The sequence below is a fragment of the Theropithecus gelada genome, chromosome 17 (assembly GCF_003255815.1).
Source record: "Theropithecus gelada isolate Dixy chromosome 17, Tgel_1.0, whole genome shotgun sequence".
Classification (NCBI taxonomy): Eukaryota; Metazoa; Chordata; class Mammalia; order Primates; family Cercopithecidae; genus Theropithecus; species Theropithecus gelada.
The window spans coordinates 75,994,660-76,138,838 of record NC_037685.1 but is presented as its reverse complement, the minus strand read 5'-3'; the positions used below and the strand labels follow the sequence as shown (position 1 = coordinate 76,138,838).

General features: G+C 40.4%; 2 protein-coding genes across 3 annotated transcripts; one reads left to right on the top strand and one right to left on the bottom strand.

The window, feature by feature from the left end:
- Positions 1 to 26,734: 26,734 nt before the first annotated feature.
- On the bottom strand, positions 26,735 to 72,284 carry GPALPP1 (GPALPP motifs containing 1). 2 transcript variants are annotated; one of them, XM_025364570.1, is made up of 9 exons: positions 72,072 to 72,284; positions 55,706 to 55,838; positions 53,826 to 53,948; positions 51,108 to 51,313; positions 45,016 to 45,147; positions 44,529 to 44,693; positions 39,876 to 39,974; positions 32,348 to 32,566; positions 26,735 to 27,113 (listed from the first exon to the last, which is right to left on the bottom strand). In XM_025364570.1, exons 4-8 carry the CDS (start codon positions 51,144 to 51,146, stop codon positions 32,348 to 32,350), a joined length of 654 nt encoding a protein of 217 aa, XP_025220355.1. In that variant the 5' UTR covers positions 51,147 to 51,313; positions 53,826 to 53,948; positions 55,706 to 55,838; positions 72,072 to 72,284; the 3' UTR covers positions 26,735 to 27,113. The 2 variants fall into 2 exon arrangements, with proteins under 2 accessions (XP_025220355.1, XP_025220354.1); XM_025364569.1 differs by lacking the exon at positions 26,735 to 27,113 and adding an exon at positions 30,031 to 31,100 and having other exon boundaries at positions 51,229 to 51,313.
- On the top strand, positions 72,231 to 124,267 carry NUFIP1 (NUFIP1, FMR1 interacting protein 1). Its single transcript, XM_025364568.1, has 10 exons — positions 72,231 to 72,790; positions 79,115 to 79,197; positions 80,469 to 80,567; positions 81,348 to 81,410; positions 82,039 to 82,115; positions 96,230 to 96,322; positions 105,801 to 105,994; positions 115,220 to 115,336; positions 121,057 to 121,289; positions 123,961 to 124,267. Exons 1-10 carry the CDS (start codon positions 72,379 to 72,381, stop codon positions 124,075 to 124,077), a joined length of 1,488 nt encoding a protein of 495 aa, XP_025220353.1. The 5' UTR covers positions 72,231 to 72,378; the 3' UTR covers positions 124,078 to 124,267.
- The last annotated feature ends 19,912 nt before the right edge of the window (positions 124,268 to 144,179 follow it).

Below are 144,179 nucleotides of genomic sequence, written 5' to 3'. Positions count from 1 at the left end.
TGTTTACTGGTTCTATAAATCTAGTGTGGAAACTCAAACTTCTTTTTTAAAATTTTTTAAATACCTCTTTTTCTTTTGAGACAAGGTCTCACTGTTTCCCAGGCTGGGGCGCAGTGACACAATCATGGCTCTCTCGACCTCTCTGGGCTCAGGCTCCCACCTCAGCCTCCCAAGCAGCTAATTTTTTTTTCTATTTTTTGAGAGCTTGAATGGAGGTTCTAGCAGGGGAGTGCAGTTACTTGTATACCCTTGACCGAAGACCAGTCCTCCTCTGTCGGGGATGGTCGTCCTTTTTGACCAAGCACACAGCTTCGGGAGGGACGCACATGGGGCGGTGAGGGAGGAAGGGGACACCCTCCTAGCCAACCCTGGCGATCAGTGGGGTGACAGATGTTGCAGCCAGATAGCCCTTACATCCTTTTTTTTTTTTTGTATTTTTTGTAGAGACTGGGCCAGCTAATTTATTTTTGGTATTTTTTGTAGAGACGGGGTCTCCATATGTTGCCCAGCTCGTCTCAAACTCCTGTACTCAAGAGATCTGCCCACGTCGGCCTCTCAATGTGCTGGGATTATAGCTGTGAGCCACCGTGCCCTGCCAAAAATAGCTTTAAGATATTATCCAAAAAGTGGAGGTGACACAAGTGTCCATTGACAGTTGAATGGATAAACAAAATATAGTGTATACCTACAATGGGATTTTATTCAGCCTCCTAGAGGAAAGCTATTGTGACACACAGTACAACATGAACGAACCTTGAGGATGTTATGCTAGGTGACATAACACAAAAAGACAAATACTGTGACTCCACTTGTATGAGGTACCTAGAGTAGTCAGGTTCATAGGGATGGGAAAGACTGGTGATGACTAGCAGGTGGAGGGAGAGGGCAGTGAGTTATCATTTAATGGGTACAGAGTTTCAGTTCTGCTAGATGAAAAGAGCTCTGCAGATGGATGGTGGTGATGGCTGTACAACAGTGTGAATGTGCTTAATACCTCTCAACTGTACACCTACAAATGATTAAGATGGTATATTTTATGTGTATTTTACCCCAACTAAAATAATATTATCCAAAAGCATGCGTAATTCGTTGTTCACTATTTTTTCCTTCTACTAGGCATTCTATGAGAATGGGATCTTGTCCACCTTATTCCCTGGTATGTGCCCCACATCTAGTACAGTGCCTAGCACATAGCAATAGCTCTATAGATATTTGCCAAATGAATAAATCGTCCTAGGAATGGGATCTGGGGGCAGAGGATGCTCCAGAAAAGCAATATCTCACATAATTAATTACCTTGGAAACTTTGGCAGGGGAATAATTTGCTACTGATAATATTCAGTTACCATAGAGTTTGAGAATTTGTGAACATATATTTTGATTAACTACAGAAAGAGAGGAAAAAATAGGTATCATATTACAAACCTGTAGTCACATTGTTAATTACTTGGTCTCATGCGGAAAAGGGCTTCTTTCTTTAAGCCTTTTAAAACAATGGGGATTTCTTTATTATATAATATTTATTGTATTTTTATATAGTAACACAAATGTCTTACATTTTAGCCTGTAAGTTGACCTAAAATAAAACATTTCTGCCTTTTAATTTAATTATGGAAAATAGAAGCAAGAAAGGATGTAGCAAGGAAGAGGGGAAAGTGGAGAACTGTAGGAAGCTAGGGAGAATAAAAGGATGATGTGAGGGATTCAAGCCATTGCAATTGAAGACAATGTTGATTAAAATTAAACATTCATATTGCTTTTGACCCAGCAAGCTCATGCTTGGGAATCTATCCCACAGAGATAAAACCACGAGTTCATAAAGACATATGGACATGGATGCTATTGCAGCATTATTTGTTGTGACAAAAAGCACAGCCTATGGCTGAATAATTTACGCCATATCAATATAATGAATTATTATTCAGCCATTAAAAATAACGAAATAAATCTAAACCAATGGATTTAAACAGATGTTCATGAGGTATAGTTGAATGAGAAAAGGAAGATCCAGAAAAGTGTATATAATACGTTCTCACTTTTTTTTTTTTTAAATGGAGTTCACTCTGATGCCCAGGATGGAGTGCAGTGGCACAAACTTTGCTCACTGCAACATCTGCCTTCTGGGTTCATGCAATTCTTCTGCCTCAGCCTCCCAAGTAGCTGGGATTACAGGCATGCACCACCACGTCTGGCTAATTTTTTGTACGTTTAGTAGAGACAGGGTTTCACCATGTCGGCCAGGCTGGTCTTGAACTCCTAACCTCAAGTGATCCACCCATCTCGGCCTTCCAAAGTGCTGGGATTACAGGTGCGAGCCACCGTACCCAGCCACGTTCTCACTTTTATAAAGAAGAAAATGTCTAAACTCCCAATGTCTACACAAGATTTTGTAAGCATGGAGAAAAATATAGGAGTGTGCATACTTGGTTGGTGATCTTGCTTGTTGTGTGTGTTAGTGGAGCAATGGCTGGTGCTGGAGGTGAGAAAGGAGAAGTAGAAGAGAAGGGGTAAATCAAGCAGGAAAAAAAAAAAAGCATTGAGCCCAAATAGCCAATGATGTGTATCTATGTAAAATCATATGTGGCCAGGCGCAGTGGCTCACACCTGTAATCCCAGCACTTTGGGAGGCCAAAGCAGGTGGATCACTTAAGGTCAGGAGTTTGATACCAGCCTGGCCAACATGGCAAAACCCCATCTCCATTAAAAATACAAAAATTAGCTGGGTGTGGTGGTGCATGCTTGTAGTCCCAGCTACTCAGGAGGCTGAGGCAGGAGAACTGCTTGCACCCGGGAGGTGGAGGTTGCAGTGAACCGGGATCATGCCACTGCACTCCAGCCTGGGCGATAGAGGGAGATTCCGTCTCAAAAAAACAAAACAAAACAAAAAACAAATAAAATTATATGTGAAACAGAAAAAAATAAATAAATTATGCAGAAAAAGCTAACTACTTGCTTCCTGATATCAGGAGGCTTCTCTTTAGCTTTGGTTCCACCATTTGTGGAACTTATAACAGTGGGGTGGAACAGCCTTGAGTGATGCTGGCCTCCAAGAGAGATCAGGACTGTCCATCATGGTCAGCTTTCCTTTCTCCTGGGTGTGATGGGGTGGGGGTGAGGGCGTGCTGGGAACCAAGTTACTTATTAATAATAATAGAAACAAAGGTGATCCTGAGGACCTTATCACAGGCTCTCAGGGCTAAAAACATAGATGGAAATTGAGTGAGAAGGAAAAAGTACCGCAAACAACCCTTGGAGGGTGCCATATTCACTCTGGGATCTAGGACAGATCCAGGAAGTGAGCCCACCTTCATCGAAGGGGTCTGCGACATGATCTGTGAAATGTAAGATGTGTATGTAACATGTACAAGAGAGAAGAGGCCCATGGTGTGGAAAACATCCTGTGGTGGTCATTCAGAGCTTGGATTCTGAGATCAAGTGGCTCTGAGTTCCAATCTGCATTTGCTAGATATAGGCTACTTTCATGAGACTCAGTACGGTGGCTTAAACGGGAAAGTCATGGCCAGGCATGGTGGCTCACGCCTGTAATCCCAGCATTTTGGGATGCTGAGGCAGGTGGATCACTTGAGACCACGAGTTTGAGAGCAGCCTGGCCAACATGGCAAAACCCTGTCTCTACTAGAAATACAAAACTTAGTCCGGGTGCGGTGGCTCACGCCTGTAATCCCAGAACTCTGGGAGGCCGAGGTGGGTGGATTGCCTGAAGTCAGGAGTTCAAGACCAGCTTGGCCAACATGGTAAAACCCTGTCTCTACTAAAAATATGAAAAATTAGCCTGTGTGGTGGCAGGTGCCTGTAATCCCAACTACTCAGGAGGCTGAGGCAGGAGAATCATTTGAACCCAGGAGGTGGAGGTTGCAGTGAATCGAGATCATGCCATTGCACTCCAGCCTGGGTGATGAGAAACTCCATTTCAAAAAACAAAACTTAGTCCAGCATGGTGGCACGCGCCTGTAATCCCAGCTACTTGGGAGGCTGAGGCAGGAGAATCACTTGAATCCGGGAGGCAGAGGTTGCAGTGAGCCGAGATCACACCACTGCACTCCAGCCTGGGCGACAGAGACTCCATCTTCAAACAACCACCACCACCACCACCAAACCAGGAAAGTCGTGCAGTTCTCAGGTTCACAATCCAGACAGGGAGTGGAGCTGTTCTGGTGGCTTGATGGTGATGGACACCCAGGCTCCCTTTTTCCCTCTGCTCTCCTGTCCCTTATCAGTTCACCATTACATTTGCCTTCAGGCTGTTGAAGGGCGAAACAGAAAAGAGGAGGCTCCCCTCCTTTCCTCCTAACTGCTACACTCAGAAGTCGAATGCATGTCATTGGCCAGATACCGGTCACGAGACCACACCTCGCTGCAAAGAAGGCTGGGGGATGGGGTTTCGGACAAGCAGCCACCCAGCCAAAACTTCCATGACTGAGTAAGACAGGAGATAGGACTTAATCCCAAAATCACACAACAATAGCCGTATAAGCCTAAGAAGGAGTGGCAGTGTGAACTCTGGAAGTATATAACAGGGAACTCTGATTCAGCCATAGGGGTGGGGGTGAGGAGGTTTAGGGAACTGACATTTTCCAGAGGAAATGATTTTGAGCGGAGATCTGATGGAGGTCACTGAATGAAGCAAAGAAGAGGGTTCCAGAAGGAGGAACACTGCACAAAGACCCCAAAATGGGGAAGACAGGGCGTGTTTGAGGAATTGAAAAAAGGTTTAATTTAAGGAGAAGCATAGATGGGGTTTCTTCCCAAGGAATGGAGCCTGGCTAGTGAAAGATATTCCAGCGTGAGCACCAGCTCTCACAGATACCATTTGTTTTCTGTGGCTTGGAAACATCCCACGGTGGTTTGTCTGGCAGCCCAGAGAAAGCTGACATTGGTTTGAGAAGGTCTAATTATTCCTTGTGTAAGACTTGGGTAAATGAGTAAAGTCTTTGTGTGGGTTGCTTTAGAAGAATTTGGCAAAGTTGTGTGCCTCGTTTGTGTTATTTATAATTTTAAGAAAGCTTAGGAAACAGTCTTAGCATCTTGTCTATAATATACTGAAATGCAGCGGCTTTGAAAATCATTTGCCTTTTTGAATTAAAGGAACAGATCGGCAATTGAGTAATGGATCCACCCTGGGACGTGGGAGGTGAGAGCAAAAGTAGTTGTTGACTCATCTCCATGTATGTGTGGTAACACATGAAAATCAGTTTCATTACTTTATAGCTTCACCTCCTATTAAAGCCCTGTAAAGTGTGAGTCACAGGAAACTTGAGGTACTAGAATTTGAGAGAGCCCAGTATAAAAATTCATGAAATCTTTCTGCAACACTTACTCTACTTTTACTTATTGCAACTGGGTAATCGTTTTTTTTAATGTTAATGTGCTTCTCCTTTGCTTTCCCAAGGATACAACCTCTACTTTAGCTGGCTCCAGGCATCTGTCTGATTGGAGAAGATGAACATCTGTTATGGGAGGAAAGCCGAGAGAAAGACTGGGTAATTTCGAATTTTTGGCACTCAAAACCAGGATCAGGCAGCTGGCTTTCATCTTGAAGGTAGATTTTGCACTTCAGCATCTTTATCACACCCAGAAACCAGGGCCTGGCTCTGTTTAGGACAGGGCAGTGCAGCGTAGAGAAGATACTCCTAAGGCGAGCTGCCAGAGAAGATATAGAATGCCCAGTTAGATGTGAATTTTAGATAAACAATGAATAATTTGTTAGAATAAATATGTTCCAAATATTGCATGGAACATAATTACACTAAAAAAATTGCTGTTTATTTAAATATAACTGGGCATCTTGTACTTTTTTTTTTTTTTAATAGGGAATCTCACTCTGTCACTCAGGCTGGAGTGCGGTGGCGTGATATCAGCTCACTGCAACTTCCACCTCCTGGGTTCAAGCAATTCTCATGCCTTAGCCTCCCAAGTAGCTGGGACCACAGGTGTATGCCACCACGCCTGGCTAATTTTTTGTATTTTTAGTAGAGATGGGGTTTCACCACGTTGGCCAGGTTTGTCTCGAACTCCTGAGCTCAAGGAACCTGCCTGCCTTGGCCTCCCAAAGTGCTGGGATTACAGACGTGAGCCACTGTGCCCGACCTGTATTTGTATTTGTAAACCTGGCAATCCCACCCCTAAGGTGTAGGACAGCTAGATAGATGCCACTGTATCTATAGTGGGAAAATAAACCAGGAGTGTGCTAGTCACACTGGCAGGCCAGCCTTAAAAGCCCCTTTCTCTATTTGAGCAGAACCCATTCCCACTAGAGAATCAGAAAGTACCAGATCTTGCTTTTCCAGCTCCTTGAGCACAACTGAAGGCACATGCCAGTCAGGGACATCTTCCCTAACCTTGATTGATAAGAAATCAGGGGTTTGGAAGAAGCAGGTGCAGTGCAGAGCAGAATACGGCAGTGATTGTAGCCGCATTGTTCGTCATGCGTTGTCAGTGGTGGAACCTGTGGGGTCCAGCACCCATAGCAACGGAAGTGTTTCTAAATCCTTCTCGTGGGCAATTGTTCCTGGCTGCAGAGCCTCAGTGCCTGGCTCTGGGTGTCTCAGGTTCTCTGCAAGCCATCCAATATCCTTTTGATAAATTCCTTTGCTCCTTAAGTCCAGCAGTGTTGATTCTGTTCCTTTCACCTAAAAACTGAGTGATAAATGAAATAAAAGCCTTTTGAGGAGTGAGGAACTGTGGAGATAACAAGAGGAGTGAGATGGGAGAACAGAGCGGACAGAAAAGTGCCGGGAGAGCAGGTGGTATACAGTAAATCAGGGGAGGATAGGGGCCTTCTTACAGGACGCCCCTGTACCATTCTTCACTCACAGAGCCACTTGGGGAGGTTGCAGCCACTTTTGATTCATAAGGACCAGTTTCCATGCTGATTGTACGGTGCTTGTACTTTACGGGATTTTAAGTATTTCGAATGACTCCTGGGTGCACACATTTCATCTTGGAGAGTCTCTGAGAGTTAGTTGTCTAAAGCCTCCCTTGATACCAGTATGTTACAGATAAAATCTAGAGTTTAGCTGAGGAGTTTGACATGGTGGAGGAGAGGTAGTTCTGTGCAGTGAACAGCACTCAAGGCAGGGTTGAATGGGAAACACAGACAGACTTCACTGTGATAGGGGGCCCGTAAGGGTTCATAGTCCAGGCAGCGCTCCTGGCCCGGTCAAGCTAAGTTAGACTAGGATAGCCATGGACTTTCAGCCTCAAATGCCAGCACGGCCAGCATTACCCTGGAGGAAAGAGATGCTGCCTATGTTTTTGAAGTCCCCAACTCTTTTTGGCCATCATGAAGTTATAAAAACCATAATCTTCCATGATCCCTTAGGGAGAGAAGCAGAGGGCAAGGTGGGCATGACACATACATGGACATAGGTGACCTACATGGATGGCCAAATTATTGTATTAGATATTTAGTCACTTCTGTGGCCCATGCCTGTAATCTCAATACTTTGGGAGGGTGAAGTGGGAGGATCTCTTGAGGCTAGGAGTTCAAGACCAGCCTGGGTCACATAATGAGACCTCTGTCTCTACAAAAAATTCAAAACTAATTAGCTGGGTGTGGTGGCACATGCCTGTGGTGCAGCTGTTTGGGACGCTGAAGTGGGAGGATTCATTAAGCCCAGCAGTTTGAGGCTGCAGTGAGCTATGATCAAAACATTGCACTCCGGCCCAGGTGACAGAGCAAGACCCTGTCTCAAAAAAAGAAAAGAAAAAAAAAAAGTTTTCTTTCTGCACACCTGAATAATGACGTGTATTAACCTTGGTAACCCTGCTTTCTCCGCTTGCGAACCCATATCTTTTGCCCCAGCCATCATTCTCCAGACCCTGCATGCGTCACCTGTAGGGCTCACGAAGCCGATGTTCTCATGTGGAATTCGGGGTAGTGGCTCAGCTGCTGCTGCTTGTGACCTGGGAAAATCAATGGTTTCCAAGGTGCCTCAGCATCGGAGCCTATGTCCTCCTTTTTGTTCTGTTGCCTCGCTGAACTCTCTCTTCTACACTTGAAAAAACCCATTAGTCCCTCAAGAGCCAGACCGAATGTCACGACTGAGAAATTTCTTAAGACCTGCGTTTCCTTTCTAGACAGAATTAATTGCAGCCCTCTTTCCCTGCCCTTTGCATTTGAAGGCTGCGGGGCTGTCTGCCTCGCTGGGCCAGGAGCATACGGAGGGCAGAGACTACATGGATTTCGTTGTTCCACCCAGCTTCCGACATTGACCCAGCAAAGAGCTGGTCCCTGACAAATGTCAGCTGAGCTAATTGAATGAGTACTCTCCTTTGTCTTCTCCTATTTACCTACACAGTCTCATATTGAAATGGCCTTTAATTGTATTTGTCTTTGATCTAAATATTGGTAAGTGTTCGTTCCTATCCATTTATTACAGCATTTAGTGCAATAGCTTGTGCGTCATAAGTGTGCACATGGTGGTTGATTTAATTGGATGTCTTGGTTTAATGCCTTCATTCACAGGATGTGACTTTGAAGAGACCTTAGAAGTCATCTAGTACTAGCCAGGCACTGTGGCTCATGCCTATAATCCCAGCACTTTGGGAGGCCGAGGTGGGTGGTTCACCTGAGGTCAGGAGTTCAAGACCAGCCTGGCCCCCATGTGAAACCCCATCTCTCCTAAAAATACAAAAATCACCTGGGCATGGTGGTATGCACCTGTAATCCCAGCCACTCCGGAGGCTGTACCAATAAGTGTACATCACACACGTGGGGATACTATCCCTACTAACTTGGTCTAAGTTACGACATGGTCAGGTCTCTGTTCAGTTACACAGGCATTTGGTGTGTGCTTGCTGATGTTGATGGTGGTGATGATGATGGAAGGTGTTAGCTGCCAAGGCAGTTTCACTCTTGTCTCCTTGATAACAATATTAATATATAATATTTATTAAACGTCTACTGTTGTCAAGAAATTTTGTGGGGTACTAACGGGACAAAAAATACAAGGACAACAAATAAGTAGTACTTGTCCTTGAAGAACTAGTAAGTCTAAGAAGGAAAATAGATGAGTCCGACAATTATAGTACAAGCAGAGAATTGTTGGGTGAGAGTTTGTAAAAGGCAAACTCTCAAAGGAAAGCCAGGCCTGTGAGGGAACGGGCGGTGGCAAAGAGGAAGTAGAGAATACAGGGGAGGAGTCTGCTGGATGAACACCCTAGGGAAATAGTTCCGGAGAGAAGGAATGGATGTGCCAAGTGGGGAGGTGTGAGAGACATGCTTGCGGCCATTCCATCTGGCCCAGTACTGTAGCCACAGTGCTAGAAAGGCAGGGGTTAGGGAGGTGGCCAGACAACTGGTGAGGCTGGAGAGAGAGGTAGGAGTCAGGTCATATGCAAAGGAATTGGTTTTCATTATATTGGCATTAGGGATCTCTGGCAATTTTGTGGAATGGATTGAGATGTATATTAGAAAGACCTCACTGGTATCCTTTTTTTTTTTTTTTTTTTTTGAGACGGAGTCTCACTGTGTCTCCCAGGCTGGAGTGCAGTGGCGCGATCTCGGCTCACTGCAAGCTCCGCCCCCCGGGTTCACGCCATTCTCCCGCCTCAGCCTCCCGAGTAGCTGGGACTACAGGCGCCCGCTACCGCGCCCGGCTAGTTTTTTGTATTTTTAGTAGAGACGGGGTTTCACCATGTTAGCCAGGATAGTCTCGATCTCCTGACCTTGTGATCCACCCGCCTCGGCCTCCCAAAGTGCTGGGATTACAGGCTTGAGCCACCGCGCCCGGCCTCTCACTGGTATCCTTATGGTTGAGGCTTAAGGAGAAGGGAGACTGGTAAGGAGGTGTTTTTAATATTTTAGGAGAGAAAGGATGACTAAGGCAGTGTTGGAGGGGTCAGGACAAGGAACAGAAAGCTACACATAAGGGGTCATGGAGATGCCTATCAGAGGGATGAAGGGCTGGAGAGTGACTTCAGGTATTGTGACTTGGGCTTCTGGGTGGATGCAGTGTTGAGCTGAGAATGGGGAGCTCACAGATCATCCAGCTGAGATAGTCAATTGCCATTTTCATCTATTGATGTGAATTCAGAATGGAGGTTTAGCTGAAGATACAGACATGATACTGACAGTGCCCAGAGCGAGGAAGAGCAGGTTAAGGGTCCAGAAGATTACCCCAAAGTAATGATAGGCCATGAGGGAAGAGCTAGTAAAGGAGACAGAGAAGGAAAATCCAGAGTGGAAGCACAGAAGAAGGTCAGGCCAAGGGAGGTGAAAGTTTTAAAGGGGAGAAAGTGATTAATAGAGTTAAATGCTACAGAAAGGAGTGGGACTGAAACTTTTAAAAAGCCGTTTATTTTAGCAACTTTGGGGGCCACCGGGAGAGCAACTGCAGTAAAGTGAGGAAGCCAGACCTCAGAGGGTGCAGCACCCATGGGAGATGAATGGGTGGAGACAAGCATAGACAACTTGAGCCAGGGGCCTGGCTGGGGAGAGGAGAGAGGATAACAAGTAGCGAGATTCAAGTGGTGTTGAAAAAAGTAAGGTAGAGGCTGGGCGTGGTGGCTCACACCTGTAATCCCAGAACTTTGGGAGGCCGAGGTGGGCAGATCACTTGAGGTCAGGTGTTCGAGACCAGGTTTCACATGGTGAAACCCCGTCTCCACTAAAAATACAAAAATTAGCCGTCATGGTGGCGGGTGTCTGTAATCCTAGCTACTTGGGGGAGGCTGAGGCACGAGAATCGCTTGAACCCGGGAAGCGGAAGTTGCAGTGAGCTGCACTCTAGCCTGAGCGACAGAGTGAGACTCTGTCTCAAAATAAATAAATGAATAAATAAAATACATAAATAAAATAAAATTTTAAAAGTAAAATAGGACATTTCAACCAAGTTCAAGAATAGGGAAAAAATATACAAGGCAGGATGGGCTTGCACCTGCTGACACACTGAGAAGAAGGTGTCAAGTGAGAGGAAGGGTTGGGGATCAGAAACAAAGGGGTAACTGAGGGAGCAAGGAACTTGAAGTTGACGTGGGAGGATTAGAGGAAGGCTGTTTTTTTCTTCTGAAACGTGGACTAGGGGCTGATGAAGATGCTGGTTAGTGCAGGCAGATGTTGACGTTGAACAGGAGACATCTGAGGGAGTTCATTCATACCCATTGGACTCTTTATTCACAGTGAACATTATCACTGGAGAAAGCCTGACTATTGAACGGTGGCTGAAAGGGCAGACTTTGGAGGCATTACTAGGGTTTAAATTCTTTTTCTGCCATTCTGTAGCTTATGACCTTGGGAAATTTCCCTAAACACCATGTGCCTCAGCTTTCTCATCTGTAAAATGGAGATGACAATAATCCTCAATGGACTGTGGTAAGAATTAAGTGAGTTAAAATATGTGAAGTGCTTAGAACAGTGTCTAGTATAAAATAGGCCTCATATAACAACTGTGGTTGTCATCATTGTCTCCATCATTTTCTGCTGAGACAGATGGTTGTTTGTTTTGTTGTCTTTTTGAGATAGGATCTTGCTCTGTCACCCAGGCTGGAGTGCAGAGGTGCAATCTTGGCTCACTGCAACCTCCACCTCCCAGGCTCAAGTGCTCCTCCCACCTCAGCCTCCTGAGTAGCTGGGATTACAGGCACACTCAGCTAATTTTAAAATTTGTTTTGTAGAGATGGGTTCTCAGTAGGTCTCACCCAGGCCATTCTCAAATTCCTAGGTTTGAGTGATCCTCCCACCTTGGCCGCCCGAAGTGCTGGGATTACACCCATGAGCCGCCATGCTCGGCTGGTTTTGAATGCATTGTTGGAAGCTGTACACATTTAGACCACCTGCTGAGTAAGCTAGGAGAAAGGGCTAAGAAGATGAAAGACTGCTGAGTGATATTGGGAAGCAAAGATAAAACCAGAAGATAAAACTCTGTAGTAGTCTAAAGTTTCACAGTTGTGTGAAGTTGTCACTGAATAACCTAAAGAGATTGGTTTTATTTCCCCTTTACAGATGAGGAAACTTGAGGCTTAGGAAGGTTTAATAGCTTGTTTGGGGTAACACACGGGTAAGTGGCAGGCACAGGTGATTTGACACTGCACTCTACCTTTTCACCACACTGGTGTTCAAAACACACAACACAGCAGTTCCCCCGACAAACTGTCATCAAGGCCTTTGAACCTGTGGTTGCTGGAGGAGTGATGGAGTTGTAATGCACACAGGGAAAGAAGAAAATAAGTGGGACAGAGAGAATGGTCTGACTTTGTGAAGGACTTCTGTGACATTGGAATAACGAACATTTCCTTCAGAATGAAAGAAGTCTAGTTCTCATCTCACTTACTGAAACCACAAATCCAAATTCTGACAGATTCTGGTAAAGAAGACTTGTGATAAACGGACCCTTTTATTCAGGATTTACCTGGGCATTAAAGCTGCTAGGACAGACGATGTATATGAACTGGGCTATATACAGATAATGTATATATCTGTATACACCATATTATATAATGTATGTGATAGGATCCAGTAGTGCCCAGCACACCAAGGTGATTACAAGGTAATTAGCATGTGTCTGCTGAATGAGTGACTGATAAAGTCATGACTCTGGAGGTGTGGTAAGAGGGTTGGGGAGAAAGATGTGGAGGATCCTTCAGAAATTAGTCTGACATAGGAAGCCCTATGAAAAGGCTTTCTCTCGAACATTTTAAAGCATTGGCAGTACCCAGAAATTACTTAAATGTCTGTAAAACACTCACCTGAACAATTGACATCACTTGACCATATTAACTAGGGCTAACAGTCTTTCTAATTGCCACAGCCCCACCAGCTTCTAGATGGTAATAGCCCAGCCGGTTTCAATGGGTCTCCATGGTTACACTCATGCTCTGGTTTCCATGGTTACATTTCCCGGTCTCTCATAGGAGTTAGATATGTGTTTGAAATTTAAAAGGATTTTTTTTTTTCTTTCTTGTCAGCCTACACAGAAATCTAGGGTTCAGAGGTCCAGGATGAAAGTTTCAGTGACCTCTTGGGAGGTTACCAAGGAGGAAATAGTAATAATATTTGTGACAGCTGTGATCTATCACGGAATGAGCACTCAATTGGGAAATACTGTGGAGCTAGAATGATAACCCAGTATTTTATGAGCCTTAGTGTTTAGCTTAATTAGAGGAGGCGGAAAAACTGGGCTGAGAAAACAATATCCTATTGTTTGGATGGGTGGCTCCCAGCGCTAGGAGTAGGATGTTGTGCAGAGGTGGGGCTGGGGGGCTCTCTATTGAAGTCCCTTTAAAATGATCATTTATTTATCATAACAGTGTTGTGGCCTCCCTGCATTCATTCCTCCCTCCGTCCTCATTTCAAATCATCTTTCTTGGCTTACTCGGCTAAAGCAGGCATCTGTTAAAAGGTATCAGCCGAGGCAAGACTTAGTTGGCTCCGGCTGTTCTTGGCGGAGGGAGACAGGTGGAACTCTAGTGCCTCCTTGTGGAATCTCTAACATTTCCAGGTCTACCTCACCTAGAAAAGAACTCAAGTTTGTACTCTTAAGATTTTAAGAAGTCTTTCTCCATTTCTTTTAATGTATCCATCCCTCTCTCCCTCCTACAAACTTCACTGAGTATCAATTATATTTCAGCTAGGCCCTAGAAATAATACTAATAAAAAAGATAGAATATTGCCTTCACACAGTTCGTAATCCGTTGCAAAACAAGTAAACAGCTACTAGCAGTCCCAAGAGCTAATGGAAGAATGACAGTGGGGTGACCTCCTGGCTGGGAAAGCTGTGTAAGCTATCGAGCTAGAGGACTTTTTTTTTTTTTTTTTTTTTTTTTTTTCCTGAGACGGAGCTCGCTCTGTCGCCCAGGCTGGAGTGCAGTGGCGCCATCTCGGCTCACTGCAAGCTCCGCCTCCCGGGTTCACGTCATTCTCCTGCCTCAGCCTCCCGAGTGCCGGGACTACAGGTGCCCGCCACCACGCCCAGCTAATTTTTTTGTATTTTTAGTAGAGACGGGATTTCACCGTGTTAGCCGGGATCTCCTGACCTCATGATCCGCCCGCCTCGGCCTGCCAAGGTGCTAGGACTACAGGCGTGATCCACCGCACCCAGCGCTAGAGGACATTTTTGAGCTGGGTGTTCAAGGATTCTGTCCCTCAAGGTTGAAAGATGAAATAATGCAATGTTTTATCAGTAGGGGGACTTTGTCATCAAAATAAACCAGAGGATAACATGTAGTAAGTAATTCCCGTCTCTGTTTGGGTTCATATGCTTGCTACCTTCCAAACAGCTCTTCAGGCGGAAGCAGGTGCACAGACAGTGCTGGTGGAAAAACCTGAGAAGCAGCTATCAGTATTGGACCGCATACGAAAGCCTCTTCGGGCCGTTTGCTAGCATCCAGAGCAGAGATGGTAGGCACCTCCTTGCAGGAACAGGCTCTTCACTGGGCAGGGGGAGGGAGGGAAGGAGTGTGAGGAGGGGGGCAGAAATCAATGACTTTAAATAGGGGAGTAATGTCATCAAATTTGAATTTTACGGATTTGTTTCTCTGGCATTACATTCATAGCCAAGTTCCAGAATGACTCTCCGGCCCCGGATTGGGCGACTTCGTTGTCTGTGCTTCTGATTCATAGAAAGAGGGAGTATTAGGGGAAGAGGTTGTAACACGACAGCTACACTTACTGGTTTATTGTGCCTTCTCCCAGAGACATTCTTTGCTTTTATAGGCAGATTTTGATTTAGAGGAAATATTGAATTTTCCTTTGGTCCTGTTGTGTGTGTTTCAAGTGCTTGCGGATCATCCGAGTGGAGAGAGCAGCAGCAAGTAGGCCCTCCTTACCCTTATTTTTGGAAACACATGATTCTACACTTCACTATTCTTACTATATCTTGGAGATGGATATACAGAACTGACTCATTCTTTTAAATAGCAGTGTAGAATAGAGGTAGAATGGAGGTAACAATGTATTTAACCAGGCCCCTTTTAATGGGCTTTAAAAGGCCACACCGCAGGACGTGGTGGCTCACGCCTGTAATCCCAGCACTTTGGGAGGACAGGCAGATCACGAGGTCAGGAGTTCGAGACCAGCCTGGCCAGTGTGGTGAAACCCCGTGTCTACTAAAAATACAAAAATTAGCTGGGTGCGGCGGCGCGTGCCTGTACTCCCAGCTATGTATTTATATATGTATTTATATATTTTTTATATATAAAATACAAAAACTAATTCTCCTGTGTTTTCTATCAGACTTTTATGGTTTCACTTGCTGCATTTATAAATGTTTAATCTAGCCACTTGCGGTGGCTCCACAAAGCCACCACTTTGGAGGCCAGTGCAGGTGGATCACTTGAGGTCAGGAGTTTGAGACCAGCCTGGGCAACATGGTAAAACTCTGTCTCTACTAAAAATACAAACATTAGCCAGGTGTGGTGGTGTGCACCTGTAATTCCAACTACTGGGGAGGCTGAAGTAGAAGAATTGCTTGAACCCGGGAGGCGGAGGTTACAGTGAGTTGATATGGTGCCACTGGACTCTAGCCTAGGAGACAGCGAGACTCTGTCCCAGGGAAAAAAGGTTTAATCTATCTGGAGCTTATTTTGATTTACAGAGATCTAATGTATTTTCCCCCCACATGTCTACCTAGTAGTCTCAACACCATTTATTTGAAACGCTGTCTTTATATGTGTGTCTGTTTCAGAGTTTTTTTTATGGCAGATGAGCTTTATTTTTTGGACGAAGTTTTGCTCTTGTTGCCCAGACTGGAGTGCAATGGCGTGATCGCAGCTCACTGCAACCTCCACCTCCTGGATTCAAGTAATTCTCGTGCCTCAGCCTCCTGAATAGCTGGGATACAGGCGCCCGCCACCACGCCCAACTAATTTTATATTTTTAGTAGAGATGGGGTTTCACCATGTTGGTCAGGCTGGTCTTGAACTCCTGACCTTAGGTGATCTGCCCGCTTCTGCCTCCCAAAGTACTGGGATTACAGGCGTGAGCTACTGCGCCTGACCAGCAGATGAGCTTTAATTCCGTCTAACCTTGTCCTTGAAGCAAGGTTCATTGTTTCTGTTGTTTTGTTTTTGATGTGGGAAAGCCTTGAGCATGTTTGTATGTGGAGGGAGAAGAGCAGGTGGTCGGGGAGAGGTGCAGAGGAGATCCGGATGCGACCATGAAGGGAAGATGGGTTATGACAATTAGTGACACATCCAAAGAGCTGACGGGTGTGCCCACCTCAGCAAGGGAGGAAGTGCTCTGCATTTTTCCAGGAGTTTTTGGTATCGTGTGAGGTAGCACCCCTTCCAGCTAACAAAGCCCTCTCTCCTAGTTTGTCAGTCCCCTCCTGGGCTCTCTTCTTCCCTACCTGCTCTGGAATTCATGTTCATCACTTCAATCTTTCCTAATGGGCCTTCTGCTCTCTTAAGTTCCCAGCCTGGATCAATGCTGCCATTCACCTTGGCACAGTTGTGCTGACAGACATGTCCCACCACTGTTTCAAACCCAGGCCAGGAACTTTAGCTCTGCCGTCCGCTCCTCTTTGTTTTGGTCCCTCTCACTTGGGCTGCAGTGTTTATTCCAAACCTTTAAGCACCCTCTGTCCCCCCAGTTCCTTAGTCTCAGCAAATGACCTGTCTTACCTGGGTAGAATGCAGCCTCTCCACCTGGTGTCTGTGGCTGGGATTCAGCAGGTTGAGAAACTAAAATTATATGTTAAAATTTGGGTAATGTGCCTTTATTTTTTTGAGATGGGATCTTGCTCTGTTGTCCAGGCTGGAGTACAGTAGCGTGATCTTGGCTCACTGCAGCCTCTGCTTCTAGGTCTCAAGTGATCCTTTCACCTCAGCTTCCCAAGTACCTGGAACCACAGGCATGTGCCACTACTCTCAGCTAGTTTTATTTTATTTTATTTTATTTTTTTGTACAGATGAGGTCTCACTATATTGCCCAGGCTGGTCTTGAACTCCCAGGCTCAAGCAATCTTCCTGTCTTGGCCTCCCAAAGTGCTGGGATTATAGGCGTGAGCCATGGCTCCCAGCCTAATGTGCCTTTTTGAGAGAAAAACGTGTAGTTTTCATCAGATTCTCAACATCTGGAAAGGCTAAAAATCTCTACTCCAACAAATTGAATATGCCAGGTCTGATCTCCCTTAACTTTCTGGCCCTCTACCTCCAAGCTTATCACTGCCCATAACCATCTTTATCTGCTCTTCTCTGGGTTTGGAGGAGGTTGGGCCCCTCTCCCTGTTTATTCTGGGCCCACCCGTCATACATCATCCCGTAACTCTAGCCTTCCTGCTGGATCTGTTTTCTCTCTTAGTTACTCCAGCTCTCGCCTTCCATTGCTTCTTCTTTTCAAACTGGCTTCTCTCACTCCTAAATGTACACGTAACAATAGCAGAAACAACACCCACAGGTCCCTTTGTATTCCTCTCTCGTTCTGTCTGTTGTCAGCTCATCCCTAGCCATTCCTGGTGCCTCCCCTCTGTGACCTCAATCAGTGTCCTGTGCATATTTCTGTTCTCTGCTCACCACATTGCATAATTAGAGCTATTTCTGTGTCTCTGTCTCTCCCATTAGACTGTGAAGCTGAAGACCATGTCTTCTTTATCTTCAGACCAGTCTCACACATTGTGGAAGCTCGATAAATATTTGTAGATAAGAACTACTCATCAATTTAGTCGTTCTTCTCTAGATCTTCTTTTCTTACCATGTTTTTTCTTGAGGTATCAACACTAGAATAAGAAACAGGTTTTTGTTTTTGTTTTTTGAGATGGCGTCTCATTCTGTTGACCAGGCTGGAGTGCAATGATGCGATCTCAGCTCACTGCAACCTCTGCCTCCTGGGTTCAAGTGATTCTCATGCTTCAGCCTCCTGAGTAGCTGGGATTTCAGGTGTGAGCCACCACACCCAGCTAATTTTGTATTTTAGTAGAGATGAGGGTTTCACCATGTTGGCCAGGCTGGTCTCAAACTCCTGACCTCAGGTGATCCACCCGCCTTGGCCTCCCAAGGTGCTGGGATTATAGGCGTGAGCCACTGCACCCGGCCAAGAAACAGTTTTCTAGATAGACCCACCATAGGTTTGTTCAGGTGTAGCACAGTTTTCTTTTGTATTTCTTTTCTCTCTTCTATTATCCAATATTCTACTAGCTTTTTTTTGGCTATAGCTACATCCCCCCTGCCGGCTTTTTTTTTTTTTTTTTTTTTTCATTATGACTGAGAACTCAAAGCTCACACTCTAATAGGTATAATTTGTATTATTATTATTATTATTATTTTTGAGACGGAGACTTGCTCTGTCACCCAGGCTGGAGTACAGTGGTCGGATCTCAGCTTACTGCAAGCTCCGCCTCCCGGGTTCACACCATTCTCCTGCCTCAGCCTCCCGATTAGCTGGGACTACAGGCGCCCGCCACCACGCCTGGCTAATTTGTTTGTACTTTTAGTAGAGACGGGGTTTCACTGTGTTAGCCAGGATGGTCTTGATCTCCTGACCTCGTGATCCACCCGCCTCAGCCTCCCAAAGTGCTGGGATTACAGGCGTGAGCCACCGCGCCCGGCTATAATTTGTGTTATTAAATGCCTTAAATTAATGTCATTATTGCTTACACTGAAGTTCAACTGCTTACTAGGCAGTATAAACAAAGCTCGTTTAGGAATATTTACCTATGTAAGAAAAAAATACTTTTTTTTTTTTTTTTTTCGAGACAGAGTCTTGTTCTGTCACCCAGGCTGGAGTGCAGTGGCATGATCTTGGCTCACTGCAACCTCCGCCTCCCGGGTTCAAGTGATCCTCCTGCCTCAGTCTCCTGAGTAGCTGGGACTACAGGCACGTGTCACCATGTTTGGTTAATTTTTGTAATTTTGATAGAGATGGGGTTTTGCCATGTTGGCCAGGCTGGTCTTGAACTCCTGACCTCAAGTGATCCTCCCACCTCTGTCTCCCAAAATGCTGGGATTACAGGTGGGAGCCACCACACCTGCCCTTCTATGCTCTTTAGAATAATACATTTACAAGTTATCTAATGGCCATGTATGAGAGGCCAGCAGGATTATAGCATCATATTTGATTGCTAATTATATGATAAACAACCATTTATTAAATACCTACCTCTCTATAATGCTTTAAGAAATCCTTTTCAAACTACTCTATGTCAGGCTTTTTACTGATTGTAGTTTCCTTTTTCTTCTTTATGTTTTGCCCACCCAGAATACGTTATCTTCTTTTGGTAACAATACCTCCAGTTTCCTTTAGGGAAACATTATGGTGCACACAGGGTAGAGAACTGCTGAGCAAGCTGAGGAATCCAGTGGCCTACCAGTGGCCTCAACCAACGATAATGGTTAGCTGGGAGTTGCTAACTCTAGGCCCCTTGGGCTTGAAGTGACGGCGAATCTGGTTTCAACTTTGGCTAACCTCTCTCCAAGCCTCTTGTCATTGGACATCTCATATCCAAGAGACACGATTAATTGGCAGAGTCAAGCAGACTTACTTGCTATTGATTGGGATGGAGCCGGTCATCCTTCATATTTTTTTCATTTCCCTGTCTTCTTCTTCTTTTTTTTTTAGATTGAAAAGCTAAATACATAATTTTGAATTGTACCGTGGTTTATAAATTGCAGCAGAATGTGGTGAATAAACTGTGACAGCTCATTTCTCATCTACCTTGTTTGTGCTAAATGTACTTCTTGATGTCAGAGGATGTGATGGAAGCAAATCAGGAGGGAGGAGCAGGCATTTTAGAAACAGTGCCATCTTACTGCGCGGCACCTACCCTGGCTGAGTCATCTCTGAAGCATGTCGATGTGTGCATGGGACCCATCCCCTCTGCACATGAAAATTCATAACCATGAGCCAGGATTAGCAGATATCGAATGAAAAGGGGGTTCACAATGGCCAGATGCTAACCCTGGTAAACCTGAGATGAATGGACAGGTTAGGTGAGACAGGTTAGTGAGACCCCAATTTGGTAAACACAATGTCGGCATTCTCATTAGAAAACTGGTGGGAATCAAAGGTTGAGACGGAGCCATAGCATCAGATGTTTTTGTCATTATAGTATGTGTAATCTTTGTTTCCAATGATAACATTTCCACTTTCTTTTAGGGAACTACCTTACCAAGTTTTTGTTCTAGGTGGTTTAGATAGAGTTTAACCCAGCCTTTGGCTCAATGGGTGGAGATAGGAACTAGCCTGGGCTACTGGATGTTTTATCTCCTGTCCATGTGGTTGATTTAGGGTGAACAAGTGACCAAAGGTGAGCCGACCAGCATCAGTTCTTGAATTTGGCAGGAACCACTGGGAAAGAGCAGCTTTCTTTTCACTGGTTGGTTACACTGGCAGAACGTCACTTTAGGCATGCTGCTATCCAGCTTGTCACCGTCTAGGAACCCACCTGAGGATGAAATCCACACAGAGGAAGGCGGGCCGAGGAAGAGAGACAGAATCCTGTGACGCATTCTGGGCACCCAGATCCAGTTGTACCTAAAGCCAGGGCTACAGTCTGGACTTTTCATTACATGAGTGAATAAATCTTTATCTTATTTTTTCTTCCTTTTTTTGTTTCTTTTTTTTTCTTTTGTTTTTGTTTTTTACTATTTTTATTTTTAAAAAATCTTTTATTTTTAATTAGTTTTTTGAGAAGGGGTCTCACTCTGTTGCCCGGGCTGGAGTCCAGTAGCATGAACATGGCTCATTGCAGCCTCAACCTCCCATCTCAGTCTCCCAAGTAGCTGAGATTACAGGCACACAACACCGTGCCCAGCTAATTTTTGTTTTGTTTTTGGTTGTTTTTTTTGAGAGAGTCTTGCTCTGTCACCCAGGCTGGAGTGCAGTGGCACAATCTTGGCTCACTGCAACCTCCACCTCCCAGGTTCAAGTGGTTCTCCTGCCTCAGCTTCCCAAGTAGCTGGGATACAGGCACCCGCCACCACACCTGGCTAATTTTTTTGTATTTTTAGTAGAGACGGGGTTTCACCATGTTAGCCAGATGGTCTCCATCTCCTGACCTCGTGATCTGCCCGCCTCTGCCTCCCAAAGTGTTGGGATTACAGGCGTGAGCCACCACACCCAGTGCCCAGCTAATTTAAAAAATTTTTTGTACAGATGTGGTCTCCTATGTTGCTAAGGCTGGTCTTGAACTCCTGGCCTCAAGCAGTCCTCCTGACTTGGCCTCCCAAAGTGCCGGAATTATAGGTGTGAGCCACTGTGCCTGGCCACATGAGTGAATAAACTATCTTTTTTTTGATTAAGCCAATTTGAGTTCAGTTGCTATCACTCGCTGCCAAGAGTCCCAATACAGGAATCTTCTGAGGTCATAAGAAATAAGTGAGCCTGTTTACCAAAGTTGTCTGAGTGCATCTATTAGCCAGGGGGCTACAATAACAACCACCATCATTTATGCTGGATTTTGTGCTAACTATTTAAATATGTCATCTCATGTAATCCTGGTAACATCTTGTGAGTTATTATTGCCCCACTTAAGAGACAAAGAAATTACAGTTGAAATAGGTTAAGAAACTTTGTCAGGTTTACATAGCTAGTGTTTCCATAGGAATTGACTGCAGGCTGCTGTCTCCAAAGTTTATACCATGGTTAACTGGCATGGTATAACTTCAATATGTTAGTCAGGGCTTAGTTGCAAACAAAGGAGTATACTCTGATTAGTTTAAGCCGACCCAGAAATTATATAAGCAGGAATGTGTCCACCCACACTGCAATGCTCCTCTAGAGAAGCCCGTCTCACAGTCACAGCAGTTGACACCACGGATGCTTGGGACTGGGTGCCAGACATGCCACCTCTGTTGCTGTTGAATATCTGTCCATGTCCACTAACATGCCCATCAGAAGATGATTCTGGGAATGCCAGCTTCTTCCCTTTTCTCCCTTGGAATACCAATTGCACGTGGGTGCATCTGATTAGCAGAGGCCAGGCCACAAACTTGTGCTCTAGCAGCAAGGGAGCCTAGGAAAATGAGTTTTACCTTCTATCTTTTGAATCAAGAGGCTCAGTGGCCACAATCTGACAATTATCTAACATCTTTGATTCTAGAAATCTTAACTTCGATTCTATTAATCTTAATGTTAGACTCTAAACTATGGTTTGACTGCAAACATTTTAAACTTGAGGAACCTCTAGCAATGTCATGTTCAGACCAAAACAAGTTGGATTCTCATACTTCAGGGTACACAGAATCACCTGGGCAGCTTGCCCAAAATAGATGGCCCAACCATCTATTGGGTCCAACCCCAAACCTATAGATGGAATCAAAACTTCTGATTGGCTGGGCACGGTGGCTCACACCTGTAATCCCAGCACTTTGGGAGGCCGAGGTGGGCCGACCACTTAAGACCAGGAGTTTGAGACCAGCCTGGCCAACATGGTGAAACCCCTGTCTTTACTAAAAATACAAACAACAGCCTGGTGTGGTGGTGCATGCCTGTAATCCCAGCTACCCATGAGGCTGAGGCATGAGAATCGCTTGAGCCTGGGAGGCAGAGGTTGCAGTGGGCCAAGATGTGCACCACTGCACTCTGGTCTGGGCAACAGAGTGAGACTCTGTTTCCAAAAAAACAAAACAACAACAACAAAAAACAAACAAAAAATCCCTCTGGTAAGGTTAGGGCATCTATACTTGTAATAAGCTCCCAGGGGATTCTGACGAACATCAAAGTTGGAAAGACATCGGTTTTGCTGACTAAATTGGGCTTCATTTTTGTTCAACTATCACCTTCCATTCGCCTAAGCCTAGATATTGCTCATTTCTGGTAAACACTCAATAAAGATGCAGCTCCACTGTGTGTTCACATATGCTCGCTGGAAAGACTATAAATGTGATTTTAAAAAGCTCCTTATGATTTGCTGGTAGAAAGAAATACTCTGAAACCATCTTCTCATGTCATTTTCTTAGAGGCAACACAGTAGAATGGATTGATTAACATCTTACAAACTGACAGGTTAAAAGATAGTTTTAAATCTTTATTGATAAACTGTCATTTGACTGCAAACATTTTAAACTTTAAGAACCTCTGTTTTCAAATATGACAATTTTATTAGGCAATATACAAGGCTTTTAGGGAAAAACACTAATTTAAATTCAGTTAAAATGAAGACTAAAGAATATCCACAATTTCTAGATTTATTTGCTAGACAATATTAAATTAATTATATCTGTATCTGTTATAAAAATGAGCAATCTTAGGCTGATGATAAATTGCTTTTGTTAAGTGTGTAGTGTGAATTAGGTATTATAGTATTATTTATCCTTACGTGAGCAAAATGTGTTGCTTTCAGCCATCACCTAAAAAGACAAAAATCATCATGTTATATATGTAAGCAACTTCATTTGTTCTTTTGTACCTAGTGATAAAAAAGGAACAAGTTTATTTTCATCTCAGAGCTCTGATTATATGAAGACAAAACTAGGACTAAATACCTTATCATATAGCCTGTTTGGCCAACATTACCCCATCATAAAGAAAACAAATGGAAGTGCTTTAAAGGGCAGGACAGTGGTAAGTAATCAGAGATATGAAAATGAACTTTGAAATGCTTTTCAATATTCTTGAATAGGTTCTTGAAATTTGTCCAGATCTCAAAACAATGATGCACCCTTATAACTTCTATTATTTGTCTTTCATACCTAGTTCTGCAGAAGTTTGTTGCTTTTTTTTTTTTTTCTTTTTTAGAGACGGGGTCTCTGTCTCCCTGACTGGGGTGCAGTGGCACATTCATAGCTCACTGCAGCCTTCAACTCTTGGACTCAAGTGATCCTCCTGCCTCAGTTTCCTGAGTAGCTGGGACTACAGATGTATGCCATACCACCATGCCCAGATAATTTTTAATTTTTTTTTTTTTTGTAGAGACAAGGTCATGCCATGTTGCCCAGTTTGGTCTTGAACTTCTGGCCCTCAAGTGATCCTCCTGCCTTGGCCTCTTGAAGTGCTGGGATTACAAATGTGAGCCTCTGTGCCTAGCCTTTTGTTTCTTTTTAACATTCTTTCACCTACTGTTGTCTCTTCTTTGTCAGCAAGTATAGAAACTGGTATCTAAAAGTAAACTCAGTTGCTTCTGAAGTTAATACCTTAGCTGCCAAAGCACAGTTATCTAAGACCTCAAAGTAACATTAACTGGTTAATTCCCCCAAGGAAAATAGTCATAAGGTAGAGACCACTCTTTGCAGATTATCTATAGCCTACCAGTGCTCCCTTTTTGTGCTCCCTGCCTTTTCAATGTTCTGCATTTCTGAGGCATTCAGTCATCAGGCATCCCTGGCCTCAAGTCAGTCAGGGACAAGGACCTTATAATCTGACTATTCCTCTTAGGGACTTAATCTATTTTAAAAGGTGCTGAAGAGACGGTAAAGTGCAATGAAACTGAATTATCATTGGCAGTAGAATCTTGAGCACTGTAGCGGCTGGTTGGTAGATGTTTGAAGGGTGAATGCTTTTAGGCATTCACTCAACAGAAGTGACAATCCATTCTTCAAGAGGCAAGTATTGCTGGTACTGGTGTTTGTTGCTATGCAACGTAAAGTGAATATGTATTTAGGAATATATAATGGGAAAACAGAACATGTAACAAGGGAGAGGGGATTGCTTTTAGGAACACATGTAAGTGCAGTGGTTCTTTTTTTTAAATTTAATTTCTTTTTAGAGACAGGGTCTCACCACATTGGCCAGGGTAGCCTTAAACTCCTGGCCTCAAGCAATCCTCCCACCTTGGCTTTCCAAAGTGCTGAGATTACAGGCATGAGCTACCTTGTCTGCGCGTAAGCGCAGTGATTCTTAAACTTGAATTTACAAAGAATGGCCTGGAATAATTGTTAAAAATGAAGATTCTCTGATTCTAACCCCAAAGATTCCTATTCAATAGGTGTGGGCCTGGAGATCTGCATTTAAATGAACTCCTAGGTGATTCTGTTAGAAATAGTTTAAGGATTACAAATTAAGAGACAGACTGACCTACTGTATTTTTCAGTCCCTAAGTAAAAACATCCTGCTATGTCCAGAATTCTAAAGACTTGAGTAATAACTGTTGAATCCATCTGGTGCTATTCAGTTCTTAAAAAGAATATAAATAACCCTCAATAACCAGGCCCAGGAGGAAACAAGTAATTTACAACTTCTGAAAAAAAATCTATTCTTAAATATTTATAGTTTTGATGATAAAGTATAGGTTCACTGTTCAGTTCAATGTATTAATGTTCTGATAACTAATGACAGTTATTAGTGGAGTTACATACAGGGTGTTTGCAGAGCAAGGGCCTAAGAGTGAATTCAGACACATTTGGGGAATTCTGGAAGGCCAGCAAAGTAGACCTTTGGTGTAAGAACCATCTGATCAGTTCCAATGTAATGTTTATAACTTGGTTAAGAAGTATTCTCCATTGGAGGCCGGGGCAGCGGCTCACGCCTGTAATCCCAGCACTTTGGGAGGCCGAGGCGGGTGGATCACCTGAGGTCAGAAGCTCAAGACCAGCCTGGCCAACATGGTGAAACCCCGTCTCTACTAAAAATACAGAAATTAGCCAGGTATGGTGGCGGGCACCTGTAATCCCAGCTATCAGGAGGCTGAGGCAGGAGAATCAATTGAACCTGGAAGGTGGAGGGTGCAGTAAGCTGAGATTGCGCCATTACACTCCAGTCTGGGCGACAGAGCGAGACTCTGTCTCAAAAAAAAAAAAAAAAGTATTCTCCATTAGGAAGCTTCCTTTCACCTCCCAGGACTGGGTTACATGCTCCTATATAGGCTTCATAGTATCACTAGATACTATGAAGACCCAACCCTGAGCCATCATATTTCTCACAATATACCTACCACACTGGTGCAGTTCTTCAAACACCAAAGAACTAAAGCTTCAGGGCATTTGCATATGTGATCAGTCACTTTTCACACTGCTAGCTTTTCATTTTTTTAGGTTTCAGCTTAAATGACACATCTTCAGAGACTTCTTCTCACCCTGATTGGACAGAATGCCCATCCTCAACTACTTGTTCTAGTCTCTCACTACCCTGTTTTCTAACAACTATCAACAATGTGCAATTACTTGATCTTTTTTACTCAGATCTTTTTCTGCTCTCCCACTAGAATATAAAATCACAAATCAACGAATCTGCTTTACTTATCTGTGAATACCCTGTAAGTGACCAGCACAGAATCTTCTCCCAGGCAGGAAGATTATGCCTGCCTGGTTCACCATCGTGTCCTTAGCACCTAGCATGCACTGAGGCATTTAATAAATGTTTATTGAATAAATGAACAAACATATAAGCTCCTCAAGAAATACTTATTATCGGGAAATGATCTGAGAAAGCAAAGGTTCTCTTTTTGACCCTACATGTTCAGATTCCTATCATTCAATGCTTAGTTTTTATGTTGCAAAGCATCTCTTTTGGTCACTTTCAATTTGGGAGGTAGAGAGACCAAACCAAACCAAAGAAACTCATACTCAAACAATCCAGAAAAGCCTACTCACTGTTACAGGTCCTGTGATAGGAAGAACAATGGAATCTTGGTTATAACCCAGTGCCACAGTGCTCTCAAGAGCATTTCCAGTTTGTCTGTCTCGTGTTTCTAAATAAACAGACAATATCTGTATAGTTACCTTAGGATAATGAAAACCTGGCAAACGAATTGTCTAGAGTTAAAGTTGTTGTTGTTGTTGTTTACAATAGCTTACAATGATCTGGATGGCCGGAATAAACCTTTGCAGAATATTATCTTTACCAATACTGCCTGCTTCAGAAAAGCTAATAATGTTAAAACAAAACAAAAATAAAAACTACAACTTCTCAGATATAGATAAAACTTTATTTATACGTAAAAAATTACATTCAGGAATTCTGTTCCTAAAAACATTCTCTTAGTAAAGCTCAAAATGAAAAGGTTGAAAGGGGCAGTGAACAGCTTTTTAACTGTGTACATACTGCAGTCACATGCAATTTTTTAAGCTGCAAAAATCACCTCTCCTAAGTAGCATGAGCTTTTGAAACTGAAGACTTAAATCTCACAATGGCATCAAAAACTAAAGCAAAATAAATCAATATTCTGAAACAGAAGACTTGGCTGTCGATGTTAATTGGGTGCTATCTCCAACCACTTTCCATCATGTTACTTCTTCCTCTTAGTTGTAACTCAACAAATAACTTTTTCTAATAATACCTATCACTGCATGGAAAAAATGAAAAGAGAAGTGATAAGGGCCTCCTATTAGTAGTTTAATATTAACATTATCTACCCTCAATAAGAAACAAAAAATGCCATAATGTTTTAGGATAAAATTATTTATATAATAACCATTGATCTATTCTAAAGCATGTAAGCCTTGGTACCATGCAAATCACTTCTTTTTTTTTTTGGAGATGGAGTCTCGCTCTGTTGCCCAGGTTGGAGTGCAGTGGCACGATCTCGGCTCACTGCAACCTCTGCCTCCCGGGTTCAAGCAATTCCACTGCCTCAGCCTCCCGAGTAGCTGGGACTACAGGCACACGCCGCCACCACGCCCGGCTAATTTTTTATATTTTAGTAGAGACAGGGTTTCACCGTGTTGCCCAGGCTGGTCTCGAACTCCTGAGCTCAGGCAATCCGCCTGCCTTGGCCTCCCAAAGTGCTAGAATTACAGGCGTGAGCCACAGCACCTGGCCAACCTCAACTTCACTTCTAAATAAATTGTTAATTCAAAGAATCATTCAGGCCAGGCGTGGTGGCTCACACCTGTAATCCCAGCACTTTGGGAGGCCAAGGTGGGCAGATCACCTGAGGTCAGGAGTTTGAGACCAGTCTGACTAACATGGTGAAACCCCGTCTCTACTAAAAATACAAAAATTAGCCAGGCGCGGTGGTGGGCGCCTCTAGTCCCAGCTACTCGGGAGGCTGAGGCAGAAGAATCGCTTGAACCTGGGAGGTGGAGGTTGCAGTGAGCCGAGATCACGCCATTGCACTCCAGCCTAGGCAACAAGAGTGAGACTCCATCGCAAAAACAAAAAACAAAACAAAGAATCATTCGATGTTAAAATGATAAATTAAATGTCAAGTGGTTGCTACATCTAAACAAGATTAAAAACTCTTAGATCAGGGCTTTTCTTTTCTTTTTTTTTTTCTTTTCTTTTTTTTTTTTTTTAGAGCAAGACTTAATTTACTATGTTGTGCCCAATACAAAAAGGATTTCATTTATCTGGTAAGGCGGTCTTACTAGGGGTGTACCCACCATCTGTCGTGTTTTGTTATATCCCTCCTTACTTCCCCACCTGCTAAACCAAATAACCCCACTATTTACTTACCAGTAATGTGGTTACTATTTGAAGCATCTAAACCTATTGGAGATGACAATTTAGAGAGCTGGACAAAATCATATAATTTCAAGTATAATAAACTTAAATGGCACCTTCAATGGTACGAACATTAAAAGTATCTGCTCCATTATATGAACTTAGTGTTGCTCTTTTTTCTTCTTCATTTTTAAATTTCAAAAGAGGTCACATTCCTATGATACTTGGCCAAAAAATGTAGGAAATTAAAAAGTCCTTATTAAAATGTCTTCTGCCAGATGGAAAGGAGACTTGATTCAATTAGGTCTTTTGCAGCTTCGGAAGTGGGGAGGGGATGAAATAAAGAACACCTACCATCCTGTGCAATAACTACTTTGTCCTTCAATATTCTTGTATTGGGATTAGTCTCTCTGTGGGGCAAAACAACCTCTGAAACTGGCCTTACATTTTGTCAAAATTATCCTCAGGTTGGCACAAAAGAGCATTAACTCCAAAGCCAGTAAGGTAGTAACTTCTGGAAGCATTAGGCGGAAAGCAGAGGTTTCTCTCCTTTATGCCAAGGTCATGGTCACTCCAAAGTTGAGGGATGAAACAGTAAATATATAATACAGAAATATCCCTATTCTCTTTAAATGAGAAAAACAAAGAAAAGTAAGTATCCAAAGATAACAGTTTTACTTTAAAAAATACAAATTTCTCAAAAATATGTTAAGAATTTACATAACGAAGAGGAGCTAGAAAATAGTTTTTCCTTTCATTGGGAAAAAATTATAACAAATAATATTAATGCGATGGAGATACTCTTGTACAAAATTTTGTGTTCAGAAAATACTGCTCATTAAAAATGACATTTTTAGTCAAAAGGTAGCTCTGTTCAATTTTGAGTACGTAAGAAAGTTTTTCAATTTGCTTAGGAGAATAATTCATCTATTTATTTATTTATTTATTTATTTATTTATTTATTTAGAGATGGAGCTTCGCTCTTGTTGCCCAGGCTGGAGTGCAGTGGTGCGATCTTGGCTCACTACAACCTCTGCCTCCCAGGTTCAAGTGATTCTCCTGCTTTAGCCTCCCGAGTAGCTGGGATTACAGGCGACCGCCACCACACCCGACTAATTTTTATATTTTTAGTAGAGATGGGATTTCACCATGTTGGTCAGGCTGGTCTCGAACTCCTGACCTCAGGTGATCCACCCACCTCGGCCTCCCAAAGTGCTGAGATTATAGGTGTGAGCCACCGTGCCCAGCTAATTCATCTTTTTAATAGCAACGCTCCTTTAGTTTGCTATGGTTTACACTGATGCCATGGAAAAACTATATTGTACTGTTATTATTAGAGGAAGAATAATTTGTACCATCACATAAATAGTTTACTCAGTTTTCATAAAGCTTACAGGAACTAGGAATCAGAATCTTTTTCCATTAAAAATTTGTGTCTCGGCCGGGTGTAGTGGCTCATGCCTGTAATCCTAGCACTTTGGGAGGCCGAGGCAGGTGGATCACCTGAGGTCTGGAGTTCGAGACCAGCCTGGAACAATATACAGTGAAACTCCATCTCTACTAAAAAATACAAAAATTAGCTGAGTGTGGTGGCGCATGCCTGTAGTCCCAGCTACTTGGGACACTGAGGCAGGAGAATTGCTTGAACCCAGGAGGTGGAGGTTGTAGTGAGCCGAGATCACAGCACTCTACTCTAGCCTGGGTGACAGAGCAAGATTCTGTCTCTCAAAAAAACAAAAATAAACAACAATAAAAATTTGTGTCTCATCAAAACTAGAATACTAGTGGAACAATTGGGATTAATCTGCAAGAAAATATAACTTATAGAATTGCCATTTATTTAACAATAGTTTAATAGTTTAAATAAAATTTATCATCTTATAAATTTACCATCGTAAGAGGCAGTGCTTAAAGCATTACAAACTTATAATACTCCCAATTAGGAGGGTTATGATTATAAATTTTCCATTTCCATTTTTGTATTTAGGAATTATTAATTTTTTTAAAAGGCTATTCACGATTGATATGACCCCCGTAAATTAGCTTAAAAAAAAGGTTATGACCCCATATATTAGCTACAAACTGTTAAGTACAGTATATAAACGAGTAAAGTCAGATTGTCCCAAAGCAAAGTTCCAGGACTCAGAAAGCTTTGGTTGAGATCATAGAGGTTGAGTCTTACAGATTTCACACTGCCAACAGTTAATGGCATATCTTGTCCTGATTGCCTCCCCTAGAAATACTAACTATTAAAGTTGGAAAAACCAAAATAGTTTTCCCTTAGCACATGAGATAACCCAGAGATCTTTCTGACTTAAAAACAATTAAAAAAATTAAACAACAAATAAAAAGCCCTGAGTACTAAAACAAGAAAACTGATTACAAAACAGGCAAAACCCATACCCTCTATTTTCAAGTAAATTTGTATTCACTGGCTGCAGTTTAAAGGGAAATAACAACACATTTCAAAGTCACGGATTTACAGGAAGGACTTGACACACTGACTCCAGGGCAGGTTAGGTGTATTTCACGAGGAGGTCCAGGCTGTGGTAGAGATTTGGCAGTCAGTCCTGACCACACCTTAGAGGGTACTTGTGAGACACCACAAAAATCAGGGGGAATGGAAGCCTCTTAAAATAATTATTTGAAGAAAAGCCCATAATTCCCCATACTTCCACAGAAGCTAAAGGCACATAGAATATCCTGTTCTATATAAGAAACATTCGTTTTAAGTTTCCACATGACCTTAAAAGGACACAAAGAACAAGGTAAATCTGTATGTTTTTTAAGATTAAAATAATCTCTAATCTTAAGAAGACAAAAACAAAGAAATAAAGATGGACAAAGAGTATTCTTCAACTTTTCTTCATTGCACAGGGAAATCCCCCTGAGGTAAGAATAAGAAAACTCAGTAAGTTGGAAAATATTTATAAATTTAACTATATTTCCCTCAAAAATCACATTTGAATATTGATATAGGTTTCATACAATTAAAAATCGTAAAGATTTGAAAAAGCAACCTCAGCTTTTATGTAATTTCTTTTCTTTTTCTCTTTTTCTTTCATTTTTGAGACGGAGTCTCTTGCTCCTGTCACCCAGGCTAGAGTGCAGTGGCACGATCTCGGCTCACTGTAACCTCCGCCTCCCAGGTTCAAGCAATTCTTCTGCCTCAGACTCCCAAGTAGCTGGGATTGCAGGTGCGTGCCACCACACCTGGGTAATTTTTTTCTTTTTAATATATTTTTATTAGAGATGGGATTTCACCATGTTGTTCAGGCTGGTCTCGAACTCCCGACCTCAGGTGATCCACCCACCTCAGCCTCCCAAAGTGCTAGGATTACAGGTGTGAGCCACTGGCCTCTTTTTTTTTTCTAAAGAGACGAGGTCTCACTTTGTTGCCCAGGCTGGAGTGCAATGGCACAATCACAACTCACTGCTGCCTCGAATTCCTGAGCTCAAGGGATCCTCCTGCCTTAGGCTGCTGAGTAGCTGGGACTGTAGGTGTGCTCCACTGCACCTGGCTAGTTTTTTGTAGATATGGGGTCTCACCATCTTAAGCAGGCTGGTCTCAAACTACTGGGCTCAAGTGATCCTCCCACACTGGCCTCCCAAAGTGTTGGGATTACAGGCGTCAGCCACTGCAGCCAGCTTTATGTAATTTCTTAATCACCATTCTGAACCCTTGTCAGATTGGGCTACGGATGAATATTGGAATAGTTTTGAACCTTAACTTATAGGGGACCTTTCTAAGCAACAAACATTTCCTAGTTGGGATTTTGTTTAACATACAGACTACCAGCAAGCCTTTCTTCATCTTTAATAAAGTGTGCATATTTACTCAAGTATCAGACCACACCTTCCTTTGCTATTTCTCATACGCTGAATTTTTATTTTGACATTTTTAATAGCAATGCCCTATTAGGTTATTATGAAGGAAAGGCTATTTTTCCAGTAAGCCATATTTTTCATCCCACAAGGCTGACTTTTCAAAAATCACTGTTTACTTACAAAAATATATAATTTTTAATCTATTATAAAAGGAAATAGATTTGAGCACAATATTAAAGACAATAGAGTATTTGTAAAAGTTCACATTGATCAGTATTAAAATATACCTCACTGAAATATACTTACTTATAAAAACATATTGCCTTTGCCATGTGAAAATCTGGTGTTTAGTTCTCTAGATTTTTTTATCAGGGCCTTTTTCTGAGCTTCATCAAACCGATTAACCTTGAGATCCTTATCACGGTCAAATGGTATTCTCTCTTGAGGCTTATTTTTGTCTTCAGCCGCCTTACTCTTTAACTTTTTATGATGTATGTCCATAAGAGATTCTGATCTTTTTGATTCCTGGAGAGAGCAGGAGAGCAGAAATAAAAACTATAGTTTGTATAGATTATTGACAGAATATGATCATGAAATGGCATAATTAGATAGTAATGGTGCACATTAAGGAGGGTTATTTACAAACCCCAATAGTTGTTTTTTTTTTTTCCCCAAATCCAAGACAGCATTTATAAAGAAAATATGCAATGAAAAGCATCATGGTTATTTAAATACTAAACATCAGAGTACAAACCAAGAACAGGGGTGTGAAAGAAAGAGCAATCATATTGTCACTTCATAGATGTGCTGGTCTTTGAAGGCTAAATGGATGAACAGGAAGGGAAGGCACTGTCAGGCTGAAGCAAAAACAAAGGTAAAAGAAAAGTAAGAGCACGGATGTGGCAAAATTCAAGGCCTGTGCAGCATATGTTGGCATGTTCCATAACCTAAGATAATTTTTGTTCCTTTCAGTTTTCTTTCTCTTTTTCCCTTAATTCCCTCATTTTTTTTTTTTTTCTTCTTAGCTAGGGTAGGTGTTCACATTTTCAGATGTATCTAGTAAGACAAGGTCTCAGCAAAAACAATTGATTTAATAAACTAGGGATTGATTACAGACCTTTGAGTATTGACTAAGGTAAAGGACAGAACAGTCCTGGATGGAAGGAGCAGGGAGGGAGATGGAAAAGGAGATGCTGGTAGTACAGACCAGCAGCCTTCAAACTGGGGTATATGTATCCCTGGGGGCTACACAGAGTAGAGTCCATGTAGTATGAAGGCTTGGGTAATTTTAAGGTTATTTTTCCATGGTTCTCTACTTCTTCGTATAGTCTTTCTTACAACTGATTTGGTCTAGACTACCTCTTGTGAAGATGCCATCCCTTTCATTATAGCCCTTTCTCATTTAACAAAGGAGACTATAGAATATTATTTAGGAAAGCAAAAGTCTTCAGGTTATGAGACAAAAATCTAAAATACCGGTATGATTGAAACTTCCTTTAATCAAGAAACTGTAAACACAGGAGGGCTCTGTGTCCTTCTGTGTCTGAAACACATTTCTCCTAAGAGCGTAGGGTCCTTTAGAAATGGTTTTTTTACCTTTTATTGAAATGTTCTGAATTCAGATATATTGAAGAGTGGATAATGGAAGAAAAGACAATTTTTGCTTAACAACCATCCCTTTTCCAGGCCCTTCCTACTGCCAAAGAATGTACTTGAGGGGAAAGGAGTGAAGAAAGCTCAGTAAAAGCAAAATAACAAGGCACTAGTAAAAAATGCTGAAAGTGACAGTATCTTATTTTATCCAGAAGGTAAAATGGCACCTAGATCAGAATTCAAAGTATCACATGAATGGTCCTAACACATTTATTTGAATGGAAAAAGTGAATCAGAAAGTCTGGTCTGGCTGATCTGACAACCAGAAATGACTTTGTCAATTAGATTATGTGACAGACATGTTTCGTAAATTAACTGAACTCAATCTGGAGCCATAAGGTTTTAGTAGAATGTACAAAAGATAAATTAGTAAATATGTATTTAAATTGACACCATTTGCATTTTCCCGTTTCTGCTCAATATACTGGGCTAAGCAAAGTACTCTTAATTATTTTATAAATATTGATAAAGTCTTTAGAAACAAACTGATTAGCAAATCAAGTGCTTTCCAGTTCTTTATGTTCAACAAAATTGAAGGAGGTTAAAAAAAAAATCATCAAATATTGCTAAGAAAAAATAGGTAATCAAGGTTGGGCGTGGTGGCTCACGCCTGTAATCCCAGCACTTTGGGAGGCCAAGGTGGGTGGATCACCTGAGGTCGGGAGTTCAAGACCAGTCTGACCAACATGGAGAAACCTTGTCTCTACTAAAAATACAAAATTAGCCGGGTATGGTGGTGCATGCCTGTAAACCCAGCTACTCGGAGGCTGAGGCAGGAGAATTGCTTGAACCCGGGAGGTGTAGGTTGCGGTAAGCCAAGAGCATGCCATTGCACTCCAGCCTGGGCAACAAGAGCAAAACTCTGTCTTTAAAAAAAAAAAAAAAAAGGTAATCAATACATGGAGCATGGAGAAATAAACTTAAGTTCCAAATTCAGAAAAATCTGCATTGTAATGATGGTCCTGCTGCTTTCAACACTGGTAACAATGGGCAAGTAATTTAAGTCTCATTTCCCCAGCTGTAAAATGGTAGTAGTCATAATGATAATTTCTAAATATTTGAAGGAAGAAGGGAGGAATTAAATGATCTAATGAATACAAAGGATTTAGTACAGTGTTGGCTATATAAGAAACAATAAATCAATGCTAAATGTTAGATTTATTGAGCATTTACTATATCCTCACAATGTATTTGTAAATTAAATGTTGTTATTCTCATTATACAGACTTGGAAAGAATGAGAAAACTTATTAATAGGATTAATGTGGAAAAAAAATCAAAGGAGATCCTAATGACTTGACAGTTAAGAGACTATTAATAATAGTTTTTGTAAGTAGATCAATATGAGGTTTAAGAGAATAACTCAAATTGTTCAAAGAACTGAATGACATCGCTATAACAAAATAGGTTCATTCTCATTCACTTCTTTATAAAAACCTGGTTTCTTAACTCTTAGAAGTATAAAAAAATACAATTGATGGTAAAATCTGTCTTAATTTTTTTTGTTTCTATTTTTATTTCAATAGCTTTAGGGGTACAAGTGGTTTTTGATTACATGGATGAATTGTACAATGGTGAAGTCTGAAGTTTCAGTGTACCAGTCAACCAAGTAGTATACATTGTATGAAATCTGTCTTATTCTGGCAATAAGTAACATTCATCCAAAGACCAGGAACTAACCAGAAAAAAAGTCTTTCATTAAAAGAATAAATTAAATTTACATTTTACTTTTTACAGAGTCTTGCTGTGTCTCCAGGCTGGAGGGCAATGGTGGGATCTCGGCTCACTGCAACCTCTGCCTCCTGAGTTCAAGTGATTCTCCTGCCTTAGCCTCCTGAGTAGCTGGGATTACAGGTGCCCGCCACCATACCCAGCTAATTTTTGTATGTTTAGTAGAGAGGGGAGGTTCCACCATGTTGGTCAGGCTGGTCTTGAACTCTTGAACTCATGATCTGCCTGCCTCGGCCTCCCAAAGTGCTGGGATTACAGGCATAATCCACCATGCCTGGCCCTTATCATGAAAAATGTTAGATGTCAAATTAAAAAATACACAGTTTTAGGGCCAGGTGTGGTGGTTCACACCTGTAATCCCAGCACTTTGGAAGGCCAAGGCAGGCAGATGACCTGAGGTCAGGAGTTCAAGATCAGCCTAGCCAACATAGTGAAACCCTGTCTCTACTAAAAATACAAAAATTAGCCAGTATGGTGGTATGTGCCTGTAGTCCCAACTATTTGGGAGTCTGAGGCAAGAGAATCACTTAAACCCAGGAGGTGGAGATTGCAGTAAGCCGAGATCGCGCCACTGCACTCCAGCCAGGGCAATGGAGCAGAGCGAGACTCAGTCTCAAAACACACACACACAAACACACACACACACACACACACACATATGCCAGGGCAATGGAGCAGAGCGAGACTCAGTCTCAAAACACACACACACACACACACACACACACACACACACACACACTCACAGAGTTTTAGGGGATACCAAGCAAAAACACTTGAAGATTGCTGGTCTCCAGCACTGACGGGTTGAAAAGAAATATAGATTGCCTGTCCTATCATAGATTTAGTGAATCAAAACTGCCAACTGTGGGTCTCAGAAACCTCGCTTTTACTGCCCAAGTTCTGATAGAGGTGATCCATGGGATGTGGAACTCACTTTTGGATCATTCTTTCTAGTAGTTTGGTATTAATAGGAGATAGGATGCCAATACAAAGGAGTGTAGTAAGGTGAATTTTAGGATGGAAAACCATATATGTAGCATTATATGTATGTATAAATGTAAAAAAGCTACACTATCAAAACTTGATCTTTCAGCTCCATTTCTCCACATTTCTCCTTCCTTCCTTGCTTTCACATCTTTCCTTGCTAATGAGATAATAATTCCTTAGTGAGGTGGTAATGATGAAGGTTGACAGGCTAACAAGAGTTGGAAGGGGAAGGCCTAAATATATAACAAAGACCTGGAGAAAATTGAGAACAAAGTTTGAGCAGATGTGTGGAGATGTGAGAAAGAATGGAGTTGTAGGGATCTAACTACTTTACCTAAAGCCGCTACTGAGGAAAATGATTTATAACAATGAGCAAAACTGTATGTAAGGTAACAAAAAGCAAACAAAAATGGAGAAATAAAGATGTCAGGTTTCAAGGTACTGATTATTCCTTATATTAGCAAATGAACCATCAATAGAGACAGAGGAATACATTAAATCACTGGACTATTATTATACAATCAATCCAAACAATTCAAGTGCTCAAACTCATGATGATAAAAGAAATAAACTTTTATATCAGTTGTTTCAGGTGTACTACTGTTGGTCTGATTTAGGATAATTTGCACATTGTGACACACAGGACCAAACTAGAGCCAAAATATAATAAAATAATAAATAACACCTAGAAGCAGTCAATTCACTGAAAATCAAAAGCTGAAAGCCGATTGATGTAAGAGATTAATCTGCTAAATGACTAACTTGCTGACTTACCACATTTAATCATTTAACATAAATGTTTGCATTTTCTAACAATATACAATATTTACAGCATTTTTTATTTATTAAAAAAATTTTTTTTTAGAGACAGGGTCTTGCTCTGTGTAGACCCTGCAGTGGAGTGCAGTGGTGTGGTCATAGCTCACTGTAACCTCAAACTCCTAGGCTCAAGTGATCCTCCAACTCCAGCCTCCCAAGTAGCTGGGACTTCGAGTGTGTGCCATCACACCTGGCTAATTTTTTACCTTTTTATTTTGGTAGAGATGGGGTCTTGCTATACTGCCCATCTCTTGGCCTCAGAAGATCCTCCTGTCTCAGTCTCCCCCAAAGTGCTGGGATTACATGTGTGAGCCACCATGGTTGGCCAACAGCAATTCATTTTTGAATAAGATGTGTTTGTAACGGCTTTTGAAAACTAATGCCAAACTTCTACTTGATTGGTTTTTGTCTTCATTAAAGTATTTTAAAGACTGCTCGATTTATCAAAAGCTACAGTTTCTAGAGTGGCTTAGTCTTAAGACTATATTAATACTTTGAATAGAAAGTATCTGGAATTTCAGCTTTCAGGGTTCAGATTAGAACCCTATTTTTTTGGATGCATTTTAAAGTAAACTGTAAACATCACTACATGTCCCCCTAAATACCTAGGCATGCATTTGAGTTCAATATTTGTTTATATATATGTATATTTTTAAGATGAATATACATATAAAATACATAAATATTAAGTGTATATTCAATGGGTTTTATAGCTCAAAATCCAATCAAGATCTGGAACCTTTCTATCACTTCAGGCATACGCTGTTTCCTAGTCAAATTCCATACCCCAATTCCAACTACTAGCATTCTGATTTTTTTTCCCACCATAGATGCGTTTTGCTTATTGTACAGCTCCATATAAACATAACAAGAAGTATGTACTTGCTTGTGTAAGACTTCTTTCACTCAGTATGACTTTGAGATTCATGCATGTTGTATTTATTTGTAATGTGTTCCTTTTTATTGGTGAGTGGTTTCATTTATACCACAGTTTGGTTTTCTTTCTCTTACTGATCAACATTTGAGCTGCTTACAGTATTTAACTATTATGAACAAAGCGTCTATGAACATTCTTGGATAAATTTTTTTGAGGCTATTAAGAATAACACATTCAACTCTTTGTGTGGATGTGTTTTCATTTGTCTTAGGTAAATACCCAGGAGGAAAATAGCAGGGTACGTGTCTGTTTAGTTTGATAAGAAATGCCAGTTTGGAAAAAGGCTTAGCTTATTTATCTTCAGTCATTGGTCTTTTCTTACATAACTCATTATGGCTGTAAATTTTCCCTCTAAATACCACTTCATATGGCATCCCACACATTGTGATATGTTGTATTTTTGTCATTCAGGTCTACATTTTTCTAATTTCCATTATCATTTTTTCTCTGATACAAAGTTTAAATGTTGAGTTTTTCTGATTTCCAGTTTTTTTTTAAATTTTTATTTTTTTGAGACAAGGTCTCGCTCTGCCATCCAGATTGGAGTGCAGTGGCACAACCATGGCTTGACTCAACCAATCGGTCTGCCTCAGCATCCCAAAGTGCTGGGATTATAGACATGAGCCACTACAACTGGCCATAGTGGGTTTTTAAGTTATTCTGAATCCAAACTTCAATTCTTTGTGGTCAGATAATTTGGGTTGAATGATAGTAATTCCTTCGATTTTATTGATACTTGACTTCTGAGCACCTGGTCAGTTTTCATAAATACTTCAAGTGAGCTAAGTTTTTGGTCAATTTCCAAAAATGTTTTAAGCGTGCTTCACTGTGGTACTGGTCAACATATATATAATAAATCAAGCTAACTATATTTTAGAGCTTATGGAATTTTCTTTAATACACTGGGAACAGAAAATAATTTTCCTAAACACCTTTCAGGGACCAATGGGTTCAGTAATTTACATTTATTCTTTGAGCTGGGACATTTATCATTTTCCTTTTCTTTTTGTACAGGCACCATCCAACATTTGCCTTTTTTTTTTTAAGACAGAAGATAACAAAATAATATGCCAAATGAATACTGACTGTTTAGTTTATAAATTTAGATTGAACTACATTCAAAAAACATTTTTTCTCCCATATTTAAATATTTACATCCAACATTCCAAATCTGTTTATAATGTAAACATTTATAAATGGAAGATCTCCATGAGTGAGCAGGGGTCTTGCTTTCTCTCATCAAGTGCTACCTATCTCTAATAATTAGATTTCTGCTAATTTAATATGTAAAATGTGAATTGGAAATATCTGTGAAAAACACAGAAGAATTTTATAAAAACATATATATATGCAACAGAGTTTATTTCAGGATAGATGTATAAAAAGTACATGGTAAAGAGGTAGACATATAAAAGAGAAATAAGCAAAAGAGAAAAAAATAAACAGAGAACTAAAAGATAGGGGGAAAAGGGCTATATATTTTGTTTCTGGTTTTTTTTTTTTGAGGCAAGGAGGCTTTCAAGTGATCCTCGCAACTCAGTTGGCTCATTAAAAAAAAATGTTTTTAGAAACAAGGTCTTGCTATGTTGCCCAAGCTGGTCTTGAACTCTTGGCCTCAAGTGATCCTCCTGCCTCAGCCTCCCAAGTAGCTGGGATTATAGGCAAGAGTCATCACACCTGGCTCTATATATCTTATTTTCTTACTTACATTGTATGAAGATACCTGCTCAGCCAGTCTCTTATCTCTTCCTGATAATGTATGTTCTTCATCTTTCTTACCGGATGACTTCCTTGCTTCTTGTGTTTCCTGAGGAATGAACACAGATAACACACTACTGAATCATAAAATTAGGATAAAACAAAAAATAAATATTATTTTTACTTAGATTAAGTAACAAGAGACACAACTAAGCCAGGTTTGTGAAATCCCTTCTGATTAGAAATATTAACATACTTGGCCAGGCGTAGTGACTCACGCCTGTAATCCCAGCACTTTGGGAGGCCGAGGCAGGCGAATCACCTGAGGTGAGGAGTTCGAGACCAGCCTGGGCAACATGGTGAAACCTCATCTCTACTAAAAATATAAAAGTTAGCTGGGTGCGGTGGTGGGCACCTGTAATCCCACCTAATCCAGAGGCTGAGGCAGGAGAATCGCTTGAATCTGGGAAGCAGAGGTTACAGTGAGCTGAAATCGTTCCACTGCACTCCAGCCTGGGAGACAGAGTGAGACTCGGTCTCATAAAAAAAAAAAAAATCAAAATATTAACATACTTGATAAGGGATCAGTTACTGCTCTAGTCTATGATTTTCTTGAAAACAAGGAAAAAAAAAACCACCCCACTCAATCTATTTATTGAACTCAGGATGAGTTTGACTAACAGTGGTGAGAGGTGGAAGTGAAAATAAGGCTTAAAAAGATATCTTACATTACTGTTTTCTAAAATAATAAAATCACCCTGTAGGAAAACAAACAAACAAACAAAAAACAAAGAAAAGGAAATAAAAGGTGTACATTTTGAAAAAAAAAAAAAAAAAGAAAAATTGTGTTTATTCACAGATCCTAGCACTGTGTAGCAAACTGTGGACTGTGTAGCAAACTCCAAAGAATTTACCAAAAAACTCCTGGAACTACTAAGCAAGTATAGCAAAGTTGCAGGATACAAGATCAATATACAAAATATAGCAGCAAGAGGCTGGGCGTGGTAGCTCACGCCTGCATTCCTAGTACTTTGGGAGGCAGAGGCAGGCAGACTGCCTGAGCTCAGGAGTTCGAGACCACGCTGGGCAACATGGTGAAACCCCTGTCTCTACTAAAATACAAAAAATTAGCTGGGCGTGGTGGCGAGTGTTTGTGGTCTCAGCTATTCGAGAGGCTGAGACACAAGAATTGCTTGAACCTGGAAGGCAGAGGTTGCAGTGAGCTGAGATGGTGCCACTGCACTCCAGCCTGGGCAACAGAGTAAGATTCTGTCTCAAAAAAAAAAAAAAAAGAAGAAGAAAAAAAATATATATATATATATCAGCAAGAAACAACTAGAATTTGAAACAAAACTATCATTTATATTAGCACGCACACACACACATGAAGTGTCTAGTCTAACACATTTTATTTAGAAAAAATGTTACAGTAATATTCTAGAGCATATGCTCCCAAGCAGAAATGGGGAAGGCCCATATAAAAACTACTGAAAACCACTCGTCTCTAAGCATATTCTTATTTTTATTTGCTTAGGAGGCCTCATGGACTAAAACAACACTGTATTTAATAAAGTAAGTTAAAAACATATAAATAGTTCATTTCTACATTTTCCCAGAAAATAGATGTTTTACTTATAAAAAAAGAAAAGTGATGTTATGATACAATGGAGATAAAAACCTAACCATTTAATATTAAGAGGTAGTAGATATTGTCAAGACTGGAAAGTGAGGACATAACTGATCTCATTCAATTAATGTATGTAAAACACTTTCAATACTTTCTAAAGAGCAATCTTTTTTTGTTTTTTTTTAGACGGAGTCTCACTCTGTCGCCCAGGCTGGAGTGCAGTGGCACAATCTTGGCTCACTGCAAGATCTGCCTCCTGGGTTCATGCCATTCTCCTGCCTCAGCCTCCCGAGTAGCTGGGACTACAGGCGCCTGCCACCACGCCTGGTTAATTTTTTGTATTTTTAGTAGAGACAGGGTTTCACCGGGTTAACCAGGATGGTCTTGATCTCCGGACCTTGTGATCCACCCACCTCAGCCTCCCAAAGTGTTGGGATTACAGGTATGAGCCACCGTGCCCGGCCAAGAGCAATCTTCTTTTAGGCCATATTGGCTAAATTAATGTGAGAACAGTAGAGGTATGAGAGGTATGCTAGAAAATCAAACATAAGAAGTAGGATGGAGTGGAGGGAACCTATCAAGAAGGAAATATGGCTAAGATCTGTTATAAAAATTAGTCATGAACTTTACACAGGATCAAAGACAACAGAAAATGAATAGCTCTGTGATACTATATAGTTTGTGACATAAATATATGTGTGTGGTACTATATTCTGTAATGTAGTGTTATATAAAATTTAAGACTTATTAATAATCCCTTTATGAGTCCACTGTAAATACTAAACAAAACATTTCAGCACAGAAAAGAATGACCAGGTCTAAAGAACTCAGTCATAGGGATTAAAATCTCTTAAGTTCAAACAATATAGCCTGGTTTCCATGTGTTCCATTATTCCATGATATTTTCCTCCAAGGAAGACTCCCTACATATCTGGTTGTAAGCTAGACATCTATTCATCTACAATGAGAAACAGGATATAAAAAAGAACAAATAAATAAGGACACAAATAAAAAGGCATGTAAACAAGGGAATTAATTGTCTTTTTGGAGACAATCTTAAAGGCTAAATTATAAAAACTGCAATAAATAATTATTATTTCAAAACCAGCTAAGAAATAATAGGCATTCCAACACCAGCCTTTCAAGGTTTTTGTGGCTCTCTTGGATCCACATCCTTTGCTGCCTCTCCTGCCCCTATGTGTGTTGGTTCGCCTCACCTTCCTATTATAACTGTCAGATTCTCTTTAATCTTAGGACAAAAAAGAAATGATGCATAATGTTGCCTACTATGCAGGCAGGGTGCTCAAGTGTGGAGACTGCAACACGCCCTCCACACTTTAACGGTACCACTGTTTATTTCACAGGCAATTCTCCAGTAAAATGGAAAGTCCTTAAGGAGCTCTTGCCTCTTTCTATCACCTGCAACCAAATACAATTCCTGATAGAGCAGGAAAATTGATCATTCCAGATTGAAAACAGAAATCCTGATAATTCTAGGTACTGATGAGTAATTTAAACAGAGCTAGTTCATTCCAGATTGAAAACAGAAATCCTGGTAATTCTAGGTACTGATGAGTAATATAAACAGAGCTAGTGGAATGAACTAAGTGTGGAACTGCTTTAGTCAGAACTGATGAATTTATAATCATAAGGTGACAATTAGTCAAGCATTTGAGAATTGAATGGGATGTCTTACAGAAATTAAAACCTTCAGAGAGAGGCTGCGCATAGTGGCTCACGCCTGTAATCCCAGCACTTTGGGAGGATTGCTTGAGCCCAGGAGTTTGAGACTAGCCTGGACAACACAGCAAGGCCTTGTCTCTACAAAAATAAAAAATAAAAAAATTAGTTGTGTGCCTGCAGTCCCAGCTCCTCAGGAGGCTGAGGCAGGAGGATCACCTGAGCCCAGAAGTTTCAGGGCTGCAGTGAGCTATGACTGCGCCACTGCAGTCCAACCTGGGTGACAGAGACACCCTGTCTCTTAAAAAAGAAACAAACAAAAAAACAAAAAGAAAAAACCAAAAGCCACAGATGGACTAAATTGAAGGAGTAGTACTGGGGATACTGGTTTAATTCCTAATATACAATGAAATATTTTGTAACAGAAAAAGATTCAAGAAGAGAAAATTAAAAATAATGTATTTTATGCATACAGATTTTTGGTTTTTTTTTTTTTTGAGATGGAGTTTTGCTCTGTTGCCCAGGCTGGAGTGCAGTAGCACAATCTTGGCTCACTGCAGCCTCCGCCTACTGGGTTCAACTGATTCTCCTGCCTCGGCTTCCCAAGTAGCTGGGATTATAGGTGCATGCCACCATGCCCGGCTAATTTTTTTATTTTTAGTAGAGACAGGGTTTCACCATGTTGACGAGGCTGGTCTCGAACTCCTGACTTCAGGTGATCCGCCCTCCTTGGCCTCGGAAAGTGCTGGGATTACAGGCATGAGCCACTGCGGCCAGCTGGTATTTTTTGGATAACTTAATGTATTAATGATAGTGGTTCTTGTCTATCTTGACAGTAACATGAAGTGTAGTGCACCTGAGATACGGTCATTTTGAGAGAGGTCCTCTAGGCACCATTTAATTTGCTTGGTTAATCTGCAGCATTTTTTTTTTTTTCTAAAATATTTTAAAAGATATATGATCATAAAGATAGTATGGTGTAAAAAGACCAGGGAATCTGGTCTTTTTGACCAGGTCTAAAATGAGATTGTTTTTCATCACTTACTAGCTTTGTGACCCTAGAAACGTTGACCTCATAGAGGATAGTTTCTCCATCTATAAAATAAAGTCATTATACCTGTGTCTCCGAGTTTTCCTGAGGTTTAAATGAGACCGTTTATTGGGAAATAGTAAGTAAACAGCAAGCAACTGGTGTCACTTTCCTTCCTCATAATCTTGCTCCAGAGGAAAATCTGTATTATCCTTTTGGAATCATAATTTTAAAAAATAGTACCCTTAAATAATTTTGCATTGTATCTTTTCAAAATCCAGCCAACATGAACAGAAATACATTAACAAACAAACAAAGCCTCTCACCTTAGCTTTCCTTTCCCTATCAGCTGGAGTATCTGTCCAGATTGATCGATCTCCAGATGTGTCATCAGCTCTTCTCTTAAAAGTCCTTGGCCCAAGACCAAAGTCTTTCATTTCTGGAGGAAGTTCAGTCATCCATGACTCTCTTACGATGGGTTTAGATGAATCCTTTAACAGAAAAAAAAAAATGTAGCATGGAAAGTACGTATCGTGTATAAGATGAGTACATATGTATGTACAAGCAACTATGTCATGCAATTGAAGTTTTAAAGTTATGTTTTTGTCACATATGTTTGTCACATACGTTACAAAGACTTTCATCCAATTTGTTACTTTTCTTTTAGAGTTTCTGGGTTCTAACTCCTAAATTAAACAAAAATGTTATACCTAAAAACAAAATATATTAAAAGTTAAATGGTTTAGTGTTTATTTCTAAAATTTAGATTTTTAATCTATTTAGTGTATTTCTTAAAGTGTTTTTAAAACTTACATCATCTCCTTTGGTCAGTTTTTCTTTCATTCTCTCAGCCCTTTTTTCAAACTCTGTCGTTACGTTATAGTTAACTGGTCCTTTTGCAGGCATTGGTCCAATAATATCCTCATCTTCACTGCTGTCTGTTTCCTTTTAAAACAAGACATTATCTTTAAACCAAGAGCAGAGCTACAGGTATAAAAAATAATTCTAAATTACCTGCATTTAACTGAAACTTATTATCCATAAAAAATTAAAAAGTAAACAATGTATTGCTGGCTCATCACTGAACCATGGGGACTTTTTCCTCACCTTCCTCAAGTGCCTAGCACAGAGATGACAAATCCATGGCATGCAGACTCTCTCCCACCTCCCACCTCTCTTCCTGTGTCCATGACAGACCTCACTCTCTTCCTGAAGGACATAGATGTAGACTTAGAGCTCTTCTCAACATAGTACAATAAGTAGACAATTATATACTGTGTTGTGGCTTACTCTAACACACACACACACACAAACACATTCTTAATAACTATGGATTTTGGCATATACCTCATTAGATCCTTGTAACAAAACTGTAAAATGGCACTATTTCTGGTTTCTTTTTTTTTTTTTTTGTAGGAGACTTAGGCTTAGAGTGTAATTAGAATAAACAACTTGTCTGATTTTATAAAACTATTATCTAAGAATCAAATATTCCAAGATCAAGGCCAGTATTTTTTCTATGTATATAACAGTGATCCCTCTATCATTTTATCTCAACTGTTAGTGATTTAGCTTTAAGTGTTTCTAGCTTATATCTACAATAGTAAGCTTTCTGATGTTACAGACATTATGTTAAACATATTTATAACCCACTACAGATATAAATATTTGGTGACGCAAAATGTTCAGATATAAAAGCTATAATGAAATTTTAAAACTATGAGACATGAAAACAGAACAAAACACTAACTCTAAGAGTCATGGCACCAATACAGTATTAGTGGAATAAGCTAATGATAGTCTCACTTCCATCTTAATATGAGTTGGTTTCATAAAGGTGGAATTTCAGCATGTCCTGGTAGGATGATGCCTGCAATTTTTAGAAATAAGTATCACTTATGTTCAGGGGTAAATAAAAGCGGAGATGGAGAAGCAAACAGAAAATTAGGCCAAACACACTAAACTGAAAATCAGAAACAGAATAATATGCCCAATTCCTATCTATGGGTATTAAATTATTTTGGTGTCCTGGATGAGTTATTTCTTTAAATAAAAAAATGTTGCACATTTTATCCAGAATTACGATAGAAATTAGGTACCCTATTGATTTATACTTTGGGCTGATTTTGTTGAAGGCCTCATTTGCCATTGTACTAGCCCTGTGACTTCAGGCATGTTATCTAACCTTTCTAAGCCCTGGTTTTCTCGTCTTTGACAAGAGAATTATAACAGCTTCTACCAATAACTATTGCCAAGAGAACCCTGCATTTTGTTTATCCTCTTTAAAGCCACACCCTTCTCAGGGAACTGGGACCTTCTCTAACACCTGGGGAAAAATATTGATAATTCTAGGCCAGTCACAAAAAAAAGTATAACTATTGTATGGATGTGTTTACAAAATATTACAAAGCAGTCACTTTGGTCTTCTTCTTCTTGCTCAGCTGACTGGTTTAGGCATGGACACATGACACAATTCTTGGGAAATAAACACAAAAGGTCTATAGGAAACTGGTAGAGGTTTTCCTTCCTCTACAAAAGAGGCACAGGGAAAGGACCATTCCTCTTCTGTGTCTGGACACTGCTAGCTGCTTTTAAGTCTTAGAACTTTGGCAGGCTTCTTAGTATGATGAAGGCAGTCAGCCTAAGTCTTAGAACTTTGGCAGGCTTCTTGGTACGATGAGGGCGGAATTAACATACTGTTAATTCTCTTATAGAGCAGGAAGGTAGAAAAACTGGAGCCTTGGATGATATCATGAGGCAAATGAATTAATCAAGCTTGGAATCATCTTGCCTCTTGACCTCTTATTATATATGAAACATATTTTCCTTATTTTGAGAATACAGAACATATATCACCAAGTAAATTAACCCATTTGCTAACTAAGTAGGTTAAGATAAAGTTCCATTTTGAGTTGGATTTTCTGTTATTTGTAGCTGAAGGCATTCAGTTGATATACTACCTCCCTGGATTGTTGTTTGGATTAAGTTAGGTTTATACTGCTGTTGCAGTGTCTGGCTTGTGGTAAGTGCTCAAGAAATGTCAAACATTAGTATTATTATGTCTTAATTTGGGGGTATATGCCGGGAATGAGGCTAAGAGAAGCCTATCTTTGAGAAACGAAAATGTCAAAACTGAAAAAGAAAGGTCTTTTGAAAAAGGTTCAATTAAAGGGAAATTAAAAGTCAAACAATCAGAGCGAGAGTATTTCACACATGGACCTACAGTGTAATCTCTCTCAGCCTGACCCTCGCCTTCCACCAAAAGAAGCTAGGGAATGTAGAATGTGTACCACCTAGGAAATGATGTAAACTATGCATTTGCTAACTAGGTAGGTTAGGACAAAATTCCAAGGGCGAATAATGCTGAATTATGCTACTCCTTTGAAAATTTTTTCCCCAATTTTTTATTTCGAAAAATTTTGAACCTATAAAAAAGTGCTAAGATGAGTAAAATAAAGACCAATATGTCCTCACTCAGATTTACCAACTGAATGGCACATGTCATTTTAACACATTCATTCTTTTTGGTTTGTTTTCTGTCCCTCTCCCCATGAAATAGACATACACGCGCTTTTATTCAGAACCATCTGGAAGTAGGTTACAGATAGTATGACAAGGCTCTAGGCAGAAGCAAATTTCCTTGCCACCTTCCTAGGAACAGTGGGTTACATTTCTCTAGTCCTCTAGTCCCCTTGTCCTCCTTTTACAGACACAGCAGAACTTTGAGGCTGCAGGCTTTATGTAGGGAGCTCAATTCAATCTCCTCTGGCTGAGTGAGCCAGAAGCCAAGGCTCCTGTTCCCAGATTCTCTGGGGTTTATGACTGGGTTCTCTAAAATGACTGTGGTTCCCTGCTGTGTAAACCTGTGTCTGGCTTTGAATTCCCTCAATGTTGTTAGTATGTGTGGATTTTCCTTTCTTCCTTTTGAGCTTTGCTGTGTTTTAAACTGGTTGTTATTTTCTTTCTTCCCCTAGCACTCCTTTGTGTTCATGGCGGGGAAAGCCTAGCCTGACGATGTCATCTCAGTCTTCCATATGGCTGGAAGTCCTTCCTCTGGTAATTTTTTCTTCAACACCCTTGTTAGAAAGGATTCCTCATACTTAGCCTAAATTCTTCAGTTATGCTCATGGCATCCATAGTGGAGGCAATAAGAACAATGGTAATAATGAGAGCTACTTTAAGTTGAATACCTACTGATGGTTTGGCTGTGTCCCCACCCAAATCTCATCTTGAATTGCAGTTCCCATAATCCCCAGGTGCCATGGGAGGGACCAGGTGGAGATCATTGAATCATGGGGTGGTTCCCCCCCATCCTGTTCTTGTGAGAGTGAGTTTGTTCTCACAAGATCTGATGGTTTCATCAGGGGCTTCCCCCTTTGCTGGCACTCATTCTTCTCCTTGGTGCTGCCACATGAAGACGGACATGTTTGCTTCCCCTTCCGCCATGACTGTAGGTTTCCTGAGGCCTCTCCAGCCATGCTAAACTGTGAGTCAATTAAACCTCTTTCCTTATAAATTACCCAGTCTTGGGCATGTCTTTATTAGCAGTGTGAAAATGGACTAATACAACTACTACTCTGATTTAATCCTTGTAACAACCCTATGAGGTAAGTGTAATGACCTGCATGTTACTGATCATGAAGCTAAGCGTACCCAAGCTAGGCTCAATGCAAAGCTTCGAACAGCTCTTACCTACTTTCCTCACCTTCTCTCTCACCATTCTCCCTGCACTCTCCGTTCTAACCATATTGAACTTCTTTAACCCTAACTTTCATCCTCTTCACACTCTCTTTTGCCTTAAGCCATCTGCTCTCTCTGGAACAATGTTCCCTGCCTTCTTTGCTGAGCTAGCTCCAATTAGTCAAACTTCAGGTTAGTAGACATTCACTCAGATAAAGACCTTTTTTTTTTTCTTTTTGAGACAGGGTCTCGCTCTGTCACCCAGGCTGGAGTGCAGTGGCATGATCTCAGCTCACTGCAACCTCTACCTCCTGGATTCAAGCCATCCTCCACCTCAGCTCCCAGGTAGCTGGCACCACAGGCATGTGCCACCGTGCCTTGCTAATTTTTTTTATTTTTGGTAGAGATGCGGTTTTGCTATGTCGCCCCAGGTGGTCTTGAACTCCTGAGCTCAAGCGATCCACCCGCCTTGGCTTCCCAAAGTGCTGGGATTACAGGCATGAACCACTGCGCCTGGCTGAAAAAGACTCTTTCTCATTTTCAGATTAGATTCCCCCATCATGGTTCCATTTATATTTTGTCTCATCTTTTGAATAATTCACAATGTTAGAAACTGATGTATGTATTCCCTACTACCTTGTAGGTGTGATAAGGGCAGGCACTGTGTTTCATTTATTCATTCATTCATTCAACAAATACTTCTGAATATCTACTATATATAAGGCACTGGTGATAAGATAAAAAAAAAATCTCTGTTCTTATGGAGCCACATTCTAGTGGAAAGAGGCCAACAATAAACAAAAAGAAGCAGTAAAATTAATGGTTTCTTTGGTGGCAATAAATACTATGGGGAAAATTAAAGAAGGGAAGAGGAGGTTAGCATATTTTAATTTGGAGGCCAGAGATGATTTATTGGAAAGATAATATTCCAGCAAAAAACCGAAGGTCTAGGAGGTCAGCCACATAAATATGTAGGGGAAGACCATTTTGCATAGGCTTGGACAGCAGGCATAAAGGCTCAGGAGTAGGAGCTGGCCTGCTGTATTTGAGGAGGAACAGCAAGGAGCCCAGTGTGGTCACATCAAAGCAAAAGATAAAATCAGAGTACTAATGGAGGCCAGACTGTATAGGACCCTAAAAGGACTTTGGCTTTGACTTAGGGAGAGGAGGAGTAATTTGGCGGTTTTGAGTGTTAGTGACATGATCTGATTTCGATCTGCCGTTGTTTCATCTGGACCCCTTCAACTTTTGTGTTGAGAAGGGGTAGTAGAGGAGAAATGGCTACATAAAGCATGAAGACCAATAAAAGGGGTGAAATTTGATGGTCACTTGGACCAGGGTGGGAGCAGAAGTGGCTGAGTCCTGGATGTCTTATGAAGATAGGAACAAACTAATTTGTTGACAGATTCACTTCTGTGACTACGTGCCTGCCACACTGCAGGTGTTCTACAAGCATTTGTTGAAAGAATAAGTAAATGACTCTGAAATTAAAAATTTTAACCACTGCATTATACATCCTTTGGGTAACAACCTCAGTGTAACTGTTGAATTCTTAGTGGAGATAAACAGGAGTCTCTGGAATATATGAATTCATATATAGGAAGGCACTGCAGTATAACAGACTGAACAAGTGATTTAAAGTCATAAGAACTGAGTTTGTGCCATGGATTTGATCAGTAAAAATTGTGTAATCTTGGGTAAGGTACCCAATTTTTTTGGTCTTTAGCATTTGTAAGGTGCAGATAATGTCTATTTCATGAAACTGTGGAGAAGATAAAATAAGGTCCACATATAGGGAAAACGCATTACAAATTATAAAGTACTCTACAAATCTCAACTCTTGTTAAGGAGAGAAACAGCCTTTATACTTTACTCCAAAGTCATTTGTTCTATCTTTTCCTAAAATTACTTATCCACCAGTGCATTTTTTTATACACAGGTACTAGAGCTTGGTTAGGAGAAAGTAAATTTCAAGGTAAAGACCATTGTTAAAAAGCTCTTCAACCTTCTCTCCTCCAGCCCACATCACAATCATTTCTTAAACTTTTCTTCATGTTCCATCCTTCTAACACTTTAAAGCCCCCCTTCAAAGATAAGCAGCATGAATAGGTAACACCCCATCAACCCTGTTATTTTCCTAACAGAATCTCAGGTTTGTGAACAGCTTTTTATTTCATCTACTTATGTTACAATCTTAAATTAATCTGAATATAACTGAGTCTTACATTACAGTTGAGTCCAGTGATTGTAGTAACTGCATGCATAAAGTTTGGAGTTTGTTACAATACATCTTATTCTTTCAATGAAAACTTTCCAAACCTTAGAGTTGAAATGGGATGAGGATACCTGTTGTCCTGGATCATCTCTGCCCTTGTCACTTTTCTGTGTAGATTTAATGAAACCAGGTGGCAGTGCAGGACCTATTATGGGCCTGAAAAATAAAATGTACTTTTATCATTCTCCCTGACTTTAAAAAGCAGTTTTCAGAATAAAAGTTCACAAAAATAATAAAGCCAGATAGCAACAAATGTTGAAAATAAGAATTTTATTTAACACTTTATTTTTACTAGTATTACCTAGTATCTTTCTGCTAGATGTCTTTTAAAAACCTAATTTTCACATTTGAATTTTCTACTTGTTAGTCAATAATTAGAGACTAAGCCAGTAATTCTCAATCTTTGTGACACTGGCATATGCACACTTCCTAAAAAGAACTATATTAAATAAAAATGGCAATGTTTTAAAAAAATTGTACTAAAATCTGTGATGGTCTTTTTTTATTTTGTGCCTTGGCTTTCCTTCAGTTTTGAGATTCACTATCCAGTGAAAGATACCTTAGGGGCATAATTATGGTCAGAACTACCAAAGTAGAAATCGAGTTCTTCTAAGGACATATATAGCATGTGCAGACAATGCCAGCAATCTGTGGTCTATATAACATGGCAGTATTAAAAATCTATACGTTGTTCTCACTTGATAATACAGTAATGATGTGGAACTGTAGAAGAATGCAGCTAGTTCATTAAGACGCATAGAAAGGGCAAAAGGTACTGTGCTAACCACATTTCAAGCAGTGCATTGGTTTCCTTAAAACAATCCTGGTCAGTGTAAGTCACTCCACTTTTAAGATGAGCAAAATCATATCTAAGATTAACACAATTAGTAAGTGGCTGAACTAGAGTTCAAACCCTGGTCTACTTGATGTCAAAGTGCATTTTCTTTCCAGCTGCCCTGTTGCCACATAATGAGGCAACTGTCATCACTTCAAAAGAGAGACTTGCCTGAATACTGGGTCTTAAAAAGAGACAGCCTTACTTTATGAAGGAAAAAATTAAAAAGATAAAAATAAAAAATAAAAAAATACCCTCTTTCATACTTTTCAGATACTTCATCCTTGCTTTTGTACCAATGTTTTTTCCATAGTTGTCACTGTGCCAGTGTTACCAATCCAGATGGTAATGAAGTCCTAAGCTAAAATTTCCAGGTTGCACCATGTTCTATTAGAACCCCACAGACAGGCATCCTGGCAGGGGAAAAAACAGTACTGACAGTCAGAAACTCTGGGCTCCCATCCTGACCATTTAATAATCTCTTGTCTTGATTCACGAAACTTCTTTGAGCAGAACAATTTGCTTATGAAAGACAGGGAAGTTTGGCACTGTTAAAAAGATAAAATTAGGTATCATTTATAAGCTATGAGTACAGCATAGATTTTTTCTGAGTACAATTTTTAGCAATCTATAAATGCAATTAAAACTTAACTTTCTGGCCTCAGGGGATTGGTGGTAATAAAATTACCAGTATATAAAATCTTAAAACACAGTAAAGGAATATAACCACGGCATGTTATGATACTATAAAAGGTTTATAACTCCAATATATAATGCCAGCTGTTTATTTTACACATGTATTTTATTATTGCCAAAATAATACTCTCAAGAAAAAAAATTGCTATACATTTAAGTAATGTGTTTTCTTAAAAGGAATGTTACATCCTAGGGGTCAGCAAACTTTCTATAAAGGGCTAGATAGTAACTCTTAGGCTTTGAAAGCCACATGTGGCTCTCTGTGGCATATCTGCTGTCGTTTTTTTAGCTACTCTCAAAAATGTAAAAATCATTTTTAGTTTGGGGTCTGTAGACTGCCTATCTCTGTATATCTAAAACAACCAAAGTTAATGGAAGTTAGGAGCTGCCAAATGTGATTATAAACTTTGAATATAAAATAAACAGCCTTTTCTGCTTGTTCTTGCATATTGGTATACAGTATTATGAAGTATAAACAATTTAACGTGCAATCTTATATTTAGCATTTAAAAATTTTACAATTCTGGGAAGAAGACAGGAATAAATATTTACTCTATACTTACTCTGTGCCAGGCTCCATATAAATTAAACACACACACACATACACACAAAGTCTAGGTATACAACTATGAAACCTCAATCATCAAAACAATTCTGTAAAGTACATGCTGTTATCCTAGCTTACAGATAACAAATTTGAGATTCAGAGAAGTTAGTCCAATTGTCTAATATGGCACATGGGGATTTGTTTCTTCTACTGATAAACAATTAAGAAAACAATTAAATTAAAAGTCAGAACATCAAGATTCTAGCCCCAGGTCTGCTACTATGTGTGTGTGACCTTATCTGTTTATAAAGTGGGGAGAGGGAATGATCCACCCTGTTTACCACAAAACACTTTTGTGAATATCAAATAACAGATGTGGAAGTTTTCTGTAAACTATGAAAGTGTCATAAACATGTAAATAATTATTTTTATTATAGGAAACAACTTCTTTTCCCTATGAATGACCCATTTCAAAATGTTATATAAATATTTCAGTTAAAACATAGTTTCAGACAATTCTTTAATTCATTAAAGATTCCTTAGTTAAAATATTTAAAGAAAGACTAGCCTAAAATATTACACATTATCACCTTGGAGGAGAATCATCCTGCTTTTTAAATCCAGGAGGAAGGGCTGGTCCAAAAAACCCATCATCATCATCATCATCATCATCATCATCATCATCATCCTTATCCTGATTTTTCCTCTGTTTTCTGAAAACACAGTAGTATAACTTTATGCATATATATCAAAATTTTTTTCACAAAAACACACTTTAATTTTTTAATAAAAGCATTAAATCTAGTTGTATAAACACTGCAACAATAAATTAATCTTGCCAAATAAAAACTGGATACTATGATAGTTCTTTTTTTCTTTTTTTATTTTTTGAGAGGAACTCTTGCCCTGTTGGCCAGGCTGGAGTGCAGTGGCATGATATTGGCTCACTGGAACCTCCCACTCCTAGGTCCAAGCAATTCTCCTGCCTCAGCCTCCCAGGTAGCTGGGATTACAGGCAAGTGCCACCACACCCAGTTAATTTTTGTATCTTTTTAGTAGAGACGGGGTTTCACCATGTTGGCCAGGCTGGTCTCAAACTCCTGACCTCAAGTGAGCTGCGCACGTTGGCCTTCCAAAGTGCTGGGATTACAGGTGTGAGCCACTGCACCCGGCCTATGACAACAGTTCGTAACTAGTCTTTTCCTGGAATTTATTTTTGGCCTAAAATACAGATTGGTTATTTCTTTACAGCAGTAATATATCACTATTCTATATTTTCTGTGGTATTAAAGATTTCCCTCAATGAAGTTTCAAAGTCCATTGGTCAGATGTTTCTAAGTAAAAAGTTTATGACTGTGACTTTTATTCTCATTTAAGGAAGGGGTTTAAGTTGCTATTTCCACCTGATAATATTTAAAATGAATTTAAAAAAAGCTTGTTACTCAATAATAAACAAAGATTTGACATCTCATTTACATAGACCCATAGTGGTAAGGCTAGATTAGAAGAAAATCATTCAGCTGGGTGCGATGGCTCACGCCTGTAATCCCAGCACCTTGGGAGGCCGAGGCGGGCAGATCACTTGGGGTCAGGAGTTCAAGACCAGCCTGGCCAACATGGTGAAACTCTGTCTCTACTAAAAAATACAAAAATTAGCCAGGTATGGTGGCACACGCCTGTAGGTTCAGCTACTTGGAAGGCTGAGACAGGAGAATCACTTGAACTTAGGACAGAGGCTACAGTGAGCCGAGATCATGCCACCGGATTCCAGTCTGGGCTACAGAGCGAGACTTCGTCTCAAAAAAAAAAAAAAGAAAAAGAAGAAATCATTAGTTTATTTAAAGAAAACATATACTGCATATATAATTTTAAGAAGAAATTCTATGGTTTATGTGCCTACTTCATCACTTCAATGACATCTTAAGAAAAATCCTTTATGTAAGAATTTTATTGGCTGGTGTGGTGGCTCATGCTTATTATCCCAGCACTGTGAGGCTGAGGCAGGCAGATCACTTGAGTCCAGGAGTTTGAGACCAGCCTGAGCAACATGATGAAACCCCATCTCTACGAAAAATACCCAAAAAATCTACAAAAAATACAAAAATTTGCTGGGCGCCTGTGGTGTGGTCCCAGCTTCTCAGGAGACTGAGGTGGGAGAATCGCTTGAGCTTGGAAGGCAGAGGCTGCAGTGAGCCAAGATCATGCCACTTCACCCCAGTGTGTGCCAGAGTGAGCCCCTGTCTCAGGGAAAAAAATATATATATTGAAATTCTAGATATCTCTATAGCTGCACCCTACTAGAATAAATTTCTTTGTAAAAGGTATAGTTCAGGATGAAATGCCATACAAAATGATTTCTCCCTGTGCTGTATAAATGGAAATTTGATATCCCCTTATTAGTTATCTGTTCCAGCCAACTTATACTAGCTCTGAAGTTTGGTCTATCATTTAATTTAATTAAATGACTGACCTTGCAGTGGGACCAGTGTCATCTTCTTCAGATTCTTGATTTCCTTCTTCGTACAAAGAACTACTGTCTTCATCGCTGTCCGATGAATCTGAACTACTGCTTTTATAATTAGGGGGCAGAGCTGGTCCTGCAACTAAAGAAGATTTGTTGTTTGTCATCACTAGCCACTACTGTTTCAGTGAACCCTTCTAGCTGATATTTCCACTTTCTTTTCTGAAATAAACAGCACTGGCTGTCTATCATTTATTATTCGCTTTAATTTCACTTGCTGTTTTGTGTATGGTAGTTTTGTCTTTCCAGCTCTAGGAAGGCAGAAATTATGTCTTACACAATCTCTTTCATGAGATTCACAAAAGCTTTGTTAATATCTGAACTTATAAACCCAAACTTATAGCAATAGCATGTAATTTCCTTGATAACGTGCAGTTTTTGCATTGGTTGGTGCACCTGCCAAAAACAAAAAACAAAAAAACGGCTTCATGATTTTTTTTTTCTTACAGACAGCTTAAGGTAGAATCACTACTTTAAAAAAAAAAAAAAATCTTTCCTGGTATCCCCATATTTCTTGGTTAGTTTTCTTTTTGAGATGATTTTCCAAGCAGAAATAAAATTAGAGTCACTCTAAGTTTTACTGCTTGCCAACAGAGATACAGGGAAGAGAATGAGGCTGCACTGTAATGGGGATGTTAGGGAGAGTGGTAAAGGTCTTCTAGGTCCATTTATCAGGATGACTTGCTCTCACTTTACATCTCAGCAAAATGACAAATTACTGCATGGTGTCACTGCAGTGTCATGATGTCACTGATGATGTCACACAGACACCACTGTCCAGGTTGATCCTAAATAGTGATGTTAAAAGGCTACTGTCATAGTTCCCAAGGTTGGATATTTATCAGACTCCCTAAAATATATATATATATATTTTTTTAAAGATTCACAGGCCCTTTTCTCAGATATTCTGACCCAGTTGGCCTGGAGGAGGGCCTGGAAACATGACTTTCCAAAGAGTATTCTGGGTATGCCATTCATTCAATATTATAATAATAGTAATATTTGTTGCTACAAAAACTTAAGTGTAATAAATAAAAAAACAAATAACATGGTTTGAGTTCTTAGGTGTTATGAATTGTTTTAAGAGACATACACATTATTCTATTTAATTCCGATAACAATCCTATGAGGGAGGTATTATTTCTATTTTACAGATGAAGAAACTGAGGCAGAGAATTGTTAAGTGACTTGCCTAACTTCATACAACTAAAGAGTGGGGCTGGGATATGAACCCAGGAGTCTGATTTCAAAGCCTGTATCCTTAACCACTATATAGCCAATATTCAATAGTCAGCAACCATCCATCCAGCAACAGTTATTAAGTAAATACTTATAGAGAAACAAACATTAAAAGAATTAAGATCAATTCAGATATTGTAAGTGCTGCTATGAAAATAGGAAAAAGGTGACACTGTATATGTGGGAGAGTAATTTTAAAGACAGTGGTAAGGCAAAAATCTCTCTGAGAAAAAGACATTTGAGTGGAGACTTAAATGATGAGATGACAGGCACCATGGACAGAGGAACAGCCAGTGCAAAACTCCTATGCAGGGAGCAAGCCTGATGTCCTTGAGGGAGAAAAAGGCCAGTGTGGCTTAAGAAAAGCAAAATGACAAGCTCGAGTTGGATGGTATAGAGGGGCCAGACCCTATGCTTTGGAGTCAGACTCTGTGCTTTGAATTCCAGGTTGGCCACTTACTAGCTGTGTGATTTGGATAAGTTACTTAACCTTCCTATTACACTCTTGCTTTGTAAAATAAGGTTAATAATAGTTTCAACCTCACAGGACTGTTGTGAAGATTACATCAGTTAATATATGCAAAGCACCTAACAAAGTCTTTGGCATATAGCAAGTGCTCAATAAATGCTAGTATAGGCTACAATAAGGAGTTTGGACTTCCCTTTCCCTTTCCATTTTCTGTTCCCTTTCCCTAAGAGGCAAGATCTCACTGTGTTGTCCAGGTTGGAGGGCAGCGGCTATTCATGGGTGCGATCCCACTGCTGACCAACATGAGAGTTTTCACATGCTTTGTTTCTGACCCGGGCTGGTTCACCCCTCCTTAGGGCAATCTGGTGGTCCTTCACTCCCGGAGGTCACCATACTGATGTTGAACTTAGCGTGGACACCAGATTGCATAGCGTACTATAGCCCAGAACTCCTGGACTCAAGTGATCCTCCTGCCTCAGCTTCCTGAGTACCTGGGACTACAGGCATGCACCACCACATCCAGCAGGAGTTTGGACTTTTAATTACAACAGGCAGTCATTGGGAGGTTGTGGGTCAGGAGAGACATGATATGAATTACCAAACAAACAAAAAAACTGTCTACTTATGGACAATACACAAGAGAGATCAGCAACAGGGGATATGCATTAGAAAGCTGATAAAAAATGGTTTGGCCAGGTGTGGTGGCTCACACCTGTAATCCCAGCACTTTGGGAGGCCGAGGTGGGTGGATCACCCGAGGTCAGGAGTTCAGGACCAGCCTGGGCAACATGGTGAAACCCTGTCTCTACTAAAAATACAAAATTAGCTGGGCGTGGTGGCGTGCGTCTGTAATCCCAGCTACTTGGGAGGCTGAGGCAGGTGAATTGCTTGAACCCCGGCAGTGGAGGTTGCAGTGAGCCGGGATCACGCCATTGCACTCCAGCCTGGGCGACAGAGCGAGGCTCCATCTAAAAAAAAAAAAGAAGAAAAAAAAGGTTTGATTTGCAACATACTCTGATGGAAGGGCAAAGAGGACTGCTAATGGTTTGGATGTTAGAGTGAGAAGAAAAAAAAAGGAACCAAGGACCAAGGATAGGTCTTAGGTTTTGTGCCTGACTAGCTAGGCAGCTGGATGGCAATGCTATTCTCTAATATGGAGAAGGCTGGGAAGAAAATAGGCTGGGAGGGGAGAATTGAGAGTTTGTTTTTCACGTTTTAAGTTTCATACAGCCTTAAAAATTTAGGTGGTGCTATCAGTGGCACTTGGGCATACTAGGGTGTATAGGGTGTGTAAGTCCGTTCTCACGCTGCTATGAAGAAATACCTGAGACTGAGTAATTTATAAAGGAAAGAGGTTTAATTGACCCACAGCTCAGCACGGTTGCGGAGGCCTCAGGAAACTTACAATTATGGTGGAAGGGGAAGCAAACACATCCTTCTTCACATGGCAGGAGGAAGGAGAAGTGTGGAGAGAAAGGGGGAAAACTTGTAAAACTATCAGATCTCATGAGAACTCACTCACTATCCCAAGAACAGCATGAGTGTAACCACCACCATGATTCAATTACCTCCCACCAGGTCCCTCCCACAACATGTAGGGATTATGGAAACTACAATTCAGGATGAGATTTGGGTGGGGACACAGCCAAACATTATCACAGTATAAAGCTCAGGGGAGAAACTAAGGCTAGTTTTGGAATCACCAGCCTATTAAAAAATTTTTTTTCCTATCTCTCTTGGTGCATTACTATAGAACAGGTACATAACATGCCTTAGAAAAGAATAACTAAGGCATGCTGCGTTACAGCAAAAAGAGGAAAACATCAAGCATCATGGATGGGATTCCTGTCTCCAACTGCTGTTTAGGGTTTCCTGAAGAAGACTTAATGTCTTAGTATATAAGTGTTCCCCAGTTATAAATAGAGACTATATGTGACCTCTAACCTCACTGAATAATGTGGCCCCATAGGAGTGATTGTCTCTTTTTATCTTCTTGATTCTAATACATTAAAGAGGGAAGATATATTTTTCCCTCTTCTGCTTCTTTCTCTTCTTATATATGACTGCTATCAATGTATTTTATCTATCAATTGTATACTATTGGCCAATTTTGGATAGGTGTATATCAAGAAAAAATTTTATTATTGTTTTATATATTTTAAGCAATTAGATGTGTAATATTGTCTAAATATGTGCTGTTCTTGGTATTATAACATACATACATACATTTTATTTATTTATGTATTCATTCACTCATTTATTTATTTATTTAGTGATGGGGTCTTGCTCTGTTTCCTGGGTTAGAAAGCAGTGATCTGATTATGGCTCACTGTAACCTCAAACTCCTGGACTCAAGCGATCCTCCCATCTCAGCCTCCTGCATGGCTAGGACTATAGGTGTCTGCCACCATGCACAGATAATTTTGAAATTTTAGTTTATTTATTTTTTTAAGACCAGGGTCTCGCTATGTTGTCCAGCTTAGTCTTGAACTCTTGGCCTCAAGTGATCTTTCTGCCTTGGCCTCCCAAAGCACTGGGATTACAGGCATGAGCCACCACACCTGGTGCTATTACAACTAAAAAATTGCCTTGGATTTTTAAAGAAACAAATGGGTATACATTTTTTAAAAAGATAATAAGCAGATGAAGATAAAACTCATCTAAGAAAACCTGGCCTTTTAAAAATAATCACAGGAAAAATAGTATAAAAAAGTAACATTTAGCACATAGTACCATTAATTTCTATTTGAGTTATGTCAAAATAAACAACTGTTTCATCACGAAATGACAGAATACTGAGATGGCGATATAAAAAAGAAAAAAGAGGCCAGGCACGGTGGCTCATGCCTGTAATCCCAGCACTTTGGGAGGCCGTGGCAGGCAGATCATAAGGTCAAGAGATCGAGACCATCCTGGCCAACATGGTGAAACCCCGTCGGTACTAAAAATAAAAAAATTAGCTGGGCGTGGTGGCGCGTGCTTGTAGTCCCAGCTACTCAGGAGGCTGAGGAAGGAGAATCACTTGAACCCAGGAGGCGGACGTTGCTGTCAGCCAAGATCATGCCACTGCACTCCAGCCTGGTGACAGAGCAAGACTCTGTCTCAAAAAAAAAAAAAAAGAAAAAAGAGAAGAATATTAAAAGTATCAGTCAGTATACATCACAATACAGACCTCCTAATAAAAGTAAGGACATGTCTGGCTTCACTTTTTTATAGATAGATATCCTTCTGAACTATGAATAATCTGAAAAAACTATTTTGGGAACATGTAATGAACTATTCCATATCTCTCCTAAAGCAGTGATGCTTGTCATCATTAAGGAGGCTTTCCTATTGCAATGATAATTTTCCAAACAGATTATAAATTCCATGAGAACAGGAGTTATGCCTTCCTTATATTTCACTTTATTTCCCTTTTCATATCACACAGAATTACGCATACAAAAAAATGAAGTCAGTATAATACATAAAATCTCATTACAGATCAGCATTAACAGATGAACATCTGCAATTGATTTTGATGACTAGGAATGCTAACTTGAACCCTGATGAAATGATATGTCACTTCCCCAAAACCAATTCTATTCTTCTCATATTTATCTCATGTAGACCTGTATTACAAAAAAAATTATATGGTATTATGTTTTGGATTGCAACGATAAAATTTTGTGAAGTTTGCTTCCTTCTTGTTATACACATACTTTCACAACCATCTTGATTTTGCCTACTGACCTGCAAAGTCAAAAGTACAGTTGTCCCTTGGTATTCTCGGGAGATTGGTTCCAAGACCAGCTCCCCGGTTTGTAGCTACCAAAATCTGTGGCTATGGCCTTTGTTCCACATCCCTTGAATATTGTACTTTCAATCTAGAGTTGGTTGAACCTGAAGACTGAGAACCCACAGATCTACAGAGTCAACTATATTTACTATCTGGTCCTTTACAAGAAAAGTTTGCTGACCCCATGACATGGTTAAGTCATGCAAATATAAAGAAGGGGCACCCAACCCATCTTTTACAGGCAGTAGGCAGTTAACATCAAAGAATGTTTCCTAGAAGCAGTGATGTAGGGATGGGACCTGAGTTAGCTGGGCAAAGAAGGTGGAGACTGGAGGAAGAGTAGTCCAGGCAGAAAGAAAAGCATCTACAAAAGCCTGAAAGCAAAAGTCACCACATTTAGAAAACTGAAAGGTGTTCAGGATGGTTGGAACCAAGAGAGGATAGAAAGAGCGGCCAAATGTTGCTGTGAGGTCAAGGAAGACTAGGACTGAAAAGGGAGCCTTGAATTGGTGAGAGTCTCAGTGGACTGGTGAGAGAAGAAATGCAATGGGTTAAGGAGAAAACAGAAGACCCAGAGACAGTAAGAAAGAAAAAGGAGCAGCTAGAGGAGGATATGAAGTAGAGTTTTCTTCAAAGATGGGAAAGATTTGAATGTTTTGGTTAAATGCTAAGGGCAGATGGCCCTAAGGACAGGGAAGGGAGTCAGAGTAAAAATGGAAGGATTAGCTTTAGAAGGAAGCAGTATACCTCTTCCATTGTTACCAAAGGGCAGACAAAAAGCTTGGCATGGATTCAGGAAAGTTTTTAGCTATAGTAACAGAAAATTGAGGAAGTTCTCTTATGATGGCATTTACTTGTTCAATGAAGTAGACAGAAAAATACAATTTTAGAAGACAGGGAAAGTTTTAAAAAGCCATGGTTGCAGATTGGGGAAGAGAAGGGAGGTGAAGCCTGTGAAGATTACTGGACAGACCTATGGACCCAGTTAGGGAACAGGCTAACTTTTAGCAGCATGAGTTCGTGGAGGCATGAGGTTTCTTCTAGCAGCACTAGGCAGCCTGGCTGGAGGCTCACAAAGGGTAAACACTTGCACTGATCCAGGGCTGGGCTTTCGTTAGACGGGTTTGGCAGAATACCCAATGGGATAAAGCAGTTGAGAGCACCAGCAAGCGAGTGGATGAATGGATGGACCATGGCGTCTAACAGGAGTAGGGATGTAAGCACTCCTCTCAGATAGAAGTGCTTAAGGATAGAAGTACTTAGGGATGCAAGGCTCAATGAGGTTAAAAAACAAAAATAAAAAGCAAATGAAATGGGAGTAACTTGAGTGGGAACAATGAATGAATAAGGGGTTCTTGCCGAGAATGAGATTTGAATTTAAGTTTTTGGAGCTGGAGTAGGGTAGACTCCCTACTCCAGCTTCAAATGTAGGTGAAATTAGTGGAGGTGAAGGTCACTGCAGATAAGGAGACTGGAGTTAAGAGTCAGAATGGCCAAGGCTCCACTCAGCTTCCACAGAACAGAATATGGAGTGTGTGGACCACTCTTGAGAAAATATTTGCACCGCAGGGTTTCTAATGACATGACTTCAGGGTCATTTTCCAGCAGTCAATTTTCAGAGTATTCAAATGAAGTTAACTTGTTCCATCTCAGACCTGTGTGCTCCCTCTCTCCTCTTTACTCTGGTCATGCTTGTCAGATCTTTCTGGGACAGCAGAATGTGAGGAACACAGGGCAGATATCAGACTGGATTCAGGAATCCTCACTTGAAGGTAATCCTGACACCTGCTACAACATGGATGAACCTTAAGGACATTATGCTAAGCCAGTCCAAATAAAAGGACATTATGCTAAGCCAGTCCAAATAAAAGTCCAAATAAGCCAGTCCAAAAAAAAAGAAAAAGACAAATACTGTACGATTCCACTCAAATGATGTACTTAGAGTAGTCAAATTCGTAGAGACGGAAAATAGAACAGTGCTTATCAGGAGCTGGAGGGGGAAATGAGGAGTTATTGCTTAATGAGTACAGAGTTTCTTTCTGTTTTATAAGATGAAAAGAGATGTGGATATGGTGGTAATAGTTGCTCAACCATCTGAATATATTTAATGCCACTGAACTGTACATTTAAAGATGGTTAAGACGGTAAATTTCATGTTATGTATATTTTATCACAATTTGTAAAAACTGAAAAAAAAAAAAAAAAAGAGGCTGGGCACAGTGGCTCATGCCTATAATCCCAGCACTTTGGGAGGCTGAGGCGGGTGGATCACTTGAGCCCAGGAGTTTGAGACCAGCCTGGCCAACATGGTGAAACCCTGTCTCTACTAAAAATAAAAAAATCAGCCAGGTGTGGTGGCACACGCCTGTAATCTCAGCTAGTTGGGAGGCTGATGCAGGAGAATCACTTGAACCAGGAAGCAGAGGTTGCAGTGAGCTGAGATCATGCCGCTGCACTCCAGCCTGGTTGACAGTGAGACTGTTTACAAAAAAAAAAAAAAAGGCCAGGCAAGGTGGCTCAAGCCTGTAATCTCAGCACTTTGGGAGGCCGCTGAGGTGGGCGGATCACCCAAGGTCAGGTGTTCGAGACTAGCCTGGCTAACATGGTGAAACTCCATCTCTACTAAAAATGCAAAAATTAGCTGGGCGTTGTGGCGGGCACCTGTAGTCCCAGCTACCTGGGAGGCTGGGGCAGGAGAATGGCATGAACCTGGGAGGCGGGCTTGCAATGAGCTGAGATAGCGTCACTGAACTCCAGCCTGGGTGACAAAGCAAAACTCTGTCTCAAAAACAAAAACAAAAACAAACAAACAAACAAAATCCCCTTCCCCGCCAGCCATTAGGTTTCTTCCAGACTCCATACAAAGGATTATGGTTAGCTGCATTCGTGCAGGTCCTGGCTTCCCCAACCCCCATAAATCCTGGGCCCCTCTTAAGGAATTTTTTTTTTTTTTGAGACAACGTCTTGTTCTAACTCTCAGGCTGGAGTGCAGTGGTGTGATCACAGCTCACTGCAACCTCAAACTCCTGGGCTCAAGCAATCCTCTTGCCTCAGCCCCCGGAGTAGTTGAGACTGCATGTGCATGCTACCACACCTGGCTAATTTCTACATTTTTAGTAGAGATGAGGTCTTACTATGTTGTCTAGCTGTTCTTGACGTCCCGGGCTCAAGTGATCCTCCCACCTTAGCCTCCCAAAGTGCTGGGATTATAGGCATGAGCCACTGTGCCTGGCCAGAATTTTTACTCTGTCCTCTAGTCAGCCAAAAGGAATCTACTGAGTACCTGCTTTGTGCTGGGTACCCTGCTAGTATTGGGGATTACAGAGGCTTAGCATGTGGTTCCTTTCCTCATGGTTTAGTGGGCAAACCAGCAAACAATCCAGCATAATAACTGCAGATAGAGAAAGCCACGTGTGCTCCCATCCCTCACCACAAACACTGTGGTCTTGGCAACAGCAGGACCACAACCAGCAGCAGCAGCTGGGAGCTTGTCAGAAATGCAGAATCTCAGGCCTCACCCACATCACCTGAATCAGAGTTGGCATCTTAACAAGATCTGTGGGTAATCCACGTACATGTTCAAGTTTAAGGTGCACTGCTACAGAAGACAGAAATAGGGTGACCAACGGTGCTGGTTTGCTTGGGATTGAAGGGCTTCTTGGGATGTGGCATTTTTACTGCTAAAACTGGGACAGTCCCAGGGACGGAGGGGGTAATTTAGTCTTTGCTCCTGAACTTGGAATACATTAAAATCCTGACGGGGAGGAAAGAAGAGACCGGCTAGGACATTGAAAGATTTGTTTTAGAAGTTCATGTCCTTTTTTAAAGATTCTGATAGGAACTCTCATCAGGAATCATTGAACAAAGATGTCAGATAAGCATCTAAGTTCTTATATAAAAATCTTCACCCCATGGGTGGGAATATCATCACTTAAAAGAGAGAATAGAGTATATATATTAAAAAAGAGAGCTTAGGAGTCAGCTTTCAGAATCTTTAACACCTGAAGGTTTAATCGAAGATAAACTATTCGAGATGAAGAGGAGCTGCGCAAAGAGAAGACAAAAATGAGGGGAGTATGGTATCACAGAAACCGACAGAAGAGAAGGGGTGTGTGTGTGTGTTTGTGTGTGTTTAAAGATAGGGGCTTGCATCTGGGCGCCGTGGCTCATGCCTGTAATCCCAGCACTTTGGGAGGCCAAGGCGGCCGGATCACCTGAGGTCAGGAGTTTGAGACCAGCCTGACCAACATGGAGAAACCCTATTCTACTAAAATACAAAATTAGTCGGGCATGGTGGCGCATGCCTGTAATCCCAGCTACTTGGGAAGGTGAGGCAGGAGAATAGCCTGAACCCGAAAGGTGGAGGTTGCGGTGAGCCGAGATCGCACCATTGCACTCCAGCCTGGGCAACAAGAGCAAAACTCCGTCCCCAAAAAAAAGGGGGGTCTTGCTCTGTGGTCCAGGTTGGAGTGCAGTGGCATGATCCTATCTTCCTGCAGCCTTGGCCTCCTGGGCTTAAGTGATCCTCCCACCTCAACCTCCCAAGTAGCTGGGACTACAGGTGTGCACCACCACACCTAGCTAATTTTTAAATTTTTTTAGTAGAGACGTGGTCTTGCTATGTTGCCCAGGCTGATCTCCAACTTCTGGGCTCAAGAGATGCTCCCACTTCAGTCTCCCAAAGTGCTAGGATTATAGGTGTGAGCTACTGTGCCCAGCTGCAAGAGAGTTTTAAGAAGAGTAGGTAATCTTAAAATACTGTTAAGTAATAAGAGAAAGACGGAAAAAGTTCCATTTGATTTAGCAGCATGGAAGGATCTATATACATATTACACTTGAGTAAAAATGTAAAAAAATAAAATAAAACTTCAGTGACATCTGTTGCTCTTGGAATAGAGACCAAGGTCCTTCATGTGGTCTCTCCAGTCCTCATTTGCCTTCCTGCCAGAATGTGGCCATCCAGGCAGCAGCAGCAGCAGCAGTGATTTCATCTACCCCTCGCTTTCTCTGCTTCTGTTACACGGTCTTCTCTGTTCCTGCTGCCCACTATGTCCCATCCTGCCTTAAAGTCTTCATACATGTTGTTCCCTCAGTTTGAGTGTTCCCTCCCATCCCTTAGTTTCATTCATTTTGCTAGTTTTCAGAGCTCAGTGCAAAACTTAATCTTGGGATTCAGGTGTTATGGGCCTTCTCATGTGATAAACATAAAGTCACACAGTTTTCTAAAATACATGGTTTTCTTCTTAATAAAAGTATTCTTGAAATTATTTATTCGTGTTTTTGTTGTTGTTAACATAGGGTCATTGTGCAGAATATCACATCATATATATCGTTAGATAATTAGAAATGTGAGGCATTGGAGACAGAGCATTTTTGTTTTTAGAAATTAGACTCTAAATTCAAGTTTCTTTTTTTCTTTTTCTTTTTTTGTTGAGACAGGGTCTTACTCTATCATCCAGGCTGGAGTGCCGTGGCATGATCGTAGCTTACTACAACCTCCAACTCCTGGGCTCATGCGATCCTCCCACCTCAGCCTCCCAAGTAGCTGGGACTACAGGCATGCACTACCTGTATTTTTTGTAGGGATGGGGTTTTGCCATGTTGCCCAGGCTGGTCTTGAACTCATTCGATCAAGAATCTGTCTGCCTCAGCTTCCCAAAGTGCTGGGATTACAAGCGTAAACAACCATACCTGGCCCAAGTTTCTTAAAACTAGATGCACAAGCCAATAAGCACATGAAAAGGTGCTCAACATCACTAATTGTTAAGGAAATGCCAATCAAAGCAATGAGATATCACTTCACACCCATTAGGATGACTATTATTTAAAAAAAAAAAAAAAGACAAACAGAAATTAACAAGCAATGGGAGGGTGTGGAGAAGCTGAGACCATTGTACACTACTAGTGGGAACGTAAAATGGTGCAGCTGCTATAGACAACAGTATGCTAGTTCCTCAAATTGTTTTTTGTTTGTTTGTTTGTTTTTGTTTTGTTTTGTTTTGAGACAGAGTCTCGCTCTGTCACCCAGGCTGGAGTGCAGTGGTGCGATCTTGGCTCACTGCAACCTCTACCTCCCAGGTACAAGTGATTCTCATGCCTCAGCCTCCCCAGTAGCTGGGACTACAGGTGCAAGCCACCACACCTGGCTAATTTTTGTATTTTTAGTACAGACGAGGTTTCACCATGTTGGCCAGGCTGGTCTTGACCTCCTGACCTCAGGCGATCCACCTGCCTCGGCCTCCCAAAGTGCTAGGATTACAGGTGTGAGTCACCGTGCCCAGCCTCTCAAAATGTTGGAGAATTACCACATGATCCAGCAATCCCATTTCTGGGTATACGACCAAAAGAAATGAAAGCAGGGACTTGAACAGATTATTTGTACACCCATGTTCATAACAGCATTATTCACAATAGCATACATAGCTACCCAAGGGTCCAGCAACAGATGAATAAACAAAATGTAGTCTGTACAGTATATACTTATATGGAATATTGTTGAGTCTTCAAAAGAAAAGAAATTCTAATGTGCTACAATAAGTGAAGCTTGAAGAAATCATGCTAAGTGAAATAAGCCAGTAACCAAAGGACAAGTACTGTATGATTCCATTAAATGAAGTACCTAGAAGAGTCCAATTAACAGAAAAAGAAAGTAGATGGTGGTTACCAGGGACTGGGGGAGAGGGGAGAATGGAGAATTATTATTTAATGGGTATAGGTTTCAATTTTGAAGGTGAAAATAGTTCTAAGAGATGGATGGTGGTGATGACTGCACAACAACGTGACTGTACCTAAATGCCACTGAACTATATGCTTACAAATGGCTAATATGATAGATATGTATATTTTACCAGAATAAACAAGAAAAAAAACCAGATGCATATATATGGTTGCCTGATGGAAGGTGATAGTGGAGAAAGGATGGTCTGTTCAATAAATGGTGCCAGGATGCCCTTACGGGGCAAATAATTTTCATCCCTATCTCACACCACACACAAACATCAATTCCAGATGAATTGCAAATATAAATGTGAAAGCTGAAACAATAATGCTTTTAGAAGAAAACATAGAACAGCTTTATAACCTTGGGGTGGGCAAGATACCTTAAATAGGGTGCAAAAAATTCTACCGTAAAAGAAGAAAATTAAAAGTCAGAATATATTAAAATTAAAAACTTACGTTAATCAAAACATACCAACATGAGTGAAAAAACAACCACAGAATTAGAGAAGGTATTTCTGATACACCTATCTGGAAAATGACTCATATCCAGACTATAAAAAGAACTCTATAAATCAATATGAAGACAGATAATTCAATGGAAAAATAAGCAAAAGACCGAACACAGCATGTATCCATATGGTCAAATAACACATGAAAAGGTGGTCAATTTCATTTGTCACCAGGGAAATACAAATTAAAACTACCAAGAGATATTGCTACAAACCACCGGATTTAAAAGAAAAAACTATTAGAATGTGGAACAACTAGAATTCTCATACACGCTGAGAACTTTGGTGACTTTGGAAGGTGGGAGTATCCACCATAAGACATATACTACAATGCAGAGCAGCACATTTTATAACAGCCTCCAAATGGAAATTACTCAAATGTCCATCCAATGTAAAATGGATTGCAGAACATTCATCCAATGGATGACTATATAGCAATGTAAAGAAACAACCTATAATCATTCTATTTGTTTAAAGACCAGATTATGAACTTCAACAATCTATAATAATGCTAATCTACATCAATGAATCTCACAAAGTAATATAGTACCAAGATAGGAAGCCAGTTATGAAAGAGAAAACATGCAGTTACCCTTTGGTTGTAGGAGGGGTGGTGATGCAGGTAGTAACTGAAAGATGGTCCAAGTGCAGCTTCTATGGTGTGATATACTGGATGTGAAAACCATTGGTACTGGTAAGCTTCTTAAAAATCCAGATAGATGAAATAAAAATTATATGTGAAGATTTTTTGGCAACTGTTTTAGGTTCAGCCATCTAGGAGGTTATGAAGGGAATGGAATTATAGCAGGGGGGATTATGCGTTAAAAATGACACACTATGTGTAAGATACTGTGCTTGACGAAGAGCAGTCATTCAACATACATATACGAAGAATTTTTTGTTTTTTTTTTTTGAGACAGAGTCTCACTCTGTCGCCAGGCTGGAGTGCAGTGGCGCAATCTCAGCTCACTGCAACCTCCGCCTCCCGGGTTCAAGTCATTCTCCTGTCTCAGCCTCCAGAGTAGTTGGGACTACAAGTATGCGCCACCATGCCTGGCTGATTTTCGTATTTTTAGTAGAGACGGGGTTTCACCATGTTGGCCGGAATCGTCTTGATCTCTCACCCCGAGATCCACCGGCCTTGGCCTCCCAAAGTGCTGGGATTACAGGTGTGAGCCACCGCGCCTGGCCCCAGAATCTTTTATGTGCCAGGCAGGTTGTAATGCAACTCCTTCAAGTAGAGGGCAATACACATATTACACATGCACGGCGTTAAGTGCTGGGGGAAGCGGAGAACTAACACATAAAAGAAACAGAAGAGAGCAGACAAAGAAAGATGTACTTGACATAAAAGCTGGTAGAATGATGGAAGCAACCATAACAGAATTATCTATGCAGGAGTTGGTGGTTGCTTATCTGCAAATCCTGCCTTGGTTTAAAATCAGGGAATATGGGCCGGGTGTGGCAGCTCGCGCCTGTAATCCCAGCACTTTGGGAAGCTGGGGTGGGCGGATCGCCTGAGGTCGGGAGTTGGAGACCAGCCTGGCCAACATGGGGAAACCCCCTCTCTACTACAAATACAAAATTAGTTGGGCGCAGTGGCGTGCGCCTGTAATCCCAGGTACTCAGGAGGTTGAGGCAGAAGAATTGCTTAAACCCGGGAAGTGGAGGTTGCAGTGAGATGGGATTGTGCCATTGCACTCCAGCCTGGGCGACAGAGTGAGCCTCCGTCTCCAAAAAAAAAAAAAAAAAAAAAAAAATCAGGGAATGTGGTGAACCAGCAACAACATACACATAGGAACCCAACTAGCTAAATTGGTTAACCACACCTTTATTCAACCTTGGTCGAATGGAACTTTTCTTGCTAAAATAAAATCACTATTTATTTATTTATTTATTTATTTATTTTGAGACAGAGTCTCGCTGAGTTGCCCAGGCTGGAGTGCAATGGCGCGATCTCAGCTCATTGCAACCTCTGCCTCCAGGTTCAAGCGATTCTCCTGCCTCAGCCTCCTGAGTAGCTGGGATTATAGGTGCATGCCACCACGCCCAGCTATTTCTAGTAGAGATGGGGTTTCACCATGTTGGCCAGGCTGGTCTCGAACTCCTAACCTCATGATCCGCCCACCTCAGCCTCCCAAAGCGCTGGATCACAGGCGTGAGCCACTGTGCCTGGCCTTATTTTATTTTTTTTAAAGCTATCTCCTACAGGAAGGAACGCATAATTTTTTATTTTTACTTTTTTTTTTTTTTTTTTTTTTTTGAGACTCTCGTTCGGTCGCCCAGGCTGGAGTGCAGTGGCGCTCTTGGCTCACTGCAACCTCCGCCTCCTGGGTTCAAGCGATTCTCCTGCCTCAGCCTCCCGAGTAGCTGGGATTACAGGCGCCTGCCACCACGTCTGGCTAATTTTTGTACTTTTAGTAGAGGTGGGGTTTCACCACGTTGGCCAGTCTGGTCTCGAACTCCTGAGTTCAAGTGATCCGCCCGCCTTGGCCTCCCAAAGTGCTGAGATTACAGGCTTGTGCCACCTCGCCCGGCTGGAAAGCATAATTTTCAAAATGGTTATAACAGAAATTAGATTGGAAAGGGGCCTGTAGTAGAAACATGACCTCCGGGTAGACCAGGAAGAAAAATTAGATTCAGAAATGGCAGGGCTACTCTTTCAGCTTTACTCTTCTCCAACTGGGTTGTCGGTGCTAGTCCACAAATGTGAATAAACATTAAAGCAGATAGGTATGCATGGCGGAATCTGAGAAGCATTCGTTTCGTATATACAAAGTGCCTGTTGCGTGTTCAGGTAGAAGACCATAGTGCAATGGTGGAGACAGATTATGTCGACAAATTATTCAAATATAGTGTACCAAATATGCAATGTAATTAGGAAAAAACCCGAGGGCAAAAAGAAAGGCGTGACAATGCTTTGGGGAATTTGGAAAGGTTTTATTGGTATGACATTTAAGTTGGGCCTTGAAGGATAGGGAGATGTTTGTCAGTTATGTTTAGAAATGTAACCAGAGGAAGCCCAGAAGCCTAGAGCGTTAAGGAACTGCGCAGCAACTCAGGCTGGATTGAGTACTGGGCTGATGTGTCAGGTGCAATAACAGAATGAGAGGCAAGGAAAGCAGGTCGGGGGCTGGAGAGAACAGGATCTGCAAGGTTCTTGTAAATCAGAAGGCAATGTGGCACAGAGGTTAGGAGAAACGCTTCCTTCTAAGTCGCGCTCCATCACTTGCTAGCAGTATGATCTACGCTGGCATGGGCTTGGGCGTACCCATTTGCAACATGGGAAAATAGTCTTTTCCTTATACGGCTTAAATGACTGAATGGGTATCAGTCAGTTAGGGCAGCGCAGCTCTTATTAAGCGCTAAATGAGAATGTATTATCATCACGAAGCCAAATCACGCAAAAGCTCGGTTTCTAGGAGGGTCCCCCAGCCTCCTCCCCACTGCTACCGTTAGGGAAAAAAAGTTCTCTCGGGTCGGGCCGCGCCCACTCCCCACTCCTCAGCCCTCCTAGGCCTCCGACTTTCTTCAGCGAGCAGGGCCGGCCCAGGGAGGGGGTAGATGGGCCTGGTGGGCAGCGGAGACGCAGCCGCTTACCAGGGCTCGGGTCCCGCTCTTCGTCCTCCGCTGTTCCGCGGGCCTTGAAGCCGGGCGGCAGGGCCGGTCCGATTAGGTCTCTTGCCATCCGCGGTGGCTGACACTGGTCACAGATACGAGTCTATCCACGAACGTCAAAACTACCCAAATGGAATCCCGCGATCAGCAGCAAAGAATGGAAGGCTTCCCGACGCCGACCAATGACGTAAGGCCTGTGGTTGGCTGAGCGGCGTAGTTCACCGTAAAGGAAGTGACGCCTAATGCTTGCTCCACAGTCGCGTGCTAGACTCCGGACCCGGCAGGTGGTATGGCTGAGCCGGCTAGTGATTTCGTGACTCCTACCGGGTGGCGTGCGTCTCCCGAGCTGACTCCCACGTTAGGGCCGCTGAGCGACACTGCCCCGCCACGGGACAGCTGGGTGTTCTGGGCAATGCTGCCGCCGCCGCCACCACCGCTTACGTCCTCGCTTCCCGCGGCCGGGTCAAAGCCTTCCTCTGAGTCGCAGCCCCCCATGGAGGCCCAGTCTCTTCCTGGGGCGCCGCCCCCCTTCGACGCCCAGATTCTTCCCGGGGCGCAACCCCCTTTCGACGCCCAGTCCCCTCTTGATTCTCAACCTCAACCCAACGGCCAACCTTGGAATTTCCACGCTTCGACATCATGGTATTGGAGACAGTCTTCTGATAGGTTTCCTCGGCATCAGAAGTCCTTCAACCCTCCAGGTAGGCTATTTTTCCACGTGGGTCAACCCCTTTACCTTTTTTCCCCGTTCTTTCCTCTCCCCTTTCTCCGTTTCCTCACTCCACTCTGCCTTGCCTCTGCACTCTTGGAGTCTGGTCGTTAGTATCTCAAAATATATCTGATTGGAATGTTTTCCTGTTGCCTGTTAATTCCATTTAGCAGTTGTTTATTGAATTCCAACTATGTACCAGAATTTAGGTATATAGCAGTGAGCAGAACATACAAAAAATATTACGGAGCTTAATATTAATATCTCTCTTGTGTAGGAAGACAGACAATAAACAAAATAAAATATTGTGCATTAGAAGGTTAAGAGTGCAGTGGAGAGAGATAAAACAAAGAAGAATGGTAAGTAGTGCAGGGTTTTCTTTTTTTTTTTTCTTTTCTTTTTTGGAGACAGAGTGCCTCTGTCGCCCGGGGTGGAGTGAAGAGTAGCGCGATCTACTTCACTCCAGCCTATGCAATCTGCAGAGAGGCTCACTGCAACCTCTGCCGGGTTCAAGCAATTCTCGTGCGTCAAACTCCCGAGTAGCTGGGACTACAGGCCCGCGCCACCACGCCTGGCTAATTTTTTGTATTTTTAGTAGAGATGGGGTTGCGCCGTGTTGGCCAGGCCTGTCTCGAACTCCTGAGCTCAGGCATCCGCCCGTTTCGGCCTCCCAGAGTGTTGGGATTACAGGCGTGAGCCACCGTGCCCGGCCGGGTATTGCAGTTTTAAATATCATTGTTAGTCATAAGAAAGGTGACATATGAGCGAAGACTTCAGGGAGGTGAGGGATCACAGCTATGCATACATCTGGGAGAATTGGGGTATAGGCAGAAGGAACTGCAAGTGCAAAGGCCTTGAGGCTTAGAAGCTATACATCAAAATGGGAACCAGCGTGGCTACAGAGGACTGAGTCTGGAGTATAATTGTAGAAGATGGGGGAAGAGGGTAAGACCTGGTATGTCTTTGTAGATCGTGGGACTTTGACTTTTACTGTTGTGAGGTGGGTAGTACAGGGGATTAACATGATCTGATTTACTTAAGAGGATTAATGTGTCTGTTGGTGGGAACTGACTGAAAGGGAAACCGGTTAGGAAGCTATTGTAATTACTTGTCTAAATGAGAGACACTGGAGACTTGGACCAAGGTGAAGCCCAAAGGATGGTGAGAAGTAGTTGGATTCTAGATCTAGGGATACCTTGGAGCTCTTGTGGGTTCAGTTACAGACCACTGCCGTAAAGCAAGTCACACAATTTTTTTTTTTTTTTTTGGTTTTCCAGTGCATGTAAAAGTTACGTTTTCCTGCAGATCATATGGGGCAAAAAAGTTATTTTTACATTATACCACAGTCTATTAAGTGTGCAATACCATTATGTCTCAAAAAACAACTTACATACCTTGATTAAAAAATACTTTAGGCTGAGCAGGGTAACTCACACCTATAATCTCGGCACTTTATTTATTTCTGTTTTTAAATTTGTTGAGACAGAGTCTCTGTTGCTCAGGCTGGAGTGCAATGGCGCGATCTTGGCTCACTGCAACCTCCACCTCCAAGGTTCAAGTGATTCTCCTGCCTCAGCCTCCCGAGTAGCTGTTATTACAGGTGTCCACCACCAAGCCTGGCTAATTTTTGTATTTTTAGTAGAGACAAAGTTTCACCATGTTGGCCAGGCTGATCTCAAACTCCTGACCTCAAGCGATCCACCCTCCTTGGCCTCTGAAAGTGCTGGGATTACAAGCGTGAGCCACTGCACCTAGCCTAATCTCAGCAGTTTGAGAGGCAGAGACAAGAGGATTGCTTGAGCCCAGGAGTTTGAGACCTGCCTGGGCAACAAAGTGAGACCCCGTCTCTACAAAAAAAATAAAATTAACCAGGCATAGTGGCATGCCTGTGGTCCCAGGTGCATGGGAGGCTGAGGCAGGAGGATTCCTTGAGCCCAGGAAGTCGAGGCTACTATATCAACTGAGTTTGTATAATATTATAAATCCTTTGTTGTCATTTCAACAGTGTTCACCAGGAGTAGATTCCTCTCAAAAAAGCACTTTCTTTCCTCATCCATAAGAAGCCACTCCTCATCCATTAAAGTTTTACCACGAGATTGCAGCAAATCAGTCACATCTTGTGGCTTTACTTTTTTTTTTTTTTTTTTTTTTTTTGAGACAGTCTCGTTCTGTTGCCCAGGCTGGAGTGCAGTGGCAAGATCTTGGCTCACTGCAAGCTCCATCTCCTGGGTTCATGTCATTCTCCTGCCTCAGCCTCCCAAGTTGCTGGGACTACAGGTGCTGGCCCCCATGCCTGGCTAATTTTTTGTATTTTTACTGGAGGTGGGGTTTCACCGTGTTAGCCAGGATGGTCTCAATCACCTGACCTTGTGATCCACCCGCCTAGGCCTCCCAGAGTGTTGGGATTATAGGCGTGAGCCACTGTGCCCGGCCCCTCCACTTCTAATTCTAGTTCTCTTGCTGTTTCTACTGCATCTGAAGTGACTTCCTCCACTGAAGTCTTGAACTCCTCAAAATCATCTATGAGGGTTGGAATTTCTTCTTTCAAACTCCTGTTAATGTTGTTCTTTTGACCTCCTTCCATAAATCATGAATGTTCTTAATGGTGTCTTGAATAGTGAATCGAAACCTCCTTTCTAGGTTTTTAATCTACTTTGCTGAGATCCATTGGAGGAATCACTATCTATGAATCACTATGAATTTCTTTCAAGAACTTTTCAGCCAGGCACAGTGGCTCACAACTGTGATCCTAGCACTTCAGGAGGCCAGAACAGGAGGATCCCTTGAGCCCAGGAGGTTGAGGTTGCAATGAGCTTTGACTGCACCTTTACATTCCAGCCTGGCTAACAGAGTGAGACCCTTTCTCAGTAGTTGCATTCACAACTTGGCTAGCTGTTTGGCACAAGAGGCCTGGCTTTTAGCTTGTATCAGCTTTCAACATGTCTTCCTCACTAAGCTTAATCATTTCTGGCTTTTGATTTAAAATGAGAGACATGTGACTTCCTTTTGCTTGAACACTTAGAGGCCATGATGGGGTTATTAATTGGCCTACTTTTGAATATTGTGTCTCAGAGGATAGGGAGTCCTGAGGAGAGGGAGAGGAGAAGCACCGGTTGGTGGAGCAGTTAGAACATACACAGCATTTATAAAGTTCACCATCTTATATGGCCATGATTCATGGTGTCTCAAAACAATTAGAGTAGTAGCATCAAAGTATAACAGATGTAATAAAAATGAAAAAGTTTGAAATATTTCGAGGATCATCAAAATGTGACACAGAGACAGCACATTGTTGTTGGAAAAATGGTGCCGATAGACCTGCTTGATGTAGGGTTGCCACAGACCCTTAGCTTGCAAAATCTCAGTAAAATGAAGTGCAGTGAAACAAGGTATGCTTTTATACCTTAAAGGTGCGGACAGCATGATTTACTGAAAGATAGGGTATATGGGATGCAAGATAAAGAGGAGAGAAGGATAATTTAAAGCTTTTTGCCAAGTAATTGGAAGGGTGGAGTTGCTACTAACTGAGATAGGTAAGAATGTAGATGGAGCAGATTTGGAAGGAAGTCCAGGAATTGAAATTGGAATATATTTGTGTCAGGTAGAGATTCTGAATAGGCTTTTAGCTATTAGTCTATACTTTCAGGGGAGATTTGTGGCTGGAGCTATAAATTTGGGTGTTGACACCATATAGATCATATTTCAAGCTACAAGATTGTTCACTTAAAACCTTTCTCCAACTTTGCATAAAATTCAATTCTGCATTAAACTGAATCCAAACAATTAGTGTTTTATTTATTGTTTTATTTTATTTATTTATTTATTTAAATAGAGTCTCTCTCTGTCACCCAGGCTGGACCAGTGGCAGCATCTCAGCTCACTGCAACCTCCACCTCCTGGGTTCAAGGGATCCTTCTGCCTCAGCCTCCTGAGTAGCTGGGACTACAGGCACGCACTACCACGCCTGGCTAATTTTTGTATTTTTAGTAGAGACTGGGTTTCACCATATTGGCCAGGCTGGTCTCGAGCTGCTGACTGCAAGTGATCTGCCCGCCTTGGCCTCCCAAAGCACTGGGAATACAGGAATGAGCCACCCCGCCTGGCCCAGACAGTTAGTGTTTATTGTATGGCAGATGCTGGAAATATGGACTTGGCTAAGTCAGATGAGATATGTTCATAAGTATGAACCAAAATACAATGTGACTGATGATAGAGGCATGTAATAGCTGATTTCAGAATGTAGAGGAAATTGGGAAAAGCTTTTGGAAGAAGTGTCTTAGGAGATGTATAGTATTTGGGAAGAGATGTTTCTTAGGTAGAGAAGGAGGTGTCAATACAAGGCAAGTTCTGGAGATTGCAGGGTTCTGGTGTGACTGAAGCAGAGTATGTAAAAGGTATGGGGGAAGAGTAGGGTAAGAAAGTAAATTAGAATCTCATGGAAGGTCTCTAGGAAGCTGTCTTAGTCCCTATTGTGCTACCATGACAGAGTATGACCTGTTGGGTAATATATAATGAACAGAAATTTATTTGGCTGATAGTTTTGGAGGTTAAGTCCAAGATCAAGTGGCTCTTGAGGACCTTGCTGCATTGTGACATCAAGGAAGGCATCACATGATGAGAGAGAATGAGAGAAGGTCAAACTCATCCTTTATTATTATTACTTTTTGAGACAGGGTCTTGTTCTGTCGCCCAGGCTGGAGTGCAGTGGCACATATACAGTTCACTGCAGCCTCGACCTGCTGGGCTCAAGTGTTTCTCCCATCTCAGCCTCACAAGTAGCTGGGACTACAGGCACACACCACCAAGCCTGGCTAATTTTTGTATTTTTTGTAGAGACAGAGTCTCGCCAGGCTACTCAGGTTGATCTCAAACTCCTGGGCTCAAGTGATCTGCCCACCTTGGCCTCCCAAAGTGTTGGAATTATAAGCGTGAGCCATCATGCCAGCCCCTCCCCCCACTTTTTTTTTTTTTTTTTTTAAGAGACAAGGGGCCAGGTGCAGTGGCTCACGCCTGTAATCCCAGCACTTTGGGAAGCCAAGACACGTGGATCACTTGAGGTCAGGAGTTCGAGACCAGTGTGGCCAACATGGTGAAACCCTGTCTCTACTAAAAAATACAATAATTACCCAGGCGTGGTGGCACATGCCTGCAATCCCAGCTACTCGGGAGGCTGAGGCAGGAGAATCGCTTGAACCTGGGAAGCGGAGGTTGCAGTGAGCCAAGATTGTGCCACCGCACTCTAGGCTGGGCAACAAGAGCAAAACTCCATCTCCCCCCGCCGACCAAAAAATGAATAAATAAATAAGAGACAGGGTCAGCTGGGCGTGGTGGCTTATACCTGTAGTCCCAGGACTTTGGGAGGCTGAGGCAGGCAGATCGGTTGAGGCCAAGAGTGTGAGATCAGCCTGGGCAATGCAGTGAGACCCCATCTCTATAAAAAGAATAATTTTTTAAAAAGAGGCAGAAGCAAGGTCTTGTGCTGTTGCCCAGGCTGGAGTGTAGTGGCATGATCATGGCTTACTGCAGCCTCAAAGTCCTGAGCTCAAGTGATCCTCCCACCTCAGCCTCCACTGCAGCTAGGACTACAGGTGCGTGCCATCATGCCAAGCTAATTTTTAAATTTTTTTGTAGAAATGGGGTCATGTGAGGTTACCTAGGCTGGTCCTGAAGTCCTGGCCTTGTGCAATCCTCCTGCCTCAGCTTCCCAAAGTGCTAGGATTATAGGCATGAGCCACCATGCCTGGCCCATATGCAGATTTTTGAGTCAAGTTGTGACAGGATTGGAGAATTTTTTTTTTTTTTTTTTTTTTGTGTCAGTATGCAAGGTTTGTTGGAAGAGGGGGCTTAGGAACTGGAAGACAATCTACGAGTAATCTGGTGGAAGATCAGAATTTCTGACTTGGGGCATGGTAATAAGAATAGAAAAGTACAGTGGGATTTGAGAGGAGATATATTTCACAAGGTTCTGTTTTCCTGATGTGAAATTGATGCTGAAGGAGCTGTGTTGGGGATTTTACTGGTTACATTTCTGATATTTGAAATAACCGAAGGAATTTCATCAGGTTAGGTTGTCCATTTCTGAACTTTGACGCCTAAAGCATCTGTGGACATATCACACCAGTCTTTGTTTGAAAAATAGTCATTTGGTAGACTAATCTTAATCTTTGTTATTTTGTTTGAACTACTATTCCTCCTAGAAGGGTAGTTTAGCAGTGTTTTTACTGAAATATTTGTAACATACTATAGTAGATAAAATTTAATTATAATTTAAATAATTATATTGTTTCAAACGTTTATGGATCTCTTTTTTTTTTAGTTAAACATTCTTATTATCCACGAAAGTATGATGCAAAATTCACAGACTTCAGCTTACCTCCCAGTAAAAAACAGAAAAAAAAGGTATTTGAAAGATGTTCTTGAATTTGACCCCTTGGTCCCTATGTTACTGTTTTATATCTTGCATTTCTGTCATAACTGTCTTCAGTGTTTTGCTTCCATTATTGACACAGTGGAGCCTTGCTATAAAAAGGAATTTTATGGTTAAACATGAATATAGCAAATTATGATTCAAAAATAATATTTACCTAAATTTTTTTTTCTTTTCTGTGGTTTTAAAAATAGCTATATATTTGGTACTTTCATTTTATTTATTTATTTATTTTTTTGAGATGGAGTTTCACTCTGTCGCCCAGGCTGGAGTGCAGTGGTACGATCTTGGCTCACTGCAACCTCCGCCTCCTGGGTTCATGCAATTCTCCTGCCTCAACCTCCCAGAGTAGGTGGGACTGCAGGCGCACACCACTACACCTGGCTAATTTTTGTAGTTTTAGTAGAATTGGGGTTTCACTATGTTGGCTAGGCTGGTCTTGAACTCCTGACCTCAAGTGATCCACCTGCCTCTGCCTCCCAAAGTGCTGGGATTACAGGCATGAGCCAACAAGCCTGGCCATATAGTTGATATTTGAACAACGCAACAGTTAGGGGTGCAGTCAAAAGTTTGTGTATAACTTTTGACTCCTCTAAAACTTAACTACTGATGGCCTACTGTTGACTGGAAGTCTTACCAATAACGTAAATAGTTAGTTAATATATAAATAGAATGGTGTCCACATATATTTTATACTTTCCTAACATACTTAACTATTTCTTTTTTTTCTTTTTTTTTTGATATTTCTAAGGCTATGTGGTTTATCTGTTTTTCCAAATTGTCACAAATCTCCAAAAAAATTTTTGCAATATATTTATTGAAAAAAATCCTTTTATAAGTGGACCCTTGCAGTTCAAACCTGTGTTGTTCAAGGGTCAGCGGTAGTTATTTTTTTCTAAAAGATGAGCTGCTATTTTTACTCTATTTTCAGGTCATTTCAACATATTCTGTACTGAGTCTTAATTAGATAACCAATTTGCAATCTGCTCATAATTTATATTAGCACTATTTGGATTTAAAAAGTTTAAAATTATGCCTGGATTTTACTAATACATTGGTTAGAAACAAAATAAAAGAAAGAAACAGAATAATCTCTTCATTGGAAATATACTCACAAGTTTCTCCCACATGAAAGGGTTATTGGAAACATCGAAATATGTATTACTAGAACAATAGTTATGTTTTTATTGTTGATTAGAGATTTTTCACCAAAAGCCTAATTCCTCTCTGTTTTTGTTTGCAGAAAAGAAAGGAACCAGTTTTTCACTTTTTTTGTGATACCTGTGATCGTGGTTTTAAAAATCAAGAAAAGTATGACAAACACATGTCTGAACATACAAAAGTAGGTTTTCTTAGTTGTCCTGAAACTGATGTAGCAAAGTGGCCTTCTTCTATATGTATATTTGGTAGAAATTCCAAGCTTGTTTTCCTTTAAAGTTTATAGTTTCCATAGAAATATAGTTTGATGACTTAACAGACGGGGGCAGTGACCCTGGGGTTTGAAAGTGGGGATCCCACTGCTTCAGGGAGGAGGTAAGGTGGTAGCAAAGAAGGGAGCTCTGGCAGCTTTTTGTATTTGTGTACCTCTACTGCTTGGGAAGAGGCTGTCGTCCCCTCCAGTTACCTTGTGCATCTTGATGAGTTCTTTCCCCTTTAAGTCTGCCCTTGAACCGTACTGTGTAATGTGGCCGTGCCTGTCACCCTCAAAGGCTGGTCCACACCTTGTCAAGTACTTTCTAGAAAACTTTAACCAAAATGTTTTAAAGGTTAAAAAGGAAGCCTTTGGTTTGGAAAGGTTCTTTTTCTGCTTTTGGGAATGCCCCTCAACTTTAGGAGTCAACATTTCACAGGTTTACCGATGTATGCCTTCACTCAAGTGGAGAAGTAAATAAGATACATTATTGTGCCGTGTACTCTGAGAGTGTCATTCCTTTGCCTAAAGGCAGCCCTGTTTTGGAATCATTTTTGTTTTACTACTGACATAAGTATGCAGAGATAATACCATGTAGATGGGATAACTATGTAATACAGCCAGAATATGTCTGTGTATGTATAGTGGGGTAAATGTAACATGGAAACATTTATTAAATAGTGTTTTTTTTTTTTTTTTTAACTCTTATAGTGCCCTGAAGTAGATTGCTCTTTTACTGCACACGAGAAGATTGTCCAGTTCCATTGGAGAAATGTAAGTTCTGTTTTTTTATCCTATTTTTAAATACATGCTCTTTTTATTTTATTGATCTGTTATCTTCACAACTGTTCATTTATATACCTAATAATAAGTAACATTCATGGAATACTTTGTAAGGATTTTGACATCATTTATTCAAGTTTTTCCTCACAAATAACTGTGGTTGTTTATATTGGCCCCATTTAAAATATTTTAAAAAATGAATTGCCCAAGGCCTGAGAACCGATTCTTGGACCTCAGTTTCTTCACTCCAAATTGTATACTGCTTTACTACACCATGCTGCTACAGATTGTCACGTCTACTCATATCTTTAGTGACCTCTCTAGGTTTTGGTTGGTAAGTCATTCATTTGGGTGTTTAATGTGGTTTGAGAGAATGGGTGACATATCTACTTTGTAATCAAAATTATGTTACCCCTTTTCCCTCTATTAATAGCACTAATTAAATACATGATAGATTCTTCTTCCTTTAAAGAAAAAGTTATAGTACAGATAGATACAACCTCCTTACTTAGTTTTAAAATTGTATCCAACATAAGTTTACTTGTAGAAACAAAGTCTCCAAATTAGTCAAAAGCATATGATATTTCCTCCTGATGTTCAGCAGGCTTTTTCCCCCTAGATGCATGCTCCTGGCATGAAGAAGATCAAGTTAGACACTCCAGAGGAAATTGCACGGTGGAGGGAAGAAAGAAGGAAGTGAGTAGAGTTCAAAACTGGTGAAATAACTATTTTACTGTGGCAAGGCTTATTAATATAGTTAAATTCATTGAATTCCCTTAGAATGTTGGAACTAGGGAACAGGACCATAAGGCATATTATGTAAGACTATTATTGAATGTAGTTTTAGGAGGACCTAATAAGAACTCTTCATTTAAGTAGCGAATGTGTCATAATGGGACTGTATGTTGCTCTTTGAGGGTGGCTACTACATGTCACCTGTTAGATGTTCAGTGGTTGAGGCAATAATGGGTGGGTACTCTTACCAAAAAGTGTATTATACAGAAGTGTATTATCACAGAAAAGTACATCTGGTACATCACCACATATGTCAGTGGATTTAAACCAAAACCCTTAAGGTGAGTCAAGTACAAATGTAACCTGTTGCTCACAAGAGTTTGAAGTATCTTTCTTGATCTTTAAGGATAGTTCTTGTTTTCATCCCAGGCTTACCTCTAAATAAGATATACAGGTGCTAAGGCTAAGATATACAGGTGCTTTTCCTTAACAATGAGAAGATCAGGAATTCATTCCTGTAATTGAAGAAATTTGAGCATCGCCATGTAACTTGTGGTTTTACACTTACTAAGGAAGAAAGTTTAGTTGATGTCTAGCTGTAATATACTTGAAATTCCACTAGGGCCCTGTTATACTGCCTTCTCAGAAAAGACTAGAACGCTTCTTCCTGAAGCGGAAGACTATGCAGAACTACTCTAATGATCAGTTGCACTTTTAAAGTCAACTGCTCTTTTCCTGGAATTAAAAAACAAAGAGAGCCTGGGATGAAAACAAGAAGAACTATCCTTAAAGGTCAAGAAAGATACTTCAAACTCTTGTGAACAGCAGGTTACATTTGTACTTGGCTCACCTTAGTTTAAGGTTCAGTTTAAATACACTGACATGGGTGGTGATGTGCCAGATGTACTCTTCTGTGAAAAAGTTAGATGCTGCCCTTTACAGCTTTAGAGGTAATTGTGAGGGAGACCAGCAGAAGCATGAAGATTCAGAACTAACTGAGAATAAATATAATTCAACAAACATGTATCAGGTATTAATACTATGTGCAAAGGAAAGAGTTGGATGAGGGTGAAGGGACAATTAGAAATCAATTTTTTTTTGAGACAGAGTCTCACTCTGTCACTCAGGCTGGAGTGCAGTGGCGCAATCTCGGCTCACTGCAACCTCCACCTCCTGAGTTCAAGTGATTCTCCTGCCTCAGCCTCCCAAGTAGCTGGGATTACAGGTGTGCGCCACCACACCTGACTAAGTTTTGTATTTTTAGTAGAGACAGGGTTTTGCCATGTTGGCCAGGCTGGTCTCGAACTTCTGACCTCAAGTGATCCACCTGTCTTGGCCTTCCAAAGTGCTGGGATTGTAGGCGTGAGCCACCATGCCCAGCCGAGGAATTCAATTTTTAAACAAGTCAGGTCTAGCCAGTCAACAGGGACTTGGTGGACATAACATAGCATTTCAAGAGCATCTGTGGCTAACAAATAAAGGAATCTAGGCCACCTGGAGTAGAGTATATTAGAATGCCTTTTTCCTTTGATCTCTTTGGCAAAATCTTATTTATCTTGTAGGCCTGTTTTAAAGGTTGCCTGATTTACCACTCTCTTCTTACTCTCTTCACTTCCTCTATGTCAGTGCTACCAGAGTGCCAGTCTATAACAAAAAAGCTTGTACCAGAATGTAAATCAGTATATTACTTCCTTTATTGATAAGAAAAAATGAAAAGATGTCAGCTGAACTAAATATCATGCTTAGTGACATAGTTGATTTCTACTCTGGTGTGTGTGGATTAGCTGGTTGCCAGTCCCTGAAATACACTACCCTAAAGCATTAGTTACTACCTCCTTTGCAAATACATAGCTTATTTATACAACCATAGTACATTTGTCACATTACATTATAGTTGGCCCTGCTCTTATACATCTTTGATTCTGCTGTGCTTTGCACAGTGCCTAGAATTTAGTATGTGAGAAATACATATTTGTTGACTGAAGTACTGTTAAATAGTGTAGAGTGGGAATACTTAACCCTGGCAGTGATAAGGGAGCCTTAGCCAATTGCAAGGTCAAACTTAGAAGTTGAAGGAGTTTGGACCATGCTGTGGTTTGAATGTGTTCCCCAAAAGTTCATTTGTTGGAAACTTGGTCCCCAGTGTGGCAGTGTTGAGAGGTGGGACCTTTGGGAGGTAATTGGATCATGAAGATAGAACCCTCTTAAATGGATTAATTCATTCATGGATTGGTGGATTAATGGATTAAAGAATTCATGAATTATCAAGGGAGTGGGCTTATTATCATCAGAGTGAGTCAGTTATAAAGATCAGTTTGCCTGTCTCCTGTGAACCCCCTTGCCATGTGATGCCCTCTGCTGCCTTGGGACTCTACAGAGTCTCCACCCAGCCACCAAAACTGTAAGAAATAAATTTTGTTTCTTTATAAATTATCCAATCTCACATATTCAGTTATAGCAACATAAAATGGACGGAGACCATGAAGTAGTTTGACTTAGGAATTTTGAAGCACGGGATCTGAAGCTCCTTGCCTTCTGTAGGTAGCTTCTTTGCAGATACAAGTTTTTCTCCTCATGACATCACTCCCCAAGTAGCTGGGCTTTTTTTTTAATGTTTTGTTTGTTCTCCTTGTTTCTTTTCTATCTGTTGATTGTTTCTTCTTCCTTCTCTTGTTCTTCTTCTTTTTCTTCCTCCTCCTCGTCCTCTTCCTCCTCTTCCTCCTCCTTCTCTTCCTCCTCCTCTTCCTCCTCCTCCTCTTCCTCCTCTTCCTCCTCCTCCTCCTCCTCCTCTTCTTCCTCCTCCTCTTCCTCCTCCTTTCTTCTCCTCTTTCCTTCTTCTTTCATTTTTTGCATAGAGCAGTAATCAAACAAGAGGTTAACTCCACTTCCTTTCTGACATGTATATTATAAAGAGCTGCTGCTGAATGTATGAAAGATTGTATCCTGCTAGATGGGATGGAAATGGCCTAACTGCTAAGACACTAGGTTTTTTCCCCCTGCTACTTAGCCTTGACTTTGATCAGTTAGAGGTTGGTTCAACTCATTGGTGTCAGTCCCTTTTATAAATGTTTAATTCTCTTGAGGGGAATGGTAGCAGTTACTAGTCAGCACTGATTGTAAAACAACTCGAAAGTTATCTGACTAAACTTACATTTCTGAAGCTTTGAGTTTACTGAAGGGTATAGGAAAAGTCTGAAGTGACTTCTCGATTTGCCAACTTTGGTTCTTCTATCTTGTGCTTGTATAAATTAAATCATTTAAACTGGGAAATGTGGAACCACTATTAAATTAATGGTAACCAACTTTACTCTTTCTACTTTGTCTATAGCACTTTCACTCTCCCATGACCCTCTACTATTCCCTCCCTCAGCATATAAGAGGAAGGGGACTTCTGTAATCCCAGCACGTTGGGAAGCCGAGGCGGTTGGATCACAAGGTCAGGAGATCGAGACCATCCTGGCTAACACGGTGAAACTCCATCTCTACTAAAAATACAAAAAAGTTAGCCAGGCGTGGTGGCATGCACCTGTAGTCCCAGCTACTCGGGAGGCTGAGGCAGGAGAATGGCGTGAACTCGGGAGGCGGAACTTGCAATGAGCCGAGATTGTGCCACTGCACTCCAGCCTGGGCGACAGAGCGAGACTCTGTCTCAAAACAAAAAAAAGAGGAAGGGGATTTCATCTAGTCTGGAAGATTAGGGTGTTTCGTGACAAAGGGAGGGGTAGCTGAACTCAGAACTAACTAGGAAAAGATAAGGGGAGGCAGGGATTAGTGGTCAGACAGAGGTTAGCATGTTCAAGGAACTGTGAGTATAGGTAAGAAAAAAGGATGGCAATTGTGGGGGTGGAGAGAACGAGGTGGATGTAGAACATTTGGGAGGTGAAAATGGACAGTGGGGATTAAATGATTATGAGGTTGAAGAGGAGAGAGGTTTTAGGAGACTTCCAGGTTTCTGGGCTGAGCACCTCTGTGAAAGGTGGTTCTTTTTACTGAGGCAGGGAACACTGGAAGAGGATGGGGTTTGGAGGTATTGGTTTGGACATTGTTGAGTCTGAGGAGATCCTGAGGCATCTATTTGAAGATGTTGAGTAGGCACTGGGACTTGGACCAGACTAGACTGGAGATAGTTTTCTGAGTCATGAAACTGTGAATATGGAAGAGATTCCCCACAGAGACAGGGTAGAGTGGAAAGAGAAGGTAGCCTAATATTGAACCTTGAGCCCTTCCAACATAAAGGTCTAATAAAGAATAAAATCCAACAAGCCTGCTGAGTGGGAACCAGAGAGGTCGAAGAAAACTTCCTCTGGAAGCCAGCGGAGGGGAGAATTTTGAGAAGGAAGATATGGTTAGCAGTGCAGATTGCGATGGAAAGGTCAAATAAAACGAGAACAGAAAGTGACTGATGTTGTGACATACACAGGGCCTCCTTGATGAGGGTTCCAGGTGATTCCTCCTTGGCCCTTCTCCTTTGAGCTCTGTGCCATCTGTCTTCAATTCTCATACCCTCCCCAGGGATTGATTGCCTTTGTCACTCGCCCTTGGCATGTTAGATGCTGCAGTGGAATTGTATATATTTTGAATTCATTCAACACCTTTTCACCTTCAGATTTCTAACCGCCAAGCCTGGGCAATCAAGTGATACCCTGTATCTACAAAAATAAAAAATTAGCCAGGCGTAGTGGTCTGCACCTGTAGTCCAAGCCACTCAGGAGACTGAGGCAGGAAGATCCCTTGAGCCCAGGAGTTTGAAGTTGCAGTGGGCAACTCACGCCACTGCGCTGCAGCTTGGGTAATAGAGCGAGACCTTGTCTCAAACAAAACAAAACAAAATAAATTTCCAGTGCCCTTCACCTTCATGCAGTTTCAGCCACTTACTTTACATCCTAGATTCTAAAGTTGGACGTACTCCTCTTTCCATCTGTCCAGCTCACTGTCACCTCTACCAGGCTTGGAATAGTTGAGGCTTCCCATCCTCTTTACCTTGTTTTTCTGTCATATTCCTTCTTCCTTCACTTCCCTACCCAGCCTAGCTCACTTCAGCTGCTCCTATCAATATCTCAGCTTCCTTCTTCCTTTGTCCTCCATTGCACTCATCTGGCAAAATCCCAGCTCTGGCTCAGTTGCTACATCCTGTTCAAGAAAACCCACACAATTGAAATGTAGTCTGCAAGTGAACACTTGGCAGTGCTATCTGACTTAAGAAGTTGGCTTGACCAAAGAGAAATTTAGGGTATTTTCTTTGTGTTTTGTTGTTTTGTGGTGCAAAATTAGATGTTCAATATGCATATGTTTCTTAGTTATATGGATGACTGTGTAGTGTAAAATTTAAAAGTTTCCTAAACTGATTTTATTTTTAATCAACTAAAATGCCCATGAGAATAAAACTCCGTAGAACTAGCAACCAGAATCCTATAATATGGGCTTAACTTGTCTTTTCTGGTTATTTCCACATTATTTGCTTATAGGGGCTTTTTGTCTCAGCCATACTTGTTATTTATCATATCTCATACAGGGTTTGTGAACTCTTGCCCTTTTAGTTTTGTTCATGGTGCTGCTTCTGGAAGATCTTACCTTCTCCATCTTTTCTTTTTTTTTTTTTTGAGACGGAGTCTCGCTCTGTCGCCCAGGCTGGAGTGCAGTGTCACAATCTCGGCTCACTGCAAGCTCTGCCTCCTGGGTCCACGTCATTCTCCTGCCTCAGCCTCCTGAGTAGCTGGAGCTACAGGCGCCTGCCACCACGCCCAGCTAATTTTTTTTTTTGTATTTTTAGTAGACATGGGTTTTCACCATGTTAAGCCAGGATAGTCTTAATCTCCTGACCTCGTGATTGGCCCGCCTCGGCTTCCCAAAGTGCTGGGGTTGCAGGTGTGAGCCACTGCACCTGGCCTTACCTGCTCCATCTTTAAAGTTCTGCTCATAGCTCTTAGCTCATCTGAAATCCATCCACTTTTGGGGATATTTTTTCTCATCTGCCTAGAGAAATGTCTTGCCCTTCTTTGAATATGGTACCTCCTTTCTGCCTCTTTAGCACAGATATCCTTTATTATGACCCTGTTGGTGAACTTCTTTGTATATGTGTCTTTTATTCTTGAATTAAGTGTGAGCTCTGAAATGTAAGAACCAACTTTTACCTGGCTGTTTCTATCCCATAGTGCCACAGTTATAGGGAAGGCTGGTAAATGTTATTGTGTGTAAATGGGGCTTGAAGATATTTTTATTATGGGTATAATTCTGTTTTGGTACACACAAGTAAGTGGTTGGAGAAATCTTACTGAGACTTGTATTTATAAGTAATGTTTGAGCTGTACCTTTGTTGTTTTTAGAGAAATTGGGCAGAAATGTGTTGATATGATTAATAATTATGCTTGGAAATTATAGTGTAACTAATAGTACTTAAACTGCTGTGGTTTTGAACATTAAATTCTCACTACATAGGGTAGACCATCACTGAGACAAACCAAATTGATCCGTATTTTAAAGTATTAATGACTTTTCCCTACGTGAGTGTGAACTATGCCCCCTTGTGGTTTTGTGCAACAAATGTTTAAAGGAAAAATTTTCCACTGGCTAGAGAAACTTGAGGAATATTAATATTTGAAGATGAAAACTAGCTTAGGCAGCATGTATTTATATAAAGTTCCTGTAGAAGACTAGTTTGATTTTCTAATGTTAGCAAGAAATCTCAGCAACCTTTCAATAAATGTTAATAGACATTTTGCTTATCTTTGAATAACTTCTTGACAGTAGTTTAGTTTGAAAATTAGAGGTGAACATTCAGTATTTGAAAGGACAGAGATTTTGCTATATGTGGCTGAGTTCACCAAAAACAGACACAAGTAACCTCTTGCCTTTAGGATTCTCACTGTACTATGAAATGAATAAATATACATTAGGTGGCCATAAGACCACAGGTAACTGAAGCATTAATTTTAGCTATGTAGGGATAATCCTGACTGGTCAAGGGATATTTGAGTTTTTGGAGGGGAGGGCCATCAATTTGTTTTTCAAGACTTCCTATAAGAAGTGATGTGTCTCCCTCCCCCAATTTATTTTAATGGATATTATACATATAGTGAAATTCACCCTTTTTAGTGGATAGTTCTAACAAATATATACTGTCATGTAAATACCACCAGAATCATGATATAGAACAGTGTTTCCTCACCTGGAAAAATTGCCTTATGCCCTGATGGCAGCCTCCCCTCCACCCACTGGCAACCACTGGTTTATTTTTTGTTCTTATATTCATACTTCTGCAGAAACATCACATAAATGGAATCATATAGTATGTGGCCTTTATAGTCTGACTCACTTATTCTTAGTCTGCATTTGAGAGTTATCCATGTTGTTCCTTGTAGCAGTTGTTTGTTTTTTATTGCTGAGTATTACTCTTTTCCATTGCGTGGATGCATCACAGTTTGTTTATCCATTCCCAGTTGAGTGTTGTTTCCAGTAGTTAGCCTTTATGTAAAGTCTTCATAAACACTCATGTGTAGGTTTTTGTTTTGAATATAGGGTTTTATTTGGCTTGGATAAATATCCAGGAGTGGGATTGGTTAGTCATATGGTAAGCATATGTTTAACTTTATGAGGAACTGCCAAACTGTTTAGGAGGATAGTTTTAAATCAAGATATGCCTATTTGAGCATGGAAAGTATTCAGATAAAAGGAGATGGTAGGGTGCAGTGGTGCTTGCGTCAGCTAGTCATGCTCTAGGAAATGGAATGGCAATCTTACTACCATGGCTTAGTGCAAAGAGGTGTCGTTTTCCCAAGGTTAAAAAAAAAAAAAAATATCAGGGCTGCTGTTGCTGCATGACAGTACCATGGACGTAGGTGGTCTCTTGTTGCACCGGAGTAGGTGGCTCTCCTCTTGCCTGTCACCAGAATGTTCTTGCATATGCAAATATTAAGCCACAGAATAGGCAGAAAGAAGAGAAAAAGGCAAAAGGTATATGTAGCCTTGTTTCCCCGCTTTTCATTGGGAAAACAGTAGCTTTGTTTTTAGTTCCAACCAGGAGATACTTATATGGATCTCATTGGCTAGAAGTGGGTTGCTTGACTACCTTCAGTGGGAGTGGAGTTGATGGGATGCCCCAAAACAAAATTGCTAAGGAATGGGGGAGAATAGGCTATTAGCAGTGTTTGCTTTAATTCTTAGTGGCACAGTGGAATTTCAAAACTGTAGGTGAGTTTTGGAAGCAGCTCTATCCTTCTGAATAAAGGATTGGCTTGAGCAAGTGTTTGATAGGCTTGCTGGTGATTCTTTTTATGTAGGACAGGTGGGGGCAGAGGGGCTAGAGTCTAGCTCTGGTTTCCAGAGGTATGCTATGACAGCAGGCAGAAGTGCCTTGGAAGAGGAATGGGCAAAATCTGTTGGCAATAAGTGAGGTCATAGGTTTGTGAAATTTAGAGGTGTTTAAAGAGAATGAGGAAATGGGGTGAAGATGACAGTTTTGGAAGAAGTTTATTTGTACCTGTGGTGTTGCTTTGTTAGTAAGTGCTCTGAAAATTCTTTGGGCACTGGCTGAGTTCATCTGAGGTTCTTCCATATTTTGTTTCTCAGGTTATTGCTCTTTAACGTATTCTGAAGTTTATGTTATATATGTTTTTCCTATATGTGTATTTTATTGGAGGATATGGGAAATACTGCTCTTCTATTGGTATGCTTGATAGATTTCTCAAAAATACACAAATACTATCCCCACTAGCAGTTTTTTAAAGACCTATTATGGGCCGGGCGCGGTGACTCACACCTGTAATCTCAGCACTTTGGGAGGCCGAGGTGGGCAGATCACTTGAGGTCAGGAGTTCGAGACCAGCCTGGCCAACATGGCGAAACCCTATCTCTACTAAAAATACAAAAATTAGCCGGGCATCGTGGCATGTGCCTGTAATCCCAGATACTTGGGAGGCTGAGGCAGGAGAATTGCTTGAACCCGGGGGGCGGAGGTTGCAGTGAGCCAAGATCGTGCCACTGTACTCCAACCTGGGCAACAGAGTGAGACTGTCTCAATAAAAAAACAACAAACAGCAGGGAGGGGAGAGGGATGGCATTGGGAATTATAAATGACGAGTTGATGGGTGCTGACAAGTTGATGGGTGCAGCATACCAACATGGCACAAGTATACATATGTAACAAACCTGCACGTTGTGCACATACATATACCCTAGAACTTAAGGTATAATTAAAAAACAACAACAAACAAACGAACAAAAAAAAAACCTGTTACGAAAATATACTTTCTACATTCCTGTCATTCTCAATTTTTAAAAAATATTAAACTCCTAAAAAGAGTAAGCTCCACATTGGTATGGCAGAATAGTCCTTATTTCATGAATTTAGTCTTTCTGCGAGAGCTACATTCTTTCTGATGAAGCCACTATATTCTTTTGACATGCAGGAAAAAAAAGGTCTTTATGTAACTGCTGTGTTAGGAACAGCTTGTGAAAGAGTTCACAGAGTAAGAATTTTAAAGCCTAAAGAAAACTCTGAAGGTTTGCTTGGCATGTGGCTTCTTTATCTTTAACAAAAGTACGTCTTTGTCTTTATTTCTTCATCTCTATTTTTCAGGTTAGTCAGACTCAGAGGTATCTAGTGTATTTAATTTGGTAACTTTTAAGGCTTTCCACTAATAACCTGCTTTCCCCTACCTCCCCAAAAAAGCCACCAAAAAAAGTGCTTCTTTCTTAATTCCTGACCTGTGCGGTACCAGTGCTGTATGATTTGGCTTTAGGGAAAATGAGTGGTAGAGGTTTGTTTCCAAAACCTAGCTTTTATTGTAGAAAACAGTGGAACATTTTTCACAGCAGACTGGGAGTCCACTAGGTGGAGTAGTTTTACAATTTATTTCAACGCTTACTGTGACTCTGAGGAAATCCTTTTGTTTCCCTGGTTCATGCAGAATTCCAGCACAGGAGATCTGCTCCTAAAGAATGCTACATCTTTTTGATGTTCAGAAAGAAATAAAAGTACAGTAGTGTAGCTTGTGTGGAAGCAGTTGTGGTTCAATGAGAGTGGGAAGAGTAACTATATTTTATAGAACAGGCAGAGGGGAAAAGCCAATAAATGGGTCGTAATTTGAGCATAGGAAAAAAAATTGGAGAGAATAATGTGACCAGAATGATCTGTGCTAAGATAATGGTTAGCACGGTTTGCCCATGTGTTGGCTCTGTAGTGCTTAAAGATTGTCACTGGAGGCATAAGGTATAGGCAATGGGGAAGGTGAAGAAGAGGTAAAAAATGAAAGAGAGAGAAGAGAGGAAGGAAAAAAGCATAATTTCAGGGCCATTTCCTCTTAGCGAACTGGGGAAAGATAGAAGTATAGGGAGAAAATGATTTTAGTAGATAAAAATATAGAGAAACCAACTGTGAAAATTTCCCTTGTCATGGTCTTTATAACTTCATGTTATCCATTCTCTAACAGGAGATACTGGACTTAGCTTTACATGTATGTAACTGCAATGTAAGACATAATTTATATTTTTTCAATAGTCTTTGGATTTGTTATTTCTTGTACTTTAGGAACCTGAACTCCTTCATCAGAGCTCCTTTGTTTCCTTATTCATTTATCTCAGCTTCATGTTGGTGGAGTGTGGCTTCCTACTGTTGTTTATGTATGTAACTAGGTCTTGTATGTCTGATTTTTCTCTTTTGGGATAATTTGCTTTCTAGCAACCTTTTTTCCCCTAGTTTTAAATATCTGTATTCTGTGTAAATAAGAATGTAATAAATTTTGGAAGAGTGTATTTAATTTGGTAACTTTTAAGGCTTTCCACTAATAACCTGCTTTCCCCTACCTCCCCAAAAAAGCCACCAAAAAAAGCGATTCTTTCTTAATTCCTGACCTATGCAGTACTAATGCTGTATGATTTGGCTTTAGGGAAAATGATTTCAGCACCAAGAAAAATAAAATCTTACAAGTTTTTAAAACTCTAATCTTACTTTTAGGAACATGATACTTAATTTTAGGAATACAAGTTTTCTTACCTTTAGGAACATGATACTGCAGTCTGCCAGAAAGAGAAAATTTGCTATATTAGAAGGCTTCCATCAAAGGAGTTTCTACACATCACATCTTTGATGTTTCGTTTAGGGAATTCTTTCTTGTGTCTTACCTAAAATCCACTTGCTATAACACGTTTAAATTCTTTACTATTGAAAAGCAGTTACCTAGCATCTGCTCTCTGGTACATGGTACACTGTAGTGCCTAATTTTATCATATAACATATAGCCCAGCATGGTAAGAGTCTGCAATACTCTGCAAAAATGTTGAAGAAACTTAAGTAATAAGAAGTAAATTTAAAAGTTGTGGAGGGTGTTGAGTAGCTGTGAGTTATGTGTCTCGCCACTGTGAGGCCTGTGAAAGTCATTACTGTTTTTCTCATTTCTACATCTGCATATTCTCTTCAGTTTGAGAACAACTGGACCATCCTCTCTGTAAAACTGTTTTTATTGTCACTTCTCATCTTCTTTTAAAGGCTGCAAATATTCCTTTCATCTTTCTTTGGAGGTTTTATTTTTCATCCTATTAATCATCCTTGAGTCTCTTCTGAATCTCTTCCAAGTCTTTTTTTTTTTTTTTTCCCCTCGGCGTTCCTTTAGTTTGGAAGTACAGAACTGGAAACAGTACCCTGAGAGTATCTGACTGCTTTTGAGTATCCTGGAGGAAGACTTTACACTCGTACAAGTGCCAGAGTCTACTTCATATAACCTTAGATTATGTTTGCTTTCTAAAAATGTAGTCATATATTGCTGACTGTCAGATTTTTATCTCCTATGACCTTGATCATTTCCTTTTATGTTTATTTATAGTTTGTACATTCATCATCTTTTTTTATTGAGTCTATTTTTCTTGACTGGATATATATTGCTTCACACTGTCCTCGCTGAAATTCATTGCATTTTTTTCTGATTACTAAACTACTTACCCAATGTCATTTCCATTCCTGTCTTTCAGTATGCCCCACCCATAGGCTTTATATATTGTCTGTGCTATTCAAGTCAGTAATGAAATTATTAAAAATAGGAAGGTAGAGAAGTGTCCTAGAAGCAATGGCAGAAAACATTTGTTGATGTTTCTCAAAACTTACTCTGATCAGCAGCCAGATTGAGTAGTAGAGAGCTGTTCCCCTCCTTCTGTGTTTTTGATACTCCTGGAATCTATTGCCCTCACCCTGAAAGTTTGGTGTCTGCATCTCCACACAGCTCTGTAGAGAAACAAAGCAATTAATCTTGCACACTTCTGTCAGATTTCATCTTAATCACTGCCTTGTATGTATCTCTCCCTGTTCATAACTTTCTGTGGCTCTCTATCAGCTGCTGAATTAAATATAAACTTTCTAGTTTGGTATTCAAGGCATATTTTGGCCTGAGTCTTCCTTTCCAGTCTGATTGCCTATAACTGTGTTTCCTACCGTATTAATTACTTGTCATTCTCCAGATATCTCTTTCACTTTTTCTTTTTTTTTTTGAGACAGAATCTTGCTCTGTCACCCAGGCTGGAGTGTAGTAGCGTGATCTCAGCTCACTGCAACCTCCGCCTCCTGGGTTCAAGCAATTCTCTTGTCTCAGCCTCCTGAGTAGGTGGGATTATAGGCATCTGCCACCATGCCCAGCTAATTTTTTGTATTTTTAGTAGGGATGGGGTTTCACCATGTTGGCGAGGCTGGTCTCGAACTCCTGACCTCAAGTGACCCACCTACCTCGGCCTCCCAAAGTGCTGGGATTACAGGCATGAGCCACCACGCCCAGCCTCTTTCACTTTCTGAAGTCTTGGTTTGTTTGCATTGTTTGGCCTGTTTAGCACACACTCATTTCTGTTACCATTTAAGACCAATTTCTTTCATTTCTTTTCTTTATGGATTTTTCCAATTAGATACAGTCTTTCCATTCCACACCATCCCCTGCACAAATCTTTATACCCTTTGGGGTACTTTTGTCTTATGTTATCGCTATTTGTGTGTTTTTCTTATCCTCCTGGTGGACTATATATTTTTTATTTTATTTATTTATTTATTTATTTAATGGGAGGGAGTCTTGCTCTGTCACCCAGGCTGGAGTGCAGTGGTACAATCTCTGCTCACTGTAACCTCCACCTCCTGGGTTCAAGTGATTCTCCTGCCTCAGCCTCTCGAGTAGCTGGGATTACAGGCGCCCGTCACCACACCTGGCTAATTTTTGTATTTTAGTAGAGATGATGTTTCACTATGTAGGTCAAGCTGGTCTCAAACTCCTGACCTCAAATGATCCGCCCACCTCAGCCTCCCAAAATGCTGGGATTACAGGCGTGAGCCACCATGCCTGGCCTGTATATTTTTTGAGAACTGTCTCCTCTTCATCTTGGTAATTTCGATATACCTAGCATGTATTTGCATAAGAAATTGAATAGACTTGGCCAGGCATGGTGGCTCATGCCTGTAATCCCAGCATTTGGGGAGGCTGAGGTGGGTGGATCACCTGAGGTCAGGAGTTCAAGACCAGCCTGGCCAACGTGGTGAGACCCTGTCTTTACAAAAAAATACAAAAATTAGCTGGGCGTGATGGCAGGTGACTGTAATCCCAGCTTCTTGGGAGGCTGAGGCAGGAGAATTGCTTGAACCCGGGAGGCTGAGGTTGCAGTGAGCTGAGATTGTGCCATTGCACTCCAACCTGGGTGACAGAGCGAGATTCCGACTCAAAAATAAATAAATAAATAAGAAAGAAATAAAAGGTAGTGACTAGAATAAATTGAATAGACTTAAACTTTTTTTAAAGCAGTATTTATAGGTACATGCCATATAAATGAGTTAGATCAGTTTGAGCACATTGTATGATATATTTGATTTAAATTCCAGTGTACCCTTCTTATCTAGTTGCAGACTGCTAGCAAAGTTTGTGGATCAGCAGCTGGTCCACACTTTGAGTAACATTGTTATAAGTACTTTTTTCCCTCTTAAAAAATTGTAGAAGCAGTTAAAGGTTTATAATTTGCTGTGTTAGTTGTTAAACAAAATTGCTAAATTCAGCAATTGCTTGATTGCTTAAAGTTGTACTGTAAAAGCCGTATTATAATGAACTTTTATTATTTTCTAGAAACTATCCAACTCTGGCCAATATTGAAAGAAAGAAGAAGTTAAAACTTGAAAAGGAAAAGAGAGGAGCAGTATTGACAACAACACAGTATGGGTAAGTTCCTCATGCTTATGAATAATGAAAAGGAGCACAAATCAAAATCTTAAAATCCTTATGTACTCAGTTCTGAAATCTTTTATAACTTATTTACTTAAAAAAGATCAATTTATCTTTTTTTTTTTTAACACCAACCTGATAATACAAATAGTTATATCTTAAAATAAGGATTACCCTATATTCATATGGTTTTCAAAGGATAATTAATAAGACCTTTCAATCTTTGTCTCCCAGCTAATTAGTTTCCTCCCAGAGGCGATCCATTTTATCCTTCCAGAGATACCTGATGTCTATACAGCAGGTAGATGATAGATACAGTCTTTCCCCTCCTTTTTTTGATACTATATTTGCTTTGTTAGCCATGCAGTATACTTAGAGATTGTCCCACATTAATGTGTAACAAACCTCATTATTTAAGGATGTGGCTGGGCACAGTGGCTCACACCTGCAGTCCCAGAACTTTGGAAGGCTAAGGAGGGAGGATCACTTAATCCCAGGAGTTCAAGACCAGCCTGGGTAACATAGCAAGACCTCGTCTCTACAAAAATAAAAACAGAAAAATTAGCCGGGCATAGTGGCATGTGCCTGTAGTTCCAGCTAGTTGGGAGGCTGAGGCAGGAGGATCACTTGAGCCCAGAGGTTGGAGATGAGTGCTGCTGCACTCCAGCCTGAATGACAGATCAAGACCCTGTCTCTTTTAAAAACAAAACAAAACAAAAACAAAAACAGGATGTGTAGGAAGCTTAAGGATGTCCCACAGTGTCGTTTTTTTTAAAAATTAGCTTCTTGTTGATGGACATTTAAGTTCTTACCAACCTTTTGCTAATAAAAAATGTTTTCATATTGCCCTTATACATAACAATATTTTACATATGAGTAAGTATTTCTGAAGATAGATTACTAGAAATTGATTTGCTGAGTCAAAGAGTTATGTGCATCTGTAATATTCACATGTACTACCAAATATCTGTTATGGAGCTGGACCAGTTTACTCTCCCACCAGCAGTGTATGAGCTATCTTCCCCCTGCAACTCCCTCACTTTCATAGAAGTTTTAAGAATTTTTTCCATTTCATTTTTTATTGAAGTACATTATAATATATGAAAAATATAGAAATCTTAAATGCACTTGAGGAATTTTTATACACATATACCCCTCCCATCCCATACATCCATGTAACCTCCACACAGGTGAATGTACATAACTTCTTCACCTCATGAAGCTCTCTTAAGCCCTCCGCTGTTCAATGCTTCACCACAAAGGTAACCCCTTTTCTGATTTCTGTCATCATAGATTATATTACCTGTTCTGGGAACTGTAGATAAATGGAATTATATAGTATGTATTCTTGGGTGTATGAGTTCTATGGCCCAAAATTATTTTGTGAGATTTATCCATGTTGTGTATAGTTGTAAAATGTTTTGTTTTTATTGCTGTATAGAACTTAATTGTGAGAATATATATGTATTCTACTGTTAATGGACATTTGGGTTATATGGGCTAATATAAATAAAGCTACTGTGAACATTCTTTTACCTGTCTTGTTTACATAGGGCTCATTTTCATTGGTCATATAAATATGCTAGGTCATAGGGTATCCACATGTTTAGCTTTAATAGATATGGCCAGTTTTCTGAAGTGGTCGAACCAGTTTAACACTTCTACTAAATGCATCTTATTGCTCTGTGTCCTGGTCAGTGCTTGGTAAGTTACACTTTTTCCTCTTGTAACATTTTCCTCCTGTCTTATGGTGTTAATCCCTTTTCATATGCTTATTGACTATTTGAGGTTCTCTTGTGTAGTACCAGTTCAAGCCTTTGACCAATTTTTAATTGGGGTTGCTTTTCTGATTTGTAAGAGTCATTTACTCAGATACAAATCTTACTTTGGAGTATATGTATTGCAGATATATCTCACAATATGTGGCTTGTCTTTTTATTGTCTTAATGGATATCCTTTTTCCTTTTTTTATACAACAATAACTGTTCATTGCTCAGATATTTGGGATCAGCTAGGAGTCAGGCATATCTGTTGATCTTGACAAGGCTCCATTAAAGCCGGGGATTGGTCAGTGATAGTTAGGATAGCTATGTAGTTACTATTTTTAGGGCTCTTCCTTCTTTTGTGTAGATCCATCTTTCCATTTGATGTCATTTTTCCTCTGTCTGAAGGACTTCCTTTAATATTTCTTGTAGTGAGAATTTGCTGGGCATTACTTTTTTCAGCTTTGTGTGTCTGAAAAAGTATTTTGCCTTTTTGAAAGATACTTCTGCAGGATATGTAATCAGTTAACAGTTTTTCAAATGTATAGTACTCTAAAGATGTGATTCCATTGTCTTCTCATTATCATTGTTTTCAATGAGAAATCTGTTGTCATTATTATCTTTTTTATCTGTATAAATTTATCTCAGGCTTCTTTTAAGATTTTTCTGTTTATCACCAGTTTTGAGCAATTTATGATGTGTCTCGGTATAGTTTTCTTTATGTTTCTTGTGCTTGGCATTTGTTGAACTTCTTGGATTATAATTTTTATCAGATTTGGAAAAATGTTGGCCATTATTTCTGCAAATGTTTTTTCTCTACCTTCCTCTCCCTTTCAGACTCCAGTTACATGTATAATAGGCTGTTTAAAGTTGTTCTTTGCTTACTGATGCTCTTTCCATTTTTTAAAACTTTTTTTCCTCTGTGTCTCATTTTAGATCATTTCTATTGCTATGCCTTCCTGTTCATTAATCTTTCTTATGCAGTGTCTAATCTTTCATTAGTCTCATGTATATGTATATTTTGTCTCAATGTAATTTTGCATGTTTTATCTCAGACATTGTAGTTTTTATTCTTAGACGTTTGATTTGGGCTGGGCATGGTAGCTCATGCCTGTAATCCTAGTGCTTTGGGGGGCCAACGTGGGAGGAGTGCTTGAGCCCAGGAGTTCAAGACCAGCCTGGGCAACATAGCAAGACTTTCTCTGTACAAAAAAATTTAAAAGTTAGCTGAACATGGTGGTACACACCTGTAGTCCCAGCTTCTCGAGAGGCTGAGGCAGGAGGTCACTTGAGCCCAGGAGTTCAAGGCTACTGTGGTCTGTGATTGTGCCACTGCCCTCCAGCCTGATTGACAGAATGAGTCTCTGTCTTGTTAAAAAAAAAAAAAAAGGTTGGTTTGGTTCTTTTATTTCTCTGCTTAACTTTTTAAACATAAAGAATACAGTTATAGTAACTTTTAATTTCTCCCTGCTAATTTTAATATTTGTGTTGGTTCTGGATCACCTTTTAATTGATATTTCTCTTTATTTTGTGTTATATTTTCCTGCTTTGTTGCATGCTTGGTAATTTTTTTTCTTTTTTTGAGATGGAGTCTCGCTCTGTCCCCAGGCTGGAGTACAGTGGCGTGATCTTGGCTCACTGCAACCTCTGACTCCTGGGTTCAAGCGATTCTCCTGCCTCAGCCTCCTGAGTAGCTGGGACTACAGGCATGCGCCATCATGCCCAGCTAATTTTTGTATTTTAGCGAAGACAGGGTTTCACCATGTTGGCCAGGATGGTCTCAATCTCTTGACCTCGTGATCTGCCCACCTTTCCACCCAAAGTGCTGGGATTACAGGTGTGAGCCGCTGCTCCTGGCCCCATGCCTGGTAATTTTTTATTGGATACTTGACACTGGAAATTTTACATTATTGGGTGCTGTATTAGTCCATTTTCACCCTGCTGATAAAGAATACCCGAGACTGGGCAATTTACAAAAGAAAGAGGTTTAACTGGACCTACAGTTCCACGTGGCTGGGGAAGCCTCACAATTGTGGAGGAAGGCAAGGAGGGGCAAGTCACATTTTCTGTGAATGGCATTAGGCAGAGAGAGGAGAGCTTGTGCAGGGAAACTCCGCTTTTTAAAACCATCAGACCTCATGAGACTCATTCACTCACTATCACAAGAACAGCACAGGAAAGACCCACCCCCATATTTCAATCACCTCCCACCGGGTTCCTCCCATGACATGTGGGATTGTGGGAGTTACAATTCAAGATGAGATTTGGGTGGGGACACAACCAAACCACATTAGGTGCTGTATATTTTTGTGTTTCTATAAATGTTCTTGAACTTTTTTCTGGGAACACAACTGAGTTACTTAGAAACAGTTTGATCCTTCTGGGTCTTGCTTTTAAGATTTGGTAGACGAAACCAGAGCAGTGTTTAGTCTGAACCTAACTACTCACTACTGATGTAAGATCTTACTGGGTATCTTACCCCATGCCCTATGAAATATGAGGTACAAACAGGACCTAGTTATGACTCCGAGTGAAGATAAGGTGCTGATAACTCTGATCCTTTTGGATGGTTTTTTTTTTCCCCAACTTTGGGTAGTTTCCTGACAAATACATGCCGATCATTCTTCTGCTAAATAGTCCAGGGTAAATCCTCTGCAAATCTCTAGAGTTCTCTCTCTCTCTGTAGTTTTTTCCTCTCAGGTACATCCTGCAAGCTCTAGATGTCTTGCTCTCTCTGGTGTCTCAACTCCAGTTCCTCACCTCAGGGATTCTACCAGGTCCCATCTGGCTTCCTCTTTTCTGCAGTCTGGAAACTCTTAAGGCTGTAAGCAAGGGCAGTTGCAGGGTTTACTATTCATTTATTTTCCGTCTTTCAGGGATCACTGCTCTTATTGCTTGATGTCCTATGTCATAGAGACCGTTGTTTCTTCATTTTGGCTAAGTTTTTGGTTATTTCAGGTAGGAGGATAAATTCAGTCCCTGTTACTTTATTTTGGCCAGAAACAGAAGTTCTTAATGGTGTCTTTTATAAATAAAAGTTGCAATTTTCATGAAGTCTGATTTATTAATCTTTTATTTTTATGGTCAGTGCTGTGTGTATTCTGCCTTAAAAAATATTTGCTTACTTGGAGATCATAAAGCTATTTCTTTATGTTTTCTTTTAGAAGATTTATTGCTTTGCCATTGTGCTATATGTCTAGAATTAATTATTGTACATAGTGTAGGAGTTAAGGACCTTTAAAATTTTTTCACATATGAATTACAGTTGATCCAGTACTAATTGTTATACCATGCAGACCCCAACCAAAAGTAACCTGGTACAACAATATTAATATCAGACCAAATAGATGTTAAAGCAAGATGTGTTATTAGGGATAAATAGGAATATTTTGTAATGTTAAAAGAGTCAGTGCAACAACAAGAAGACATACCAATTCTAAATCTGTATGTGTCTAGTAATATAGCTTTAAAATATGTAAAGTGAAAATTTTGAAACAAACACAACTCTTGAGCAGAGAGACAAAAATCCTATACAAAATGTTAGCAAATTAAATCTGGCAGTATGTAAAAAGGATAAACATCATGACTAAATGGGACTTATTCCAGGAGCATGTTTATTTATCACATTAACACAGTGAAGGAGGAAAATGCTATTAACTTAATGAGTAGGGAAAACAGTTTGATAAAATGTACCACCTGTTCGTAAAAAAAGACATATCAGCAAACTAGTAATAGAAAATAATTTCTTTAATCTAATAAAGGATATCTATCAATACTCTATAGCCATATCATACTTCATGGTGCAGTAGTGATCACTCCCCCACCTCCCCTGAGATTAGAAGCAAGATAAGGATGTCCAGTGTTACCACTTTTATAAATGAATTTAGCAAAGTTGCCAAATACATGTAAAAACAATATTTTAAAAATCAACTCTATTTCTATAAAGTAGCAACAAACAATTAAAAAGTGAAAATTTAAAAGATACCATTTAGAATAGTATCAAATGCCTAGGAATAAACCTAACAAAAGATCTGCAAGACTCTACACTCAAGACTACAAAACGTTGCTCAGAAAAATTCAAGGCCTGCATAAATGGAGCAATATATAATATACACGGACTGGAAAACAATATAATTATCTTAATTCTCCCCCAAATCCAATTGATTACAGTCAGAATTCCAGCAAGTTTTTATTTTTATTTTTATTTATTTTTTTATGTGGAGGAGGGATGGGGGAGATTGATAAGCTTTAAAGTTACATTGTGTCACTTAATGACAGGGATACATTCTGAGAAGCAGGTTAGGCAATTTTGTTGTTATGAACATCATAGAGTATACTTACACAAACTTAGATAATACAGCCTACTACATACCTAGGCTGTGCAGTAAAGCCTATTGCTCTTAGGCTACATCCCCATACCATGTGTTATTGTATCCAGTTGTAACACAATGCTAAGTATTTGTGTATCTAAATATAGAAGAGTTTCAGTAAAAATACACCATTAAAGGTAAAAAATGATATACCTGAATGGGACACTTACCGTGAATAGAACTTGCAGGACTGGAAGTTGCCCTGGGTGAGTCAGTGAGTGAGTGGTGAGTGAATGTGAAGGCCCAGGACATTACTATACACTAAGACATTACAAACATTGTACACATAGGCTACACTAAATTGTTTTGTAAAAGTGATTTTTTACTTTATGATGATATGACATTATTGGGAATTATTTAACTCTGCTATAATCTTATAGGACTGCTGTCATACATGTGGTCCATTGTTGATCAAAATGTCATTATGTGGCACATGATTGCATATGAAAATACAAAGGATCTAGAACAGCAACTAAGAAAGCTAGAGTAATGAAGATAGTGTCGTGTTGTTCAAGGTTAAATAGATAAATAGAGCAGAATAGAGCCCACAAACAGATCCACTGAGAAACAATCACCTAACTTACGATAAATCTGGCAGTATAATGCAGTGCAGAAAGGATCGTGTTTTCAACAACCTATTCCTTTTAAACTTTTTGTGTCTCTTTATTTAAAGTGTATCTCCTATATATTATATAATTTTGTCTTCTTAGTGATCCAAACTGAAAATCTTTGCCTTTTAACTAGTGCTTAGTTCATTTACATTTAATGTAATTCCTAATATAGTTGGGTTTTTAATTTGTTCTTTGTTCCTTTTTTGCCTTCTTTTGGATGGAATCTTTTTTTATTCCTTAATCTCTCCATTTTATGTACATCTACATTTTTATTTACATTATACCTTTTATAACTATTTTTAGATGGTTGATTAAATAAACTTTTCCTTTCAAATGATTGTCAAGTGGTATAACAGAACTACTCCCTCGAAGGTGAAATAGAGTGCAAATAACAGATACACTACTTTCTCAGTTAAGTCTTATAGATATCATTAGTGAAGGATCTTTTTAACTCATTACTCATTAGTGAATACCTTAATGATGATCATTCAAGCTAGCTGTGGTCAGACGCTATCAGAGAAAAGATACAGGGAAGGCATCTGTGAATGGGAACTCAAGGAAAGTGGCATCTCTTCATTATCCTTATGGGGCCAGTGAGCCAGAGGCAGAAACTAGACCTGTTTTCTTTGCACTGACACTGTTAGGTTCTTAGCCTGACATCTGTGGATGGACACTGGAGATTGGTCCATGGCATTCTGCAAAATTTGAACTATACCTATATATTAATTTTTATAATGAGATTCTCCAAGGGTTATTATGACCCTGAAGGGATTAATAATCTCTGGGTTGCAGATTTGCAGATACATAAATTAAACATGTTAGTTTAACAAATTATTTCAAAAATGTTATGATAGTAAACTATCATTAGGCTTAATGTGTTATCTTGCTCTAACTGTGAAGTACTGTATATTATCTTAATTCTATGTCCCTATGATTCCCATTCTGTTTAAAGGAATAAACAGGCTTAGGCATACAAATATTTGTGCAGCAGACACAGCCTATAAGTGACAAAATTGAGATTTAGATGCAGATTTCTAATTAATCTGTTTACTGCATCCTCCATTATTAATGAAAAATGAATTTTGCCCAATAAATGACAAACTGTCAAAAACCTATCTTTGTGAAAACTCCGTTCCACCAAAGAATACCTTGTGTTATTGTCTACTATGAAGGAACCTTTTTTAACTGTCTTTCCCGCCCCTGCACACACACACATAGTTTAAACTAGAAGATGCTCACATAAATACTTGCTTTCTTTTTCTTTTCTTTTTTTTCTGGAGACGGTCTTGCTTTGCTCAGGCTGGAGTACAGTGGCACAATCTCGGCTCACTGTGACTTCCACGTCCCAAGTTTAAGCAATTCTTGTGCCTTAGACTCCTGAGGAGCTGGGACTGCAGGCGCCTGCTACCACGCCCAGCTTATTTTTTATTTTAGTAGAGACAAGGTTGCCCAGGGTAGTTTCGAACTCCTGAGCTCAAGTGGTCCGCCCACCTTGGCCTCCCAAAGTGCTGAGATTACAGGCGTGAGCCACCGCACCTGGCCAATACTTGCTTTCTTTCTGAAAGTAGTTGTGGCTGTTGAGAGGGCACTTGATTTGAGCTGGCTGTGAAATTGCAATAGTTTATGTGTTGTGATAGGCCTATAAAGTAGAGAAAATAGTACCTGTCTTACCTATTTCAGAGGGTTCGTGAAGGTCAAACAAGGCATATTTGTAAATGCTTCAGAAACTTTAGCTTCTTAAAAACGAGTAGACAAGGCGGGTGTACTCATGCCTGTAATTCCAGCACCGTGGGAGGCCGAGGTGGGTGGATCATCTGAGGTCAGGAGTTCGAGACCATCCTGGCCAACACAGTGAAACCTTGTCTCTACAAAAATACAAAAATTAGCCAGGCTGATGGTGGGTGCCTGTAATCCCAGCTACTTGGGAGGCTGAGGCAGGAGAATCACTTGAAACTGGGAGGTGGAAGTTGCAGTGAGCCAGGATCATGCCATTGCACTCCAGCCTGGGCGACAGAGCAAGACCCCATCTCAAAAGAAAATAAAATGAGTAGACAAGAGTGAACATACTTTATAAACTCTAAGAAACACTTTCAGCTGGGCGTGGTGGCTCACATCTGTAACCCCAGCACTTTGTGAGGCAGAGGTGGGCAGATCACGAGGTCAGAAGATCGAGACCATGCTGGCCAACATGGTGAAACCTTGTCTCTACTAAAAATACAAAAATTAGCTGGGCGTGGTGGCAGGTGCCTATAATCCCAGCTACTTGGGAAGCTAAGGCACGAAAATCACTTGAACCTGGGAGGTGGAGGTGGCAGTCAGCTGAGATAATGCCACTGCACTCCAGCCTGGTGATAGAGCGAGACACTGTTTCCAAAAAAAAAAAAAAAAAAACACTTTCATGTACAATAGAAGAACGAAAGAATGCTGCCCGTTAAATTGGCCTTTAATGATGATACTATGCAGCCCAATTTCAGAAGGATAACAATATGGGTAGAAATTTGCAGCATAGAATCAATAAGGTGTGGTATATTGTGGTTGCTGTCCTTCTAAAGTTGTATCATAGGCTTCCCTGTCTTTGGAAGTCACTGGAATTTCTTTTATTTTGGTCTATTTAATGTACTAGGCTACAAGTGATCAATTTTACAACTAAGTTTCTTTTGTATTTGGTAGTCTTTTTTTTCTTGGAAGGTCAGTGCCTTTTATGTTAAAAATTGCAATTTTCTTACTCCAGAAAGATGAAGGGGATGTCCAGACATTCACAAATGGCAAAGATCAGAAGTCCTGGCAAGAATCACAAATGGAAAAACGACAATGCTAGACAGAGAGCAGTCACTGGATCAGGCAATCACTTGTGTGATTTGAAGCCAGAAGGTCCACCTGAGGCAAATGCAGATCCTCTTGGTGTTTTGATAAACAGTGATTCTGGTAAGCTAAACAGGAAAATAACATTTATAAGTGTATAGACAATGATGCTGAAGTTGATTATTCACAGCCTTGTTTGTGGAAAGTTTAATATCAAATGTGTAACAATGCAGAATGATGCTTTTGTTTTGTTTTTAATAGGAGCATCTTGTTTAAAACGTCATTTCAGAACATCTTTTCTAAGTCTTGGGTGGGTACATGGGGAAGGGAGGCTATAGGAGAAAGACTGTTGTTGCTGGATAATTTTCATTAGTATGATGTAACCTTAGAAATTTCTTAAGATTGTTTTGAATGTATTAATGCTGTACATTCAAGTTTGCTCAAATATGTGGATTTTCCCTTTACCTATAAAGCAGCAATTCTAATGGAAGTCAGTATACTTTATGCTACTGAGCATGAGCATGATCTCTGGGCAAAAAGTACTAATTCATTATGTTTGATTAGTACTGTTCTTCTTCAGAGCATAGGTTATATTTATATATATTTGTCCTTGAATTTCCTTTAAAATGTATAGGGCAAGTTACCTTGCTTATTAGTTGAAAAAATAAAAGCATTAAAATGCTGCTATCACATACAGATATCATTTAGCCTTTGAGACTCCATTTCTCTTCCTGAAAAATGAAATGTATATGTAAATATTTATACTACCTATTCCTCCAGTAACATTGTGATGCTTTATCTAATTGCATATGCTTTGTACTGCAAAGGAATACCCAAAGATTATTAGTGAGTGAACTGACATTACTGACATTGTAGATTCGATTGTAGCCTGTTTAACTTGGATGATGTTGGCTTCTATGATAATCACATGGCAAGTTTTTGAACTTATGAATGGCAAGAAAAGAAAGGATAACTAATTCGCTGACTGAATTAGGATGGAAAAAGATCATTGCATAAGGGAACATTAGACTAAGTGGAAGATAAAATTTAGTAAAAACATTAATGATAAGTTAATATCAACTAACACTTATTGAATAAGGCACTTACTGAGTTCTATATGCTTTATATAGATGAAGTCTTCTCATGACAACCTTTTACACATATACCATTATTGTTTCCATTTTAGAAATGAGGAACATAGAGACTACGTATGCTTATGCCATTGAAAGTAATAGTAAAAAATGCAGTTACTTTTGCATCAACCTAATAGTTTACCTGAGTCATTCTACTCATTAGTGGCAGATTGAGAATTTGAATGTATGAGTCTCACTCCGCCAGTACACTGCACATCCTCTAAATATGAAGTCTGAATTTGTGTAAAAAAATATTGTTTGAGTCTAGGGTAGTTGAGATGTGAGAGAGAGCAAGAAGAAGGCAGATGGTATTTTGAGCCAGTGCTGAGTTGACTCTTGGGCACTGATTTTTTGTTGTTGTTGTTTTCTTTCAAAAAATTTTAGAGAGAGATCACTTGCTTCTTCAGACTTGTAATGTGTGGCCTTGATGACAAAAGACCATCTGTACTCAAATATAAGCTTTTATGTCATTAAAACACTTAAAACACAAATGTGAAGACTACCATTATAATCAGTAAGTTACTAATTTGAAAATTATGTAATTCTTTTACTTTGTGCAATTTTCTAAATGAACACTTGAAGGACTAAGAATCTGATATTGGATAATCTTTGTTGTCTTCATTTTGTTAACTTAGCTTTGGTAGATGGTTAATACTGTTTTCCCTTTTTTTAAAAAAAAAAAGTATTTCAGTATGTATTCATCTAGTAAAACACCAACTAAAAGACGGTTGTATCTTGCTTCTATTTAAGCTTGTCTTAGTCCTCAATAGATGCCTTAGACATGAGAAACAGTGGTAAATCCTCTCATCCTTATTGGTAGAAATAACTCAGTTGGATTCTGAGAAGCAGTTGAAAGAGATATCTCAGGCCGGGCGTGGTGGCTCACGCCTGTAATCACAGCACTTTGGGAAGCTGAGGCAAGTGGATCAGCTGAAGTCAGGAGTTCGAGACCAGCCTGGCCAACATGATGAAACCCCATCTCTACTAAAAATACAAAAATTAGCCGGGCGTGATGGCGCATGCTTGTAATCCCAGCTACTTGGGAGGCTGAGGCAGGAGAATCGCTTGAACCCACGAGGTGGAGGTTGCAGTGAGCTGAGATCACACCATTGCACTCTAGCCTGGGCGACAGAGCAAGACTCGGTCTCAAAAAAAAAAAGAGATCTCAGATAATTTTGTTTTGGTTTAAATGTTGAAACCCTTACCTATAATGAGGGTCAAGGATGGGAACATGCCTGTTTCGAGTGTCAAAGATGAGAACATATATCTTGAATATAAAAATTACCCATATAAGCTACAAATTTATAATTTTGAATATTTAAAAATTTATTAATTTTTATAATATTGTATTATAACCAAGGAAATCACAATGCCAATGATCAAATTATGGTAGCTTAATTTTGTAGGAAAGCTGTCATTTAAATTCACCTTATCTTGTACCTGGGATTTCCTCTGGACTTTGATATTTTCCAAATCTGTTTTAGGCCAGGGGTATACTTCCTTGGCCTATTAGGAACCCCAGCGGGGAGCGGGGATGGGGAGGCGGGGAGCAGCGAGCAAGCATGGCTTCATCTGTATTTACACCCATTCCCTATTGCCTGCCTTACTACCTGTGAGCTCCGCCTCCTGTCAGATGAGTGGCAGCATTAGATTCTCATAGGGGCGTGAACCCTGTTGTGAACTGCACACGAGGGATTTAGGTTGTGTGCTCCTTATGAGAATCTAATGCCTGATTTTCTGTCAGTGTCTCCCATCATCCCAACATGGGACCGTCTAGTTGCAGGAAAACAAGCTCACTCCCACTGATTCTACATTATGGTGCATTGTACAATTATTTTATTATATATTACAATGTAATAATAATAGAAATAAAGTACACAGTAAATGTAATGTGCTGAATCATCCCGAAACCATCCGCAATCCATGCACCCTCTGTCCTTGGAAAAATTGTCTTCCACAAAACTGGTCCCTCATGCCAAAAAGGCTGGGGACCGTTGTTGTAAGCCATAGGTTCTTTAACTTTTCACTGCAGGTATAGCTACAGACACTCCATCCCCCTGTTTTCATATGTCCTAAGTCAGGCTTGTCCATGGCCCACAGGCCGTATGCCCCCAAGGATGGCTTTGAATGCAGCCCAATAAAAATTTGTAAACTTCCTTAAAATATGAGATTCTTTTGTGTGATTTTTTTTTTTTTTTAAGCTCATCAGCTGTTAGTGTGTTTTATGTGTGGCCCAAGACAATTCTTCCAGTGTGGCCCAGGGAAGCCAAAAGATTGGATACCGCTGCCCTAAATATTCTCCACTCTCCAATATGTTTTCCACTTGTTTGGAGGCAGCTTCTCTTACCTTGGGCCAGAACCAGCCAACCTTAAAATCTGGTTATTCAAGTTGTTAGTGGCAGGCCAGCGGCCAGCATTGTGATAACATGACCCACTGTTCTCATATGGCAGTTGACACTTTTCAGCACTAAGCTCACTTTAATAATAAAGTTCTCCCAATTGCTTCCATTTTTTGCCTTTTTCTGGCTCAGAACTTAATCCAGACATCAGCACTCACATTTTAAACAAGACTCAAGTTCTAGAGGATTTTCAAAAATTTCAGATCATGCTTGGAAAATCATTGCCTGGGCTTACCTTTTCTTTATTGTATTTGGTGCTATGTGTACTCTCAGTAATTGTGCAGCTACTTTGAATTGAGAATTGACGTTTTGATGGGAAAGCCTTTTATTTAAAGGAGTCTCCCAATTTATCAGTTTTGAGTGTGGTTTATCGTCTGTCATTAGATTTCCTTACTAGCATATTTTTTATTTCCTTGTATATTCTGCTGACTGGCCTAACTTAAGGATTGTTTTTTCTTTGTTTGATTTGGTATCTCGTTAGTTAGCATCCAGTTCATTTTGTTGCCATTGTTTAAATACATATGCAACAAGTTTATGGCTTTCCTGGCCTGTAGTTTTAAACAATAAGTCAGTTGTCTGAGCTAGAAAGAAAGCGGGTCAGTAAGGTGGCATTGAGCATCTATGACTGAAGTGCCTCAGTATCCACAAGACAAAGGCAATCCAACTTATTAGTCATTTGTTAAAATATAGCTGTTGTCATAGAACACTGGGACATAAGTCTAACTGCACACTCACATAACCTAGGTTGTTTTAAAGGTAGGCATTAAAGTAAGAAAATAAGCTGGCCCAGCACATCAGGCGTCATGGATACCCATTGTTAACTGCCTTCTTTGAGAGTTGGAGACTATAAAGCAAAGTCCCTATTTTTGAGGGTGACTTTTAAACATTTAAGCATTATTATTATTATTAAACATTTTAAACTTTTAAGCATTTTTTAAAGAATACTTAATTACAAATCTTGGGCTCGAGCATATTATTGTGCTTTGCTCCATAAAGGCAGTAGGAAATAGTGGGATGGGGTTGGTGGGCGGGGGGTACGGATAAGTAAGTAAAGAAATAAGTTACAGAAAGAAGCCAGATAGGAAGTTTTACAGCTGGTGTTTAGAGTGGACAAGACATTCAAAGGGCAATGTTATTTTGCTACTTTCCTTTTGGTGGGGATTTATAAGGTCCTGCGTTTGGCTTACCCAGCACTGTAATTCACTATAATGCCGAGGTTTTCAAAGGAGTCTCCCTGCCTTCCAGAAACTCATAGTCTAAGGATAATTTTTAAGATGATTGCATTAGATTATTTTTTGGGATGGTGGGAACATGATGTGTATATATGAGAGAGAGAGGTGAGATTTACCCTAAGAACAGTGTCGCTAATGTTTTAATGGTAAGAGAAATTGTTTGAGCTCGTATTTTATAAAAATGCTGAAGTCTGGTTTTATCAGATCAATTGCTGCTATCTCTATACTAGTATTTTCAGTTTAGAAAGATGTTTTAGCAGCTTTTTAAAAATGAAGTTTCTTGAGTATTATTTTGTCAGCCAGTACAATGCCTTCAGCATAGTCTTTACAGATAGGTGCTAAAAATGCCTGCATTGGAGCTGCTAGGTAGATCCTAGGGACTGTTTTTTTTTTTTTTTTAAGATGAAAAGCCACTGTAGAAGATGTTCTGATAGTGCCAAAAGGACAGTATTTTTCGAAGTGTTATTACATGTGGTTTGTCCCTTAAACATTTAACTGAGTGGAGAAGAAAACATAGGGAAAGAGTTATTTTGTGAATTTGTAACTTACCCTTTGGGTAAGTCAAGTATAGTGAGCTTTGTCACTCTTAGGAACAAGTACACCTAGGTCTCTAATTGTGGTTTCCAAATGCTGTTCTCCAGGTAAAGGAACCAGAGCCTCTTGGAGAAATGGCTAATTCTGGGGTTGGGACAGGGAAAATATAAACTGAACCTAGAGCATCTCATAGTGCCAGAAAGTAAGAAAATACTCAAAAAATGTGAAGGTGTGGGCATGTCAGAAGGATACTAGAAAGAGTTCTCAAGGGCCAAAGTTGGAACAATTGGTGCCACAAAATAAATAATAATAAATTATAACCCTCAGAATAGAATAAATATCCATGAGTCTATACTGATATCAGTGCCTAAATAAATAAATAAATGTGGGGGAGGAGGGACAGATCTTTCTTACAAAAGAATTCTAATTATTAAATGTAGAAGAAATGAGAGAAATAGCAAGTCAGCATGAGAGCACCAATAATTGTTTTGGGCAAGATCCACTGATGAATGGTAAAATTAGTGGTGAAACGTTAAAATGAAACAATATTTGCTATAGTATCAAAATATCTCCCCCCAAAATATTTATTTATTAATTATTAATTACCGTGGTTTTAACATATGTCCAAAATTCTTTGATATTCCTTACTTGAGTTGAAACTTAATTCTTCTTCCCAGGAGTGTGAGCTAAACTTAGTAACTCATTTCAAAAAATATAATAATGAAAGAGAAAAATTGTAACTTTGTAGTAGAGAAAGCAGGCAGACCATCAAGCAGTCAAAGTCAATATTACCAGTAACAAGTCTTACTGATATCATGGACCTGGGATGTGATGAGAAGGGCACATCTCTGTGGTATTCCTCCCCGAAATCCATAGTCTCAGTCTAATCTTCAAAAATGTCAGACAGACCCAAACTGAGGGACATTCTAAAAATACCTGACAATAATCTTCAAAGTGTCAAGTTCGTAAAAAAACAAGGAAAGACTGAGAAACTGTCACAGATTTAGAAAAGATTAAGGAGTCATGACAACCGAATGCAGTGTAGTATAGCAGATTGTATCCTGGAACAGAAAAAGGACGTTAGTGGAAAAGCTGGTGAAATTACATTACAGTCTGTAGTTTAAATACTAGTGTGGTACCAGTGTTAACTTCTTAGCTATAATAAGGTACTTTAGTTATGTAAGATGGTAACATTAGGGAAGCTGCATGAAGGGTATATGGAGACTCTGTACTATCTTTGCAGCATTTGTATAAATCCAAAATTGTTTCAAAATACAAAGTTTGAAAAAGAAGCCAGGAAGGAAAGGACATTAAAGCCTTGCCCTCTGCTTCATGAATTGGATTGTGAGGAATAGTTTTCCAGAGTCAGTTTCTCTTTGTTTTTTTTTTTTTTTTTCTGTTATTTTCTGATTATAAAAGTAATACAGAAAATGTGGGAGCTGGGCATAGTGGCTCACGCCTGTAATCCCAGCACTTTGGGAGGCCAAGGGGGGCAGATCACTTGAGGTAAGGAGTTCGAGACCAGCCTGGCCAACATGGTGAAACTCTGTCTCTACTAAAACTACAAAAATTAGCCCGGCGTGGTGGCAAGTGCCTGTAATTCCAGCTACTCAGGTGGCTAAGGGGAGAATCGCTTGAACTCAGGAGGTGGAATGCACTGCACTCCAGCCTGGGCAGCAGAGTGAAACTCCATCTCGAAAAAAACAAAAACAAACAAACAAACAAACAAAAAACAGAATTATAAAGATGAGTGAAGCTGAGTAAAATAATAGAGAATAGTGGTCAGAGAAGGGGATATGCTCTTTTATCTGAAGTGATCAGTAAAGGCATCTCTGATAAGGTGACATTAAGACATCTGAATGAAATGTGGGGCCGATACCTAAAGGAATAGCAGTCAAGGCAGAGAGACTGCCACAGTCACCCCAGCCTTTAGTGACACAACCCTGATCAGTCAGCAGCCAGCAACATCAAGGCAAGACCCTCCGTCAGCAAAAATATCACAACTTCCTGAAGTCTCAGATGAGTTTTAGCATTTTTTAGCAATGAAATATTTTTAAATTAAGGTACAAGCATTATGTTTTAAAACATAATGCTATTGCACATTTCATATGCTACAGTGTAGTGTAAACATAACTTTTATATGCACTGAGAAACCAGAAAATGTGTGTGACTTGCTTTATTGCTGTATTCACTTGATTCCAGTGGTCTGGAACCAAATCCACAATATCTCCAAGGTATGATTGCATATCAAATAACTGTTTAGAGTTTTACTATAAAAGGGAAGAAAGAAATGGAGCTATGGCTGGGAAACATTGTTAGCATTATTGTGGACCATAAAAACACTTTGATAGGATGGCTTCATTTTAAGAAGACTATATGTCTGTGGGAAGCATTCTAGCTCACTGATAACAATTTGGATTTGGAGTCAGATAGCCAGGCTTTAAATTTGACCCAACTGATTTATAGTTGTCTTAAGGAAAAGTACTCAAAATCTCTGGATTTTTGTTTCATCACTCATCACATACCTCGTAAGGATTAGGTCAGATCATGCTTTTAAAGAACATAATATTCAACTATTACTGTAATTTTTGTTACCTCTCTTTGAGTCTTGGAAATAAATGCTACAGTTTGGTCTTTCATCATTCAACCAATGAATGGAAAGTCTGCATACTAACACTGTGGTAGATTTCTGCTTAATCTACTCGTAATTCACATAAACTGCATACTTTCCTTTCCCTTTATTAATCAAGGAGAAAAGGTAATTTAGCTTAAAATTGACAAGGAGTACTTTTATAGGTATGATGGTGGGTAGTGAGGAGAGAGGATTTAGCTTCATCCAGCAGAAGGTGGCAGTTGAACATTTACACAGAAAGAGACTCCCATTTCCTACTGGCATGCTTTGGTTTCCCCTAGACTGGCTTGGTGAACATTAAATGCTTAGTCTTGAAACATTTTATCTTGGTTTTGGGTTGAGTTGGTTAATTAAATAGACAAATTACTTATTGTCTTCAGTGAGGCCTTATTTTTATTGGTTGTCTAGAATAGAGTTAATAGATTGTTAGAGCTGCCAAAAAGAAATGTAATAGGTGGTGTCCTGGGGCTACAACTAGGCTTGCTGGGCCTGGATCAAACACTTTACATTTGGCAGGCACTTTAGTATTATGCTTGGTAAATTCTCATGGTTGCCTTGTTTATTTAAGTTCTTGTTTATTTAAGTTTTAAATAATAAAAACTTTGGGTGGGCTGGTCACAGTGACTCACACCTGTAATCTCAGCACTTTGGGAGGCCAAGGCAAGTGGATCAACTTGGGGCCAGGAGTTTGAGACCAGCCTGGCCAACATGGTGAAACCCCATCTCTTCTAAAAATACAAAAAATTAGCCGGGCATAGTGGCACACACCTGTAATCCCAGCTACTCAGGAGGCTGAGGTAAGATAATTGCTTGGGCCTGGCAGGCAGAGGTTGTGGTGAGCCGAGATTATGCCACTGCACTCCAACCTGTGTGACACAGCAAGACTCTGTCTCTAAAAAACTTTGGGTGGATTAATTTCAGCATTAGTGTTTGACTAAGCCTATAGAAATGCTTTGAATATTATTTGGATCCTGAAAAACAGTCTTAAAAACAGTTAAAAGCATAGGTATGTTAATCTTTCATTTATTTCTAAACCTAATTTTCAGAGGCAGTGATCCCAATCCAGTGAAGTTAAATAAAGTTTGGGGCTTCCTACTACTTGTAAATGAACAGCAAAGACTATGTAATTAAGTTAATTTAGAGTATGCTCAGATTGTATAACCTGTGAAGCATGCTGAGTAACTGAGCTCTATATAGTTTCCTTTCCCCCCACTGTCTCCTCTGGGGCAAATGGTTTCTTGGCCCATGAAGATGTGTAAACCAGGGGGAAGTGTTCCTGGCCTCCTAGAATTCGTTTTTTGGAAAGATTAAGGAAATGATCAGAAATTACTTAATTTTCACTAACAAATGTGGGAGTGGGGGATGGTCAGCTTTTTTACAGTGGTAGATGTTTTGAATCTGAGTTCTTTTCCCTTCAGAGTCTGATAAGGAGGAGAAACCACAACGCTCTGTGATACCCAAGGAAGTGACACCAGCCCTATGCTCACTAATGAGTAGCTATGGCAGTCTTTCAGGGTCAGAGAGTGAGCCAGAAGGTAAGTCATGGTGTATGTTGTTACAGGGTTTTGTTTTGTTGCTTTTTGCCTTTGGTGCGTGCTGCACATTAATAGCATCCAGGATGTGCATTCTTTATTTGGTCTTCAAATTCCTTTTTCATTTGAATCAGAAGTAAAGTTAACTTGGGTTAAAGGAACTCTGGAGTAATAAAGAAATGTGTTACTACTCTGGGAATAAAAAAGCAAAAATACAATATAATGAAAGAATTGGAAGGAAAAGAGAAAATATCCACTAATAGAATTGAAGAAAATTCTAAAAGAAATGGCAAAAAGAAAATTCATTTTTTTCTCTTTGCTCTCAAGAACCTTTATTATAACGTGTTTATAGCATCTTTGGTAGATGGAGAGAGATCCTTTATGACAAAGAGTGCGATACAATTTTTTTAATGCATATAGGGCATTGTTCTTCCTAGAGCATATTTACATAAATGATCTCACTTGGAATACACAACCTTATACTTGTGGTTGCATTAGCTTGTGCATTTTAAAGGTCAGAAGAAATTGAATCTTTTCACGAGTCTTTCTGAGAAGTCAGTAACATTCAGGATACATGTCTTACCTTTAAAGATGATGTTACAGATGGTAACGTGTGCGGCTTCATTGTGAAATTTAATTGTGATAAACCAGTTTAATTTCCTACAGCATCTCTTTCAGAGCTACCTGAAAGAGCCGTGAGTAGGCTCTTGATCTGATGCAGTGTAGCAGTTTTTAATCCAAGGTTTATATCAATAATCCAGCATATGTTTAATGAATAAATCTGTGTCCTACTGTTGTGGATACCTGGCTCTGTGTGGTAATTTTATTTAGACTTTACTGGCCGTGAGAGAATTCATGTGTATGTCTCAGGACAAGATGTGTAATCAAAGTAGGAGCTGTACTGAGGATAAGAATACAGGTCTGTAAGTGTTTATATAGAATGAAGAGAAGATTCAAATGTAATTGGATGGGCGGGGCACGGTGGCTCAACGCCTGTAATCCCAGCACTTTGGGAGGCCGAAGAGGGTGGATCGCCTGAGGTCAGGAGTTCGAGACCAGCCTGGCCAACATGGTGAAACCCCTTCTCTACAAAAAATACAAAAGTTAGCGGGGCATGGCAGTGCATGCCTGTAGTCCCAGTACCCAGGAGGCTGAGGCAGGAGAATTGCTTGAACCCAGGAGGCAGAGGTTGCAGTGAGGCGAGATCGTGCCACTGCACTCCAGCCTGGGTGACAGTGAGACTCTGACTCAAAAAAAAAAAAAGGAAATGTAGTTTGATGGAGATGGCAGCACTTTTAATGTTGACTAGGCTAGAGATAATCAATGTTTATGTATTTGGAAGATGTTGAATAAGGAGCCATTAGGCTTTAATATAAAAAATGATGTTTATATGTATCTGTAACATGGGAAGTTTTTTCTTTTTTAAGTGGGCCATGGCTTACTATGGTAGCTTCTTAATAGCTACTTGAATTTTGAAATATAAGCTACTTTGGCTTTATCAGAGTATTCCTTAACAGATGGTTGCCTCATTTTAATTTTAAGAAAAACAGCGTTTTTTTGTAGTCTTGTTTCTCATACACTGGTATGAAGATGGAGTTATTCTTTAAACACATATTACATTTCCTACTTATCAGCTGTATTCATAACAGGTGATAACAAAGAAAACTATTACCAGAATTACAGAATCCCATAACAACAGGCTGGACTAATGCTTGCTTCTCTGTTTCTTAAGATGGAACAGTATTTTTATACTCATACCTTCATTTTGAGACTGCCATCATTTTAAATTGCAAGAAAGGAAACTGGAAGGGATCTTTGAGATCACCTCTTTATTTTATAGAACCTTAAGCATAGAAAGGATAAGCTTGGTTGGGCGCGGTGGCTCATGCCTGCAATCCCAGCACTTTGGGAGACTGAGGCAGGCGGATCACCTGAGGTTAGGAGTTCAAGACCAGTCTGGTCAACATGATGAAACCCTGTCTCTACTAAAAATACAGAAATTAGCCTGGCGTGGTGTTGCGCGCCTGTAATCCCAGCTACTCGAGAGGCTGAGACAGGAGAATTGCTTGAACCCAGAAGGCAGAGGTTGCAGTGAGCCAAGATCACACCACTGCACTCCAGCCTAGGCAACAGAGTGAAACTCCATCTCTAAATAAATAAATAAAATTAAAAAATAAAATGGAAAAAACTTGGCAAGCTATTATGTAGCAGACCTGACATATAGGTTTGGAGACTTAAAAGTCCAAAGAAACCAACTTACCTTGCCTTCCATTATAGTCTTTCTGTCTTTGGCATTTACTGTCATCCTGCACAGTAATGCGTAGACTTTTATAGATAACAGAGGATATTATCTGTTAAATTATATATGATTTTGTGTGAATTTATTTTGACTAATTGTTAAAATGTCCTGCTTTAAGGAAAAAACCCTTGCTTCACATTCCTAAGTCTTAAGAATTATTTTATGTAGTTTGAATTCAGCTTTATTAAGCCATCCATGTCACTAGCAAATTTCTAGCTTTCAGTATTAATTCTGGGATCTAGGATGGGATATTGACACATAGGGAGTTTTAAATTAATAAACCAAGGAAACAAAGTGGTCTTTTAACCGTGGAATAGTATCTAGAAGACTGCTTATTTACCTGGATTATAAATGTATAGGAACAATCTGTTTCTTCCTAACAGAGTTTAACAATTGTGTCTTCATAATTAAGATCTGTCTTGACTTAAGAATTAGCATAAAAGTGTTTGGAATCTTAAACATGAATAGCATTTTTTCTGGAAAGATATTTAAACAAAGAAAGGGTCCCTCAAGTAAGACTGAAGCAAAGAAAGAGGTAATAACATCTGGGACTGTAAGAATCACTAAGATATAAATTTAATAAGAAATATTTCCAAATGGGTTGGTTTAATATCTGTTCTGCATGTTAGCATTTTAGCATTTTTTAAACTGTATTAGAATTTAAGCACAGTTTTACAACTCCCCAGAATTATGTTTCCTTAAACTGATTTGGCTATGATGGGGAGATTTCCAAATTAAAGACTATTTCAGAAGTCCACAAACCAAAAAGTGTGTTAAGCGTTTGATAGAACCGAACGGGCTATATTTAAAATGTAATTGGTCAACATTACATTAATATATGACACTTAGCTGGGAAATGTTGTAAATCTCAAGAAAGAGAAAAATATAAATGTTAGTCCCTGTCCTCATTTCTTAGCAGAAAATTGGCAGTTATAAGCTCTGATTCATTTGACTTTGTGTTCCTGATTTGAGTGATTGATACTTGAGGTGGAAGGAAATAATAGAAAATAGTGTCCTGGTTTTTCTTATTTATCATCTCTGTTTTATAGATGAAGATATTTAGGTAGAGATAAATAGCTTGCCCAAAGGTCACACAGCTAGTAAATGATGGAACTAGGACTTGAACCTAACAGTCTGGCACCAGAGTCTGCTTTTAACACTTGTTGCTATACTTCTTTTCAAATATAATGTCTACATTCAGTCGTATGTAATGTTTGAGTATTATGGGTTTTGCCACTCTTGTCTAGGCAATTGAACCCTGTCTCCCAGCTTCTAGAATATAATTCTTTATCTCATATCACATTCACTTATAGTAAGTAAGTAGTATAACCATTGGAGAAGGGGGAGAGGTGAAGATTCTGAGCTTAAAATTTGTGAATTTTCAACTGTTCATATGGTTTTTCTCCTTTATTCTGTTAATAATGGTGAAATGTCCATTGATTTTTCAAATGTCAAACCAGCCTGTATTCCCAGGATAAAATCTACTTGGTCATGGTCTATTACCCTTTTAATACATTGATGGATTTGATTTGCTAATACTTTATTAAGGAGTCTTGCATACATGTTCATGAAGGATATTGGTCTTTGGTTTTCTTTTATTATAATAGATTTGGTATGAGTAGGGATCTATTTCTTTCTCTTTTTTAAGGTTTTGTTTAGGATTTCTACCAGTTTTTCTTTTCTTGTTTGTAGAATTCAGTAGTGAAGCCATTTTGTTTTTGGGAATGTTTTAAATTATGAATTAAATTTCCTTAATAGGTACAGAACTACATATTTTCCTATTTCTTCTTGAGTGGGTTTCGGTAATTCATGTTTTTCAAAAGAATTTACTTCACCTAAGTTGTTAATTTATTGGTATATAGTTCATAATATTTCCTGTGATATCTGTAGGATCTATGATGATGTCCTCCTCTTTTATTTCTCCAAGTTGTTAATTGATTCTTTTCTCAAAAAATCTTGGTGCATTTATTAATTTTATTAATCTTTTCAATGAACCAACTTCTGGCTTTGTTGGTTTTTCTCTGTTGTCATTGATTTTCACTCTAATCCACTGTTTTTCACTTTTTAGTATTTCCTCTTTCCTCAGACCCTACCACATTATAATAGAAGCTTAGATAATTGATTTTAGGCTTTTCTCATTTCTGATTTAAGCACTGAAAGTCATAAATGTAACTTCATGAACTGCTTTAGCTGTAGTCCACAAATATGATACATTATGTTTTCATTTTTATTTATTTCAAAATATTTCCTAATCTCTCTTACAGTTTATTCTTTAACTTATGGTTTATTTAGAAGTGTGTTACTTAGTTTCTAAATATTTGTTTGTTTGTTTTCTAGCTAGTTTTCTGTTAATGATTTTAGTTTAATTCTGTTACGGTCAGAGAACATACCTCTATCCTTTCAATTACTTCAATTTATTGATACTTATTTTATGGCCCAACACAAGGTGAATGTTCATATGAGCTTGACAAGAAAATGTATTAGGTCGGGTGTTCTTTGTCAATTTGAGTTAATTCTTTGTGGTATTCTGTATCCATACGAATTTTTTGTCCAATTTTTCTTTAATTACTGAGATTGGAGTGTTCAAGTATTCAATCATAATAATGGGTTTGTCTATTTCTCTTCTCAGTTCCATCAGTTTTTGCTGCATGTTATATTGAAAATCTGTTTTTAGGTGTTATTGTTTTGTCTTATTGATGAATTGACCGCTTTAGCATTATGAACTGTTCCTCTTTATCCCTGGTGATATTCACTATTCTGAAGTCTTTTTTTTGTCTGACATTAATACAGCCTTTCCAGCTTTCATGTGATTGGTGTATGCTTGCTATCGTCTTTCATCCTTTTAACTTCTTTGTTTTACTTTTTAGGAGTTGGTCTGCAGTTTATAGTGTGCAGCTTAACTTTTCATAGTGTACTTTCAAATGGTATTATCTACTTCACATGTAATTCAAGAATTTTACAGCAGTATACTACTTAAATATTCCTTCTCCCTTCCTTTTTACTATTGTTGTCATAGATTTTATTTCTATAGATGTTATACATTCCACATACACTTAATATTTTTGCTTTAGTTTTAAAAATTTTCCAATGAGGAAAAAAAGTCTTATATTTATTCATATATTTACTTTTCCCAGCACTTACCATTCCTTTGTATAGATCCAAGTTTCCATCTGGCATGATTTCCTTCATAGAAATCACTTTCTGTAGCTCTTCATGATAGTCTCCTCAATTTTTGGTAGTTTAGCTTCCAATTTGAAAAATACTAGAATACATTATAAATGCCTTGCAAAAATCTTTCATAGTTTTAAGTTATTAAGTGGACAATATTATGGCTAGGAGGATTATTATGGATTTTTTGGTTGCTTTTGAAAGGTCTACCTGTTTTGTTTTGTTTATTTTTGTGTTTGTTTTTCATCACACTTAGAAACTCCCATCAAGACTGAAGCAGACGTTCTGGCAGAAAACCAGGTTCTTGATAGCAGTGCTCCTAAGAGTCCAAGTCAAGATGTTAAAGCAACTGTTAGAAATTTTTCAGAAGCCAAGAGTGAGAGCCGAAAGAAAAGTTTTAAAAAGACAAACCCTAAGAGGAAAAAAGATTATCACAACTATCAAACATTATTCGAACCAAGAACACACCATCCATATCTCTTGGAAATGGTAAATTGTTTTTCTTTCGGTTCTAATCTTTGTGTTCTCATGTCATAAAGATAGAGCCACTGGGGGGTGTGTGTGTGTGTGTGTGTGTGTGTGTGTGTGTGTGTGTCTGTGTATGTTTTAAGGTTACCAGAGACGCATTGTCCTTGGAGACTTTGTATCTTAATTCTGCAGCTACATTTGGCATATAGCTGGTATGTTCAGTGAATGTGGAATAATGTAATTTTTACAACCACTTAAAATAAAAGAATTTAGGTTTCACTAGTTGGTAAGGAAGTATCTATTGAGGTTTATTGATTTTCTTTTAAGTTTCCAGCGAGGCCGGGCGCGGTGGCTCAAGCCTGTAATCCCAGCACTTTGGGAGGCCGAGACAGGCGGATCACGAGGTCCGGAGATCGAGACCATCCTGGCTAACACGTTGAAACCCCGTCTCTACTAAAAAAAAAAAATACAAAAAACTAGCCGGGCGAGGTGGCGGGCGCCTGTAGTCCCAGCTACTCGGGAGGCTGAGGCAGGAGAATGGCGTAAACCCGGGAGGCGGAGCTTGCAGTGAGCTGAGATCCGGCCACTGCACCCCAGCCTGGGCGACAGAGAGAGACTCCGTCTCAAAAAACAGTTTCCAGCGAAAGCACAGCTAAAAGTACAATGGCAAGCTGAAGGGAAAAAAGATTTTTAATACAAATGTCTATGGAGAACCAAAAGTAACAAAAAGGAAAGGCCTAGGGTTTTCTGACAGTTCTCACTTGTTATCTTCTGGGATTGTCTTCCTTCCCTCCCTAACCTTTTTTTCTTTTTTTTTTTTTTTTTTTTTTAAAGAGTTGGGGTCTTGCTTTGTCACCCAGCGTCCCAAGTAGCTGGCACTATGGGCATGCACTACCATGCTAATTTTGTTTCTTTGTACACCTTTATTTATTTGTGTTTATTCTGTGCATTCTTGGCTTTACTCTCAGCATTATGTGCTCAAAAATCTAACAGCTTTCTTCAAATTATAAAGAGGAAGCAGTGCATCTTTGAGTTCTCAGTAGTGGACATGAAGCTGTTCAAAGATCAAAGATTTTCATGTCTCAGCAATAGAAGTATTCCACCTTTTTTTTTGTTTGTTTGTTTGAGACAGAGTCTCGCTCTGTCGCCCAGGCTGGAGTGCAGTGGCTGGATCTCAGCTCACTGGAAGCTCCGCCTCCCAGGTTTACGCCATTCTCCTGCCTCAGCCAACCGAGTAGCTGGGACTACAGGCGCCCACCACCTCGCCCGGCTAGTTTTTTGTATTTTTTAGTAGAGACGGGGTTTCACGGTGTTAGCCAGGATGGTCTCGATCTCCTGACCTCGTGATCCGCCCGTCTCGGCCTCCCAAAGTGCTGGGATTACAGGCTTGAGCCACCGCGCCCGGCCGTATTCCACATTTTTTAGTTGACATTCTGTGAAAAGTCTGTTTGGTTTTGACTTACAAGATAAGTACTTATTTTGTAGCTAAAGTGTTCAGTGGCTACACTCTTGAGGTGCTACGTGTAAACACAGTTGCTTCCTATTAAAATGGATCTGAAATATATGCTCCATTTTGTATAGATAGTAAATTACATTTAAAAAGTTACCTTATAATCGGTAAATTAAGTAATCTTTCCACTGAAAGTTTCTGTATGATGTTTCTGAACTCTGTCAATAACATCAGAAAATAAAATCCTTTTTGGCAAATTACATATGATTCCTTGATTATGTGTTTATTCTAAATACCAGGGATTTTTAGCTTTTTAAAAATACAATAAGCACAAAAATGGAAAGTTATAAAAGTCAAGGAATGTTGGAATTTTTTACTGCTACTTTCATTGTTACATGTAAATAGATGTACTTATCAGTTTCTAGACTGCTTATGAATTTGAGTTTGGGCAATCCTCTTTGACATTTTAGATTAAAGAATTGCAGACTTTTTAAGCCAGATGTGGTGGCGCATGCCTGTAATCCCAGCTACTTGGGAGGCTGAGGCAGGAGAATCGCTTCAACCCGGGAGGCAGAGGTTGCGGTGAGCCAAGATCGCAGCATTGCACTCCAGCCTGGGTGACAAGAGCGGAATTCTGTCTCAAAAAAAAAAAGCCGGGCGCGGTGGCTCACGCCTGTAATCCCAGCACTTTGGGAGGCCGAGACGGGCGGATCACGAGGTCAGGAGATCAAGACCATCCTGGCTAACCCGGTGAAACCCCGTCTCTACTAAAAAAACACAAAAAATTAGCCGGGCGCGGTGGCCGGCGCCTGTAGTCCCAGCTACTCGGGAGGCTGAGGCAGGAGAATGGCGTAAACCCGGGAGGCGGAGCTTGCAGTGAGCCGAGATCGCGCCACTGCACTCCAGCCTGGGCGACAGAGCGAGACTCCGTCTCAAAAAAAAAAAAAAAAAAAAAAAAAAAAAAAAAAAAATTGCAGACTATTAAATACTTTCATGTCCTATGCTAGATACTCTTAGAGAGGACTCCAAATATAAGCATTAGTACTGTTTAAAAAGCTAGATAGTCTTGATGTAACTTAAAAGGACATGTTCTTGCATTGTTTTTTAGCAAAATAGTAAATATAATATATATTTCTTATTGTTCTGTCTTCTTTGTGAGGAGAGGGTACATGCAGTATTTTAGATTGTATTTCCCAGATATAATTTATTTACCAGCTAATCTTTTTTAAAATTGTCTTTTAGCTTCTAGCTCCGGACATTCGACATGAAAGAAATGTGATTTTGCAGTGTGTTCGGTACATCATCAAAAAAGACTTTTTTGGACTGGATACTAATTCTGCAAAAAGTAAAGATGTATAGGCGTCTGATGTTTCAGCATGCATAACTGAAGCATGTGAAACAGTATCATCCTCGTTAGTAGAGGAAAACCAAAACCCTTTTTTCCCTCAAAACTGGATTTGTAATTAAATTGTAAGCCTCATAGGGTGTATGTTGGAATTTTAAGTCTTTCCTTTGGTTCTATGCAAATAAATACATAACTGATTTTTAAGACTGTGTCCATATTGTTGGGATTGAATCTAGTATTTGCTGGGAGAATTTTTTCTTTGTATTTATTTTAATGTATTGTTCTCATGTAAGAATGACTGATGTGTCAGTTAAGAATTGAAGATAGGTTTAGCAGTAAAGAAGAAAACTTTTAAAAGGATTGATTCAGCTAAGCAAAGTTGGGCAGAGAAATACAGCCATTTTGTTTTTAATGCAGAAAAGGAAGATGTTCTGTAGCAACGGGGAATATTTTAAAAATAAACCAGATCAAATTAATACAGTCAGAAGGTTTCGAAATGTCAGTATTCCCTGTTTAAGACATGTTTAAGTTCACCTACTAGCACGACTTACATAGCTCAAATATTGAATGTTTAAAATTTTTTTTTTTTTTTTGAGACAGAGTCTCGCTCTGTCGCCCAGGCTGGAGTGCAGTGGCTGGATCTCAGCTCACTGCAAGCTCCGCCTCCCAGGTTTACGGCATTCTCATGCCTCAGCCTCCTGAGTAGCTGGGACTACAGGTGCCCACCACCTCGCCCGGCTAGTTTTTTGTATTTTTTAGTAGAGACGAGGGTTCACCGTGTTAGCCAGGATGGTCTCGATCTCCTGACCTCGTGATCCGCCCGTCTCGGCCTCCCAAAGTGCTGGGATTACCGGCTTGAGCCACCGCGCCCGGCCTGTTTAGAATATTAATACAGATGGGGCCTCTGTTTATGTTTAGATACAATTGGAGTACTTAATTGAAACTTTTTAAAAATTGTAAAGTAAATGAAAGCTACTGAGATCTTTTTGTCTCCTATAATACCAGGGAATTTGAGCTTGTGTTCTAGTCATTGTACTAGCTGTAGCCATTGGTCTGCCCTTTTGACATACAGCTAAAAGGGACTAAATTTTTTTTTTTTAATTAGTCTGTCATAGTTGAAGATTAATTTTTCCTAATGTTGTGATTATTGAAGTTCATGAATCTTGCTGTCAAGGAAGAAAGGTAAGAAATCTGATAGCTCCTCCATGTTGGTAAAATCCTCTCCAGAATCCTGGAACACCTGGCATGTGACCCTAGTGACGTCACAGACCTGGGGTGAAGATTCATGTTTAGCCAGTGTTTTCCAGCCTTGTACCCACCATACAGATCTGTTTATTCTGTTTCACCCTACTCCTCCAGTGAGCCCCATATTTTGGGAAATTATCTGCCTCATACGTTAATTAATTCAATTCATATAACACTGTTGAGGGCTTACTCCAGGTACCTCTATTGTGCCTATATTAAAGGTAGACAAATAAATGAGGCCATGTCTGACTTCAAGGAACTCAGTTTAATTTTGATATATTCAAAGATGTGATTCCCAACCATCTCATCAGGATGAAGTAACTAGTGTTACAACTGAGTTGATACTCTAAAATATAACACAGTTTGCACTTTTATTACTAGTTAGCATATACATTTTACAGGCTTATGGTTAATAAATGAATTCACGGACTCCTGGACTGCTTTCACTGATCACCGTATCTCCAGGGATGTTGTTGATCCCCACACTGCCTTAAGGTGTATTATGTAAACAGTTTTCTTTTCCATTTTTCTTGTTTCCTGATAATACATGTATTTAGGACTGAAAATACTCCTCTGAGTACTCCATTGGCTCTATGTCTTTAGCTATGGTAACTATTGTTTATTTTTAATGGGTATTTCAGATTCAAAGTGTATTTAAAATTTCTAAGCAGATACAATATAACCTGTGTGGTTTCTACCTTATGGAATTATATGGTCAATATTTGTAAATATTCTGTGAGTTTTGGGTGGGTAGAGGGGTGCCTTGCCTGTTTTGGGTACAGGTTTTTTTGGATTTAGCTTGTTAATTGTTCAAACTTTCTGCCTTCTACATTCTTATCTTATTGTTCATTTAATCAGTTTCTGAAATGTAAGCATTACATGACTATTGGTGAGTTGTGCCTTTTATAACTGAAATACTTTACTTTTTCTCATATCCTCTATAATTGACTTCTATTTTCCTTAATTAGTCAAACCAGCTCTGGGAAATTTAATCCATTTATATTAATTGAGATTATTAAAACATTTGGACTATTCCTGGCTGTCTTATTTTGTATTTTCTGTATATCATGCTTTCTTGTTTTTATTTTGTCATCTTATTGGCTTGATTGTTATTTTTTTTCTCCTTGTTTTTCCTCCAGTGGTTTGGAAGTAATTAAACCTATTGCTATTTCTTTAGTGATTACCTTTTTTTCTTTATGTTTAGAGTTAATTAGTAGCCATATCTTCCACCCATCTTCCAATTTAAGTCAGTAACCTTAGCATTGTTTCACTTCCCCACCTCAGCCTTTTCTTGTGATGTAATCAGATTCAATTTTAGTTTTAGATTAATCTCTAGGATCTTGGCCTGTATGTGTAAATAGTTATTAGGCCACTATGAGTTTTACTGTTTTCTTCTGATTGCTTTCTCTTGCATCCCAGGATTAGTTTTCTGGTGTGCTGCTGCATATCTTCAAGTAATTAAATGTTGAATCTTCAATTTAAAAATTTTTAAATTGAGTTACGGTTTTAGACTCAAAGTCATTTTCCTTCGGAATTTTGAAGCTATAACAATCGTATGCTATTATCCAGTATTGCTGATTAAAGTCAAACACCAATCTGATTACCTCTCTTTATTTATTGATAAATAACCTATTTTTTCCTCATGAAAAACTTTTAGGGTTTTCTTTTTATGCTTGGAGTCCTAAAATTTCACCAATTTGTGTCTAGATCTCTGGGACATTTGTCATTCATGCTGCTTACCCCACGGTCCTTTCATCTGAGTCACTGTACCATTCTTGTACTAAAGGCAATTTTAAATACGATTTTTAAAAATAGTTTTCTTAGGTGGATATCAGACCTATTAACTTACCCTCTTCACTATACTTCTGTATTTTGTCTTCATCTATTTATTCTGAAAGATTTCTTCAAATACCACCTTCCAGACCACTAATTCACCCTTTGAACACATCCATTACCTTATTATTCAGCTCTTCTATTTCATTTTAAATTTAGTAATTCTTTATTTTTTAGAGACAGGGTCTCACTCTGTTGCCCAGACTAGAGTGCAGTGGTATGGCCATAGCTCACTGTAATCTCAAATTCTGGTGCTCAAGTGATCCTCCCCCTCAGCCTCCTGATTAGCTGGGACCACAGGCACGCACACCACTATTAGCCTGGCTACTTTTTTAATTTTAATTTTTTGTAGAGATGGAGTCTCTTTGTTGCCGAGGCTGGTCTCGAATTCCTGGCCCCAAGTGATCCTTCTGCCTTGGCCTTCCAAAGTGCTGGGATTACAGGTGTGAGCCACCTCGCCTGGCTAGTAATTTGTATTTAAATATTAAAGATTGCTGTCTCTAATTCTTTCTTTTCTTTTCTTTTCTTTTTTTTTTGAGACAGTTTCACTCTTGTTGCCCAGGCTGGAGTGCAATGGCTTGACCTCAGCTCACTGCAACCTCTACCTCCTGGGTTCAAGCGATTCTCCTACCTCAGCCTCCTGAGTAGCTGGGATTACAGGCATGCACCACCATGCCTGACTAATTTTGTATTTTTAGTAGAGACAGGGTTTCTCCATGTTGGTTAGGCTGGTGTCGAACTCCTGACCTCAGGTGATCCGCTTGCCTTGGTACTGGGATCACAGGCGTGAACCACCATGCCCAGCCTCCCCCCCGCCTTTCTTTTTTTTTTTGAGACACAGTCTTGCCCTGTCACATAGGCTGCAGTGCAGTGGCACTATCTCGGCTCACTGCAACCTCCACCTCTCGGGTTCAAGTGATTCTTCTGCCTCAGCCTCCAGAGTAGCTGGAATTAACAGGTGTGCACTACCACGCCCGGCTAATTTTTGTATTTTTAGTAGAGATGGGCTTTCACCATATTGGCCAGGCTGGTCTCAAACTCCCGACCTCAGGTAATCCGCCTGCCTCAGCTTCCCAAAGTGCTGGGATTACAGACATGAGCCACCACGTCCAGCCTCTAATTCTTGTTTCATACATGTAATACCCTTTCATCTCAGAAGAAATCAGAATTTTCACATTTTCTGTTCCTTGTTTTCCCCTTGGATTATCAGTGGCTCTGTGTGCTATCTGTTGTCCTTAAATGTTCCCTCTTAGCTAGGAAAGAGAGATTCTCTCTTGGTAGTTGGTGTATGTTTTCCCTGCATTTGTATAAGTTGTCTTTCTGCATTTACCTTGATTGAGAAGGGAGCTTGTTAACTGGCCGAAGATTTAAAGCAGTGGTCCCCAACCTCTTTGGCAGCAGGGACCAGTTTCATAGAAGACAATTTTTCCATGGACAGGGCAGGGGGATGGTTTTGGGATGAAACTGTTCAACTTCAGATCATCAGGCATTAGATTATCATAAGGAGTGCACCTAGATTCCTCGCATGCACAGTTCATAATAGGGTTTGCACTCCTATGAGACTCTAATGCTGCACTTAGATTCATGTACAGTCTAATGGCAAAACCCTGTCTTTACTAAAAATATAAAAGTTAGCTGGGCATCGTAGTGCATTTCTGTAATCCCAGCTATGCGGGAGGCTGAGGTATGATAACCACTTGAACCCAGGAGGCAGAGGTTTCAGTGAGCTAACATTGCACCACTGCACTCTAGCCTGGGTGACAGAGTGAGTCTCTGTCTCAAAAAAAAAAAAAAATTAACAACAATAAAAACGTTTGAGAAACAGTATACTAGAGCATTGTCAAACAAATCCACCTAGTGGGTAATTACAATATTGTGACTATGATTTACTGTCGATTCGGGCCCAGACTCTAGAGCTAGATGTTAACTTGTACAACATTGGTAAGCTGCAAACGATGATCTGGTAGAATGGTATGTTACTTTTCTGTGATAGAAAAGAGGTTACAGTTTTTTAGCCTTGTAGAACATTAACCACATTAGCATTTAACTATGAGATCTTATTCCAGCATTCTTGTGTGACATTCTCTTTTGTCATCTTGTGGGGTCCTTTGGTAATAAGGTCCTTTGGTTAATTAGTAAGTTTTTTGACCTGTGCTTACTTTGTTATGTTTTTTACTTTCTGAAAACTATTATTTGACTAGTACATGAGAATTTCTTTTTACCTATGTTCTTACCAATGTATTACAAATCTTTTTACTAGTTTTGCCAATGCATGAAATGTGCCAGTGTGTAAGATGTATCCTAATTTAGAAAATAAAAATTAAATATTTCCTCAGAGTTCAGTTGGGGTGTATCATTCAGGCACTTCAGGAGAATGTGAGACTGGAAGAAGGACCAGGTAGTGTCCAGGCCTCCTTTTTCATACCCCACATGGCTTTTGACTGGGGAGTTGTGCCTTTCCTTCCGGAGCTCCCCCTACCCTGAGGACTGATCCAGTCAAGTCAGCAGCCCCCAGTTCAGAACAGCAGCGCAGGGATCCCAGTGTTGGACTTTTCAAATGCAAAACAGGTTACATTTAGATGACCTTACTGAGAGACAAGAACATCCCCTAACGGCAAATGCGCTAATGTTACTCTGTCAGGTGAGAATGCCTTTTTTTTTTCTTGCATTTTCCTGACACTAGTGAAGCCATGCATTTTTTCAAATATGTGTATTTTTGGCCCTTGTATTCTGTGACTTGTCTGTTCTAATCCTTTCTCTATTTTCCTGTTGTTTTGCTTTTTATTCTTGATTTGTACAAATACTTTGTTATAGATCTCAATCTTTTGTTAAATGTTTCAATTTCTTGCTAGTATTTTAACTTCTGCAGAGGTTGGATCTATTACTTTTTCTATAGCTTTGGGGCTTTGTGTCATCCCCAAATACATATTTTTTTCTATTACTTTTGTGATACTACATATCAGTCTTTAATCTGTTTTCCATATGGTATGAGATAGGGATCTGTCATGTTTTTCTTTTAAATCCTCTATAGAAGTAGAGAAGAGGACCTTCAACTTTTCTTGTTTGTTTTTGCTCTAATTCCCTTTTACAGGTAAAATGGACTATCTTCTTGATAATGCCTTCTACGTTTTGCAGGGTTTTTTTCCTTTGAACATGATAATACCATACGACAGCAAACAGTTCATTAATATTATGTAATTTTACAGTTAGTGGTTTCTTTTTGCTATCTTCAGGGGCAGAGTAATTTACTCAAGCCTACCTTTTCTTCCTTCCTATGCTCTTTTCCATTTTCTTAAAACTATTAAATTGCTTCCTTGTTTTATTAGAGTCATAGCAGCAGCCACTTCATAAATTCTGATTTTATATACTCAAAAGGTTGCTGCCTGTAACCACTAAACTTTCTGAAACTATCCTAACCAATAATTGGACACTTTTTACATGTTAAGGTGACCACTCTTTTTTGTTTGTTTGTTTTTTCCACTTCTTACTAGGGCTGTGGCCTTCTTAAATCTTGTGGGAAGTGAGTCTCATATCATTATCTTGCTTAAGAGCTTTTGAGAAATGTAAAATTACCTCCAAGAGACCAGTCAATATTATTTGTAGATCAGCTGCATAAATTTCAGCATATGGGAAAATTCTTGAAAATGCTGATGCTTGAAAATGAATCTATGATATTATCCTTTCAGCTCTGGAAGGTTTTTTGTTTGTAAACATAATATTGTCTTAATTCATCCCATATTTATTTGTATGTTTATTTAAAACAGTGCTGATGCTGGGTGTGGTGGCTCACGCCTGTAATCCCAGCACTTTGGGAAGCCAAGGTGGGTGGACCACTTGAGGTCAGGAGTTTGAAACCAGCCATAACCAACATGGTGAAAACCCATCTCCACTAAAAATACAAAAATTAACTGGGCATGGTGGCAGGCACCTGTAATCCCAGCTACTCAATAGGCTGAGGCATGAGAATCACTTGAACCTAGGAGGTGAAAGTTGCAGTGAGCTGAGATCAAGTCATTGCACTCCAGCCTGGGCGGCAGAGTGAGACTGTGTCTCATAAATAAATAAATAAATAAATAAAAACAATGCTGAGTCACAATAATAGAAAATCCATTTCTTTGCAGAGGCAGAGAAAAGAAAAAGTTCTGGCCGGGCGCGGTGGCTCACGCCTGTAATCCCAGCACTTTGGGAGGCCGAGACGGGCGGATCACGAGGTCAGGAGATCGAGACCATCCTGGCTAACACCGTGAAACCCTGTCTCTACTAAAAAATACAAAAAACTAGCCGGGCGAGGTGGCGGGTGCCTGTAGTCCCAGCTACTGGGGAGGCTGAGGCAGGAGAATGGCGTGAACCCGGGAGGCGGAGCTTGCAGTGAGCGGAGATCTGGCCACTGCACTCCAGCCTGGGCGACACAGCAAGACTCCGTCTCAAAAAAAAAAAAAGTTCTGAATTGGGTGCCTATTTGTATTACAAGGCTGGATGATTTTGATATTTTGAAATAGACATTTTCCAGAACAGATTTTTAGACTGCAGCTAAAAGCATAATGCTTGAATTTGGTAAGCACTTATTAAGTCTCATACAGTGTGTAGTGGCTGTGATGATACGAGACTGAGACACAAGCATAAATTTCTCAATAAATGTCAAAATTGGAAGTGTTTTACATTGTTTTAAAATTGGGAAGAGCCAAGGAGATGGAAGATACCAATCAAATAATGTAGTGAGTTGGACTGGCAGAGCCTGAGGTACTTACTACCCTTAATTACTTGGCAAAGACAAATGACACTTGAAATTAATTGCTCACCGTGTCAGACACACTGTTACTTTGATGTAGACCAGTGGGTCTCAAATCAGGGTGATCATCTCAATATAGATTCCCAAGCCTTGCCCTGAGATTTCAATTTTTGTAGGTTTTGGGATGTAGCCCAGGAGTAGTTTAATAAGCTCCCAGTTGCTTCAGATGATCAAACAGGTTTGGGAAGCACTGATTGAGACTATTGTCTGTGCAACAGAAGCCCTTTTTGTGGGGCTTTTTGCTTGTTAAAATTCAGATTGCTGAGCCCCATCTCCGGTATTTCTGATTCATAGGTTTTGAGTGGGGCCTGTGAATTTGCATTTCTAATAAGTGTTCAGGAGATGCTGATGTGGCTGGTCCTGGGACCACACTTTGAATACCACTGACATAGACCATCCCCAAGACTCCTGGGCACACTCAAAAAAGAAAAATTCCATAGCGAGGTCTTCAGTTTTTGTGGCTTAAGTTTTTGCATTTCCTTTTTATGTTCTACTTTGTGATTTCTTTTTTACTCTGGAATGAACATTAACTGATGGACCTCTGTCCCAGGGGAAGGTTTGGAGAGGAAAGAAAATGATGTCTGTTGACTAGGAAGGTGGTAGTATAAGGAAAGTATCCCAGAAGTTGTGTAGCTGTGGGCAAAATCTTCGTTCTGTGACCTTGGTTTTACTGTTATTTGGCAGGTCTCATCTTCCTGAGCTCAGTGTCCTTCTGCTTGCCAGGAGGTGTTTGCTCTTCTCTAAGTCTAGAAAGCTCTTCCTGTTTCCCTATTGTCTTATTGCTTGCTTAGACTTGGGTCTCTGCTTGCTCATCGCTTCCTCAGGAAAGCCTTTGATGACCTCCCTCAGTGGGTCAGGTCATCCTTTTATACACACTCAGCACCATGTACTTGCCTGTCTCAGCAGTTACCACAGTGGCAGTTTTTTATTTCCTTGCATGATAATTTGATTTGTCTCTCTCCACTAGACTGTAACCTCTGTGCTTTACAATGTAAAAAACTGTATGTGTTTCCTATTGTGTCCCGGCCTCAGGCACTGTGCCTGGCACATAGTAGCTGAATGAGCAGCAATGAATGGGGTCATACTGTGCAAACAGAGTGGCAAGGGCAGGGTAGATATTCCAAACTTGGCTGCATTTCTGCCTGCAGGTTTCTAGAAGATACTGTTATTCTTATAATTTCCTATTTTTTGCTCAGATTCATTTCTCTTATTTTCCAGAGCCCTCACAATACGACTACTATTTATTGAGTGCTGACTACCTAGGCCAGGCATTAGCTATGATCTCACATTTGACACTGATTTAGGAGGTCAAGAATCTTAGTCTACTAACATTTAAGGTAGCATTTTTTCCCTGAGATTCTAAAAACCACAATGTGTGTTGTAAACATATAATCTATAGATAGAAGTATTTTTTTTTTTAGTTTTATATTAAGGAAAAACAGCAGAAAGCAATTTTAGTTTTTAAACTAAGGCTTTTTATGGAATTGGGGATAGGTGGTGCTAAAGGATAGACAGTAAGGTAATTTCCAGCAACTTGGAAATAGGACTGCCCTCTAAATCTCATAATTGATAATGTCCAGAAAACGCACTCACTTTTATAGAGACAGGGTAGTTTAGTTACTGGTCAGAACAAGACTTGTCTAACAATACTTACATATCCAAACCATATCTATGTCAATAAGAAAGGGATTGGGGCGTGGTGGCTCATGCCTGTAATCCCAGCACTTTGGGAAGCCGAGGGTTGGGCAGATCACTTGAGGTCAGGAGTTCGAGACTAGCCTGGCCAACATGGTGAAACTGTGTCTCTACTGAAAATACAAAAGTTAGCCAGGTGTGGTGGTACGCACTTGTAATCCCAGCTCCTAGGGAGGCTAGGCCAGGAGAATCGCTTGAACTTGGGAGGTGGAGATTACAATGAGCCAAGATCATGCCACTGCACTCCAGCCTGGGCAAAAGAGCAAGACTGTCTCAAAAGAAAAAAAAAAAAGGGGGGGTGGGGAGGGTAGTTGATATGCTGTAATAAAAAAAAAATCTAGATTCAGAGAGTCCCAATGGCACTAAATAAGAAAGGATCGGGGGGACCCTGACCCAAAGACTCAACTGCTCTAGTTCCTGTAGATAGATCTTTGCTATGGAAACCAACTGAATTGTCCAACTAATTACCCTCACCGGAAGTTCATGTTTACATGCAAGCTCTAGATGAGTGTTGAGAGATAGTTCTCCAAGGGTCCCTCATGCTTCCTTGGTGCTGGACTGTCTTTTCAAGGATGTTTGTGTAGCACACAGCCTTGGAAAAGAGACGTCGTGGCTCTCTGTGGAGCACAGGGCAGGCAGGCCTACTGCCCATTATAAAATATATGAGTTTCCTAAGACCAGGGTTCCCTATGGAACACAATCCACTGCATATGCACATGTCACCTAGTCCTCTTCACGGTGTCATGTGGCAATTGGGACTTGAGGAACCAGTACAAATACACTCTGGCTACTACTCTGGCCATGAATAGAAAGCCCTTTGTCTCTGACTCAGAGGTTTTGTGCCTTCCAGCATCCATGAAATTGTGGCAGGCTAATTGTCGTCATGCTGACCCAGATGTCTCTTTCCTCATGACAGTGACATGAGGGACAGGCTTCCTTTTGTTTTTTGCTAACACAGCCAATTTCTGAGCCTAACAAGTTGAGGACCAGCCCCTGGAACAGGAATTAATAAAGCAAAAGACCTCCTGGGAGATTGCAACAGCAGCTGTGTTCTTAATTGCTCACGTGAAAGCAGATGGAAAGAGTTCCTATAGGAACCTGTATCAGTCTGAGTCCAGTCAGGAGACAGAAACCACGACAGGAGTTTCAACAGATAACTTAATAGAAGGGATTGTTAGCCAGGTATTAAGGAAGAGAAAGGCAAAGCGGGGATACTTAGGTATCACAGAGGTAAGAATAATAGGAAACAGGCTGGGTGCGGTGGCTCACACCTGTAATCCCAGCACTTTGTGGGGCGGTGGTTGGCAGATCACTTGAGCCTAGGAGTTCGAGATCAGACTGGCCAGCAAGGTGAAACCCCGTCTCTACTAGAAATACAAAATTTAGCTGGGTCTGCTGGTGCCCGCCTGTAATCCCAGCTACTTGGGAGGCTGAGGCAGGAGAATCGCTAGAACTCGAGAGGCGGAGGTTGCAGTGAGCCGAGATCACGCCCCTGCACCCCAGCCAGAGCAACAGTGTGAGACTCTGTTGAGGAAGAAGGAGGAGGAGGAGGAGGAGGAGGAGGAAAAAGAGGAGGAAGGAGAGTAGGAAGAGGAGGAAGAAGAAGAGGAAGAGGAAGGGGAGGAAGAAGGGGAAGAAGGAGGAGAAGGAGGAAAAGGAGAAGAAGGAGAAGAAGAAGAAACAGCAATCACCCTTGGGGCTGGGTGAACAAAAGTCAGAGACCAAGATTTTTTTTGACTTAGGGGCTTGGAGCAGGGCCCTGCAGGGTGAGGACTCAGCACTCTGGGCTAGGAAGGACCCCCTTGGCTGGCCCCAATGCCTCATGCTGAGAAGGGGATACCAGCCAGCAGGTGCTGGTGTCTCTGAGTGGAAGGAGGTGGTGAGGCTGATTCTGGAAATACTGGAAAAACTGGAAGCAACTGCTGCTGCCAGGATGAGGTGTTTTGATCATGGTCACTCTTAGAAACAGGAAGCCAACAGCTCCCTTCCTCTAGTAGGAAGGGAGAGAGCCAGCTGCCAAAAGGAGCCTGGACTGCAGGATCCCAGTCCCAGCATCCCAAAGGATAAAAAATAATCAGCACAGGATTTTAAAAGGGTGTTTGACTACAGGTTAGAAAGTGGGAGGAGGGAATGGCCTGGGAGGGAGTTGGGCATTTGCCTAGGGGTCTCCAGCATTAACTTGAACTTGAATCTTTCTTTAGGTCAGGGAAGGGAGCAATCATGGACGGCTGACTTGGTAACATGGGCGATTACCGGGACTATTTTGTAGAGCATGCTGGAAGGAGGCAGAAAGAAACATGTTCATATGTTGCGGGGAAGATGACCCCGTTGGTTACTTTTTAAGATTGCATACAATTTTATGGGCTTTGCAGAGAACTGTGCAAATTCCTGTGTCTGTCCCCTACCCTGATAATGACTGCTATCTTGTAAGAGAAAGAACTCGGCAGATGTTTGATTATGCCTCCCCCCACCATTTGTGGCCCACATGACTTTCACATGAACTGATTTGTAAACTATAAAGCAGGATGCAAATGAGAAGTGGTATTTATTATTTGTATCTTTTCAGGCCATTGGCTGAGTTCCAGGGAGATGATGGGTTTCTGTCTTCAACAGAGGATTTCAGAGGAGATCAAGATTACAGAGAGTAAACACCAGAACTTATAAATTTGTTTGTTGTTGTTTTGTTGTTTTGTTTTGTTTTTTGATTTGTTTGAGATGGAGTCTTGCTCTGTCGCCCAGGCTGGAGTGCAGTGGCGTGATCTTGGCTCACTGCAACCTCCATCTCCTGGGTTCAAGTGATTCTCCTGCCTCAGCCTCCCGAGTAGCTGGAATTACAGGTGCCTGCCACCACGCCCAGCTAATTTTTATATTTTTAGTAGAGACGGGGTTTAACTATGTTGGCCAGCTGGTCTCGAACTCCTGACCTTGTGATCTGCCTCCCTTGGCCTCCCAAAGTGTTGGGATGATTACAAGTGTGAGCCACTGCTCCCGGCCAGAACTTACAAAATTAACAAGATAGTTTTAAACTCTTCGGATTCAGTGTTTACACATAATGGCCCTCCTGACTATTCTTTTGAATCTAGAATTTGAACCCAGATAAAATGGGTGAATATCTTAAAAGAGATCAGTAGTGCATGTATTGTTGCAGTTTTAAAATAGCTGTGAACTGATTTTGACCATATATATATTTGAAAGTTTCATCATGGACGGTTTAAAAATTTATTTTACTTTTGTAAACATTTTTTTATTTTTTGACATGAAGTTTTGCTCTTGTCACCCAGGCTGGAGTGCAGTGGCACCATCTTGGCTCACTGCAACCTCCACCTCCTGGGTTCAAGCGATAGTCCTGCCTCAGCCTCCCGAGTAGCTGGGATTACAGGCGCGCACCACCTTGCTTCGCTAATTTTTGTATTTTTAGTAGAGGTGGGGTTTTGCCATGTTGGCTGGGCTGGTCTTGAATTCCTGAACTCAGGTGGTCTGCCTGCCTCAGCCTCCCAAAGTGCTGGGATTACAGATGTGAGCCACCATGCCTGGCCATCTATTTATTTTAATTGAATAGAACTTACGATAGTGCTGGTACTGAGTATTGGACAACAGCTCAGGCCACATCAGGCTTTCCTAGTGGATAATCCAAGGTGTTTCAGGAGCCAATCTGAATCTAGGTAAAGGGCATTGTCACATTGCGATGCTGTTATGTTCGTCTTTATTATACTTGCTCAATTTATTTTGTAGTTCTGATTGTGAATGTGGAAGGCTGATTTCATTCCTGTTATTGCCATGTGGCTTTAGTTTAATAGCTATCATGGGTGAAAATTTAATTAAATCAGTACCTGGATTTCATTTACAGATCCAGATACTGATTTAATTAAATCCTCACCTATGATAGCTATTAAATGTTATTTAATATTTATATACATATAATATCGGGTGTTATATATAATTTTACCACTCCCCAAACAGAGCTGGGAAACTGTTTTTCCAAATGTAGAGGATGCACACAGTTCTGAAATGCCTCTGGTGTGTTTCTGAATTTAAAGTAAAAGAAGGTCTGAAGAGAAAAGCTATCACCCAGGGTCAAGCAGATGATGTGAAGCTCTTCGGTCTGGTTGACTGGCATTGCTCTTGGTTTTTCCAAGGCATAGCTCTGTCTTTTATCCTTCAGAACCATTTACTAAGCATTTCTCTGCATGTGGCACTATCCCAGGCTCTGAGCAGTCTTGGGAAACAACATAGCCACTGTTATTTATGCTAATACCCCATGATAAGTATGTGTACCTGTAAATAAATAATGGACCCATAAACACTGTAGAGAGAAAAGGGGAACCGGAGTTTTTTGGGAGGGGGCTGGCGTCGGAGACTGCATGAAGGTGATTTTCCTTCTTTCTTTCTTTTCTCTCTCTCTCTCTCTTTCTCTCCTCCTTTGTTTTTGAGATAGAGTCTTGCTGTGTTGCCAGGCTGGAGTGCAGTGGCATGATCCAGCTTACTGCAACCTCCGCCTCCCAGGGTTCAAGAGATTCTTCTGCCTCAGCCTCCCTGGTAGCTGGGATTACAGGCACCCGCCACCACACCTGACTAACTTTGTATTTTTAGTAGAGACGGGATTTCACCATGTTAGCCAGGCTGATCTCGAACTGCAGACCTCAGGTGATTTGCCCACCTCGGCCTCCAAAGTGCTGGGATTACAGGTGTGAGCCACTGCACCCAGCTGAAGGTGATTTTCAAAAGGATTTTAAATATAAAAGAGATATCTTGCTCAAATAGCTGAGATAGGAGGGATGCTACAGTGAGGAAAAAAACGAAGGGAAGATTTAGCATTGTTGGGCCTTAGGAGAGGGGCATGGGTTGGCAAGTGGAAGGAAGAAGTGAGGGGACGCTGGATTATATCTTGTGGTGCAGAGGAGTTTTGAAGCTACAGGGAGACTGCTGACCCTCTTGGAAATGAGAGACTGTGTACACATATGGCCAATGGCTGGACCACATGTAAAAATGGAGCTCTGGCCCGCAACCTGCAGCAACCTGCCCAGGAAACAGCGCCGTCTCCATAATAAACAGCCCAGGAAACCAGCCTGCTCTAAGTCAGACTTGGAGTCACACTGCTATCTCTAGAACAATCCAGGAAGCTAAACAGTAGCTTCTGTAATAAGAAGCCCTACGACTTGATTAATAACTTATAGTGTCTTTAATTTTTTGAAATATGGTGTGTTTTTTTTGAGACAAGGTCTCCCTCTGTCACCCAGGCTGGAGTGCAGTGGTGTGATATCAGTTCACTGCAAACTCTGCTTCCCGGGTTCAAGCAATTCTCCTGCCTCAGCCTCCTGAATACACGTGCCACCACAGCCAGACTAATTTTTGTATTTTTAGTAGAGACGGGGTTTCACCATATTGGTCAGGCTGGTCTCAAACACCTGACCTCAGGTGATCTGCCCACCTCAGCCTCCAAAAGTGCTGGAATTACAAGCGTGAGCCACCATGCCCGGCCTGAGATAGGGTCTTGCTCTGTCACCCAGGCTGGAGTGCAGTGGCACAATCTCGGCTCACTGCAGCCTACACCTCCCGGGTTCAAGCCATTCTTGTGCCTCAGCCTCCCGAGTAGCTGGAACTATAGGCACGTGCCACTGCGCCCAGCTATTTACATGTTTAGTAGAGATGGGGTTTCGTCATGTTGGCAAGGCTGGTTTTGAACTCCTGGCCTCAAATGATCTTCCTGCCTCGGCCTCCCAAAGTGCTGGGATTACAGGGCGTGAGCCACCGCGCCCAGCCTCTAATTTTTGTTCTTACTTTTAATTTAGGACCAACTAGAGAAAACCAGATATGCCCCCACTAACCAGTCCCTTAAGATACTCCTCTTCTAGTTAGCCTGCCCTCATGCAGACAGCCTCCAAACAGGGCATACCTGAAACCTTCCCTTTTTCTCACTTTAAAGCTTTCCTGCTCCTCTGCCTGCCTTGAAGTCTCACCAAAACACAAGCGATGGTAGCTGGCTCCCTCGCTATGGCAAGTTCTGAATAAACCACTTTTACCTTTTCTCATTTAGTTGTCTTTGTTTATTTCCATAGGAATATTGCTGCTGGTGGTTCTGATTCATCTGCTGCATAGCTTCTCTCTTGCATTTCTGCTTCTACTTTGACAGACACTGTTCCTTGCTCAACGTTTTGTCCAGGGAAATAGGGGAAAAGATTAACAGCAATGCAGATGGGTGTTTTCAGGATCACTAGGAAATGCTGTTGATTAAACGTTTACTTGTAGGTAGAGTGGAAAGACCCTGAGCTTTGACAGAACAGGAAATGGGAGACAGTGCTGTTCTGATGTAGTCTGAATAGCCTTTTCATTTTAAAGGATTGCTAAGAGGAGATTCAGCTCTTGTGCCAGTAATCGCAGCTGACTTAATCTGTACTCAGTAGTATATCCCAGTCCCCTTTATAAAATTATTATCCTCAGAAGAGCTCCAAAGAGAGATATTATTGTTCGACAGTTTCTCATGGTAGGGAACTGTCTATCGACTGCTCGGAAACTAACGACATGTTCTAATGAATGGCCCCTCTCCAAACTGCTTCCGAGTTATGCTCAGGCTACACTCCACGTGCTAGGTTCTGTCCACCACCTGGAGTCCTACCCTCTTTTTGACATTTCTGTGACAGCCCTCAGCAGAAGTGATCTTAATTCTCTTGGTGAGAGTTAAGAATTAATGCCTCTTAATTCTCATGGTGGTCATTATCACTCAGCATACCCTTGAATGCTGTCATCTGTGTTACTGTCCTCATTCATTCATTTGCTCTACAAATATTTATCGAATGTCTACGAAATTTCAAGTTTTGTTCCAGGCAGGGGATACAGTAGTGAACCAAACAGCAAAAATGTTTGTGCTATGGTAAAAAAGACAGACAACAAGCAAGATAAATGTAGTGCACACACAGTATGTCAAATACCAGTATGCGCTAGTGAGAAAGTGAAGAGCAGGAAAAATGCAGAACATTTACTGAAACTTCAGATAGGGTAAACAGAGAAGATCTCACTGAGAAGATAATTTCTAAAGGACTTGGGGAAGATGAGGGAGCGAGCCATGCAGGTGGCTGGAAAGCTCTTTCCTCCCCAAACAGTTGCAAAAGCCTTGAGGTCAGGACATAGCTAGAGGATTAGAAGAACGGCAAGCAAAGCCTCGGTGCATGCGGAGGGAGGAGAATGAATGGGAGGGGGTGGTTGTCATGCAGGACCTTGTAGATTATAGTCAGGATTTTGGTTTTTATTCTGAATAAGATGGAAAGCCACTGGAGGATTTTGAGAAGTGGCATAAGCTGATTTGTTTTAAGATTCCTTCTGCTTGCCTTGTTGAGGATAGGCTGCAGAGGTGGGGAAGTGGTGCACAGTCTAACCCAGGTGAGAAAGGATGGTGGCTCAGGGGAATAGAAGTGATCCAATTCTGGGTCTATGTTCATGACGGAGCCAATAGGATTTTCTGAGGGGTTGGAGGTAGGCTGAGAATGGAATCAAGGGTGATTCCAGGGTTCTGGATTGGAACAACGGCAAGAATAAAGCTGCTATTAACTGGAATGGAGAAGATGCAGAGGGAGCTGGTTGGGCAGTGGGGTTGGGGGTGGACTCTCAGGAGCTCAGCTTTAGCTATGTGAATCCTGAGGTCCTCATTAATTGCCCACGTGTGGATGCCAAGAAGGTTGCAGCTTTAAAGGGATAGGATGTTTTATGCCTCATGAATCTTCCAGCCTGGTTTGCTGATTGCATGAATCAATCAATTACCCAATCAGTGAACAACAGTGAAGTTCTTTCTGAGTAGAGGTTGTGGGGGGAAATGATGAGATTTCTCTCTCTAGACCGGGTTGAGAGAAACATTAGTTTATTTTTGAACAGCCATAAATGAGGTGGTATTTCTGAAAATGGGTAGGTGAGGAGGAAGAAGGGACCAGGGACAGACATCTTCTCTGTTCCAGTATTAGCATCTACGAAGTCTTAGATCACAAAATGTTTATTTTTATTGGTTTAAGAAGAGCCCATAACCTCTTCCTCATTCTCCTTTGAAGATGCCTTCAGGCTTCAGACTATGCTGCCATTGTTGCTGAAGGCATTATTATGATTATTTATGACAGTGCCCTGTTTTGGGCATTATGCTTATAATAGTAGGGGTAGATTTATTAAGGCATATGAAGATACATGAAGACTCCAGAGGTGAAATGCCTGGGTTTGAATCCTGCATCTACTATTTATAAGTTGTCAGACTTTGGGCAAGTTACTTAACCTCCCTATGTTTCAGTTTTCTAATCGGTAAAATGGGAATAATATTGGTACCTATCTCATTGGGTCATTGTGAGAATTAAATTGTTAATTATTAAAGTGTTTAGAATTATCTGGCACATAGTGAATCCTATATGTGATAGCTATTGTTTTTATATCAAGCACTGTCAAATATATATCAGGTGTCATGATGAACATTAAACTTGGCATAATCCCGGGCCATGGACCTATTGAAGATTATTCAGATAGATCATCTCAAGAGGAAAGAAGAAAATGAGTTTAAAACGCTCACTCCACTCTGAACTACTACTGAGAAGTCCAGAAATTAACCAGAAATACCTTTAACCTCCAATACAAGCCCCAACTTGATTTCTACCTAGCACCTAAGGAGCAAAGCAAATTAACTGAGGGTCTCAGTGGGCCATAATTTCAATATCTGAGCAACTGCAACATGGAACAAGAAACTACAGCAGTGGGCAAGTTTTCTGGATGCCAGGCCATGAAGTGCTTGGACTCACAATTCCTAAGTGTGTTCTTGAAGGAAAACAAGAAAAGCACATGTCATCCCAGGTCTGAGCTCTGGTAGGAGCACACAGATGAGGGTGAGTATGATGATGGGCTGGTAAAGTTCTTCCTGTCTTGTGCTATCAGATCAGCTGAAGGGAAGGTAGGGGAAGAAAGAGAGTGTGTGTCAGCAATATTAGGAGACAGGGATGTAGTTTCTTGTTCTATGTTGTTGTTACTTAAATATTAAAATTATGGCCTTCCGAGACTCTCAGTTAGTTTGCTTTGCCACTTAGGTGCTAGGTAGAAACCAAGACGATTTCTCTGAGATGGACTGATTATTGGATGAATAAATGAAGCAAGTGATCAGTCATGCAAACATGCACTGAGTGTTGATGATGTGTAAAGAAAGATGCTGTGGAGATGTTTTTACCTAGCTGAGGAATAGTTCTCTCTCATTACATGCTGATTCAAGGGAAAAAGTTACTTTTATAGGAGGATCCCCAAAGAAACCAAGATATTTTAAGAGACTCATTAAGTTGGTGCAGGAAGTCTTACATGAAAAAAAATATATATTAAAAAATATTAATTAAGTAATTATGCCCAGATGAAATGCCTGGATTTGAATCCTGCTTCTGTAACTTACTTACTGTCCTATGTTTCCGTTTTCTAATTTATAAAATGGGAATAATATTGGTACCTAGCTCATTGGGCCACTGTGAGAATTAAATTGTTACTATCTTAAAATGCTGATTCATTAAGTCATTATGTGTGCCAAGCACTGTGCTGGAAGCTGGGAATACAACAGAATAAGACCCAGACTCTGCCATGAGGGAGCTTACTGTCTACCACAGGGAGGAAAACGGGGAACTCCATCCAGCCTAATGATAATCCAGAATGAGCACCTCACCCAGCACTGAGAGTTCAAGGATGTTTGCCCTGAGTCATGGAACAAGTAGGAGTTGCTAGATTTGGCACAGAGGGGAGGGGCAGAATTCTATGATCCAAACAAGCCCTTGAGGAAGCTCTGTCATTCCAGTGACCTCCTGAGATCAAACCCTGTTTTAGAAACTGAACCTAGTGTTAGGCCATGAAGATTAATTCACACTGGTCAGCAGGGGCAGGTGCTATTACTCAAGAGAGCTTTGAGGTTAACCTTGTGCCATAGGCTGAGTTTGTGCTGGCCAGAGCTGTTCTTGGAAGAGTGGAATTTAATTGGTGCTTATTTGTGATGGCCTTATAAAGGATGACTCCTGGGCCTACTAAAGTGGAAACCATTCTAACTCCTAAATGACTGGCAAACACAGACCTGAATCACACCCCAGATTGCTTTGGCTAATGGAGATGCCTGGCAAGTACAATGTGTTTGGGGCTTTTTTCCAGTATCAAATGGTGGATAAAATGGGACAGTTGCCTAGTGAAAATCAGGCCTAGATGCATGGGAACAGGAATAACTGTTTCTTGTGTCAACAAGAAGGCTTTTTTTGTGTGTGTGCGGAACTAAAGAAATGCAGCTCACTTACTGGTCTGGCCAAACTTCAAAATTCATTTTTTTTTTCCCTCCTCCCAAGAACATTTTGTTCCTGCTTGTGGTTAAAAGGTGGCAGCTTCCATATAGAAGTACAGCAGGAAGTATTTAAGTTAGATAAAAGGAAGGAGTATGTGACAGAATGATTGAGTGCAGGACTGGGTTCCCAGGGGGATTACAAAATCTGATTTTTATTCATGGACTTTCCTGCTAAATAACTGAAATAATAAGGGTGGCAAGACGTAAGCTTATATCACCATTTTTTAAAGGTCTGTGCT

Coding starts and splice junctions, on each gene's coding strand:
- GPALPP1 (XM_025364569.1), bottom strand. CDS start 72,159: ATGGCAAGAGACCTAATCGGACCGGCCCTGCCGCCCGGCTTCAAGGCC. Junction 45,148..51,228: donor GAGATGATCCAGGACAACAG/GTATCCTCATCC, acceptor TTGTTTTAAAAG/GAAACAGACAGCAGTGAAGA. Junction 39,975..44,528: donor ATAGGGAAAGGAAAGCTAAG/GTGAGAGGCTTT, acceptor TTCATTCCTCAG/GAAACACAAGAAGCAAGGAA.
- NUFIP1 (XM_025364568.1), top strand. CDS start 72,379: ATGGCTGAGCCGGCTAGTGATTTCGTGACTCCTACCGGGTGGCGTGCG. Junction 81,411..82,038: donor TCCAGTTCCATTGGAGAAAT/GTAAGTTCTGTT, acceptor TTTTCCCCCTAG/ATGCATGCTCCTGGCATGAA. Junction 115,337..121,056: donor GTCAGAGAGTGAGCCAGAAG/GTAAGTCATGGT, acceptor CATCACACTTAG/AAACTCCCATCAAGACTGAA.